The 126,025-nt window shown below is 45.2% G+C and overlaps 1 long non-coding RNA gene across 3 annotated transcripts; it reads right to left on the minus strand.

The window, feature by feature from the left end:
- Positions 1–16,960: 16,960 nt before the first annotated feature.
- On the minus strand, positions 16,961–119,175 carry LOC146404765 (uncharacterized). Of its 3 annotated transcripts, XR_014841807.1 has the most exons (12): positions 119,049–119,175; positions 100,932–101,099; positions 67,872–67,965; positions 65,279–65,481; positions 65,079–65,185; positions 42,236–42,395; positions 36,996–37,171; positions 36,856–36,902; positions 36,489–36,594; positions 26,869–27,604; positions 18,449–18,566; positions 16,961–17,635 (listed from the first exon to the last, which is right to left on the minus strand). It is a non-coding gene; the product is annotated as an uncharacterized LOC146404765 (long non-coding RNA). The 3 variants fall into 3 exon arrangements; XR_014841808.1 differs by lacking the exons at positions 16,961–17,635; positions 18,449–18,566; positions 26,869–27,604; ... (2 more) ...; positions 36,996–37,171; positions 42,236–42,395 and adding exons at positions 54,984–58,536; positions 64,337–64,429; XR_014841809.1 differs by lacking the exons at positions 16,961–17,635; positions 18,449–18,566; positions 26,869–27,604; ... (2 more) ...; positions 36,996–37,171; positions 65,279–65,481 and having other exon boundaries at positions 65,079–65,222.
- Positions 119,176–126,025: the final 6,850 nt, after the last annotated feature.

Here is a 126,025-nt window from a genome sequence, read left to right on the forward strand (position 1 = left end):
GGGTTACTTCACACTAAACACTGGCTTATTCACAGACGGGTGGCCATTGACTTTCTGGAACAACATCCCTGTGGCTCCGGTGTCAGCAGTTTGGCTTTGCACTTCCGGCCATCCTCCCATTTCTAATAGCCTGCCTGCCTCCTCTTCAGCCCACACAAGAAACTGACTTCAGAGCCTTCTGATCAAGCTTGAGTGTGTTTGCAAAGACTTTCAGGTGAGGAACCACTGACTCCAATTCCTAGGCACCCAGAGAGGTTAGGACTGGGCTGTTCCCTGTAGACCTATTCTGAGAGGCTCCAAGCTGCCCTTTTATTTTTAGGGCCTCACCTGCAGCATATGGAGGTTCCCAGGTGAGAAGTCAAATCAGAGCTACAGCTGTCGGTCTACACTACAGCCACAGCAACGCCAGATCCAAGCTGAATCTTCAACCTACACCACAGCTCATGGCAATGCTCGATCCTTAACCCACTGAGAGAGGCCATGGATTGAACCTGCGCCCTCATGGATGCTAGTCAGGTTCGTTTCTGCTGAGCCATGACAGGAAGTCCACAAGCTGCCTTTTTGACATGCAGGTTCTTCTGGAGAAGTGCTGTTTTCCTGATCATTCATGACTATGAAAGGTAGTGAGTTCATCACTACCTTTCATAGTCAGCTTCTAGTGATACGTGCCATGTGAATACCTAAATGTCCTGCAGCTAGAAAAGCCTCCCACAGAGAAGTGCCAACCTGCGCTTTTAATGATGAGAATGTTGTTTTTTTCATTGAGAGAAAATTCACATACCATGCAATTCACCCTTTTAAAGCACGTTGTCTAGGAGTTCCCATCATGACACAGAAACAAATCCATTTAGGAACCATGAGGTAGCAGGTTCAATCCCTGGCCTTGCTCAGTGGGTTGAGGATTCAGCATTGCTGTGAGCTGTGGTGTAGGTCGCAGACGTGGCTCGGATCCCGCGTTGCTGTGGCTCTGGCGTAGGCCGGCAGCTGTAACTCCGATTAGACCCCTAGTCTGGGAATCTCCATATGCCAGAAGTGTGGCCCTGAAAAGACAAAAGACAAAATAAATTAATTAAGTACTCTGTCTAGTAGGTTTTAGTATATTCACAACATTCTGCAACCATCACCACTAATTCACAGAACATTTTCATCACCCCATAAAAAAAAACCCATAGACTCCCCAGCCCTTGGCAATTGACTTTCTGTCTCCATAGATCTGCCTATTCCGGACATTTCTTATAAATGAAGTCATGCAATATGCAGTCTTTTGTGCCTGGCTTATTTCACCTAACATGATGTTTTAACAGTTTATCCATGTTGTAGCAAGTATCTGTACTGCATTCTTTTTTTATAGCCAAATAATATAGCATTATATGGATATATGGTATTTTGTTTATCCATTCATCAGTTCATGGACATTTCAATTGTTTCTGTCTCTTGGCTATTATGTACAACTATGCCATGAACATACCTAGGAGTGGAATTGCTGGGCCAGAGAGTAACTCTATGTTTAACTTATTAGAAATTATCTGTTTGCCAAAATTACCTCACTATTTTACATTGGAATAGCAGTGTATGAGGTTTTAAATTCCTTCACATCCTTGCCAACACTTGTTAGTGCCTGTCTTTTTGATTATGGCCATTGTAGTAGGTGTGAAACCAAGGCCATATTAAAGTCTCTGTTTTTACAGAGAAAAATCTAGGTTTGCAAAGAAACAGGTCTGTGAACCACCTACTGACCATGACCTGGAGTATAAGAATATTATTCATGATTTAATCACCACCAAGTGATGGTGTCCCATGCAGGGAACGTGGACTAGCTTGGCTCCTCTTTGCCACGGGAACAGTCATCCATTGATTTGCATGGTGTTCCTTCTTTAATGTGATGCTTGTAGATGAAAAAGCTTTTGTCTCCTCCAGCAACCCAGAGGTAGTAGGTCTCTTTAATCATTTTTGCATTGTGTGCTTTCTGTCACACCAAGGTTGAACAAAGTCAGGCTGGGACAAGAGGCTGCTTGAGTCACAGCCCATGTATGGCCCCTCCAGAAGCCAGGCTCCCCTGCAATCTCCAGCCAGCTCTTCTGGCTGACCAGGCTTCTCTGTGAAAGGTTAGTAGAATACACACAGCCCTGGGCAGCATTTGGAGACTAGTGGAAAACACACACGATTAAAACCTGCAATAATTGTATAGATCTATATTTCTTAACTTTCAAAAAACTGTCTTCTATGGAAACAACCTAAATATCCATCAATAGATTAATGGATAAAGATGTGGTATGTATATACACACACATCTACACACTGGAATATTATTCAGCCATTAAAAAGAATAAAATAATACCATTTTCAGCAACATGGATGGACCTAGAGATTATTATAGAAAGTCATAAAAAGACAAATATCATATGATATCACTTATATGTGGAATCTAAAATACGAAAAAAATCAACATATCCATGAAACGAAAACAGATTCATAGACATAGAAAACAGACCATGGTTGCCAATGGAGTGGGGGTGGGGAGAAAGGATTGGGAGTTTGGGATTAGCAAACTATTATATATAGGATGGATAAACAACAGGGTTTATCCATAGGTAACTATATACAATATCCTGTGATAAACTACAATTGAAAAGAAGACGAAAACATATATATGCATAACTGAGTCACTTTGCAATACATTAGAAATTAATACAACATTGTAAACTGACTATACTTCAATAAAATTTAACAAAAAGAGAAACCATCAAAAAAGCAAAACAATATCTTCTTTAGGTCAATATAAAAATCTCAAGGCCACTCCCGACCCAGCTGATACACTGAGAAGCAGTTCTCATCTGTGTCTCTCCTTTGCCAAGAATAGCTTATTGAATTTTATATTTTGTACTTTTGTTATAAAAATACATTTACCCTATAAAATTATGTTAAAAACTTGAATCATCCTTTAAGAACACCCATGTTTTTGCACACATTGAAAATATTCCCCCCTAAGGGTAGGAACCCTGCCTGAGAACCTAGGAACTTCAGCATAGACTGTGACAAATAGGTGATTTGGCATATTGATGCAGAGCAAAAATTTGGAGCCAAGCAAACAGGTTCAAATCCAGGTGCTGCCATTCAGTAAGTTGACCACAGGCAACTTCCATAACTTTTCCAGATCTTATTTTTTTCTTCATCTGTAACATGGGAACACCATGCACAGTACATCTATTCCATGGGAATCACCAGGAGAAGCTGGATCAGATAACATGCACATAGAACATTTCACTCATAATGAACTCTCAGCAAAGGAAGCCACATCAAAACCTGTCTAACATAGAATATAACCAGTGACCACATGCAACAGAATTTTTACAATGCACTATTTTCACATCTCAATTTCTTTGGGTTTCTCAGTTTCCTCTTTTAGAAAAAATAGACCTCACACCTACTTGTTTTTCTAGAGGAGGATGACCATTGACCAAAAAAGAGGTTAAGAGGCTTCATATGAGCTCTTCATGGCAACAAAGCCAATAAAATACTATTTCCACTGAGAGTCACAGAACATGAATGGTAGAGCTATAGGACTGCACAGGATCTCAGAGATATGTTACTCTCTTCTGATTGATGAAGAAATTGGGACCCAGAGAGGTGAAAGTCCCACTTCCTCGGACCTCAGAGCTAGCAGTGCAGTCTCTATGAACAGCACCTCCTAGAGCTGGGCAGTGCACAACCACATCCTCCTGCCCCAGGGATGGAATAAGGTGGTTCAATAAGAGGGCATCTCAGGACTTCCGGGGATGTTGGCACTTTGATTCCCACTCTTTCCCACTCCCTGGAATAATGAAGCCCAAGAAGCTGCCGGTGCTATGGGAGATCTGCCTGAGGAGAGAGGTCATCTGGAGGGGAGAGATACAGAGTCTAGATGGCTTGGTTCAGTCCCTAATGATCCAACCACGCCTGAATGTAGATCTACCCCATAGACTGCTTTCTGTTCAACTGTTTGTTTGAGCCACTGGGTGTCAGATGTTCTGTCTTGTTATAATTAATAGAGGAGCTAAAAGTGCAGGGAGGAAGATTTCAGATTATAAGGAGGAAGATTTCATATAACAAGAGCCTTCCTGGACCAGGTTACATCAAAGGAGGATCCAAAAGAGAGAATGGGAGTAGACATGCTGGGAAGGAAGAGATAATTCAGGGAAGGAAAAGATCTTGAACAGGTGCCTGAGACAGGAAAGCCTGTGGTAGGGAGTTCTAGTAAGTCAATTTTGCTAGAATGGTGAGTACGTAAAGGGAGGAATGGGAATTAGATTGAAGATGTAGGTTCCTACCAGTCTGAAGTTTGTTTTGTTTCTTTTTGGCCATGTCTGTGGCATGCAGAAGTTCCCAGGCCAGGGATCAAACCCGTACCACAAGAGTCATAACCTGGATCCTTAAACACTAGGCCACCAGGGAACTCCTGTGAAGTTTGTTCCACTCCTTATTACCTGTACACAAAATAATCAGAGCTGAGTTTCAGAAAGAATTCAGTAAAGAAGAGAGGATGAGAATGAAGTTCCAGACACTGTGTGGGAGTCTATGAGTAACTGTCCAAGCGAGAAAGAGTCCATGGCTTCTAGGCTGACCATTGTCCCAATTTTTCCAGAAGTAAGGGATTTCCAGGATGTGGGACTTTCAGTGTTGAAATTAGGACAGAGTTTGGCAAACTGGAATGGTTGTTCACCCTAAGCCATAAGGGAAAAGACTGATAAATTTCACTGAGTAAAAATAACATGGCCAAAAAAATCAAAGTGTCAGTATTTTTCTCCAGAGGAAATTAAAATAAATGAAAATCTCTTTGAGACTTTCCAATTCCTATCATCCAACCTCCAGGTGCTCTGGACACCATCAGCACCAGGAACCCCACCACCCCTGAATTCCCAAGTTCTGACATCCTACTTTAACCAAAACCATTCATATTTTCAGCACTCTCCTGCCCTTTCAGAGTCCTCCAATTCCTTCACTACCCCTCTTCCTCCTGCCTGTCTTCACCCCCTTCTATCCAGCCAAGACCACTTCCTCAGTCACTCCAACAAACTAAGTCAATACCATGCCTTTTGGTCCTCTGCCCTTGAAAAACTCTGGACTCTGGGTCAGCTTCACCATCTGGCCCCCTCCTACATAAAGCCTGTAGAGAAACCTTAGATGAAGGCTCAGTACTGCCCACTGATGTTTCTTTCTGCTCCTTTTTCCCCACACAATTCTTCAAGCCCTGCTCTACTGCCCATCTGGCTATGTGACCTTGGGCTAGTTGTGATGATTAAATGCATTAACATGCATAAACACTTAGCACAGTGCTTGGCATGTGACAAGTACCCCCTAAGTGTTAGCTTTTTCTGACACAAGGATTTTGACCACACACTTAGAAGGGTTGAATCAGTGTTTCAAGTGGTGTAGGTCACAGTAGTGTTTGACAAATCAATCACATGAGGCAACAATGCACTGTGCAAAATTTTACTTTTGCAAAAATTTAAACAGATGTTTCATCAAGGAAGATACATATAAGCTCATAAGAAGCTGCTCAACATTACTAGTCACTGGGAAAAATGCAAATGAAAACTACAATGATCTCCCATTACACACATGCAGAATGTCTAAAATTAAAACAAAACAAAACAAAACAATCTTACCAAGTTTTGCCATGGGTGTGGAGGAATCAGAAATCATGCAATGCTGGTGGAATGTAAAATGTTTGGAAAAACAGTTTCACAGTTCTTTTCCTTTTTCATTTTCTGGCAAATTTCTTAGAATTTTAAATACAAACCTACCATAAGACCTAGCCATTCCACCCCTAGGTATTTGGCCAAGAGAAAAGAAAGCACATGTCCACACAAAGACGTGTACACAGATGAGCTAACTGTAATAGTTCTAACTGTAATAGCTCAAAGCTGGAAACAAGCCAAACTCTTTCAACAGGTACATGGATGATACACAAGTTGGGATTTATCCATGCCGTGTGAATAAGCTATCGATACAACACAACAATGTGGATAATTCACAAAGTTATTATGCTAAGTGAAAGAAGCCAGGCAAAAAGAGTACACATTGCATGATTCCACTTATATAAAATTCTAGAATGCAATTTATGATGTTGAAAGGCAAGTCCATAGTTTCTTAGTAATAACAAAGGCGGTGGACAGGGCAGGAATAATTACAAGTGAGCTTGAGAAAGCTTCTGAGGGTGATGGATGTGTTGTCTCAACCGTGGTGGTGGTTTCATGGATGCATACATAGGTCAGAACTTCCAAACTGTGTCAGTAATACCTTAACAAAGCTATTAAAAATGACTTTTGCAGATTAAAGTCTCAGCTTTTAGGAACACCAGCTGCAAAAAAGGGAACCTGGGAGTTTCCATTGTGTCTCAGAGGGTTAAGAACCCAACATAGCATTCCTGAGGATGTAGGTTTGATCCCTGGCCTCGCTCAGTGGATTAAGGATCCAGCATTGCTGCAACCTGAGGCATAGGTCACAGATGTGGCTTAGATCTGGTATTGCTGTGGCTGTGGCCTAGGCTGGCAGCTTCAGCTCCTATTCGACCCCTAACCTAGGAACTTCCATATGCCACACATGCAGCCCTAAAAAAGGAAACTGGCTGACTTGGCGGTGAAATGAGTGTCACCTTATTGTTTAAACACTCTAAACCAGTGAAATAGAAATCTTACAAAAATCAATAAGAATTAAAAAAAAGAAAAATGCATAATTACTATTTAGAAAATATTTCTTACAGTTCTTATAATTACATACAGAATAATAAACACTTAAGACACAAGTATTTTCCAGTGCTAAAACATCTGCCCTTTGAACAGTCTTAAATAGATTAATATTTCCAAATAATTCTATATTAATTTAACAATAAACCTAGGATTAAGAGAGAGAGATTTAAGATAAACATAGCTCCAAAAGAAAAAAGATGAAATGAATGTTCCAACAGCAATTAGCATCAATTTAGTAAAATGAAGATTAGGACTCCTTGAAGGGAAGCCAACCCTGGGGTTTCTCCCCACTCTTGAATCTTCATATCAAAGACAAACTCCTCCTTGGTTTACTCAGGCCTTTTACAAAGAGCAGCAGCTGCTAACGAGCGCCTGGCCACGTGAGACAAATTGTAAGTAGACGGCTGCTAAGAGGTTGTTTTTCCCCAAAGGGGAAAGTGAGCCAAACCCAAGGAGGAGAAGGCGACCAGGAGGAAGAGAACAGGCTCATAACAGAGTGAAACAACAATGAAGGGAAAGTGTCCAGGCCACAGTGCCTGAGTGCCCTAAGAAGCCCCTGGGAACTGACACAAATGTTTTCTATAGGAGAGTCGGAGGCAGAGAGCACAGCTGCCAGCCAGCCCTGTGGCGTGGGTGAGCCGCCCTGCCTTCCATGCCTCGGTTTCCTTGCCTGTCAAATGGGGGTGCTGGCACCCATCTCACAGGGTTGCTGAGATGCTCAAAATTGCCAAGAACCTTGAAAGTGTTTCAAAAACATTTTACAAATTAGCAACATCTGGGCACTTATCAGAAATCAGAACTTGGGGAAAGTAAGCCTTTATCAAGCTTCTCCATACTTTTTACAATAATATCCCACCAACCAAGAAGGCTGAGCTTTCATTTCTGCCTGTTGCATGATGAGAAGAAATAGGCATTTGTCTTATTTCCCTGTTGTGCAAACTCCTACGCCTCAGTTCACTCCCCTGACCCCGTCCCCCGTGATGTGCTTATGTGAATTCAGATTAACTGAGCCTGGACTCGAGGACTGAATTGTGGTTGGTTTTAAGGTCTGTCTGGAAACCGCCTGTCCCACCTGGGTGCTTCCTCCTCTTCCCTCCCCCGAGTTGAAGCCACAGGCCCCCATGCCGGTCCTAGCCAGCCGCAGTGCCTCAGACCATCCTGTCCTACCTCTAGCGTCTGCCTGTGCCAGCATCCTGTATTTTGTTAAGGGAGCAAGAAAGTCCCTATCCAGTCTCATTCCAGAGTCTCTGTCATCACAACCAGCCCAAGAGCTCCAGGCTCCTAGGTTGGGGACTTGGCAAGACTTTCATTTCCACACAGCGCTCACTTCTCCTGTCCCAGATGCAGAAAGTGGAGTCTGGCCCTGAATTCTGGCCAAGCCTCCTCTGTAAGGAGACGTGCCCAGTGAGCTGACGTGACCAGTGAGGCCCTCTGGATAAAGCGGGTTTCTCAACCTCAGCACTGCTGACATTCTGGTTCAGATAATTCTTTGTGGGGGATGGAGGGTGCCCTGCACATTGTGAGGGTTTAGCTTCATCCCTGGCCTCTACCCGCTAGATGCTCCCCTCCCCTGAGCTGTTACAACCCCAAATGTCCTCAGATGTTGCCCAAATTGTTCCTGATTAGGAATCACAGGGATAAAGCTTCTCTGACCTGCCTCCCAGAGTCCCTGTCCCTGGAGACCTCTGTTGCCCCTTGAATACCATCTGTCCCTGGTCAGTGAGCACAACCCCAGAGACTGACTGGCTAGCCTTCTGCTCCGAGGGACATCTGTTGAGTTTTTGGCTGCCCAGCCTCTGAACTCTCTTCCTGGGTGTGGGAAATCCCACCCAACATGAAGGGGAGGCAAAGGTCACTGGGTGGAACACAAAGACCACCGCTGAGGACAGGGCCTCTCCCAGCTTCTCTTGTGGTTGATGTTCACACCTATCCAGGTCCTCAGAGCACGGAAATGCCTTTTTTGTTTTTTCAACAATCTGTGTTAAAACCCTTCTAGAACACAGAAGGCTTGTAAGGGAGACTCCAACTCACCATTGCCACCAGAGCATGGCTGCCATGGAAACTTGTGGAGAGGGCATGTATGTTAGTGTGGAGCTTGGAGGACCTGTGGGTCCAGAGAAGGAAGAAGGATGAACCTGCTTGACAAGCCCTGACTCCAAAGAAAAGCTGTTCATCTTTAGCCCAGTGATTTCTGAGGAGGAATGGAAGACCAAGAAAGCACGAATGGGGTGGGGGGGGGGGTGGTTGGGGAAACCGTGGTTGGGGAAACCAATAGATTTTACTAAACAAGAGTGAACGTGAAACAATGCCTGAGTAAAATAAAACTGCTCGAAAACTGAGAAAAACAGTTGCAGTAAACAGAACATGAAACAGTTTGCTAGTCTTAATGTATAAAAAATTATTTGATGCTCTAAGAAAAATATCAAAATACTTGATGGAAAATAAAGACAAGTGACACATCAGCTTATTTGCTGGAACAAAAATACAAAATACAGGTAAACCAAAGAAAAATGCTTAGGTACATGCTGGGCTGCACCCTGCAGGCCTGCAAGCCTTGCAGTTACCCAACCTCGAGAACAAAGAAAGAGCTCAGGGACAGTGACAAAGACATCCATGGCTTATTAGGCAGGGGGATCTTATACAAAGGGTCCTGGAGTGACACCCCCACCGTGTGTGGCAGACGAGACATGTGGCAATCATCACTACCCAAGGGAGAAAGAGGCTACCATTTAAAGGGGAAACTGACTTCAGGTGGGCTCAGTTACCAAGCGCTAACTAAGCCCTATAATTAAGAGGACTGTATAGTTGTGTGAGTGAAGCAGGGCCTGGTGGAGCAGGGGACGTACAGAGAGCAAAAGAACAGCCATTTCGAATGGCCTGACCATACAGTACATTAGAAATGAAACAGGGCGTTCCTGTTGTGGTGTAGCGGAAATGAATCCGACTAGCATCCATGAGGATGCGGGTTCAATGCGACCTTGCTCAGTGAGTTGGAGATCTCCTGTTGCCATGAGCTATGGTAGCTTGCAGCTACAGCTCCAATTCGACCCCTAGCCTGGGAACTTCCATATGGCAGGTGAGGCCCTAAAAATAAAAAAAAAAAAATAATTAAAAAAAAGGAATAAGAAATGAAAGAAATCAAAATTCAATGATGAAATCTCATTTTTTCCCCACATAGATAATATGAACAAACACAGCACTCAGTGTTGGCTATGCTGGGCTGACCCTGGCCCTGTAGCTCTGCAGAAGGAGGGGGGTTGTGCCACTCTCTGGAGAGTGGCTTAAATGCCTGCATTGTGTTCTTCCCATGGGGAAATTCCTCTTCTAGGAAAGGAGGAATAACCAGCAATGCATTTCAACTTAGCCTGCTGGATTTGAGCACAGGGGCTGAAGCCCAACTACCTAAGCCCAACTACCTGGGTCAAATCCTAGCTGTGCTGTTTGACCTCTCTAGGCCTCAATTTCCCCGTCTGTTTACATGGGTCTTGTAAAACGTTTTAGGACTGTTATCCAGAATAAATATTTGTTAATACTTGCAGAGCACTTACAACAGTGCCTGGCACATAGTGAGCAGCAGGTTATTAGCTATAAATGCAGTGTTATCTATAAGAGCTACATACATACACAAGGAAATAAATCATCCCATATTAGGAAAACAAATACATCATGGTACACTTAAACACTATCATTTCATGTGGGCACTGAAATAGTACTCTAAAAAAGTATTTCAGGGAGTTCCCATCAGGGCTCAGCAGAAATGAATCTGACTAGCATCCATGAGGATGCAGGTTCAGTCCCTGGCCTTGTTCAGTGGGTTAAGGATCCGGCGTTGCTGTGAGCTGTGGTGTAGGTCTCAGACACGCCCCAGATCCCAGGTTGCTGTGGCCTTGGTGGAGGCCAGCAGCTACAGCTCCGACTCAACCCCTAGCCTGGGAACCTCCATATGCTGAGGGTATGGCTCTAAAAAGACAAAAAAAAAAAAAAAAAAAAAAGATTTCAAGACATGGTGATGACAAAAACTAGTAAGCCTCCCCACCATAATGAAAAGCACGTTATGTCAGATATTAGAAAAGTTTAAAACTTTGAACGAATATCATGATCTCTATCCCCCTTTTTTATTTTTAAAATTTTTTTATTTTTTGTCTTTGTAGGGCCACACCAGCAGCATATGGAAGTTACCAGGCTAGGGGTCGAATCAGAGCTGCAGCTGCTGCCTACACCACGGTCACAGCAACACCAGATCCTTAACCCACTGAGCAAGGCCAGGGATTGAACCCATGTCCTCATGTTCAGGTTCACTAGTCAGGTTCATTACCACTGAGCAACTATAGGAACTCCCTACCCCCTCCTTTTTTAAAACAGATTATTTTTAGAGCAATTTTAGGTTTACAGCAAAACTGAGCAGAAAATATAGAGAATTCCCGTTTACTCCCTGTCCCCCGTCAGGCACAGCCCCTCCACTAATCAACATCTCCACCAGAGGGGTACATTTGCTACAACTGATGAACCTACATTGACATGTCACTATCACCTAAAGTCCAAGGTTGACAAGAGGGTTCACTCTTGGTGTTATACATCCTATGGGTTTTGACAAACATATGATGACACATATCCACCATTATCATATCACACAAAACAGTTTCATTGCCCTTCAAATCCTCTGTGGTCCACCTATTTATCCCTCCCTTCCCCCTAACTGCTGGCAACCACTGAGCCTATTACTGTCCCCATACTTTTACTTTCTCAAGAATGTTATATAGTTGGAGCCATATACTATGTAGCATTTTCCAGCTGGCTTCTATCAGTTAATAATATTCATTTAAGATTCTTCCATGTCTTCTTGTGGCTTGATAGCTCAATTCTTTTTTAGAGTTGAATAATATTCCATTGACTGGATGTACCACATTCTTCTTTTTGGCCTCACCCGTGGCATGTGGACGTTCTGGGGCCAGGGAGTGAATCCGCGCCACAGAAGCAACCCAAGCTGCTATAGTGACAACGCTGGATCCTTAACCTACTGTACCACAAGAGAACTCCATTTTTTTTTTTTGTACCACATTATTTTTATTCATTCACTCACTGCAAGACATCTTGCTTCCTTACAAATTTGGGCAGTTTTGAGTAAAGCTGCTATAAGTGTCTGCAAGGGAGGTCCTGCTGTGGCACAATGGGATTGGCAGCATCCCTGGAGAACAAAGATGCAGGTTCAATCCCAGGCCTGGCACAGCGTGTTAAGGGTCTGGCATTGCCTCAGCTGTGGCATAAGTCGCAACTGTGGCTCAGATCTGACCCCTGGTCCAAGAACTCCACATGCTGTAGGAAGGCCAAAAAAGAAAAAAAAAAATCTGTGTGTAATTTTTGTATAAACCTAAATTGTCGATTAATTTGGGTAAATAACAAGGAATGCAATTGCTGGATTACATGGTAAGAGTATGTTTAGTTTTGTAAGAAACCTCCAAATTGTCTTCCAAAGTGGCTGCATGACTTTGCATTCCTGTCAGTGCAACAGGGAATGAGAGTCCCTGTTGCTCCACATCCTCACCAGCATTTGGTGTTGTCAGTATCTTGTTTTAATTTGTAATTCTCTCACAAGCATGACCTCTTTTTAAAATTAAATTTATAATGTGTCTTCAAACTCTTTAAAATGTTTGCTTTGCTTGTTTACTTGTTAGTTTTATATAGAATCTCTTTTCAAGAATGTATTTTACCTAAGAGTTCCTGTAGTGGCTCAGTGGTAATGAACCTGGCTAGTATCCATGAGGACACAGGTTTGATCTCTGGCCTTGCTCAGTGGGTTAAGGATCTGGTGTTGCCATGAGCTGTGGTGTAGGATGCAGATGCAGCTCAGATCCTATGTTGCTGTGGCTGTAGTATAGACGGGGAGCTGCAGCTCTGATTCAACCCCTAGACTGGGAACTTGCATAGGTTGTGGGTTCCGCCCTTAAAAAGACCAAAAAAAAAAAAAAAAAGAATACATTTTGTTTCTTATTACTCCATGTGCTTTCAAAATATCAACTTGAATTGTCCTACAAACATCTAATAAAAGTTTGTTTACTTGTAAGTACAAGACTTCCCTCCTTTGAATTCCAACACCATTTCTGGAAGTGGGTTGAGGAAAGAGGGTGTCTGTGTGGAGTTTTGGGGAGAACCTCTTATGTAAATGAGGACTCATAAAATGTTGTGTTGAAAACTGGGAAAAGATAGTAGTTTCAGGTTGCTAGCTCCTCCCTTCGCTTCTGCCCGCAGAATTTTAGTAAACTGCAAAAGTCACATTTTAAAATATTCAGAGATCATGGTCTTATTTCCACACCAATTAGAAAATGACAAGTGAAAACAGCACAGAGAGGTAAGTGACTTGTGGAAAGGCCACACACTTGGTTGGCAGTGAGCTCCCAGCTGGGCCACCTGCCTTGCCTCAATAGATTTAGTTCTGAGCCCTGAGACCAGGGTTTCCAAGATAAACACAAGACTAACCCTAGTGGACAGGGATGTGAATTTCTTTCCAGAAGCTCCTGTTCTGCTGGGCCTTCACTGAGCTGCCAGAGCTATTTAACAGTTCAGCTACAATAAGAGTTAAATGGTGCGCTAGGCTGGAAGAATTGACCTGGTTTAAATTTTGGCAGGAAGGGTGATGGGGACTCAGCTAAGGTTGTCATCCGTTTGTTTATCGCTGACCTAGCAAACGAACAGTGCTGGCCTGCAAAAGTCCTGAGAGCACCTTACAGGGTTTTGCTCCACACTTGCTCAGGGCAGGGATGATCAATATTTGTTAATTGATTAAAGGAAGGTAAAGATTAGGTAGGGGTGTCTTGGCCATGCCCTTTAGCCATTATCTGCGTAGCTATTTAAACAACCTGGTGAAAGGGGCTGACCCCTGAGACCTGGAGGTTTTGAGACAAAGGCAAGGCTGACCCTACTGGCCCAGGGGTCTGAGTTTCTTTACAGAAGGACATGAGTCTCTAGTAGCCATTCATGGAAGCTGCTGGGTTCTGTCACTGGACATTACAGGGACATTGCAGAGGCTGCAGCCATTTGAAAGGCTTGAAGAACAAACTCAAAATGGGCCCTGTTAGGCAAGATTTCATAGCAAGGTTCAGCTGTTTATTGGTGCTGAGCTGCAAAGAGTTGAGAAGGACCCAGCTGCCTTGGTGGGAGTGGGAAGCTGTTGGCAAAACCCATTTAGTAGGCACTCAGGAAAGCCCCCCAAGAGAGGGATTTAATTTTCCTTAGGTCTGAGGTCAATGGCCTGCACAGGAAGTAAGGGATGGGATTCAAACAGTAAAATTACTGATTGTACTCAGCGGCTCATGATGACCAGGTATTTGCATGTACGGTATTAAACCTGCATAAAAAAACCTGTGAATCCAATAGGGGAAGGTCAAGGTAATGACTTGCAAAGGTCACCTAGATGGTCAAGTTGAGAGCCCTGACTCCAGCCCATCTGCCCTACTATAGGGCCCAGCTCCTTCCATGATGCCAACATCCAATGATAAGAACATGATTTAGACTCTGTATCAAGACAAAGGGATGATGTACATCTATAAATATAATAAAATTCATTGAGATAAAAAAGACAAAGGGAACTTTAAATGATAAATGCATAAAAAGACACAGGGAACACATCTTAGGTTCCCAAGGAACATTCTGTTGTGGAGTTCCCTGGCGATTCAGCAGGTTAAAGATCTGGTGTGGTCACTGCTGTGACTCAGGTCACTGCTGTATCAAGGATTTCATCCCTGGCCTAGGAACTTCCACATGCTGCAGGGCGCAGTAAAAAAAAAACCAAAAAAAAAAAACAAAAAAACCATTCCACTATCTTCATAAAAATTTTCTTTCTCACCTTGGAAAACTTGCTTTGGTTACATCCACGCTGCTATGGAAAACAAACTCTCTATATAATTTCATGTATTTTCATAAGAAACAATCTGAAAGGATGCTTAGTAAACTACTAACCACAGTTAGCTCAGGGAAGCAGGTGCACGGCTCTGTACTGTTTTTGTGTAAAGGGACCTCACATGTCTTCATTTCCATACTTCTACATCATTTGACATTTTTATAGCAATTGAATTATTATTTTCAAATTTATATACAGTAAAATTCACTCTTTTTGGTGTACAGTTCTGAGTTTTGACAAATGTATAGATTTGTGTAACCACCACCACAATCAGAACATAGTTCCATCACTGCCATATGATCTAGCAACTTCATGTCTGGGTATTTTCCTGAAGAAAATAAAAGCACTAGGAGTTCCTGTCGTGGCACAGTGGTTAACGAGTCCGACTAGGAACCATGAAGTTGCGGGGTTGATCCCTGGCCTTGTTCAGTGGGTTAAGGATCCAGCGTTGCCATGAGCTGTGGCATAGGTTGCAGACTCGGCTCGGATCCTGCGTTGCTGTGGCTCTGGCGTAGGCGGGTGGCTATAGCTCCGATTGGACCCCTAGCCTGGGAACCTCCATATGCCACGGGATCGGCCCAAGAAATGGCAAAAAGACAAAATAAATAAATAAATAAAAGCACTAAATCTAAAAAGTTATATGTATCCCTATGTTCACCGCAGCATTATTTATAACAGACAAGATATGGATGCAACCTAAGTGTCTATCGCAGATGAATGGATAAAGAAGATGTAAAAAAAGAAATCTTGTTATTTGCAACAACACAGATGCAACAGAGGGTATTACGTTGAGTTAAATAGTGAAATTAATCAAAGACAGACATACATACTGTATGACCTCACAAATCTATATATTCCACTTACACTCTCAGACAGAGGCTTCCAGAGTGGCCTGGCTCCTGAAAGAGAATGAACCCAGAGTGGCTTGCAATAAGCCCAGAATGGCTCTCTCTCTGAAAGGGAAGTGAGCCCAGATGGAACAGGTAGAATTTTCCCATCCTGCAAATGCCAGAGTAGCTCACCCAACTCTGATACACACAAAACCACAAACAGCAAATAGGTTTGCTGCAGACAGAAAATGAGAGGAGGCACAGTCCAAAAATTGTACTTGCACTCCCAGACTGAGGCCTTCAAACAGATTGGCCCAGCTCTCGAAAGAGAGCAGACCCAGAGCAGCTCAGTTCCTGCAAGGGAATGAGCCCAGAAGGAGTGGAGAGAATTCCCTACCTGTGTGCAAGCTGAAGCCCACTCACCCCCAAGCGACACAACATCTTTGAGTCCTGCAGAACTAAAACATCCAACAACTTAAAAGAGGAAGACTGTTAGAACCAGTCCTGGGGCCACTACACACCAACTCTGAAGAAGAATGAAAGCTTGCATCTACCCAGATCCTTATCCGTGGCCCTATTTTCTACTTCCAAACTATAAAACCACTTCCTGTTCTCTCCCAAAGGAGGGCCCAGTCTTTAGAAGATTAGCCTGCTATGGCCTCCTTAGCCTGGTGAAGCAATAAAGCTATTTTTTTCTCCTTCACTCAAAACTCTGTCTCTGTGTTTCTGCTCAGCACTAGTGGACAGAGACTGAGATTTGGAAACACCAGTGCCTGAGGAACTCAGATGAGGGACCCAGGCTCTTTTCCTTTGTCTCCTCCTTCCAAGACAAGCACGCCAATCAGCCCATCTCAACCATTGGGGCCCTACCTGATTTGTCTGCATCTCCTCTGAGCTATCCAATACCCTCATCAAAATCTGGGCCTGGCCATTTCCACCTATTTATTGGGGGAAGTGACCCTGCCTTGAACTGATGGCAACAGGCAAAGAGTATGGTCTCTGCAGGTTTTGTGCTCAAAGTGGGGCTAACCATGCTTTGAGAGTCTTATCATCCTGCTTGGGACAGAGCAAGGATTATGAGTTACGAGCCTGTGGTGAAGGGGAGAAGTGGGCTCTCACCTGTGGAAGAACCCTGGCTCCCAGTTCCCTGCCAGCCTTCTGGACCACATCAGGGTTCTGATGAGCCACTGCCCAGCCATGGCCTGGGTGTGCAGTGAAAGGTGACTTACTGAAACAGCTGAGGACTCTGCATGGGAAGGGATGGGGACAATGAAGGAGGTAGTGGGGATGGGGATTTGGACTAATTTCCTTTGGAGTCACAGCCTTCTCTTGAACTGGGCTTATACAATTTGTTAGCTTTTCAGGAGTGTAGGGTCGTGGTTCTCAAAGGGCAGTCCCTGGAGCAGCGGTCTCTGGGCCACTTGGGAATTTGAAATGCAAATTATCAGGCCACCCCAGACCCTCCACTGAATTGGAATCTCTGGAGGTGGAGCCTAGCCAACTGTGGGTTTTTTGTTTGTTTGTTTGTTTTTAGTTTGGTGTTTGTTTGGGGTTTTTTTTTGGCCACACCACATCATGCAGAATTTCCCCAGTCAGGGATTGAAGCTGCACCACAGCAGGGATCTGAGTCACATCAGTGACAACACTGGATCCTTAACCCACTGAGCCATAAGAGACCTCCCATCTGTGTGTTAAAAAGCCCTCGGAGTGATTGTGACTCAGAGGCTAGAGCTTGAGAGACTTTAGAAAATGACTCCTTAAAAAAAATACCCCACCAGCCCAACCCTGATTGCCTCATCCTCTTTCTCTCTTTCTTTCACATACACACCCACCCACAAACCCACACACGTACACACACACAAGACTGGCAAAAAGCCAGAGCGTGAATCTGTGGGGTGAGGAGCCGGGGTCACGCCAACGCTGATTTTCAGAATCATAAGGCGTCCCTCCCCTCTAGCTTTCCAATAGGGAGCCCTTGGCTTCTACGACGACTTTCACACAGTCCTCATTCAACTCTGTGCCGACCTTACTTTTGTATTCCAGCTGGGCTCAAAGCTGAGGCCTGTTTTCCCATTATCTGACAGATGAATGCTTGGATTGGTGTCTGGGCCGCCGGGTCGTGCTTGGTAATCCGAAGCAGACCTGCAAGTCTCAAGCCCGGCTCCGGCTTCCGGCGTGGGAGCCTGAAGGAGAGGAAAGCTCGTTGGTGGCAAAGCGCCACCCTGTGGCAGCAAGGGAAAGAGCCACTCTGTGCCGCGGTCTGCCATGAGCTGGGGGTTGGCAGGGACCTTAAACCTTATCAAATCCGAACATAACAAAACGCCCATTTAAAGAGCATTGACTATGTCTTAAGCACCTTAATCACTGCTTTACCTTTTTATAGCCTCAGATTTTCCTAGGCCGTAGATAAGTCACACAACTGCTAAAAGAGAGCCAGGCTATGAGTCCCTGGAATCTATAGAGGCCACAAACTAAGCACCACTCTGTCCTTCCACTGTTCTTCCCCACTCCAGTGGAAAATGCTCCTTATCCTTGAGCTTCTCAAGCTCACACGTGCAGACAGCACCTTTGGCTCTTGCTACAATGCAGATCCTGATTCAGCAGATTTGGGTAGGGACCCAAGCCCCCAGGTGATCTGTGGCCAGTTCATGGACCACGCTGAGAGGCAAGACCCCAGAGCATTGCTGTCCAGGAGAACATGAGAGGTCTAACCCTGTGTTGTGCAACACACTGGCCACTATCCCCTGTGGCCACTGAGCACTTGAAATATGGTTACTTCAAATGAGAAACTAAAGTTCAATTTTAGTTAATTTCAGTTAATTTAAATGTAAACAACCCCCCTGTTAGGCTAGTATCTCCCATACTGGACAGAGCAAGGTGCCTCCTGAGGAGGGTTTAGACTAGCTGGTTATAGAGGAGCCAAAATTCCATGGCTGGTTAAAGAAGGATTGTCAACTAACAGATTTTAGAGCCATGAGAGATTAATATGCTCCAACCTTGCCATTTTACATGTGAGGAAATGGAGGCCCAGGGAGGCAAGGTGACTTGTTGCAGAGCCACAGAGCTCTTCCAGCGTTCTGTCCACCACTCCAGACTCTCTCGTAGCCTGCTGGCCTTCACAAGAAAAATGTATATTCCCAACTTTAGAACCTCCTCTGTGGGCATAACAACATAAATAATATATTGAGAGCAAATGTTAATTATTTTTTTATACAGCATATGAATCAGTTCACCAAGTTTAAAAGTCATCTAATTTCCCAAGGAAATTAACTGATTTTTTTCTCTTTTTTGGCCTCCAGGCAGCATATGGAGTTCCCGAGCTGCGGATTACCCATCTGAGCTGCAGCAACACTGGACCCTTTAACCAACTGTGCTGGGCTGGGGACTGAACCTGCATCCTGGCACTGCAGAGACATGGCCAATCCCAATGTGCCACAGTGGGAACTCCAGAAGTTAGCTGATTTTTAACTATATTTGCAAGACCTGGATCACACAAAAAGAGCCATCCCCTTTTATGGGATGTGGTACAAATTCTGGCAAAAACAAAATTAAGGACAGTCCCTGTTCAGACCCCCTGGTGTAGCTGGTGTCTTTTGCATGTGATGTGGCTGATATCAGTTTGTACAGGTGTGCCAGGCACCAGTGGTAAACAAGATGACCAAACAGGTTGTCCTTATCCAACTGGAATGAAGGATTTAGCTGATTGATCATTTTAAAAAATCTTTTTTTCTGGTTGTAAAGGAAAAGATGTTCATCATATACAATTTGAAAATTGTACCAAAGGTACTATACTTGTTATATGTGGCTGCATATAGTTACCTATATCTAATTATCTCCAAAACCTAAGCTGCTTAAACTAATAAGCACTTGCTTTGGCATCTCACTTCTGGCATCTCACAGTTGCCGAAAGCAGTTTAACTGGGTGGTCTTGACTCAGGGACTCTGGGAGGTGACAGTCAAGATGTCAACCAGGGCTGCTGTCATCTGAGGGCTCGACTGAGGTTGGAGGATCGGCAGGAGGTCACAGATGGGCCTCTCATGACAAGGTTGCCTCCAAGAGCAAATGATAGAGGGTTAAGGATCCAGCATTGTCATTGTAGTGGCTCAGGTCACTGCTGTGGTATGGGTTCAAGCCCTGGCCCAGGAACTTCTGCCTGCCAAGGGCTTGCCCCCTGCCCCCCAAAAGAGGTGAGAAAGCAAGATCGAGTCCAAGAGGAAGCTGCAGCCATCACTTCTGCCGCATTCTGTTGATCACAGAGTAACCCTGTTGCACTGTGGGAGAGAAGTGCACAGGTGTGAGTACCAGGCAGTAGGGGCCACTGGGAGTCATTTGGGGGCTGTCTATAATAAGTATGAAAAAGATGAACCCTCATGCTCCATAAATGATCACTGTACCATAGGGAGGTAGTTCCTGTGTGTCATACACACATATATATATGTGTGTGAACATGGCAGATTTTTTTTCTGATTCTTAACTCATTTATTAGTCTCTGTATTCTACCTCAGTCTCCCTTTCAGATGGAAATCCAGGCTTCATTTAACTTCCTTCCTGCATGGAAGATATACAGTCGATTTTTATTATTTTACTGGATAATCTAAATTTTGAACATGCATATGTGATGTAACAAAATATGAAGTAAATCAATGTCTTTTTTCTCCTCCTAAACAATTCGATGACATCAAAACATTAACTTAGATCATTACCCCGTCCCTTTTTGGGGAGGGGCCCTCACCCGTAGCATGTGGAAGTTCTCAGGCCAGGGATCAAACCCTTGCCACAACAGTGACATGAGCTACTTCAGTGACAACACCAGATCCTTATAACCTACTGTTCACAAGGAAACTCCCATCCCATTTTATATATTACTGTTGTCTGGTGTTTTAGTCCTTTTTTTAGTCATTTTTACATATCCTAAATTAGTTTTATAAATTATTATTCTTTTTACATTTACCCATTGGTTTACCTGTTTTTTTTTTTTTTTATTCTTTTCTTTTTTTTTTTTTTTTTTTTTTGTCTTTTTAGGGCTGCACCCACAGCCTATGGAGGCTAGGGGTCTAATTGGAGCTACAGCTGCTGGCCTATGCCAGAGCCACAGCAACGCCAGATCCGAGCCATGTCTGCGACTTACACCACAGCTCACAGCAATGCCAGATCCTTAACCCACTGGGCGAGGCCAGGGATTGAACCTGAAACCTCATCGTTCCTAGTCGGATTCATTTCTGCTGCGCCACGACAGGAACTCGGGTTTACTTGTTTCTTTACTTACCATTGCTTCTTGCATCCTGAAAAGCAAAATGAAGTCTTGGTTCTAGACTTGGAACCTACAGGTTTCTTTCTTTTTTTTTTTTTTTTTTTTTCTTGAAAACTCAGTATTTCTAGGTGTTTGCAATAGGGTAATTTTCAAATCATTTAATTCTCATGTTGCTGGTAATCCCTTTACTCAAGTATTGTGGCAGGGCTAATATAACTTCTTCCTCTTGAAAGCCTTAAGCCCATTGATGAGATTATGTGTCTGAAGGGGCAGGTGGGAGGGGTCTTGAGGTGGCAGAGAGTTAGGGATGGAGGGAGAAGGAAAGGCAGGTTTGAGAGGAGGGAGGTGGCAAGACCTCAGAGGTGATGCTCCAGAGGGTAGGTCAAGGAGGCCAGTCTCCAGGCTCTCCAAGATTCCTGTGCCCAGACCAGGCACTAAAGCCAATAGGGACCGGGTGAACAGAGGAAGTCTGCAGTGGGGCCTGTGTTCACATATGGTCAAAAATCACAGGAGCATCCTGGTACTTTGGTGCTATGGACCAGGAGCCCCGGAACAACTGTGGTGACAGAGAGGTCTGAGAATCACTGAGGGCAAATTCCCACCAAGATGAGGGAGGGCTTGGAGGCAGAATTAAGCTGATTAAAAGGAAATAAAGGACTTAAATATTTCTTGCTCATAGAGTCTTCAGGCTGAGAGTCACGCCTACTACACACCCACCCACACACACACACACACACACGCTCTTTAAAAACTGTAGTCTCGTAGTACTTTTGTGTCTTACTTTTTTCAACTAGCTTATGTTATAGTCATGGTGCAATGTCATTATCCGTACTTACCAACCATGTCCACGAAGTTCCCATGGAGGGTGCCACACATCACTGCATGTCTTGCTTCCCTGGCTGGGAGTATTTCTGTCACTCTTCAAAGACCCCAAGGAACGTATCAGGGGAAGACCTCTCTTCCCTCCCCGGAGCCCTTGGCCCTATTATAACCTATTATAACCCCAATCCTGAACCCTAAGCCTCTCAGCTCAGAAGCCAGAGTCAGTTCTGGTCACTCTTCCCTGCATGCAGGGACAGCTGCTCCTCTCCCCACACTGCCAGTAGTCAGAGGCTTCTTGGCTGCCACAAGATGTCACCAGCCGTTTGCCGGCTGGATGCATTTCCTGTCCTAGAGGATGGCAGTGACCCAGGCTGTTTCCTCAACCCTGAAATGGAGTTCTTAGTTACCTTACAGGTTTTAAGTGAATTCAACGGGGAGAGGGGGAGAGATTAAAAGTACTTGTAGCAATCCCAAGGCGGGCACCCATGTGCTCACTCTCCCCCTTCTGGAAATGCAGTGGAACTGCACTTTTCCACCTGCTCAATGAGCCAAAGGAAAGTTAGTGAAAGTGACATGGGTCATTTTCATGTGGCAAAGGCTGAGAGCCAATCCAGAATGTGTCACATTTTTTTCTTCCTGCCACTGTCATCATTCTATCAGCTCAAGTCGTTGAATGAGGCCCACGGGGAAAGCCCTCAAGATGGGCAGGTAGAATGAATAGAAAAGAAATCTCTGTTGGAGCACCAAGATCTGGGCATCATTTTTCACCACAGCATAACCTAACCTACCCTGACCAGTTAAATGTTTTAAAAAGGCTGAACCTACCCCAGATTACCATGGCTACATATTAAAGCAGAGCGGAGGAGAGTGTACAAACAGTCGAGATCATTTTAGGGTTCTTCTCTATTCCTCGCTCACTGACAGGGGGAGTTCCCTTCGTGGCTCAGCAGTTAACGAACCCAAGTAGAATCCATGAGAATGTGGATTCAATCCCTGGCCTCCCTCAGTGGGTTAAGGATCCGGCATTGCTGTGAGCTATGATGTAGGTCACAGATAAGGCTCAGATCCAGTGTTGCTGTGGCTATGGTGTAGGCCAGCAGCTGTAGCTCCAATTTGACCCCTAGTTGGGTAACTTCCATATGCTGCGGGAGCAGCCCTGTGGCCCTAAAAAGGGAAGAAAAAGGAAAAAAAAAAGAACAAACCCACATCCTCATGGATACTAGTCAGGTTCATTACCGCCGGGCCACAATGGGAACTCCTGAGATTCAGATGTCTGTGATCAGAGTTTCTTGATGCAGTTTCTGCACCATCCTGGGGATGGGTTGTATATGGTATGTTTCTTGGACTCAGCTGTGTCTGCACAGAAGTCCAAGACTCCCGAAGCACCTGGGGCCAGAAGAAAAATTTAATTTCTTTTTTAAATTAGGAGGCAAAAAGTGAAACTTTTTTGGCCATGCCCACTGCATGTGGAAGTTCCCTGGCCAGAGATCGAATCTGTGTCACAGCAGCACCTGAGCTGCTGCAGCAACAACGCCAGATCCTTAGCCCGCTGTGCCACAAGGAAACTCCCAAAAGCCTCTTTGACGAGTCCAGCAGGTTCCAGAAAAGGCTATTTCTAACCTAGCCCAGGGTGCCACAGAGCCCTAACCATGGTAATGATCAACTCTGATCATAACTCCATTCCAGCTCGTGGGTCTTACAACTTCTGCCGGGAACTCTGGGATACGAACATTCTTCCCTGGAAGACAGGTTATGTAAAGGTGAATCTGTATTCCTACATAACTTGCTGCCATGATCAAAACCAAATGAAATCTTGGAGAAACAGAGCCAGAACCTTGACCAATGATGCCTGAGCCCTACCACTAGATTTTTGTTGCTACATAGCCTATAAATTCCTTTTTAAGTGTTAAAGCCAGTCTGGATTGGGTTTTCTACTACTTTCAACCAAACTTATTGAAACTAAATGTACTGTTATTATCCTCATATTATAAATTAGGACAGGGGTTAAGTCTCCCACCCAGAGTCAAAGAGCTAATTAGCATGGAAGACAGGATTGGATCACAGGTAGTGTGACTCCAGAAATTATCCAGGTTTTTTTTTTTCTTTTTTTTTTACCTTTTCAGCTGCCCCCATGACATATGGAAGTTCCCCAGCCAGGGGTGGAATCTGAACTGGAGCTGAAACCTATGCCACAGCTGCAGCAACACTGTATCCTTAACCCACTGTGCCACAGTAGGAACACCTATCCTATTTTAACATGTACTTTGCATTAATATCAAATGCTATGTTTTCACAGACGTCACAGATTTTACCTGCAACTCTCAAAGCTTATCTAGTAAGCACCATATATATGAACAGGTATAAGCAGAAAGGAATCATTTTACATAAGACTTCTGCCCTACTCTATATGACTTCTCTAAGGAGCTACCCCATTCTGGGAAACCACAGCTGGTACCATATGAAAAGGACCCCTATCACCCACCTACCCAAAGATCATAAATTTGAAAGGTGCACCCTCACTGCTTCCCATCAGGCCCATCCCACCCTCCTCCTACCCACTCTTGGCTGCCAACCTCATTGTCTTTCCACTGTTTATGCCTTCACTCCTTCCTTCAGTTTGATGCCAGGCCCCATCTCTCAGTCTCCAGCCTGGTTTCCCTCAGGCTCATGCTTTCAGGCCACTCTTTGTTTTTGTCTTTTTATGGATTTTTTATGGCCAAACCTGGGGTATACGGAAATTCCTGGGCCAGGGATGGAATCCAAGCCACAGCTGCAGCTGTGAGATATTTTAGCCCACGGCACTAGGCCAGGGATTTAACCTGAGCCGCGGCAGTGACCCAAGTTGCTGCGGTTGGGTTCTTAACCCACTGTGCTACGGTGGGAACTCCTCTCAGAGCTACTCTTTGGCTCAGCATGTCCTTGGAAAATTGTGCCTTTTGTAGCTACACCTGGCTTGACCCCACACATGGTCTCCTCCAGTAGACCACCCTCAGGGAATGGACTTATGTAATTTTCTTCCTTTCTTTCCTCCAAACACTTTTGCAAACCTATACAGACAATAAATAGAAGGAGAGGTAGAAGTAATGAATGTGGACAACTTTGAAAAATTGGACCAAGAAAGAGAAAATGGAGTTTGGAATACACTTGAGGAAGATGGGGCCTAGGGTGGTAGAAGATGCCTGTTGTACCCCAGCACCCATCCTCCTTCTTCCGTAGTAATAGAGCCTCTTTGTTTAGTTCAATATCAGAATAATGGCTCCATTCCCCAGCCTTTCTTGCAGCTAGGTGTGGCTGTGTTGCTAGTTCTAGGCCATTGGCATGTAAGTGGAAGTTATACCCTTACAAGGAAGGGCTTCCTGTCCTCCTCAACCCTCTTTCCCATTCTGCCAGCAAAAATGTGCAGACAAGGGCCTCACCCTGGGGACACTGGAGCAGAGAGACTGAAGAGGCTGAGGTCCCAACACCATGGTGCTGCCCCACCAGCCCTGGACACTGACGGGACAGAGAGTAAACTCCCATCTTTTAAGCTTCCATTATTTTGGGTCTTCATAGCAGTCAAAACTACTTTCTCATAATAGTGGGGAAAGAAAGTTCTTTATGTTTTTGTGCTTCATGAATGCTGAACATGTGCCAAGGTCCAACTGAAAGAAGCCAGGAGAAGGAGAGGTTGAAAACAAAGAGTGACCCAGGGTGATGGTTAAGTGCAAGGGTCTTGAGAAGGCAGGAGGAAAGGGGGTGCAGAGCCCAGCTGGAGGGGCCCAGCCTTGATGGCGGGAGGGACACCATCCACTTGGACAAGGGGATGGGAGATGGGGGATCCGGGCACAGGAGACAAGATTGGGAAGAGGAGGTTGAGCAGTTTCTTCCTAACAGCTTCTGTTTTCTCAGGGAAGCAGGAGGGGAGGTCCTGCGTGGAGAGAGAAGAAAATGAAGCTAGGGGAGTTCATGTAAGTCTTCAGAGGTTGGTGAGTGGGCCGTGCATCCTGCCCACGGCTGTCATGTAGTGTTGTCTAAAAGCACAAGAGCTAAAAACCAGACACAGACAGTTTAACTCACTCTGTCAAGTACCACACAAGGCCATCCCTGAATAGGACTGGAGAACAGCAAGTTTTTTTCTGGAGTTCTCTGGTGGTGCAGTGGGTTAAAGATCCAGAATTATCATTGCTGTGGCTCAGGTTTCTGCTATGGCATAAGTTTAATCCCTGGCCCAGGAATTTCCACATGTTGCAGGCGAGGCCCAAAAAAGTTTTTTCTATGATTTCGTCATTAAAAATAAGAACATTCTTATAAGAGTTCCCATCGTGGCTCAGTGGGTTAAGAACCCAAATAGTATTCATGAGGATGTGGGTTCTATCCCTGGCCTCACTCAGTGGGTTAAGGATACGGCATTGCCATGAGCTGGGGCTTAGGCTGCAGACTCGACTTGGATCCTGAGTTGCTGTGATGTAGGCCAGCAGCTGCAGCTCTGATTTGACCTTCCATTAGCCACAGGTACAGCCATAAGAAGAAAAAAAAAAAGAACATAAAGTAGGTTGGTGGCCAATTCAAAGTATCTAATTTATCAGAAAGTTTCAAACCAAAATGTATGCACTGTCTGTAGTTATCAAATTAAAACAGTCTTTTGATAAAAGTGTCAGGATAACAGAGACCGAAATAAAACATATAAGTGTGGCCATTTCCGTTGTGAATCAGGCATGGCCAGACACCATGCTAAGCTTCTCACATGGCTTAGCTCCTGATCCTATGAAATAGGTATTTTTATCCTTGTTTTATAGATGAGAAAAATGAAGCCAGGAATGATGAAATAACCTGCCCTAAATCATATAGCTACCAAAAGAGAAAGCCAGAACTTGAACCAAGGTAGATCTGACTTCAAAACTCTGCTCCTCACCACTGCCCAGCAGGAATAAACCAGACTCTGTCAGTCCCAAAGTTTTGCTGCCCTTCTAGAAAGCTATGGAGACTTTAAGGATACAGGATTTCTGCTGGTCGGCCTGACATCTCAGAATGAGCAGTTGAGAAATCAGGTTAGACACACCCTCCACTCCCTCACCAGCCCAGCAACTGTGCTAGAGTAACAGTCTGCAGCTCTTTACTTTCTTCTCACTAGTGGATGTTGTACAGAGAGGCCAAATGAACATTACTAAAACATGGCTTTTGTCATGTTACTCTCTCACTCCCCCCTGGCCCATAGGGTAAGGCCCAGACTCCTTGGCTTGGCACTCAGGGATTCCTCCTATAATACAGGCTGGCTACTGCAGTTAAAAACAAATTCAGCTGCATGTGATAGAAAACCTCAAGTAGCCATTCATATAAATAAGACAGAAGTTTCTCCCTCATACCTAAATGAAGGTCACAGATTGGCAGTCCAGGGATGGTATGGCAGCTCCACCCATTATAGGGGCTATGGGCTCATCACAACATCATTTCTAACGTTTGGCCCTTGTACTCGTGGTCTCAGATGACGTCTAAAGGACTCAACCATCACATACATCTCCCAGCCATCAGGATGGAAGAAGGGAGGGAGAAAAGTTAAAAGGGAATTTGTTTTATTTTAAGGGGGTTCTACAAAACATTTCTGCTTATATTTTATTGGCCAAAACCAAGTCACATGAACACACATAGCTGAAAAGGAGACTGGGAAGAGCAAGCATTGCTCTGGGAAGCCTTTAACTAAGGAATAGGGTAGAACGGATATAAGGATTGGGCACAGAGGCCTCTGGCACTTCTAGAGCTGCCCCATCACTAGGTCTTTCCTTGGGAATGCGTGCCAGCTGTCTGTTCCTACCTCTGAAATATGATCCATTCAGGGACTCCCCCTACAGTTCCCCGGAAGAATCCCAATCCCTATTTCCCTGCTCAGGTCCAGACTTGATTGCTTTCCGAAGCCCTTTCTCACCACCCTGACTTCTGCTTGCCTTCCTTCTTCCTTCTACAGAACCTCTTGGAAAAGAAAGGAGAACCATGGAATGTGCCCAGACCTTAGAGTTATGTCCTGGCTCTTCTCCCTGTCCCTGTGGAATCTTGGGCAGTTTAATTATCTTCCACGAGTCTCAATCCTTTCTTATCTTCAGTAATCTGGAAGAGGAAGCACAGTGAGGCAAGGTCTAAATTAATTTTTAAGAAGTTACTGACTCCTCTCTATAGTTAGAAGCAGAGAGTCATGTTGGATCAAGCCTTTTTGTTATAAGAGGAACAGATAATTTGTCCCTTTTAGTTAAAAAAAAAAAAATTGTTTTTTGCAAACGGTGCCCCTGCCCTGAGTGTAAGAGCTTTATCTTAGACAATTAAAAGGAATAACAGGACTTTGTGCTTGATTTAGCAAGGCTATCCTTACCTAAGACCCCGTGTCATGCAGCATTCTGAAAAGGGAGGGACATATTGGCAGAACTACTCAGATCTTAAAGGAGGGAGGGAACTAAGGCCCCTTTACCCCCAAGCTCTCTGAGACTGAAACCTACAAAAGCTCATTGGGATGTCATTGATCAAAGTCCGGTGGTAGGAAAGGACACCCAGGGCCACAAAGGGAATGTTTGCAGGAGGTTATGGGGATTCTGGGATGGTGACCTCCATACAGGTACGAAAAGGCAATCCAGAGACAGCCACCCTGGCAGTGTCAAGCTTTGGGAATTCAGATGTATAGCAATTAAAAATTCTGCAACCTTAAAACCTGGCCTGTGGCACTACTGTAGGCTGGCAAGGACCTGTACAGACAGAGCAAGTGTGTGCTGACCTATGCAAAACCAGTCTTCAACAGCCACATCTTGGGGTGACAACTGAAACAACAGCACCGTGAACTGGTTTGAGACACAATACCTACCTCTTTGGACTAAAATTATAGGGTTCTAGGAAGGTTTAAGGGGATGGCTCAATAGGTAGATAATTATATTTCCTGATAATAAAGGTATATGGGCATTATTAGTGGTAAAAATAAGAAATGTGACTATATTTGGGAGTTTCCTGGTGGCCTAGCAATTAAAGAACACTGCATCATCACTGCTGTGGCTCAGGTCGCTGCTATGGTGCAGATTCAATCCCTGGTCCATTCTGCAAGCCATGGGCCTGGCCAAAAAAAAAAAAAAAAAAAAAAGGCATGTGACTGTATTGGTATTCTGAGGGAGTCATACATCATACTTGCGCAGAGTGTCACTCCTGGTCTGTCCCTAGAATAGGACGCTGAACTTGGAGAGAAGGTATTTCAGCTGGCTGTCTATCCTGGCCTGCCTACCTTATGCACTTTCTCCTTGAACTTCCCCACTGTCACTTACAGTTTGGCAGGGGGCCTTGTGATCCCAACGCAGGGCACATAGGAAAGTCCTAGAAGAAGGAATCGGCCCCAAAAGGTGCCACTAAGTCTCCAACTGATGGAATCCTTTTCAAGGTAATGACATTGCAGTTCATGCAACTTTCTGGCTAGTTCCTTTCAAACTAAAGCTTGGTCTGTTTGTGGCTTCTTGTCATACCCCTGGCAGGAAAGACCCACTTCTCAGTAATCAGATTTTAGAGCCATGGGGCCTCTTCTGAAACAGGAAGCAAGCTCTTTTCAGAGTGTTCATTTTATTTGTTGCACATTTTAGCAGATTAAGCACTTAGGGTTGGGATTTTTTAAATATTTATTCTTTGGGCCAAAGGAGTATTTTAATAAGGCCAAGTTCTTTGTATAAAGCTTCTCCAAACCCCAACTTAATTCCTAAAGAAGCAGCACGTGGCCCTTGATTACGGGCAGGCCCTCTTTCTATGGAGAATACCAGGGAGAGTGCCAACAGGGGCCCCAACAGCAACCCTTGCCCTGAACTGGCCCACAGATGTGTTTCATTGGGGACAATTCACATGAAAATCCAGATTTCTTACTCCTTTTGAAAAAGCAGGCTGGGATTCTCAGAAGGCAATAATGAGCAGTTGCGGGGGGAGGGGTAAATTAGGAGTTTGGAATTAAAATATACACACTACTATATATAAAATAAATAAACAATCGAGGTCCTACTGTATAGCACAGGGAATTATGCTCAATATCTTATAATTACCTATAATGGAAAAGAAATCTTGGAGTTCCTGTCGTGGCACAGTGGAAAGGAATCCAACTAGAAACCATGAGGTTGCGGGTTCGATCCCTGGCCTCACTCAGTGGGTTAAGGATCCGGTGTTGCCGTGAGCTGTGGTGTAGGTCGCAGACATGGCTGGGTTCTGGCATTGCTGTGGCTCTGGCTTAGGCCAATGGCTACAGCTCCAGTTAGACCCCCAGCCTGGGAACCTCCACATGCCATGGGTGCGGCCCTAACGAGACAAAAGACAAAAAAAAAAAAAAAAAAAGAAAGAAAGAAAGAAAAAAGAAAAGAAATCTAAAAAAAGTGCATGTGTACTTGGCTGTACACCTGAAACTAAGTCAACATTGTAAATCAACTATATTTCAAGAAAAAAAAATTTTTTTAAAGCTAATGTCCTGCTCTGTCACTAGAGCTAAGCACTGAATAAATGTTGAATAAAAGAGTAAAGGAATAAATGGGCAGATATCCCTTGTGGACCTAGTATGTGTCAGGTATGGTGCTACACACCAAAAGGTCACAAAGGTGTTAGAAGCTGTGCTGTCAAGGAGTTTATAGCATAAAGAGATGGAAATATTGTGTAGGATGTGCATATGTGTCCATCCAGTATTTTAAACAAACGCAAAGCATAAACAATCAAAAGTACAACTTTGCCAGCCTCCGATGCAAACTCCAGCAGGCCTATGGATTATCCTGCCACTCTAGGGAGTTGGCAGTGTTACAGTCCTAGCCCCTCTAAGGCAAAACCACAGTCACCTATTGGTAGCATGTTCGTCCTACATAGTCAAAAGTCTAAACTTGGGAGTTCCTGTTGTGGCTCAGTGGGTTACTAAACTGACTAGTATCCATGAGGATGTGGGTTCGATCCCTGGCCTTGATCAGTGGGTAAAGGATCCAGCGTTGCTGTGAGCTGTGTTGCAGTGTGCAGACGTGGTTCAGATCCCAGGTTGCTGTGGTTGTGGCGTAGGCCAGCGGCTACAGCTTTGATTCAACCTCCAGCCTGGGAACTTCCATATGCTAAGGGTGCAGCCCTAAAAGGCAAAAAACCCCAAAAAACAAAAACAAAAAAACCCTCTGAACTTGTTTTGGCCTTTTCATCTCTCTGGCAACCTGAGAAGGGAGGTGGGGTGGCTTTTTCTCCTCCCCTCCCCATCGGTAGGCCAGCATCGTCCCTCCCCATAGGGAGAAAGGGCAGAATTCAAGACAATGCCCTTGTCTTCAAACACCCAGGTCCTCTGAATGGCAGGTGGGTAAAGGTAACTCTTGAGCTCAGGGGCACTCTGGGCATTCCTCAAAGATCCCCCAAACCGGGGGCTTTCCCACAGTTCCCAGGACTGTCACTGCGGACCAGGGAATCTGGAGGTTCACCTCCCACTTCCTTTTGGCTGCCCCTTACCATCCTGGCCATATTGAGTGGGATTTAAGATGCTCCCACAACAGTTTCCTTAGAGACTTTCCTTGGTCCACAAGGAAAGCGACACTCCCCTTGCTGTGCACCCTGGGCGAAGGGCAGTTTCTTCCCTCTCTGCCTGGCCCCAGGCTGCTTGAGCTCTCTCAGGCAGACTTGAACCTGGCCCTGGTCCATAGTGGCCCCCAGCTGCAGAGAGCCTGCCTCAAGTTCATCAATCTCTCCAGGTTTGATGGAGGGGGGGGGAGTGACACACCCATCTGATCTCACCTTTCCCTCACCAGGTTTGCTGCACAGCCCTCACCTAAGAAATTCTCCAAAAATCCTATCAACCTTTTTACAGACCCAAGGTAATCAGGGAAACCCCAAAGGTCTTGAAATCTCAAAATCTGCATTTATTGATCTCACCGACTCACTTTAGGGTCTGATATCTCCTTAACTAAATTGTAAAAACCAGAGCAGAAAGAGCCCCGTTTAACATCCCGTTCTAATAAACAACAGGTGCTATTAGAGGGCTATAGACAAACACTTGTATGAGAGCTTAAAGGAGCAGATTTCTTCCATATAGGGAAAGAACCAAGAAAGATGGCCTGGAGGGAACAGACGTTGAACTAGTCCTTGGAAAAACAGAGGTCAGGGGTAGAGGAGTCCAAGCCAAGAAACCAGCACAGAGAAAGTCCACAGGCAGGAATTGTGCCGTATGGATGGTGTCTTAAGGAACATTCCCATTGCCAGAAACAGATACTCAAATTACTTCAGAAAATAGGAAAGAGCTCCTATGAATACCTCCAGAACAGTGGTTCTCAAAGTATGGCCCCTGGACCAGCAGCCTCAGTGTCACCTGAGAATGCATTAGAAGTGCAAATTCTCAGACACCAGTCAGAGCCTCTGAACCAGAAAAGGAACTCAGGGCTTAGTTAGCATTCTTTGTTTTATCTATCTATCCATCTATTTATTTATTTTGTCTTTTCTAAGGCCACACCTGAGGCACATGGAAGTTCCCAGGCTAGGGGTCAAATTGGAGCTTCAATTTCCAATCTATACCACAGCAACAGCAATGCCAGATCTGAGCTGCTTCTGGGATCTACATCACAGCTCATGGCAATGCGGGATCCTTAACCCGCTGAGTGAGGCCAGGGATTGAACCTGTGTCCTCATGGATGCTAATTGGGTTCATTACCACTGAGCCACAATGGGAACTACCTAGCATTCTTTGTTGTAACATGACTTCCAGGTGATTCTCACCCACAGGGAAGTTTGAAGACTTCTCCCATGTAGGATTTCAGGAAGGATAGTCAAAGAACTGATAAGAGGGGTTACTTCTAGGGAAAATAATGGGGCCTTGGAGCCCAAAAGTAGGGGGAGGAGATTTTGTAATTGTGTACCTTGTGCATGTATTACCTATTCAAAAAATAATTAGGAACCCTCGTACATGTTGGTGGGAATGTAAATTGGTGCAACCACTATGGAAAACAGTATGGGGTTTCCTCAGAAAACTGAATATAGAACTACCATATGAATCAGCAATCCCACTCCCGGGCATACATCCACACAAAACTACAATTCAAAAAGATACATGTACCTGTATGTTCATAACAGTGCTATTCACAATAGCCAAGACATGGAAAACCCTAAACATCCATTGACAGATGAATGGATAAAGATGTGATAATGGAGTTCCCAATGAAGCTCAGTGGGTTGAGAACACGATATATTTTTCATGAGGATGAGGGTTCAATCCATGGCCTCACTCAGTGGGTTAAGGATCCAGCATTGCTGCAAGCTGCAGCTTAGATTGCAGATGTGGCTTAGATCTGGCATTGCTGTGGCTATGGCATAGGCTGTCAGCTGCAGGTCTGATTTGACCCCTAACCCTGGAAATTCTATATGCCTTCTTTTTAGGTGTGGCCCTAAAAAGAAATAACAATAAAAAAGATGTAGTATATACATACAATGGAATACTACTCAGCCATAAAAAAGAACAAAATAATGCCATTTGCAGCAACATAGATGCAACTAGAGATTCTCATACTAAGTGAAGTCAGAAACAGAAAGACAAATACCATATGATATCACTTATATGTGGAATTTAAAATATAGCACAGGAGTTCCCGTCGTGGCGCAGTGGTAAATGAATCTGACTAGGAACCATGAGGTTGAGGGTTCAATCCCTGGCCTTGCTCAGTGGGTTAATGATCCGGCGTTGCTGTGAGCTGTGGTGTAGGTCGCAGACGTGACTTGGATCCCACATTGCTGTGGCTCTGGTGTAGGCTGGCGGCTACAGCTCTGATTCCACCCCTAGCCTGGGAACCTCCATATGCTGCAGGAGCGGCCCAAGAAATGGCAAAAAGACAAATATATATATATATGGCACAAATGAACTTATCTATAAAACAGAAACTGACTCACAGACCTAGAGAACAAACTCGTTTGCCAAGGTGAAGGGGGGGAGGGAGTGGGATGGAATGGAAGTTTGGGGTTGGTAGATGTAAACTATTACATTTAGAGTGGATAAGCAATGAGGTCCTGCACAGGAAACTATATCCAGTCTCTTGGGATAGACCATGATGGAAGATGATAATATAAGAAAGGGAATGTATATGTATGTATAACTGGGTCACTTTGTTGTATAGCAGAAATTGGCACAACAATGTAAATCAACTATACTCTAATAAAATTTTTTTTAAAATAATCAAATAGGAGTTCCCGTCGTGGCTCAGTGGTTAACTAATCCGACTAGGAACCATGAGGTTACGGGTTTGATCCCTGGCCTTGCTCAGTGGGTTAAGGATCCAGCATTGCCATGAGCTGTGGTGTAGCTCGAAGATGTGGCTCGGATCCCATGTTGCTGTGGCTCTGGTGTAGGCTGGTGGCTACAGCTCTGATTCGACCTCTAGCCTGGGAACCTCCATATGCCTCGGGAGCGGCCCAAAAATGGCAAAAAGACAAAAAAAAAATAAAATAAAATCATCATTATTCCCTTTTCTCCCCACCTCCTCACTATCTGCTTCCCCCTTCTCCCATAGCTCCTGCAACCCCTCCCTCCTCACACAGCCTTCTCCTCCCAGGCCACCTGGCTTTCTTTTCTCTTCTTCCCATTTTCTCTTGCTAGGTCTGTATTTCTCTATCTTCTAAGCCTCATTAGGAGAGTTGAGGGAAGGAGTTGAAAACCTGGGCAGTTACAGAGTTCTCCTTGGGGAGCTGGAGAGGGGCAAGAAATCTGTGTATCCCAACAGGCTAATATTTTCAGTGGAGTCCACCTCTACTGAGGAATTCAGAGAAAGCCTGTCTCCATCCTCTTTCCAGATGTCAAACAGGCATTATTTTCTTCTTTTGTTGTGCTTTTGTTTCTGTTCCACTCTCGTGCTGACTCAGCCCTCAGAAGCCTGAACTCTGTCTAACTCCAGCCACAAAGAAACCATGGACAGCTTTGTGGAGCGTCTGGAAGATGTTTGGCAGCTGAAACATGTCAACCAAGAAGCCAGAAGGCTGAAAATTAGAAAAGAGTTTTCTTGGGGTCTTAGGAATTGTAATTCAGCAGATACAGATTCAGGTGAAACAGAAAGAGTTCCAGGGAAGGGAAAGAGTCAGGGGCTTATAAAGGTAAAAGCCACAAGGTTGTTAAGTTGTCTGGCAGGAACTAGTATGGACCCTGATGCAAGAAAGAAATATTTGTCCTTGAGGGATAGGTTGTCATGGGTTATTTTAGGGGAAGGGTCTGATAAGTATCTTGAGTTTCTGGAACATAGGGCAGATGTTCTGAATGCCTGAGTTAAGGCCATTAGTGGTCAAAGTTCAGATTCCATCCAGGCTGAGGTGAGGTGTGTGAAAGTCATACTTCCTCCATGGCCTCCCAGTCCCCCTTTTATTTTTTGCTTTTTAAGGCCACATTTTCGGCATACGGAAGTTCCCAGGCTAAGGGTCGAATCGGAGCTGCAGGTGCCAGCCTATGCCGCAGCCACAGCAACCTGGGATCCGAGCCACATCTTCGACCTATACCAGAGTGCACAGCAAAGCCGGATCCTTAACCCACAGAGCAAAGCCAGGGATTGAACCCACATCTTCATGGATCCTAGTCAGTTTCGTTTCTGCTGAGCCGCCAGGGGAACGCCCTCCCAGTTCCATTTTACAGAACATTCTTTGCCATGCTGACTCCATGTTGATTTTCCTTTCACAGGAACAAGAAGAGTCTTTTAGCAGGTCACCCACACCTCAAAGAAAGACACACGGAAGTGGACAATGTTGCAAGAATGTGTATCCAGGAAGAAGGGCAAATTCCTGTGGTGCCTAAACACATCAAAAGCTCAAACATCCCTGCTGATCCGTTGAGGGGCCCTCCAATTGTGTTTGAGACTGAGTTTACAGACACCACCACCACCCCAGGAACTCAGTACCTCTGATGCAGTGATATGCTAGTAAATTAACTTGAAAAAAAAATCCTGGAGTTCCCATCGAGGCTCAGCAGTAACAAGCCTGACTAGTATCCATAAGGACACAGGTTCAATCCCTAGCCTTGCTCAGTGGGTTAAGGATTCGGTGTTGCTGTGAGCTGTGGTGTAGGTCCCAGATATGGCTCAGAACCCAACTTGCTATGGCTATGGTATAGGCCTGCAGCTTCAGCTCTAATTCAACCCCTAGAACCCCTAGCTTGGGAACTTCCAAATGCCTTGGGTTTGGCCAAAAAAATACAACAAAAAAAATTCTGATTAGACAGTATGGAGGTCACCATATGACCCAGCAATCCCACTCACAGGCATATATCTGGACAAAACTATAATTTGAGAAGATACATGCACCTCTACACTCACAGTAGCAATATTTACAATAGCCAAGACATGGAAACAACCCAAGTGCCCATCACAGACAAATGGATTAAGAAGATGTGGTACATAAATACAAGGAATACTACCCAGCCATAAAAAGAATGAAAAAATGCCTTTGCAGCAACACAGATGCAACTAGAGATTATCATACTAAGTGAAGTCAGAAAGAGAAAGATAAATATCATATAATATCACTTATACATGGAATCTAAAATATGACATAAGTGAATTATCTACAAAACAGACAGAGACTCACAGACATAGAGAAGAGACTTGTGGTTGCCGGGGGGTGGAGGTGGGAAATGGATTGGGAGTTTGGGATTAACAAGTGCAAACTCTTATACATCAACAGATAAACAAGGTCCTCTACTGAACAGGGAACTATATTCAATATCCTGTGATAAACTGTAACGGAAAAGAAAAATAAAAAGTCCTGATTTATGGTGTTTGCCAATTCCCGTCACATAAATACTCACACCTCATGTTAAATTTTAAGCTACCAACGCGTAGTCACAGAACCCAGCATGGGGAAGAGATCCACGCACCAGAGAACAGAGTTGGTGGGCTTCAGAAAGAGAGCGGGAGAACCACACACATCCTCTGGGCCGCAGAAATCAACTGCTGGGCAGGACTGACCTGCATGGTGCCCAGTACCTGTCCCCAGAGAGGAATTCAACATCTTGTGTCACCTTCCAGTCTTGCCAACAGCAAGCCTTTTCCCTGAGTCTCCAACATTTTTTAAAATGTTGTATTCATTGGGCCAACGGATTTTATTGACTTTTTTTTCCCCGAGATCTATAAAAGAAATAAGCATTAATTATGGTTTTTCCCTCCTCCAGGATTAGCTGGTCAGTGAAGAATCATAGGAGGGGTCATTCATAGAAAGCAATTGTTACACATGTCCTGATAGCAGCTAAGTAGGTATACTGTTATCAATAACACTCTTAACCATCAATGTTGATGCTGGCTGCTCCCTGCCAAGCCCTGTCATAAGTATTTCATGCACAGGGTCTCATTCCATTCTCTCAACAGCTTCTCACCGTGGGAAGCAGGTACCTGCATTTCATCAGTGATTGTAACCTGTGTTGTAACTGTATGCTCCCCTTAAAAAGAAAAAAAAAAAAAGACAATTAATTGACACGAGTTTCCGAGTACTTGCAATTTTAATTTTGTACTCACTGAAAGAGTTTATTTACTTATTTATTTATTGGCTGCATCCATGGTGTGTAGAAGTTCCTGGGCCAGATAGAACCCACGCCACAGCAGCAACCTGCGCCACAGCAGTGACAATGCCTGATCCTTAACCCACTGAGCCGTCAGAGAACTCCCTGAAGAGCTCTTTTAGAGATCTTTTAAGATGTTTGCTGCACATCTTAAAAAGAAAAATACAAGGGAAAGAAATTGGTTACAGTATCCCCAAACTTGCTCACATTTAGAGTCTAATCTTCTTATCACCCTTTGACTCAGAGTCACAGTAGCCCATGTTTTTCCCCGCCTGGTCATCCTAGGTGCCAAAAGCTTGTTGACGCAGCATCACTAAAAGGAGACTCCACTACCTCTTTGGGGTTTGTCCCCGGCAGCTGACACCTAGTCAGCAAGTTTTGATGCCCAGGCAAGTGACAACTATGTCCTGACTGCAGCCTGCAAGTTGAGACACGTCCTGATTTCAGAGACAGTAAGATGTGAAAGAGGTGTTTCTCAGAGTCCTTGACAGATGGCAATACCACTTAAATGATTCCCATCTTAGAGATGAGGCTTCAGAAGGTTTAGTAACTTGCCGGGTCACCCCTGCTAAGACGTGGCAGAACCAGGATTAGGACTCCATCCACATGGCTCTTGCCCACTGCCTGCCACATGTCCTGGGTCCCAAGTGTCTCCAGGCCAGTTCCTGATGGAGGGAACAGGAGAAGCAGGACCACAGACTGACTCTCTCTTGCTGGCCTAACATGGAGAGAATCTATGTGGTTTACCAGCAAGAGCAAAGGCAAAGTCCAGCTCTGTTCATGATTAAAAGATGGATTAACCATAATGAAATACCTCTCCTCACCTGAAGAAGGGGTGTAATAAAAAACTAATAGACAATAACAAGTGTTGGTGAGGATGTGGGGAAATTGGAAACCTCATACATTGCTTTTGGGAAATTAAAATGGCGGTGCTGCTGAAAAACAACCTGGCAGCTCCTCAAAAGGTTAAACATAGACTTGGAGTTCCCCAGTGGCCTGGTGGGCTAAGGACCTGGCACTGCACTCCTGTGGCACAGGTGTGCTTCAGTCTCTTGCCTGAGAACTTCTGCTCGCCTCAGGCTCAACCAGCAAAACAAAACAAAACATAGATTTACCATACAACCCAGCAGTTCCACTCCTAGGTATGTACCTAAGAGAACTAAAAACATAGGTTTGTACAAAAACTTGTATAAGAATGTTCATAGCAGCATTATTCATTATAGTTAAAAAGTGGAGGGAGTTTCTATTATGGCTCAAGGGGTTAAGAACCCAACATAGTGTCGGTGAGGATGCAGGTTTGATCCCTGGCCTTGCTCAGTGCATTAAAGGATCCAGCATTGCTGCAAGCTGTGCTGAAGGTCAGAGATGCAGCTCAGATCCAATGTTCCTGTGGCTGTGGTTTAGGCCTGCAGCTGCAGCTCCAGTTTGACCCCTAGCCCCAGGACTTCCATATGCCACAGGTGTGGCCATAAAAAAAGTTTTTTTAAAGTGGAAACAACCCAAATGTTCATCAAGAGATGAGTGGATAAACCAAAGTGATATATCAGAGTTTCCGTCGTGGCTCAGTGGTTAATGAATCTGACTAGGAACCAAGATCGATCCCTGGCCTCGCTAAGTGGGTTAAGGATCCGGCATTGCCATGAGCTATGTTGTGGGTCGCAGATGAGATTCAGATCTGGCATTGCTGTGGCTGTGGTGTCAGCTGGCGGCTACAGCTCCGATTAGACCCCTAGCCTGCAAACCTCCATATGCTGTGGGTGCAGTCCTAGAAAAAAAAAAAAAAAAAAAAAAAAAGACAAAGTGATATATCCAGACAACAGAATGATTTAGCCATAAAAAGAAATGAAGTCTTGGGAGTTCCCTAGTGGTCAAGTGGTTAGGATTCTGTGCTTTCACCACTGCTGCTCCAGTTCAATCCCTGATATGGAAACTGAGATCCCACATCAAGCCACTGCATGCTAGGGGAAAAAAAAAAGGAATGAACTCTTAATACATACTCCAAAAAGATGAACCTTAAACCTTGAAAATATTCTGAATAAAAGAAGCCTGTCACAAAGGCCATGTACTACCTGATTCCATGTATATGAAATGTCCAGAATAGGCAAATCTACAGAGGCAGAGAGTAGATAGATTAGTGGTGGCTGGGGTGGGAGTTGGGGGTACTGATTACTAATAGGTATGGGTTTCTTTTGAAGGTGATAAAAATGTCCCAGAATTAGATAGTGGTGATGGTTGTACAACATTGTGAATATACTAAAAACCACTCAACTGTACACTTTAAAGTAGTAATTTTATATTACGAGAATTATATCACAATAAAAGTCATTTTAATAAAAGAACTGATTACTTCTCTGCCTGCACTCCTATGGGATAATAAAAATGTGACTGGTTGCCCATCAAATGGAAAACACTGATGTGGACAAGACCCTTCTACAAAGGGCAGTACACAAGGCTGAGCTTTTAAAATTCACACTCCGTGTGATCTCTGAGGACCTTGTGAAAGCGATGTTTGTTTCCATTTCCTTACCTCCAGTCACTCGCCATATTTTGATAATGCTCTAAATTACAGGACCCAGAACTGGTCTTTAATTACAGAGAGCTTTAATGGGGCTTGCTGGCAAATACCATAGAATTAAGGGAGCCACTAATGAAATACAGCCTCGTTTTATCTGTTCTCCAGTGGCAGCTTCTAAAACAATTTCTAAAACTAATTGCAATTAGTACCATGCAAGATATTTATTTAGGATTTTATCTCACGTATTCATTCCATCTCCAAAGGAGTGTTGTACTTGCAGCTGCTTTTTACTCCTTCACATGAGTATGTTCTCACTTTCAATCCACTTCTTTCTTCCCTCTTAGACTCCAGGGAGCCAGAATGTCAGCAGCCTAGGAGGCTGATTAAGGGGAGCGAACATCTCAAACATTTTTGCTTATCCCACCCCCTCCTCTTCCCTGGCATGGATGGAGGGAGGAATGGACACAAGGAATGGAGCAAAACACCTGCTGGTACCCAACCATCTCCTCCAGGAAAGCAGCACTTCTCCTGGGTGAAGCATGACAAGACCTGGCCAGCCTGGCCCCTCCCCTCCATCCCAGCTCCAGGCACACTTCCTCTGCGGACCACTCTCCACTCTCGGAGGGGGCCAGGCACTTCCTCACCTATTCACGGTGCCTCAAGTGCCCACAATAGTGTCATATCCTCTGTAAAGCCCTCTTGACTCACCTTCCCACCCTAATCACTCAACCCACCTTCCCATTCCAAGCAGAATCCATTCCTTCTGGAACCCCGGGATCCACATCCAGGAACTCCTACTTTGGTCCCCTGATAGGCAGCATGTGTCTTCCCCTCCACAGCAGGACCCTCCAGGGCAGAGGGATGACTTCATCTCCACAGGCCCCCCCCCAGCTCCATAGACCACCATGTGCTGCATGCAGGAAATGGCCCAAAAATATTTGCTTCATGAAATCATTTCAAGTCTGGGCAAAAGAGCCCTTAATGAATCAGTGTCTCTTAAATCCCTCGTCTTCCTGAGGACACTGTTTCATCTGGCTATGGCCTGTGGGTTGGCTACTTTGCAACAAGCAGGGTTTAATCAGCTCCACGAGGGCCTGTGTGTGCCACACACTGTTCTAGGTGTGGTGGACATCACAGAGATCAGGACGACATGGCTCTGCCTTTGAGGAATTCATCTAGTCATGGGAGACAAGTATCCATATCCCTGGAATGGCAACAGTGGAAAGCTGGCTGTTATTTTATTTTGTTTAAAAAAATTGGGCGGCCATAGCATACAGCCACTTGATGCGAGATTTCAGTTCCCAGACCAGGGATTGAACCACCAGGGCTTCAGCAGTAAAATATCTGAGTCTGTTTAGAACCCACCTGCCTTGTCAGGCTTTCTTTCTTTTTTTTTTTTTCCCTTCCCCGTGAAGCCAGATGTGCGAGTTGGAGGGAGGAGCTGGGAAAGCTGAATTTTTTCCCACCATTGAAGGGAGAATAATCAGAGCTTCCCAAGTAACCCATGAGGGAGGAAGTCGAGTGCAGGGTTGGGAGGAGGAAAGGTTGAGACAAAGTGGCAGAAGACTGCAGTGGATGCCCACCTCACCAGGACTGTCTACATGAGGGGCTGCAGAAACCAGTGAAGGACCGAGAGTTCCCACTGTGGCTTAGCAGTAACAAACCCAGTTAGGATCCATGAGGACTCAGGTTCCATTCCTGGCCTCCCTCAGTGAGTTAAGAATCCCGAGTTGCTGTGGCTGTGGTGTAGGCCAGCAGCTGTAGCTCTGATTCAACCCCTAGCTTGGCAACTTCCATATGCCATGGGGGTGGCAGCCAGGATCCAGGTGATCATGTGAGGCAGATCTGATCATATCGCCTCTCCCTGGACTCTCCCTGCTTACACCTTGTAATGACTCCACTGTTCTTGGATAAGAAACAAAGGATATTTTTGATCCTGAGAGTCAGAAAGCTCTACCAAAATAGGCTTAAAATAAAGGCAATTTATTAGCTCCCTAACAAATAACTGGAATAGAGTAAGCTTCAAGTGCTGCATGACCAGGACTCTAGCACCAGATTCTGCTATTCTCTTAGCTTTGCCTTCCTCCCTAGGTATCAGCTTTATCCATGGCCCAACTTCCTTTTGATCAGCATCAAATGGAACACCTCCAGGAAAAAAAAAAAAAAAAAGAATATCTGCCCAGACATGTAATAAAATTCCTTCCCTTGGGAGTTCCTGTCGTGGCTCAGCAGTAATGAACCTGGCTAGTAACCAAGAGGATGCAGGTTCAAACCCTGGCCTTGCTCAGTGTGCTAAGGATCTGACATTGCCGTGAGCTGTGGTGTAGGTCACAGACGTGGCTTGGATCCTTTGTTGCTGTGGCGGTGGTGTAGGCCAGCAGCTACAGCTCCGATTAGACCCCTAGCCTGGGAACCTCCATATGCTGCGGGTGCAGGCCTAACCACCCCCTCCCCCCGAAAAAATTCCTTCCCTTCAGCCTGAGTGAGCCAACTGAGGCCATGTGCCCATTCCCAATCCAAAAATTCCTAGTGATATGCCTATCCACTCAGTCCTTCCCTTCCCTGCTCCTGGTGGGAAATGGGTCCTTGTAGTACAAAATACACATTGAAATTATGCTAAAATATACAACTGATATTAAACCTAGAATGTTTTAGTTTAGTGATGCTCAACTATGGAAAATACAAAAGAATTATAAACCTTAAAGTTCTCCACTGTCCTTGATGAAGGATCTGAGACCAGAAGTCACCAGGGCCTTGACCTCCTGGCAATGAGCAGTAAGAGCAGAGGGATAGAGCCTGGAGGGAGGAAAACAGGGAACCAGGTGTTGCTGGCCACATAAGAGATGGATTCTGAATGGCTGGAAAAGATAAGAAAATGCTGCCTTAGTATCTTCTGCACCCTGGGTGGGATCTCAATCTGCTTACTGTTTTCTTTCTGAAAATGAACTTAACCAACAAAAGAACTGAAATCAGGGACTCAAACACCTATTTGTATGTCGAGAGTCATTATTCACAGTAGCCAAAAGGTGGAACCAAACCAAATATTCATTGATGGATGAATGGATACACAAAACATATGTACATACAATGGAATATTATTTAGGCTTAAAAAAATGGAATTCTGAACCCTGCTTCAACATGGATGAATCTTAAATATATGAAATAAGCCAAACACAACAAATACTGTACGATTCCACTTACATAAGATTCCTAAGACAGCCAAATTCACAGAGACAGAAAGTAGAATAGTGGTTGCCTGGGACTGGGGGAACAGGTACAGAATGAGGAGTTGTGTGTAGAGTTTCAGAATATGAGGTGATGAAGTTCTGAGGGTGGTGACAGTTGCACAGAAATGTGGATGTACTTAATACCACCAAGCTGTACAGTTTAAAAACGGCTTGGGGTTTCCCACTGTGGCTCTGAGGGTTGCCAACCCAGGGAATAGCCATGAAGATGCAGGTTTGATCCCAGGCCTCAATCAGTAGGTTAAGGATCCGGTGTTACTCTGAGCTGTGTTGGAGGTGGCAGAGGTGGTTCGGATCCCACGTTGCTGTGGCTGTGAGGTAGGTCAGCTGCAGTAGCTCCTGTTGGACCCCTAGCCTGGGAACCTCCTTATGCTGCAGGTGTGGCCCTGAAAAGCAAAAAAAAAAAAAAAAAAAGCAAAAAAAAAAAAGAAAGAAAGAAAGAAAAGACTTAGGAGTTGCCTTGTGGCACAGTAGGTTAAAGATTCAGTGTTGTCAAGGCAGTGGCTTGGGTTTGATCTCTAGCCTGGGAATTTCCTAATGCCATGGGTGTGGCCAAAAAAATCCACCTAGCTTTAATGGTGAAGTTTGTTATATGTGTGTGTATAAAGCATTATAATATTTCCTACAGGTTTTTGGGGTTTTGTTTTATTTTGTTTTTTGTCTTTTGGGGCCACACCCTCGGCACATGGAGGTTTCCAAGTTAGGGGTCTAATCGGAGCTATAGCCAGAGCTATAGCAACGCCAGATCCGAGCCATGTCTGGGACCTACAGCTCAGGGCAACGCCAGACCTGTAACCCACTGATCAAGGCCAGGGATCAAACCTGCAACCTCATGGTTCCTAGTCGGATTTGTTTCTGAGGGAATTCCCCACAGGTTTTGTTTTTGTTTTGCTTTGTTAGAGGTGAGACCAGGGATCGAACCTGCATCCTCATGGATACTAGTCAGGTTTGTTTCCACTGAGCCACAACAGGAACTCCCTACCACAGTTTTATTTTTGTTTTTGTTTTTGTATTTTGTCTTTTTGCCATTTCTTGGGCCGCTCCCGCGGCATATGGAGGTTCCCAGGCTAGGGGTCCAATCGGAGCTGTAGCCACCGGCCTACACCAGAGCCACAGCAACGCGGGATCCGAGCCGCGTCTGCAACCTACACCACAGCTCACGGCAACGCCGGATCGTTAACCCACTGAGCAAGGGCAGGGACCGAACCCGCAACCTCATGGTTCCTAGTCGGATTTGTTAACCACTGCGCCACAAAGGGAACTCCCCTACCACAGTTTTTTAAAAAAGAATTTAGTTCACCTTTCCAGGCATCAAGGTTGATGACAAAGGGGTGACAGGAGATTGTTAAAGAATGATTGTTGGTTGATTGGTCTATCTGAATAAAAGACACATTTTTAGTGAGCTTCATTTTGGTTCCTTGATGATGATAAGATGATAAGCCTCAGCTTCTGGTGGAGGAAGCTCTGAGGCTGAGGCTGCCACGTGTGAGTGGGCTCCTCCTACCCACCGCTGCACAGACTAATCCCAGTGCACCCAGTCCCTCGGAATCACTGCAGCTCTTTGTGAGCTGGGCGTTCTCCGCAGGGAGGAGGCAGCGGGGAGGAGGGAGGGAGGAGTGGTGGTGAGGGGAATTTCCTTCTGTCAGGCCAGAAAACAGAGCTATCCCTACACTTTGAATGGAAAATGTCTCTTTCAGACCTCAATTTAGAGAGTCCCCTCCTGCCCTATTACCAGAGAGATGATGGAACAGCTGTCACCAGTTGGGTCTGACTCATTCCTTTATCATCTCTCCCCACCCCTCTCCCTAACCCCCTCCCTCCAAACCCACCCACCCAGAAAATGCCTGAGCACAGTCGACTATTTTAAGAACCGAATTCCCTGTCGGCATGGCAACTTCAGCTGTACCTCTTGTCCCGATTGCTGCCTGGATGGAAGAAAAGCCACCTTTCACCAGGATTCCAGCAGCCAACAAGCAGAGATGGTTTGCAGATCAGACATGGCCAGGGGGTGGATACCTAGTCTCTGTCATAGATTCTTTGAGCGTTAGCTTGTTTTACAGCCTTTTAACGATGTAAAAAACATTCTTAGCTGATTGGCCATAGAAAAACAGGCCCCTGACCAGAACTGGCCCAAGGACCATAGTTTACCCAAACTTTGTCTAGGACAATAGCAGCAGGTGTTCACACTGACTGAGTTTCTCCTCGTAAAAGTTTGAAGGGTTTTGAAGGGTGAGGGGGCTGCTGGGGAAAACACAGGAAAGCATTGCGGAAGCATGATTAATTGATGTTTTTTAATATTAATGATTTTTAAAATTCCCCAAATATCAATATTTTATTATACTCTAAAGGTTTATCTATATTCTTCTTGTGCTTCAAGCTAAAGTTTTAGGCTATGCCATCTTCACCATACTCTCTAATAAGGCCTAAGCTTACAATCTATGAGTTCCTTTTGTAGAAAATGGTATTTATTTCATAACCTCTTATCATTCTTCACAAAAAACAGATTTTCTTCAAACATGTTGAAAGAATGTTTCTTTTTCTTTTTTTTTTCGGTAGAATGTTTCTTTTTCATTTGCAAATTTTTCAGGAAAAAAATTTTAATTTATACACACTTTAAATCAACTATACTTTAATAAAACTTTTAATAAATAATTTTTAAATTTAAAATTAATTACTACACAAAAGTAGTAAGAATAATAAACTCCCATGTACCTGAAGGGCATTCATGTGTAAATGAAAGAAACACTTTCTACTTTCTTAAGACGTGGATTAAAACGGGGAAATGGTAACCTTTGCAAATAGTATTTGTATAGAATCCAGTTCCAGGTCACATCTAAAAGCAACTGTTGTGGGGAGGGGTGGGAGAAACATCTGTAGGAAAGAAAAGGGGATCACTCTTTGACGGTTTCCATGGAAACCTCTAGGTTAAGACGGTTGCATTGGCTTATGGGGCAGTGAGGTTCCTGCTAATGGACTCTGGGTCAGAACTGTAGGAGAGCCCTTAGGCTGGTCCCCAAGGATACCTTGCTTTCTCTGAAATTCCCTCCCAACCCCCAATATGTTCAGTTTGAGGATATTCTCATTCTGAATTTCTAGAGTTTGATGAAAAGAAAGACACTTGTGTGTTTGATTCCTCAACTGCAGGGCTTTATTTTGTATTGAGTAAGCCAGGGTACGTGTTCATCTGTTTACCCACTTTGAGGCATTCTGGGATGTCATAGTAGACCACTTGAGTCCTATTTACAATAGGAGGACCCCTATGTCCCCGGAAAAAAAAGCCCTAGAAGAACTGGGTCTTAGGGTATGGACGCTCACACTAGAATGCATGAAGTATGACCACAGTGCTGCGGAGGAGCAAGGAATCCAGCCTAAGCCAATGAAATTCAGAGGGTCCAGACTCACTTTCCCCCTGCTGAAGGATCTTGACCCTAATGTGGAATATCCTTCAATTGCCAATCGCCAGAGCGGCTTTAGACATCAGATAATTTGCTCAAAGCCATATCGGTAAGGAATGGAAGCTTGGCTTCGCACTCCTCGGACTCTGATCCAATCCGCACCACACATTATTTCTCCCAGGCATACACTGTCACCCACTACTGGTTTAAGGGAGGGAGGGAGGAATTCCTAGCACCCATAAAGGGTAGGGACAGAGGCAGAAGCAGAATAGAATTAGCCACAAGTGAGGCTCTGCGTGACAGAAGGCCAAGGAAGACCGAGGTAGATCCTCTCAGATGGGGCCAAAGCGCCGCTATCCCCAGACTTGAGGTCTTAACCTAGTGCGTGTCCCGCAGCTCCAGAGAGAAAAGGCTACGCAGAGGCACGGCCACCAGGGGGCGCGCGGGTCCCAAGATCTTGGGAATCTGGGACGGGGGGGAGGGAAAGAGGCTGGAGGGTAGGAGCAATACTTAATTTCGCCCCAGGGTGTTACTGGAGGACTGGGAGGACAGGATTCTCCCAGGCAGCTACTTAACCAAGCTGAAGCCCAACCATTGGCAGGGAAGGGGAGTTTGTACACTTGAAAACAGTGGGGTGGAGCCTAAGGGACAACATACAATTTGGACAAGAAATAAGGCAGCAGTTCTCAAACTTCTTGATCCCAGGACCCTTTTACAGTCTTAACATAATTGAAGACCTCAGAGAGTATTCTATTTACCATATTAGAAATTAAACTGAGGAAATTACCCGTTGTGGCTCATCAGGTTAAGGACCCAACGCAGTGTCTGTGAGGATGTGGGTTTAATCCTTGGCCTCACTCAGTGGGTTAAGGATCCTGCATTACCACAAGCTGTGGTGGGTCACAGTTGCAGCCACGCTTTCTGGCGTGGCTGTGGTATTGGTTACAGCTGCAGCTCTGATTCGACCCCTAGTCCAGGAACTTCCATATGCCACAGGCAGGCTCGGCTATGAAAAAATAATTAAACTGAAATTTTAAAAGTATTTATTCACTTAAAATTACAATGATCAATCTACTACATTAACAGATTTTTAAATTTTTTTATTACTCAAGGAATTTATTACATTTATAGTTGTACAATGATCATCACAATCCAATTTTATAGGATTTCCATACCACAACCCCAGTGCCTCCCCCCCACCCCCCGCACTGTCTCCTTTGGAAACCATAAGTTTTTCAAAGTCTGTGAGTCAGTATCTGTTCTGAAAAGAAGTTCATTGTGTCCTTTTTCTCAGATATCAGTGAAAGCATTTGATGTTGGTGTCTCATTGTCTGACTGACTTCACTTAGCATGATAATTTCTAGGTCCATCCATGTTGCTAAAAATGCAAGTATTTCATTCCTTCTAATGGCTGAGTAATATTCCATTGTGTATATGTACCACATCTTGATCCACTCCTCTGTCGATGGACATGTAGGTTGTTTCCATGTCTTGGCTATTGAAAATAGTGCTGCAATGAACATTGGACTACATGTGTTTTTGCGAGTCATGGTTTTCTCTGGGTAGACGCCCAGGAGTGGGATTGCTAGATCAAATGGTAGTTCTAGTTTCAGTTTTCTGAGGCATCACCATACTGTTTTCCACAGTGGTTGCACCAATTTACAATCCCACCAACAGTGTAATAGTGTTCCTTTTTCTTCACACCCTCTCCAGCACTTACTATTTATAGATTTTTTTTGATGATGGCCATTCTGGCTAGTGTAAGGTGGTACCTCATAGTGGTTTTGATTTGCATTTCTCTAATAATGAATGATGTTGAACATCTTTTCATGTGTTTTTTGGCTATCTGTATGTCTTCTTTGGAGAATTGTCTGTTTAGGTCTTCTGCCCATTTTTCGATGGGGTCGTTTGTTTATTGGTATTGAGCTGCAGAAGGTGTTTATAAATTTTGGAGATTAATCCCTTGTCAGTCGATTCATTTGCAAAGATTTTCTCCCATTCTGTGGGTTGTCTTTTCATTTTGTTTAGGGTTTCCTTTGCTGTGCAGAAACTTTTAAGTTTGATTAGGTCCCATTTGTTTATTTTTGTTTTTACTGTCAATACTCTTAAGAGATGGATCTGAGAAGATGTTGCTGTCGTTTACGTCAGAGAGTGTTTGGCCTGTGTTTTCCTCTAAGAGTTTGATAGTGTCTGGTCTTATATCTAGGTCTTGAATCCATTTGGAGTTTATTTTTGTGTATGGTGTTAGGGAGTGTTCTCATTTCATTCTTTTCCATGTGGCTGTCCAGTTTTCCCAGCACCACTTATTGAACAGACTGTCTTTTCTCCATTGTATATTCTTGCCTCCTTTGTCATAGATTAGTTGGCTGTAGGTGCATGGGTTTAATTCTGGGCTTTCTATCCTGTCCCACTGATCTATATTTCTGTCTTTGTGCCAGTACCATACGGTTTTGACGATTTTTGATAAAAACTCTATCTATATTTCCCAAAATAAAAAGAGTTAGTAAGAAATGAGGCACCATTTTACATTCCTGAAAATTTTTTAAATGTTTAGCTTAATAAACGACAGATGGAATCTCATATCTGCTCCTGGACTCACTCTATTGTGCTATCAGCCTGAGTTTTCCCAAAGCACACAGCTTCATATGTTCAGGAGAGTAAAAAAGGGAAGTAACATCTTATTATGAAAATAATTTTAATCTTGTGGACCCCCTGCCCATTTTGACATTGAATAGAAATTACAGTGCTGTTTTCAGCTAAGAATCGAGAGGCTTCTTGTAAAAGGAAGGTTACCCTAGGTAGGAAGAAAGCTAAGCTCATAATTTTGCCTTTTTTGTTTGTTTGTTTGCTTTTGTTTAATGGCTGCACCTGAAGCATATGGATGTTCCCAGGCCAGGAATTGAACCTGAGTCACAGCTGTGACCTATACCACAGCTGCAGCAATTCCGGTGTAGGTCAGCAATGCCAGACCCACATCACAGCTCATGGCAACGCCGGATCCTTAGCCCACTGAGCAAGGCCAGGGATCAAACCTGCAACCTCATGGTTCCTAGTCGGATTTGTTTCCGCTGTGCCAAGAGAGGAACTCTAATTCCAGATTCTTAGCCCACTGTGCTGGGCCGGGGATCATATCCTTACCTCCACAGGGGCCCAAGCTGATGCAGTCAGATTCTTAACCTACTGTACCACAGCGGGCACTCCTGTCTTTTTTTTTTTCCCCCTGCCTGCTGCACCTTTAGCCTGGGAATTTTGAAAGACAGAGGTATATACATCCGTAAACACATTCACCTATGCCTATAGTAGGAAGATGGTAGAAAAGTACAGAGAAGTCAAGTGGGCAGTGGTGGGAGTTTGAGAAGACATGAGCATCTTCTTGCAACGCATAGTTCTGGGGTCGGGGAGGAAGATTGTCACCTTCGTTAAAGGAGACATGTAAACCTGGATTTAAAATTTCAGTTCCCAGGAAGGGGTCTAATTGTTTAAAGGATAAGGGAAGTAAGGCCAAGGTTGTGCTCATTCTGAATTGGGGCCAAATGTCTCTTTGTGGCACTCAGACTGGAATACACAGGCTGCAAAAACCTTTGAGGTAAAGGGTAGTCCTGGGCCACTTACAGCAGAATGAATCAGGCTGCTCGTTCAACCTTTCCAGGGCCCACCCCAGATCTACCTAAGCTCTAGGCACTGGGCTGTCTTAAGGGTTGGGCCAGAAGACTCCAAATTTTAAATATGTACCCCCAAGTGACCCCAAGGTGCCTAAGTACCGAGGGCCTCTGTAGAGTAGGTGGAAGGGGGTAAAGGAGGCCAGTGGCTCCCAAGCCTGGCAGTTCAAGGATGGGCCCAGAGTTTTAAGAGCCAGCCTACACCCCTCATTGATGTGAAGTGGGCCCAGGAATTCGTATCCTTAGGCCATTCCCCAGGTGGTTGCGATCATCACTCAGGATAGGTGTCCTTAGAGGGAATTAACTGGGAAGAAAACTACCTGATCTGTTACTTGATTCTGGAAGTCTCTCCACATTGCCTCTTCACTGAGACTGAGGCATTCTGACCAGACTCCAGAGGAGCCCTAGGAAATGGAGATGCTGAGACCATTGTGGTGTTGTCCCCCTGCCCCCCAGGCAAGATTTATTGAACTATAATTGACATATAACATTGTGGAAGTTTAAGGTGTACAACATGTTACTTCGATTCTTTTATATCCACAATGATCACCATCAGAGCATTAGCTAATACCTCCATCACATCTAATAATTAGCATTTATTTTTTGTGGTGAGAACACTTAAGATCTATTCTCTCTTTTTTTGCTTCTTAGGGCCACACCCATGGCATAAGGAAGTTCCCAGGCTGGGAGCTGAATTGGAGCTACAGCTTCTGGCCTACACCACAGCCAGAGAAGCTCCAGATCCCAGCCTCATCTGTGACCTACACCACAGCTCACGGCAATGCTGGATCCTTAACTCACTGAGCGAGACCAGGGATTGAACCACACCCAGTCAGACTTGTGACAAACTATCACATCTCCCACCTGTTCTTCAAACGACTGGCTCATCTTTCCCTGGAATTGCCCCTTCCCTATTAAGATGGTATATAAGCTCTCAAATCTCATCTCCTTTCTGGGTATTCACTTTTTTCCCTGTGACACTCCTGCCCAAGTAATGTTAAAAATCAAGAAACGTATATACCGCTTGTCCTATTAATCTGCCTGTTGTAAGTTATTTCATAGACCCAGCTATGGACCTAGGCGGGTAGAGGGCCTTGGTGGGCTTTCCTCTCCCACATCCCCATCCAGTCATTCTTTCTTTCATCAAATATGTGTTGAGCACCTACTATGCCAACTCACATGCTGAGTATTAGAGATGCCACGTTGAAAATGGAACCTCAGTCAGGTTGTCTGAAGTTGAGGGAAGGAGCCAAACACTCACTCCTCAGCTGCAGGCAGAGCGCAGCCTGTTCCCCAGGATCTCAGTGGGCTGAGGAAGGGAGGGTGGTATGAATGACTAAGGATATTTCTGGGAAAAAGTATTCATCCATGGCAATTTCTCAGCACGTCTGGGAGGGACAACAAGGTTCTGTGTCCTGGGAGTGCCAGCATTTTTGAAGCACAGGCTCTTACATTCTTCATATTAAACTTTACATGCTTTGTGGGAGGCAGTGCTGTTGCCTCCATTTTACAGACGAAGAAACTGAAACTGAGAGATGAATCAGCTTGTCTAAGTCCCTCGGGAAGAAGAGCTGGAAACAAACCTGGAGTCTGACTTCAGAGCTCTTTTTGTAACAGCTCGTTGTCCCAGCTCTAGAGAGATGGGCTTCACTGAAAAAGCTGGTAAAAACTGCCAGGGCCGTTTCCCTAGCTTCTTAGTGGGGCACTGGAAAAAACAGCAGAGCTGGCACTGGGGACTGCCAGTGTCAGCAGCAGAGGGAGGGGGCTTTGGGCAGCTGTGGAAGATGGACGGTGTTGGTGGCCTCAGCAATCAAGGTGGGCAGGCAGTTGTCCCCTCATGGCACAAGAGCTGACGTTTTATCAGGTGCTTATGGTGTGCCAGACACTGCATAAGTACTTAACATGGATTGTTTAATATTTACAACAACTTCCATTTATATAGATTAGAAAACTGAGGTCCAGAAAGGTAAGGTAACTTTCCTGGGTCACACACACATCTGATAAATGTGGGTTTGAACCCAGGCACATTGACTGCTGGACTTGTGTGTTTCAGTGCTGAGCTATGCTGCCTGTCCTAGGGGCCAATAAGGGATTTAATACCTTGGAAGTGTTGACTTATTGGTAGTGTGTCCAAGGGAAAAGAGGGCTAGTATGGGGGTTGCAAAAATGACTACAATATTTTGCAGTGCCTTTCATCAGGAGTTAGAATCTGCTTCCCCATCTCTTGAGTCTGTCCCGGCCTGGTGACTCAATTAAACCAAGAGAATGTGGCAAAAGCAAGGGTGGCCTGTTCCCAGCTTAGACCTCAAGAAGCCTTGTGGCTTCTGCTCTCCCCATCCGGAACCCCACTGCTACAGCAAGAAGCCTGGGGTCGGCTCAACTGTTGGTCAGTGGTCCACTCGCCCTTTCACCCCAGCTGACAGTGTGCTAACCACCAGATGTGTGGGTGAGGCTATCCTAAACCATCCAGGGACCTGCCAGCTCACTATAGACACATACACAGGCCCAGCAGAGCCAGGCTAGAAACCGCCCAGCTGACCCACAGAGTGAGGAGCAAATAAATACATGTTTCTTTACTGGGTGGCTTGTTGTGTAGCAATAAATACAGCAGAAAATAGCTCAAAGAGAAGGAAGGTATGAAGCTGGAGGAACTCCCACCAGACAGTATGGATAGGTAGAAACCCTTCAGACAGGGAAAAGAGATTCAGAGGAAAAGAATGGGGGGCTGGGGGAGAACTGCCTGTTTTCTCAGAAACCCAGCACCCTCACCTCTTCCGCCTTCCATACTCTTCTGGGGAGAAACTCCAGCTAGAGAAGCTAAACCAGGAGTACTCTACTGCCCACGGGAAGGTGGCCACCTCTTGGCAGACATGCTGGTGTTGCATGTTGGGCAGAAAGAGGATCCAAGACAGTCCTGTGGACCTGGGATCCTGTGTGCCATGGATTGGCTCCAGCTGCTCTCACTGGAGTTCCCCCCATCCAGAAAATAAGCTGTGTGAACCTCAACTTAGGTAGCAGCTGTGAGGATGAGGAGAAGCTGGCCAAAGGGCAGAAGTATGTAGGATGTACAAGGAACTAGAATACTAGGGGCAAATTGAAAGAGAGGAAATGGCTACTGGGGATGGGGCAGCCTAAAATAACACTGCTGTTCAGAGTACAAAAGGATGCCCCCAGGAACTACTAACAGGGGGAAAAAGATTCTTTTTTTTAAAGAATTTAATAATACTTATTAATAATAAGTATTAATGTTTAATAATACATTTAATGATACTTATTAAATGTTACCGCCATACATAACGTATATACCATGGTTGAATCGTGTCTTTTGGTGGTGACCTTGGTGATTTTTTGACGGAGCCGGCCACCTGCCCTTGTTTTAGGGGTTACTCTCTTTCCAGGCATTTCAATTTTTAAAAGAATCAAAGCAGGCAGCCACTGAGAATGGAACCAGGATTTTTAGCCCCTTCATCAGGTTCTTGGCCTGGGTACTAGCCCCGGAACCACAAAAGGCATCTCCCAGGACCTTGGCGTCGCACAGTTTGAATTCCCTTCCTTCCAAGAAAGGTCCCGAGTTCCTCAGCCTCAGGGAAGCTGCTCTCCGCGCTCCCTCAGGAGACTGAGGGTGGGGACGGCCGGCCCCCCGAGAGCCCACCAGAGGGCGCTGCTCGGTCGCCGGGAGCGCCGTGTCCGCCTGGGCGTGTGGCCTGGTGTGGGCATTTTTGTGTCGTTTAAATGCCAGCATTGATTGCTCACTTCTTTCCCAAACATGTTTCTAATTTACCCGGTATCTTTTCTAAGTGAAAAACTTAAGAAAAAAAATGCATACTGAACTTTAGTTCCAGAAAGAGCAAAAGGGGTCTAACACCAAAAGCAGTTTTGTCCCGGAAACCTCTGGGACTGGAGTCAGGACAGCCAGCATGGGCTCACCAGATGCTACTCACCGGTTAGGACAGAGGCACGTGGAAAAAAGCACACCGAACCTCGGTCCTGCAAACGCCCTTGCTAGCAACCAACAAACCCGTAGCTTTTTGCTACAATAGACAGGTTCGTTTCGGCCAAGTTCAGGAGCTGGTGGCCGCGCGGGTCGGTGGAGGGTCCACCTATGGCCCTCAGCGGCCGGACAGCCCCAGCTTGCCGCCTGGCCCCTAGCGTCGTATGGCGCCGAGGGTCGGGGTGGGGTGGGGGTAGGGGTGGGACCAGGGGTGCGTGGTCGCGGAGGTGGGGATGGGGGGGGCAATCGGGGCGCTCAGGGCAGCATTACCCGCACAGGGTGAAGGCAGGGATGCAGGGGCAGGATGACGAAGAGGAGCGCGGCAGAGGGAGGGAAAGTCCTGTCTGGTGGTGGTGGCGGGCACCATCCCTAGGGCTTGGATGGAAGCCTGACAGCCATAAATAGAAGTCATCCGCGAAGAGACCTAAAGACACGTTAGGCTGCTGGGAGTTCTCTAGGAGAGAAAGCTCCTAATCTCGGGGTGGGGGCTGGGGAGGGAAGCTGGCGGGGGGCGGGGGGTGGTATCTGATTGACAGCTGGGTTCTCTTTTTTCAGACCAGGAAAAAAGGAAAAAAAAAAAAAAAAAAAAAACCCTGTCCCCTGGGGAGATGTCTCAGTCACTTTTCTCCTGCAGGAAGCTGCTTCTTGTTGGAGCCTCCTGGGATTGGCAGAGTTAAAATCCTTTAACCCAGGATGCCTTGGGCCTTTTGTTCCGCTCTGACAATGGAATTGGGTGGAGGGGGCTGGGAAGGCAAGGAGCTGGGTCGGGGATATCCGTAGCTGGGGGTCTGCTGAAGCTGTGTTCAGTCACAGGGTGAAAAAAAGCAATTTCTTTGTTCGTGTGCGTGTGTGCGTGTGTGTTGGGGGGAAGGTGTAAGGAACACGGGGCACCAGCGCACTAACACGTGTACGAGTGCCTGCTGTGCAGCTCAACAAACCCTTAATTACCCAGGGAGATCTTCCAAAACTGGGAACTCAATATTGGTCCCTAAAAGGTTGGATAATGGGTTTTTCTTGCATCTCGCTCCAAGGGGACAGATCCCCAGCTCCCTTGGGCTCCCAGATTCTTCTAGATGTCTTTGTCTTCTAAAATTCTGTGCCCCCAGGGGACAGCACTTAGTTAAAGACACTCAGAAATGTATACCCTTCAGCCATATTAATCATCTTAAAGCCTTTACTTTGAACATATCATGTCCTTGATTCATAATTGTCAGTGGCACCCACTAATTCAAAGGAATTGGAGTGACAGCGTTCAAGTGTTCAAACCCTCTTACTGTGCAGGCTTTTCTCCTCCCGCTCTCCTGTGTGCCATGTGTCCTCCCTTGTAGCCAGCCTAGCCCCTCAGGGTCCCTGAATTTGGCAGCCTCCCTATCTCTGGCCCAGCAGTTGCCTCTAGGACACCCTCCCCCATCAAGCTGGTCACTTCCTTCTCCATTCAGTTCTAGCCTCAGTCATTCAACATGCATTTACTAAGAGTCCCCCATATGCAAGGCATGGCCCTGGGAATATAACAGAAAATACAAAAACATGCCCTTAATGATTTTATGCCTTAATGGGAGGGAATAAAGCCAAACAATTTCTGATGTTGGTAAGTAGCTAATCATTGTGATGTAGCTGTGGTGGGGATGGGGTGCTAGTGAGTGCTGCTTTATTTAGCCAGGGAAGGCTCTTTGAGACCTTCTCTGCAGAGGAGGAAGGAGGCAGCCACGTGAAGATCTGGGTAGAGTGCTCCAGGCAGAAGGGATAGTAAGTGCAAGAGCTCTGAGGCAGGAATGCACCTGTTAAGTTCAGGAGACACCAAGAAGGCCACTGTTGCTGAAGCAATGTGAACGAAAAGAATGCGAGGGCTCTTGAGATGTAGGCAAGGACTAGACCATCATGTCCTCATGGCCAAAATAAGGACTGTGAGTTTTATTTTGGTTGCAGTGGGAAACTTCTGGAGGATTTTAAGCCAGGAGAGAAGAGATTCCACTTACGTTTTAGAAAGATTACTCTGGTGGCTTGGCAGAACAGGGACAAGGAGCAGAGGAAGAGCAGAGCAGTGAAGATGCAGTTGCAGACATTCTGGCAAGAGAAAGTAAAAGCACGGCGGTGGCTGTGGGGATGGTGAGGTTTCTAGACCTGTGACATAAGAGAACAGTCAAGGATGACACTTGCATTTTTAGGATAACTGTGTGGACAGGATGCCCATGCCGGGGGAAAGGGATAGACAGCAGTTCTGTTTGGCCACACCAAGACCTGTCAGACGCCAGGTGGGTATGTGTACTCAAGCTTGAGTCTGGAGTTCAGGGGCATCTCTCCTTCGGATTTAAATTGGAAACCCAGCATGTAAACAGTGTTCAGAAGCCATGGGCCTGGATAATTCCACTTAGGGAAAAAGTAAAACTAAAAGAAAGAGGGCAGAGACTGAAGCCATTACAACATTTAGAGATCTGGTAAAGGAAAAACAAGCAAGCAAGACTGAGATGGATGACCTGTGAAGCTAGAAGAAAAAATGGTGATTCTGAGGAAACTCAACAAAGGATGTATTTCAAGGAGGAGGATGTATCAGTTAGCTATTAGTAGGTTAACAACCACAAAAAAAAAATCTCAATGACATACAAGAGTAAATATTTATTTTACTCACCATCTGGGAGTCAGGTGGATAAGGCTGACCTTTCCTGAGTCTCCTCTAGATACACATCCCTCATCATCCTTGCACCAGTAGGCCAGTTAGGGCAGTGGTGATAACACTGGCACAAGTAGGCAGGTGGAAATGTCTCCTAAGACGTAGGCTTAGAACTGTACCATGTCACTTCCTCCTACCTTCACTTATCCAAAATAGGTCACACAGCCATGTCTAAATCACGAGGGACTGCAGAGTCACACAATAAGAACTCAGGGAGGAGTGACAAGCATTATGGCCAATAATTCAATCTATCATGGTGTGGTCAAACATGTTCAATGCCACAGGGAGACCAGAAGAAATGGGGACCATGAACTGGTCACTAATCTAGTCAAGATGTAGGTCCTTGGCATCCTAAGATTGATTGCAAGGGAATGGTAAGGAAAAAAACCCTGGAGCCGGTGGATGTGAGAATGGGAGGTGAGGAAGAGAAATGTGAGTATATAGACAACTCTCCCAGGAGCATTCACTCCGAAGAGGGGCAGCAAAATGGTTCAGTCAGCAGAAGGAAATGGGAGTTTAAGGCTAATATCTGTTTAAATTGAAGGACATAGTCCTGTTTGGCTTCAGTAGGAAGGATAGAGTAGAGAGGAAGAAATTGATGATGCATGAAAGAAAGGGAATGCTTGTGCTGGTGAAAGGGGAAGAGGCCCAGGACATAGATGGAGGGCTTGGCCACAGATGGGCGGAGGGAACACAGAGTGCAAGCATTCTAGTGGCTTTGGTGGGAGGAAGAGCAGGCAGTTGGTCTGTCTGTACCTATTTTCTCTATGAAGTATAGTCCGAGATCAGACTGACAGTGAAGGGGGGGGTTGAAAATATGCAGAAGAGGAGAAAGAAATTGCTGCACTATGGAGACAGCGGAAAAGGGATTTTCTAAGAAATGGTAGTAGGATTGCCCAGCAGTTCAAATCCCTTTGGAAATGTATGCACATAAATTTGATGTGAGTCCATTGAGAGTAGCTGGGCAGTTTTCTTCAGCAGTGTGCAAACTGCTTGGTTGCAGGTGTGAAGTAAACAGTTTGATTTAACCACAGTTGGGTTTTCGCCAGGTGATTATGATGGAGAGAGACTGGTGTTAGGAGTTAAGAGTGTTTGCAAGGGAGATTTCCCATGCTGGATCGTGGACTCTCAGCTGACTAAGTGAAGACCTGAGGGGAGATAGTCAGGAAACAATACAGCAATGGATTGGAGGTCTCAGGCAGGAGAGCTAGTGGAAGAACCAGAGTGAGTAAATGAGTTAGCAGGCTGGCAGGTAGTGGGATATTTGAATCTGGGATTTTAGAGAAGATGTAGACATTCATGATTCCCAGGTCTAGGGTGTGATGGTGAGGCTAGGGTGGGACAGAAAATGTATTACTAGGGCCAAGATCATAAACATTGATGTTGAAGTCCCCAAGAATGATGACAGTGGAGGAGAAAGAACCCAGTACTGAAATCACTACAGGATAGAGGAAGTGACCAGTAGCATAAGGTGACACTAACTAGAAGTGGTGTCACCTTATTATTGACACGTATTTCAAAGGAGCTGGGTTTTTTGTTTCTTTTTGTTTGTTTTTGGCCACAGCTGTGGCATGTGGAAGTTCCCAGGCCAGAGACAGAACCAATGCCACAGCAGGGATGAAAGCCACAGCAGTGACAACACTGGATCTTAAACCAGCTGAGCCACCAGAAAACTCCAAGGAGCTGGGGTTTTTTTTGTTTTTGTCTTTTTGCCTTTTCTAGGGCTGCTCCCATGGCATATGGAGGTTCCCAGGCTAGGGGTCAAATCAGAGCTGTAGCTGCTGGTCTACACCAGAGCCACAGCAACTCAGGATCTGAGCCGTGTCTGCAACCTACACCACAGCTCACGGCAATGCCAGATCCTTAACCCACTGAGCGTGGCCAGGGATCGAACCTGCAACCTCATGGTTCCTAGTTGGATTCGTTAACCACTGCGCCACGACGGGAACTCCGGAGCTGGGTTTTTGAAGGGAGATGGCGAAGCAGCAGATTGGAAGCTTCACTGGTGAGTGAGGAGTCATCTCCAGTCCTAAAGCATGGCCTGAGGAGAAAAGAACTTCGTTGAAGAGGGCTGTGGACCGGCAGTGTCCTCGAGGGCCAGACCAGCCTTCAGGAGGAAGGCTTTAGCCTTGGAGCAGATGGAGACTAGAGGCAGTGGGAGCTCTTGGGAAGACAGGGCAGGCTTGCAGGCTGCAGTGGGAGTGGGTAGGGGACATTCGACAGCGTCAGAAGGGGATGGTTCTGAGGCCAGTGGCTGCGAGGCATGATGGGATGGCTCTCCCTCACCATTGGCAGGTCCCCCTTCCCTGGGGGAGGTGCCAAGACAGCCACACCTGGCCTCTTTGCGGCAGCTTTCCAGATTACGCCGAGGATGGGGGAGGAGAGAGACTTCCTTTTCCAGGAACCCGTATAACTTTTGGTTACTCATGTTTTCTCAGGCCTTATCATCTACTTCCTGGTGTCTTCAGCGTTCTTCTTCCGTGTGGATTTATTTCCTCAGTTAGAGGCAAGTTTGGGCAGAACCCCAGCAATGCCACTTTACACGCACCCAAGTCCAGCACAGCACCTGACACGTAATGAGTTTTCACAAATGTTTGTTACAGGAGTTGGATACAAGCGCGGTCATGGTTTCCCTTTAAGGCCAAGAATGGGGCCTGTCCTGGGGGGAGGGGGGTCCTTCCGCCCGAGGCCCCCGCCCCCACACCCCCTGGCCAGCTGCCGCAGCCGCCCCTCCCCCACGGCCGCTTGGGCAGAGTAACCTGACGCCTGGGCCCGCGCCCCCTCCCGACCCGGGGCTCAGCGTCCAATGGCGGTGGCCCGAGCCTCCGCCGGGAGCCGCGGGGCCCTCCCGGCGCCACCCCGCGGGCGGGAGCTGGGGCACCCGGAGCGAAGGCCAGCCCGGCTGCGAGCCCGCCCTCGGCTCCAGCTCCCAGCCTGTGCTCTCCGTGCCCTGCGTGCTGTGCCGCCCGGCCCAGCCCAGAAACACCCGCTCTCTCTCCCGAGCGGGGGAAGCCAAGGCTGTGCCAGGGGACTGATGAGCGGCGCAGATGAGCCGTGCAGAACGCGACACCCAGAGGGCCAAGTCAGGACGGATCCTCAGCCCGGGAGACAGGACGCTTGCGTTTGCGGGGTCTTTAACTGGCTGAAAGGGGGCAGTCGTGGAATCTCTGAGCCTCGATTTCCTTATGCGAGGTGGTCCCTGTCCACCTCGGAGTGGGGTGGTGTAAGGACCCAACTGGGCGAAGGGTGTGCACGTCCTCTTGTATTAGCCAGAGGACAGCCAAAATCCAGTCATTGGGACCTGTCAACTACCCTCGCGGCCCCAGAGGAGAACTGCAGCTCCACTATTGGGTTCCGCCCACCGTCCAGGGAATAGCCTGGGTTCAAAGGAAAAGCCTAACACAACTTACCAATACACCCCAGTCTGGACATTCCCTGCAGCTCCTCACTCCCAAGGCAGAAGTCAGCTGGGGGGGGGGGGGGGTTCAGCAACCTTGGGGGAAGAGAGCCGGGAAATATATGCTGGGCTGGAAGGATGGAGCACAGGCAGGGCATCCTTCCAACTACCTACTTTATCTCCTGTACGTGTACTAGAGTGGAAGAAGTGTCAAGCGCAAACCCTCAGTAACAATGCCTTTTTCCTTCTCTACACTCCTGCCAGTTACTGAACACAAGCTACAAATACTCAAGTATTTACCTGTATATTTTTGATCCTGGTACCTTTAAAACAAAAACAAAAACAAAGGAGAGCTCGGGAAATACATTATAGTCTGAACGAAGAGAAAGGAAGTTTTGTCAAGGATGCATTACTTTTTTTTTTTTCTTTTTACAGCCACACCTGTGGTATATGCAAGTTCCCAGGCTAGGGGTCAAATTGGAGCCACAGCTGCTGGCCTATGCCACAGCCACAGCGATGCCAGATCCAAACAGCATCTGCAACCTACGCCACAGTTTGCAGCAATGCCAGATCCTTAACCCACTGAGCTACGCCAGGGATCAAACACTCATCCTCATGGACACTATGTCAGGTTCGTAACCGATGAACCACAATGAGAACTTCAAGGATGCATTATTTTAACAATCACAGCTTTCTCACACCAAGGCAGGGCATGGGTCACCTATGATGATGAGGGCATATGGGGGCACCTGAGTTCTACACTTGTATGTCCAAGTCCTAAACAGGCTCTCAAGTTGGCTCCCGGAACCTGCAGCCTTGGCTCACACCCTTTCTCCATACTGGGCATCCAACCCTCAGGCCCCTTGCTGGGGCACAGTGTCACATGGTAAACTGCTCTCTTTTCCCCTGGAACTTGGACTCCAGGGCCCAGCACCCCTTCAGGCCCTCTGCCTCAGGTGAATCCAAAGGTAGGACATGAGGGGGAGTCTGAGAGAGGGTCCTTAAGCAGGGAGGGGGAGAGGCACCCACCAACCCAGGCCTGGTGTTCTTCAGGCTTTCAGAATTCATTCGCTTCCAGACCTTTCAGCCTTGCCAAGCCCTTATGCGAAAGATCAGAACAGCTGGAAATTTCTAGCAGGAGAGGCCCAGGTACTGAACAGGTATAATAGGTCTGACTTAGAAACAGGGGCTGGGGCTGTTCAGGTTTGACATTCTTGTCTTTGCCAGATAGGCAGGAACTGCTTGCTTTTGGAAGGCAGTGACACCCCTGAGTCTGGGCTGAAGCTGCGGTAAACCCAGGACAGAGGGCTGGGGACAGAAACTTGGAGCCTCCTCCCTCCCAAGCCCCAGGACAAACGACACAAAGGGCCTCCTCTGCCGGCCAAGCAGAAGGAGATGGGCTGACCCAGGAGGGCCGAACTGTCGCCCAGTCAGAGCCAGGTGGCTGCAAATGCAACACAGGCCTAGAAGACTCCAACAGGCACTGAGTCTTTCTCAGAGCCAAGAAATCCTGGCTAGAAACTTGACTACAGAGCAAGGCAAGGCACTGGGAAATTCTTGAAACCAGGCGAGACCCCTGGCAATGTTGGACTCCTGACAAATAAGGGGCTGAGCCAAATGCTTTTTCCCTGCCTGGCCCAGAAACAGAAACTGAGCTGGCCAGAGAGGATCCAGGGGAGGTGGCAGAGGAGCCGAGAATGGACCTGGGCAGGAAGAGGAAAGGTGGCAGCAGGGTTGTTTTTACCCTGCTCAGACTCCAGAGTTCTCACACAGAAAGTCTGCAGAGGGGAGAGTTCGTGTGTGGCTTCCCACACAACGTCACTCAGACCCTGTGGAGGCTTTTACAAGGGGCTCTGGAAACTCCACCGTGGCAGCCTGGAGTCACCAACACCAAATGACCAGGCTGCAGGGGTCAGCTTCTGTTTGGAGAAGGGGAGTTCACAGGGGCAGCTGCTGAGGGAGGCCAGTGTCCCTATCTCTACTCCCACCCCAGGCAGTGGAGAGACTGCCCTTGGCCCTCAGGACAAGCCAGGCTGTTGCACCGCAGGCTCAGCCTGCTTTGTTTTATTTTTTTCTTTTTTACAGCCGTACCTGCAGCCTATGCAAGTTCCTGGACTAGGGGTCAAAATGGATCTGCATCTGCAACCTACAATCGTGTGGCAAGACCAAATCCTTAACCCCACTGATCAAGGCCAGGGATCGAACCCTCATCCTTATGGACACTATGTCAGGTCCTTAACCCGCTAAGCCACAACAGAAATTCCCTGCTTTATCTTAAATGACTCTACACAGTAGCATGTTATGGGTAAAATTTATAAACCTACTAAGGAATGTTGTTTTTTTTTTTCCATATTTCTCGTAATATGTGAAGGGGGTTACTTTTTTAAAGTTCTAAAATTAAAGAAAAAAGAGAAATCATCTTGTATTGAGAATGGATTCAGTCAGTGTCTCACTTCTCTTTATCCTTTGCTAGATCTCGGAAAAAAAAAAATGAAAAGAAATATGCCACAGCATGAAGGATTCTTGTTAAAAGAAAGAAAGAGCTTTCTGAATATAAAACTAGAACATGCTCTATAAAAAGAAATTCAGACAAAAAGTATAGAGAGAGGAAAAAAAATCAGCTATTAGTTTTACCACCCCCAAGTGATACTCCGATATCATTTTTGTGTATTTTTCCCATACTATTTTCTATGCCTGCAGATACATGTTTTTACATGGGCTACAATCACTAATATCAGAGTATCTTACCAGCCTTCTTCCTCCTGCCACTGAAGAAAATCCTAAATTTGCCTATTTGTTTTCCCCTCACTTCTCTCTTCTGGAGAAAGGAAGAATTATTATTTGCTGAGCAAAGCTAAATTGAGCTGCATAATAAAGGGATGCAACTGAATGAGATGATGTACAGAGTAGGGCAAAGCTTTGTGGACTAGAGTTCAGTAGAGTATTCGAACTGCAGCACATTCAAGACTCTGGAGCAGCTCATAGGACATAGAGAACTGGGCTTGGAGGACTGGGCTTCTGAGATGGGCTGAAATGGTTATGACCTATAGCCCTTTTAGTGTTCTTCCAGAAATGTAATTAAATAGTGGAATTTATTTTGTATTAATTTTGGCCATTAAGAGATGCATTAAGTCTTTATAGAGACAAATGTACAGTCTCTCCTCTCATTAATAAGGGTTACTTTTTTTTAAAATATGTGGTCGTACTGTATTTCCTTTGTATATCCTTTTTTTTTTTTTTTTTTTTGGCTTTTTTTGGGACTGCACCCATGGCATATGGAGGTTCTCAGACTAGAGACCTAATTGGAGCTATAGCTGCCGCCCTATACCACAACCACAGCAATGCCAGATCCAAGCCGAATCTGCAACCTACACCACAGCTCACAGCAATACTGGATCCTTAACCCACTGAGCGAGGCCAGGGATTGAACCCCCAACCTCATGGTTCCTAGTTGGGTTTGTTAACCACTGAGCCACAAAGGGAAGTCCCTATCTATCCTTTTTTAAAAATTAAATTTCATGGGAGTTCCCATCATGGTGCAGCAGAAATGAATCCAACTAGGAACCATGAGGTTGGGGGTTCAATCCCTGGCCTTGCTCAGTGGGTTAAGGATCCGGCGTTGCCATGAACTGTAGTGTAGGTCACAGATGGAGCTCAGATCTGGCATTGCAGTGACTGTGGTATAGGCTGGCAGCTGTAGCTCCAATTAGGTCCCTAGCCTGAGAACCTCCATGCCACGGGTGTGGCCCTAAAAAGCCAAAAAAAACAAAAAATTAAATTTCATGGTCAAGTCAATAAATGGAGATGTTTGTTATCCCTTTAAACAGCTACATGGCTATCCTTCATTCATCTTCTGCATAATTTATTTGACCCATCCCCTGCTGATGATCATTTATGTTACTCCATATTCATTGCTATCCTCAATTACCCAGAGGCTATCCCTATGTAGATACATCTTTGCATTCTTGCTGCATTTCTCCTTAGGATATATTCCTAAAAGTGTAACTGCAGGGTCAAAAGAAAAGAATGTTCAAATTTTAATGCACAGTGCCAAGTTACTCTCTGTAAAGACTGAAGAAATTAAAACGACAACCTACAGGGCTGGATTCCGCTCTTGAATGTAGTTCCATTGGCAAGGGAGGTCCCAGTGGGCCAAGTGGGCAGAGATACTTTGAAAAGGAGCAAAGCCATGCCACAGGGTTGGGGAAGAAGGGTGGGTCTTCCATGGAGGATGGTAAGAAAGCCAGTGAAGCCTCTATGGAAATTATTTTTGCTACCCAGGATCCTTTCTCTCAGAAAATCACCCTTCCCCTTCCACAGTACTCCATTCAACCTATGGGCTTTGGGGTGGTGCCAACCTCACACCCTCTCTGAGACCCTCATCCTGCACTGGCCCCAGGAGTGACCATCTGACTAGAGCCAAACCAGTCAAAAGTCTCCATACCCTGGTCAGGGTGATTGGTCCAAGCCAGGAAGTCCTTCTTGCTCCCTGAGCATCACCTGACACCAGAACTGGCAATGGCCCTCTCCTCTTATCCTGTAAGGGATATCAAGAGAATGGGAAACTGAGAGATGGAGACAATCCCATGACAGCTTTGCTGAGCCCCAGGACTTAGACATGTCTGAGCCAGCAGGGTCCATCCCAGACTTTATGTTTACCACAAAAATATCTCCCCCCTCAACAACAAATAAAATAGATTTTAATTTTTAAGCATCAATTTTTTTAAATCGAGGTAAATTTCACATTAACCAGTTATAGCATGCAGTTCAGTGGCATCAAGTACATTCACAGCATTGTGCAACCATTGCCTCTGAGCAGTTCCAAAGACATTTTCATCACTCTGAAAGGAAGCCTTATAGCCATCAGGCAATCACTCCCTGTTTCCTCTTCCTCTCAGGAAGTTTCACATAAGTGGAATCGTACCTGCGATCTTTTACATCTGGTTTCTTTCACTTAGCATGGTGTTTTCAAGGTTTATCCACGTTGTAGAATGTTTAAGCACTATATTCCTTTTTAAGGCTGAAAGATATTCCACTGTAAGGATATACCTACCACATTTTGTTTGTCCATTCTGATGAACATTTGAGTTGTTTCTATCTTTTGGCTATTATGAATAATGGTACTGTGAACATTTATGTGTAAGTATTCATTTGCATATCTGCTTTCAATCCGTTGAGGTACATACCTGGGAGTGGAATGGCTGGGTTGTATGGTAATTCTATGCCCGTACATTCCTTTTCTAGTTTAACCCAATGGGAAGTGACTTCCTCAGGCCTTGAAGGACACACCAGCCTGGCCAAAGCAGGGAGCAGTGAGGAAAGTGTTTGTCCTAGAAAAAGTAGGCAAACAGTGGAAGACATGGGAAACAAAGCAGACAGGGAGTACCTTTCTCAAATGGGAAACACATGAGAAAGTCTTTTCTGGACAAGTAGCAGAGCCACATAGTCTGGAAGACCCACAGAGAAGAGGAATCTTAGAGCAGCTGCTTTGGCAATCCAGTCTGTGAGAGGAAATGCCCCTCCTTCCTTTTCTTCTTCCTTCTCCGCTTCCTGCCAATGCCTGTGCAGGATGCACTGATGGGGAGTAGTCTGGAAGGGGAAGGACACAGTTTCCTTTTTTTATTTTTTTATGTTTTTTGGCTGTGCCCAAGACATGCACACGTTCCCAGGCTAGGGATCAAACCTGCACCACAGCAGTAACCAGAGCCACAGCAGTGACAATACCAGATCCTTAACCCACTGAGCTACTAGGGAACCCCCATGTTTTCCTTTTTAAATGACAAGGATGTTTTTCACTCTGTGCCTCCTACAGCTCTACCAGGGATCAGTTTCTCCATTGTAATGAGCCACAGGTGAGCCTCAGGACCACATCTGAGGGTTGCCAACTATCTTCAAACCTGCCCACTCTGGAGTTCCCATTGTGGCTCAGCAGTAATGAACCCAAGTAGTATCTATGAGGACTCCGGTTTGATCCTTGGCCTTGCTCAGTGGCTTAAAGATCCCGTGTTGCTGTGAGCTGTGGTGTAGGTAGCAGATGTAGCTTCAATTCAACCCCTAGCCCGGGAACTTCCATATGCTAAGGGTGCAACCCTAAAAAGCAAAAAAAAAAAAAACAAAAAACCAAGCCAAACCAAACAAAAACCTGCCCATTCTGCCTGGGACTCCAAGAAGAATGAAGTCCCTGACCCAGCTTAGAAAAAAAATCATTGGAGTTCCTGCTGTGGCACAATGGGATGAGTGGTGTCTTGCAAGTGCTGGGATGAAGGGTCAATCCTGACCCACGGTGAGTTAAGGATCCAGCATTGCTAAAGCTGCAGATTATGTCGCAACTGCAGCTCAGATCTGAATTCCATATGCCATGGGGTGGCCAAAAAAAGAAAAGAAAAGAAAAGAAATCATTGAGGTCTTTGTTCCTGTTCCTTTATTCCCACCACACACCACTCTTAGCATCCCCATGTCATCAGCCCATTTGGCAGGGGGATCAAACTGGAACAATGGAGACCCATGTTTCTGCTCACTCTAACTGAACATGGGTTGAGATTCTCCTCTGAGTCAGTATTTCCCCCACTGTGGAATACACTTCAGGTAAGAAGTAATTCTATTGACTTTTCTTCGTGTTGAACACCTTCTGTATGTGTCATAGTGGGTAAACTCCCAGGCAATGGAGAAAGAGGTGGGCAGGGACTGGGGGTGGTGGGGCACTGGAGATATTAATAACCCAAGGCTCCTGACCCTAAGGCACAAGCAGCTTGGGTGAGGAGATAGATGTGTATCCAGAGGAGACAGCTGGCAGCATGAAGCAGAGCAGACAAAATTACAATGGTAGGGAAATTTGGTTTTAGATCCCTCCTAATGAATAGATATTTACTTAGTTTACTATGTATTTTAAAAAAATTAACCAAAGTAATACCTTCATAGTTACAGCAGCACCAAGTTACCAGCCAAGTGAGGGGACCACCTTGGAAGTAGATCTTCCAGCTCCAGTCAAACCATCAGATGACTGCAGCTTCTGCTGGGATCTTAACTAAAACCTTGTAAAAGACCTTGAACTGGAACTGCCAAGCTAAGTTTCTCCTGAATTTCTGACCTACAGAAACTGTGTAAGGTAATCAATGTTTATTGTTTGAAGCAGTTAAGTTTGGAGATGATTTATTACACAGCAATAGAGAACTATCTGCTACTATTATTTTCTTGGGTCAGAACCCTGAGCAAAGAGGCTGGTGAAGGAGATGAACAGTATTAACTGAGGATGCCTTGCTCGTAGCTTTTGTCTAATGAAATGGGCTAAGGACCTTTTGGACAAGTTACATAGCTTCTCTTGAAATGATGTTTCACACCAATCTAAAGTGTGCTCCAGAAGCCAGTGGTCTCGGGAAGGAGGTGCTCAGGCTGACAGACCTCACTCGCATCTGACCTCAAGTGCTCAGGTGACAAACATTCGAATGAGAGTTATGGGGCTAATGATCTAATACAGTTTTCATTGTTAGAAATTGATAGAGCACTTTCATTAGGAAAGGCAGGAGTTCCCCTGACATAGTGTCCTTGGGGATGCAGGTATGAAACCTGGCCTGGCTCAGTAGGTTAAGAATCTGGCATTGGCACAAGCTGCAGTGTATGTCACAGATGTGGCTCAGATCCAGCGTTGCTGTGGCTGTAGCGCAGGCCAGCAGCTGTAGCTTTGATTTGACCCCTAGCCTGGGAACTTCCATATGCCACACTTACAGTCGTAAAAAGAAAAAAAGAAGAAAAGGCAGTCCTAGCTGCAGGTTCATTTGAGTCCGGCCCCTGTTTCCATCATGTGGAAGCTCAGCCCTTCCCATGAAAACACGGTGAAAACCTCTGCAGTATTTTACCAGTGAAACTGGCTTCCTTCCCTGTCACCAGGAGCTGGACGGAGCTGAGGGTACACGACAGCCGCATTTCATCAGCTAATGTGAACTCATGTCCAAGAAGTCCCCACCCTGCTCTGCTCTTGGTACCTGAGATTCTGGGAAATTTGCTCTATTTTCAGCCTTTAGGTTTCCTTGTCATTATGAGAGCAGAGCTCCTCGGAAACAGGTGGCCACTGGGGAGCTGAAAAAAAAAGAAAAGAGGAAGATGAAGCGAGAGCCACACATCTCAACCTAAAGACTCCAGAAACCTTGGTCAAGAACTCTCTCAGCAGTCGCCCTTTGGAGACATCTACTGTTTGGGGGAAATAAGTTTGGTAGGGCTTCTCTCAGTGACCAAATGGCCAGCCAATTTGAACCCCTTCCTTGAAAGAAATTTGATATAAAATGTTTCAAAGAGTGCTTTAACACTTGTTTATTTTTTGCTGCTTATTCCTTTCTTTTCTGGTTTTGCTGCTTAGAGACATCTTAAATCCAGCAATATCTCCCTCTCCATGGCTAAAAGGAAAAGCTCATTGAAAAACAACCACTGTTCAATTTCTTCCCACCCCTTGGGAAAAGCACACAAAACTCAAGCTTGAACCTTTTAAGGACCAAGGTGCTTACAAATCATTCCTCCTCCAGCAGAGGCCGAGAGACAGTAAAGGAAAAATCCAGCAAACTGGTTATTTAAAAGCCTTCACTTAGCATTTGATAAAGGGTGACTTTTGGATTGACTATTACAACTGACTTCCAATTCTCAGTAGAACTTCAGCATGTCTAGGCACGGCTTAGAAGGTAAATGAAGAAACCAACATTGAAAAAATTAAACCTGGGTTTCTTAGAAATAACCTCAGTTTGTATAAATAAGTGGACTCTTCCACCATCCCCTTAGCCTCTACTGATGTCCTCTTGCAGTGGACAATATCATGCCATAGCTGAGGGTAAGTGGTGTCTGAATAAGGTGTCCCTAGCAGGGCCTTAAGACACGGCTGGCAATGAAAGAAAAGCAAAAAATGAAATCAAAGTAAAACACTGCCGATGCTTCTATTGCAATTTGCATCACATTACCCATAATGATTTGTAATTTTACATTTAAAGCTATTATCTTTTGGCAGACACCTTGACTTTAAATAAGTGTCTGTTACCCCAAGGGGCTGTGGCAAATTTTACTTTGAAACCCATGGTAAGATCCAGAGTGAGGTTATCCACACTGGTGTGCAGCCGGCCTGAGGCTGTGCCTTGCTCTTGGCCCTGCAATGTGAGGATGTGCCCTCCATCAGCATTACCATGATCACTGCTCTGGTGGCCTGTCCAGGGCTTTAATGTACCACCATCCATCTACTCTCATTTCTTTCTGAACAGAAAGAATTGAGTATGGAGTTCTCTGGTGTTAAGCATCTGCAGTTAAGAATCTGGCATTTTCACTGCTGTGGTTCGGGTTCGATCCCTGACACAGAAATTTTTGCATGTCATGGGCTAAGCCAAAAACAAACAAACAAAAAAAGAATTGTAGCACTTACCTTCTTCCCTTGGTCTCCCTAGGACTATCTGATAAGGGCACTAAGGGGTCATCTCTTGGTTTGTGACCTCTAGGAACCTATATACACTTAAAAACCACAAGTAAGGAGTTCCCGTCGTGGCTCAGTGGTTAACAAATCTGACTAGGAACCACGAGGTTGCAGGTTCGATCCCTGGCCTCGCTCAGTGGGCTAAGGATCCCGTGTTGCCGTGAGCTGTGGTGTAGATAGCAGACGTGGCTCAGATCCCGCATTGCTGTGGCTGTGGTGTAGGCCAGTAGCTACAGCTCCGATTTGACCCCTAGCCTGGGAACCTCCATATGCCTCAGGAGCAGCCCAAGAAATGGAAAAAAAAAAAAAAAAAAAAAAAACCGCAAGAAAGTCCCCTCAAAAGCTGCTGGCAGAATAAGAAGTTGGACAGGTTCCAATTGGAATGCCACTTCTGTAACTCCACACACCTTTAAGTGACAGGAGACTGAGGAATGAGAGGGGGTTATCACAGATTATTCTGATATTCCTGTCGGAGCCTAAAAGCCCCTTAGAGCAAATGACCACACAAATTCAGTCGGAATTTCAGGCAGAAGCAAACTGAGGGGTGGGGCGGGGGCTATTTCTACCCCAACACATATTCTACACCCAATAGGTACTGATATAGTTCAAAAAAATATGACAATTACATAAGTTACACAGCCAATGTCTGGCACAGAGTAAGCCTATCAGTTAGCTCTTTGCGCTTAACCATTCAGAATTGAGTTGCTTAACGGAGTTCCCATCGTGGCTTAGTGGTTGGCGAACCTGACTAGCATCTGTGAGGATGCGGGTTCAATCCCCGGCCATGCTCAGTGGATTTGAGGACCTGGCGTTGCCGTGAGCCGTGGTGTGAGTTGCAGACGCAGCTTGGATCCCGCGTTGCTGTGCCTGTGGCATAGGCCGGCAGCTTCAGCTCTGATTAGACCCCATATGCCACACACACAAAAAAATTTAGTGGCTTAAAACAGCAGCCATTATTCAGCTCATGGCTCTGTAGTAGAGTGTATTCGTCTGGCTTTGTGGTCTGCTGCCCCACTGGCAGGTCTGCCGTGGCCTCTGCTGGGGCAGCCCATTTGCTCCATGTGGCCATCATCCTCCAGAAGGCTAGCCCAGCCCATTCCCCTGAGTTCCCAAGAGAGAAGAAACAGACATGTTCTTTGGAGGCCTAGACTCAGAACTATACGAATAACACCCACTGCATTCTTCTTGGCGAAGTGAGTCCCTGGGGCAGCCTGAATTCAAGGAGGGGAGAAATTAACCTCTGCTCTTGTTGGGAAGGGTTGCAAAGTCCTCTTGCAGAGCAGTAAGCTTAGGGAGTGGTGAAGGATTGTGGCCATTTTTGCCATCTACCACTGTAGGTAGCAATAAACTCTATGAGCATGTATAATTCTCAAACATTTCCAAAAGGAATTTTATTTCCATGTTAGTTGACAAATGAGGATGAAAAGATATGGAAAAAAAGAACATCAGAATGGTAAGAAGGTTAATGTACTTGCTCCCCCAGTAGCCAACCCTGCTCCCTGGGATCCCTCCCCCAAACCTGACCCTGACCCACCTCCCCAACCCTCATGTAAGTATCCAGCTGCTCAAGGCTAGAATCCTGCCCTCTAGACACTGGCATGTGGTTAAGGAGACTTACTCCATCTTCTGGCTCCTTGTCTAGCAGTCCTGTTCCCTTGCGACTCACTCATCTTCTCTATGGTGTTTCAGTCTCTCTGGGCAGAATGGAAGCTCTGCTCTGAGAGTCAGGGGTTCATTACTCTGATGTGGAATCTTATTTCCCTCTTATTTGGGCATTGGTAAGAGGTTAGTGACACATGGCCAGAGTCCGTGAGATCATACTGTTCCTCATGCTGGCTGGATATTTGGAGGCATGAGGACACTCAGCCTTGTCTCAACATGTGCTGACTAGCTTCTGTCACATTTTCAGGTGAGACAAATCTGTTTATCAATTTCCCATCAGGGGTAGTAAATGCATTCTCTTCTTTCTGATTCCCACCCCCAATGCTATTACATACATGTACACAACACACTCATGAGAACTGCATTGTTTTGTTTCCTCAGCAGAACAGACACTATTGCTTTTCTTCTCCATCCCAAACTCCATTTTCCATAACCACATTCTAGCTTGGGTGAGCACGTGACACCACATGCTAACAACTGTGAGATGTAGGCAGTCAGTCAAGTTGGTCAAGTTTCACTTAAAAAAAAAAAAAAAGGCTGATGAGCCTCTGCCCTTCCTCCTTCTTCCTGCCTGGAACATGGATAAGAGACCAGGAAGTACAGCAGCCACCTTGTGACCATGAGGACTAAAGTCATGAGCTGAGGGATGGTAGAGCAAAATTATAGAAGCCTGGGTACACAATGACTTATTCATGCAGATGTAGCAGGACATTAGTTTAAGTCATTGTTGGTTGATTTTTCTCTTATTTGCAGCCAAACAAATTCTTTACTGATATAGGCAGGACCCTTGTTGGTTTCAAAGGAAAGTGGATTCACAGACATGTAACTGAGATAGTATTTCTAAAGGAGTTCCAGGAATAGATTAGTCCAAGAAATCACTGTCCCATTTCAGGCTTCAGGCTTTTTTTCCTTTTTCAGCCATACCTGCAATATATGGAAGTTCCTGGGCCAGGGATCAAATCTGAGCCACATATGTAACCTACATCACAAATGTGGCAACGCCAGATCCTTAACCTGCTGTACCTGGCTGAGGATTGAACTAGCAATGCCACAGAGACAAGCCAGATCATTAACCCACTGCATCACAGCAAGAACTCCTCAGGTTTCAGATCTTTACTATAACTTTATGGAAGGAAAATAAATCAGTATCAAGAAGAGTTAAAATGCCATCACCTCAATCATACTATTAAATTGTTCTTAAATCTCAGATGCCATCCACTGTAAGGTACAGCATTATTTTATGTATTACTATGAAAGAAAAAAATGTTCTTATAAGACATGCCAATGATTCTAAGATGCATTCACTCTGATTTCAGATATTTTATTATTATTGTTATTATTTTATTTTATTTTTTGTCTTTTTGTCTTTTCTAGGGGCACACCTGTGGCATAGGAAGTTCCCAGGCTAGGGGTCTATGCCAGAGCCACCGCAATGCAGGATCCGAGCCACATCTGTGACCTACACCACAGCTCATGGCAACGCCAGATCTTTAACCCACTGTGAGAGGCCAGGGATCGAACCTGCAACCTCACGGTTCCTAGTCGGATTCATTAACCACTGAGCCATGACAGGAACTCCAGAGATCTTTTTAAATTGGGGGTCAGGCTCTTAGAATTAGTGAAATATGGCATATATTTGCTTCCTTGATTACTGCCTGCATCCCCACTAGGTCAGAGACCCTGTTTGCCTTTATTTCTACTGAATCCTCCATACCTGGAATTGGGCCTGGCATAGAGCAAGCGCCATAGATCTTGCTATTGAATGAGTCAAGGGTCTAGTCCCTGCCTTTCCAATAACTTGCCACACTACCCTGGCTGAGCAAAGCATTACCTTTCTCTGTGCCTCTTCTTAGTTCAACTGAACCTTACCAGAATTGAAGAAAGAAAAAGCCCCACATAAATGCAAAGTGGACCCACACTCCGCATCACCATGGCAATGCCTCCCAGTGCCTCAGATGGATGCAGAAAAACCTTATTCTCCAACATCCCTAGAAACCCCTCTTTCCCCAGAGCCCAATACCTTCCAAGGCTCAGAGATTAACCCTTTCCAGCCAAGCCTCTTCCAACACTCTGGGTTACAAAATGCATTCCCTGCAAATGAATAGGAGGTGAGGAAATATGCAGGATCCTTCAAGGAAAGAGATGGTATTTTGTAATTTTCATGAATTTCTCCAGGAAGATGACATGCCAGTGTGTCACTGCCACAAAAAAAAAAAAAAAAGTTTTTTTTTTTAATTTTTGGCCATGCCTGCTGCATGGGGAAGTTCCCAAGCCAGGGATCACACCCTTGCCACAGCAATGACAATGCCAGATCCTTAACCTGCTGTGCCACAAGAGTACACCACAAAATATTTTTAAGTAATATCAGTCTGCATGATATATAGATTAGATAGATAGACAGATAGACAGACATGATATATAGACCAGATAGATAGATGGATAGTCTCTCCTAATCAAAACCATTGAGCTGGTGCAAGGCTCTCTCTGCCCCTCTTGCTACAGGAAAACCTTATTCAGAAATAATAAAGATAATAAAAATAATGACTCTCATATAATGAATGACAGATCCTTTGCATATATTCCCTCATTTAAACCTCAGCAAAATTGTGTGGGATAGGATGTATCATTATCCTCTTTTTACAGATAGAGAAACTGAAGTATAATGATGTTAAGTCACAATAGGTAGCAGAACCTGGCTTTAAATCCAGGTAAGGTAGCAAAAGAATCTATGCTCATAACCATTATGCTTCACACTGTCTTGCAACTACTTTACACCGAACACTTAGTTGATGCCAGGCTCTGCCTGGCACAGACAAGAATGAAGCCCATTTTCTGACCTGGAAGGGTTCCTGCTCTGGTAGAGAAGACAGACCTTCTGGCAGACATGGGTAAACAAAGGTTCACAGGAACAAAAAAGAAAGAAAAAAGGCCCATGCCTGTGGGTAATCAAGGAAGACTTCACTGAGGAAGTGGCTTTGAGTAGCACACTGAAGGTAACATAGGAGTTTGCTTGGTAGGCAAAGGGGGGGGAAGGGCATCCCAGGGAGCAGAAGTTTCTTAGAGGCTGGATCTAGGGAAAGGGAGGAGGCAAAATGCAGGGCTGAAAATAAAGGAAGGAGCCCCAGGGGGAGGTAGACTTCCTGCCTTGGTCAGGAAGCCTGAGAAGGACTTACACAGTGACGGGGCAGGCTTGCTTTGCATTTTAGAAAGAGCTCTCAGATAATTGTGTAAGGAATGACTGTGGTGCAAAAAGAGAGAACATCTTCAATACCGTGGAGGATATTGTGAAGTGGAGGAGAGGAGGGTGAACAGATTTGTAGACCAACTTTGGCTTCAAGCATAGAAAGGAATGGACATCCATGCCTACAAATCACTCACACTGACTGGATAGGCCTTCTGTATGTTCATGTGAAATGACAAGGGTCTCTGGCAAAGTGGCTGCTCCCAATCCCAAAATACCATCCCTCTGAGGTCACTTTTTCAGGGCAGCTGTGGTGGGACTGTGTGTAAGCTGATGATAAGCAAAGAAAGCTATCTGCTGAAAGAAAAGACTGAAGTAGACACAGGCAGGAGAGGTGAGAGACCAAGGCACCCCAGAGAGTCAGAAAGAATTGGGGATACAGGGTAAAATTTTTAAAAAAATTGGAGAGAGTAGTTGACTGAGAACTTTTCAGTTCCTTAAGGCCACATCATACCTGCAATCAAGTTTCATGCAAATTCCAATTTTCTAGTAAGTCTTTTCTTTTGTCAACTTGAGTGAGTTTCTATTTCTTGGAATTAACAAATCCCTAACACAGCCTTACATACTGTCCTTTAATTTCCCTTTTCACTTCTAGGTTCTCTTTAAAACTATAAATGCTCCTGAGGAAGTAATGCTTACATCACTAATACTTTAGGATAGATGACTTTCATATCTTCCTGAGTGGTGGAAGTGAAGGAAGTAGCCAGCTAATAACATGAGCTGCAGGGAAGAGGATGCTAAAGGGGTGGACAGTGGCTATGAAAAATTAGAGACAGACCTTGTAGCCTTTACGAATTGCACTGTGGCCCAGCCCAGTGTGCAGAACACCCTCACCGCCTTTCAGTCTGCAGGGGTGGGCCATAAAATTCCTGGAAAGGGCTCTTCCAAAGCACAGGGGAATACAACAAAAGGTAAAGAATTAGCTGCAAGTCTGATATCTTCAGACTGGATCTGTGAGCCATTCCTAATTCTGCAAAAATTCAAGATTCTTATATTTGCTCTAAAAGAGTACAGTGTTTCTTCGTTCTATTGTACCAAAAACTCACCATCTCACGCTTGAGTAGTTTCTCCCACCTTCTCACATCCTGGACAATAAACTGTTAATTCATGAGAAGAAACTCAGCATTCTTAGTTATCTACCCAAACAAATGGCTTTTTCAGTGGCTGGCTTTTGGGAAGTCCATCTGAAACACCTACACCCTCAAAGAGCCTCCACCAGCAAGTGTCTAAGCCACATTCTTGTTTACTTGGACTTATTTATACTCTTTCTAATTCTACAAGGGGTCTAAGGGGGCTGCCAACTTTCCATGTCATCAGATCACTATACCAAACTCATAGCAAGCCCTGTCATATTTCTAGAGAGCTGAAAATATAACAATGACTAAAATGAATATAATACTCACCGAAGGTAAGACATTGTGCTAAACAATTCATAGGGATTAACTCGTCCAGCCTATGAGAGGTACTACTAGGTCCCACTGAATCCACACTACCATAAATTGTGGGATGTACCATTTTAGACTGCTAAGAAAGAAAGAAAAAAAAAAAAAAAAAAACCTGTCAACTAACTGGAAGACACAGTACCAGTCAGAATATGCTAGATTGTGCTACCAAAATATAGAATCTGAAAGTTCAATGGCTAATGAAGAAAGGTTTATGCTTCGCTCTCCTTAAATGCCCACTGGCTACAGCTTAGCTCCACATACTCTTCACCATGAGATGCAAGACCGCAAAACAGCCTCTGTCTGGGCGTTTGCTGGCTTTTGAGGTGAACCTTTTAAAGCTTCGGCTCAGAAGTGATACGTGTTTATCACTACTCTTTATTTTCCATTGGCCAGAAAAAGTCCCATAACCACCCCTGGGCTCCTCCTCTAGGGAGAGGCACTGCAGCCAACGGCAGTCAATTTCCTACTCCTGTGTCAGTTGAGAGATATATCCTAGTTTTAGAGACTAAAAGCTGAAAAACAGTACATCCTGGAATTGATAAAATATGGAATTTCCCCCAGTAGCCACGTGAGGAATAGAGGCTTAAGTGGGTCATATAATAGCCTGAGACCTCAGAGTGGCAGAGCTGGGCTTCAGCCCAGGTACCACCAAATCCACCTTTAATTTGGCCAGAATAAGCCCTCGTGGAGGAGGCAGAATCTTTCAGGTCTGGGAAAGACTGAGGGCCCCCTAAATTACTCTCTATTTATTAATCTCATTTCATTTTTTTACATTTTATTTTATTGCAATTATTTTATGGCTGCATCCCTACATAGGGAAGTTCCTGGGCTAGGAATCGAACCTGTGCCTCTGCAGTAACCTGAGCCAATACAGTCCAATTCTTAACCCACTGCACCATGATGGGAGCATCCGTTAATCTCTCTTTTTAAAAGACTCTTTTCTTTGAACATGTGTTGAGCCAGCACTGTGCTAGGTACAACCCTGAAGAATAAGTCTTTAGTTCCCATAAGCAAAATATCCCAGGTCAGTCGGGGGTCAAAAGGAAGATTCACAGAAGTCAGCTATTAGCTGTGCAGAGAAAGGCATGCACTCAGAGGCTAAGATACACGTGACCCCTCCAATACAGGGCTGGCCCTGTCATAAATCCTCCCATGAAGAGGACTATTTACTCTAGACAGAGGCCTGGTGCATGTGGGTCGGATGCCAAGAAGTGAGTGAGCTGGCCATCGGAATGTGAGTGTGGGTGGGGTGGGGGGAAGTGGTCAACACTGAGTCACAGAGGGCTGAATTGGGGAGGGTGGTGGGGCCCCACCTCAGTTCAGGAAGGAGCAAGGTTGGGAAGAGTCAGAGGTTGGGTGGGGCAGGGAGGAGGCAGAGGGCTGTCTCGGGCCCCAGCAGGTCCCTAAGGTGGCTGGCAAACAAACTGTTTTTTTTTTTTTTTCTTTTCTTTTCTTTCTAGGGCCACATCTGAGGCTTATGGAGGTTCCCAGGCTAGGGTCGAATCAAGCTGTAGCTGCTTGCCTATGCCACAGCCTCAGGAACACCAGATCTGAGCAGATGCAACCTACACCATGGCTCATGGCGGAAGTCGGATCCCTAAGCCACTGAGCGAGGCCAGGGATCAAACCTTCATCCTCATGAATACTAGTCGAGTTTCTTATCTCGGAGCCACAACAGGAACTCCGCAAACAAACTCCTGATGCAAACACTGCCCCATGTAAACCACCCAGGTTCCAGCTGGCAATCCAGAAGGCTCCTTCTGGGATGTAAACCAGAGTGCCGTGAGAACACACAGTGCTGTGAGAACACCCGGAACCTTGCCTTTGTTTGGTTTGAAATTCAGAAGCTGCTAGTTGGGGTGTCCAATACTTATTTTGAAAAGTCAAGACTTAGGGTCTTTGGAGTTCCCTGGTGGTGCAGCAGGTTAAGGATTTGGCATTGTCACTATTGTGACCCCAGATTCAATCCCTGGTCCTGAAACTCCTGCATGCCACAGGTGAGGGGGAAAAAAAAAAGATTTAGGGTCCTTTAGCTGCCTCTCCTCCACAGAGCGAAGATCTCAATGGTGAGCACATTTTCAGACATTTTAAAAATGGGGGAGTTCCTATCGTGGTGCAGTGGAAACGAATCCAACTGGGAATCATGAGGTTTCGGGTTCGATCCGTAGCCTCGCTCACTGGGTTAAGGATTCGGGTTGCCATGAGCTGTGGTGTAGGCCAGTGGCTACAGCTTTGATTAGGCCCTTAGCCTGGGAACCTCCGTGTGCCGTGCAAGTGCGGCCCTAAAAAGACAAAAAGATAAAAAATAAATAAATAAAAATAAAAATGGGGAGTAAGAAAAGCTGAGGGTTAGAATGAAGTAGAAAGAATAAAATGGCTGGAGGGGATGAAGACAAACTATGAATGTGAAGTAAAGCCAGCTAGCTATAGGATGACATTGCTGGTTAGCCATGGTAAAATCAGAATGTATAGTTCCAGCTCTGCATTATAAAGTGGAAAGGGATTACTTCGGAGGAAGTGTGCCGGAGGCCACTCAGACAGCTGCTGGCCTCCTGCCGAGCTCTGAGGACAGGCTGTCTGGTCAGGGTCCTGCCTCCATCAGCAGAATCCCAAATGCCCCTCTCAGGGACCCCTGGAGCATGGGTTTACTCACACACTCCGCCCAGGGGGGCCCCCATCTCCACACTCACCCTCTCAGACCTCCTCTATCCTTCCTGGCCACTGTCCCTGGTCATGCCTCTCCTCTCCATCCATCCAGACTGCCCCCTGAAATTATTCCAGCCCTCACTACACAAGTACTGGATGATCATTCCTGGGGCCCCTTTGGCTGCAGAGGGTGGGGGCCTGGCCTGCACTGGCTTAGAGGAAAAAAGGGGGATTGTGATGACTCATGTAGGGACTGTAGGGGAGGAAAACATTTTTCTTGACACTTTTAGGGTCCCTGGCTGGGTCTGACAATTAAACTGACATAGAGAGGGAGTTCTGTGGTGCAGTGGGTTAAGAATCCAACTGCATTGGCTCAGGTCGCTATAGAGGCTTGGGTTCAAACTCTGGCCTGGCACAGTGGGTTAACGATCCAGCATTGCTGCAACTGTGGTGTAGGTGGCAGTTGCAGCTTGAATTCAGTCCCTGGCCCAGGAATTTCCATATGCTGCAGGTGCAGCCATAAAACAAAACAAAACAAACAAACAAAAAAACTGATAGAGACAGATTAACAGAAAAAAGCACACAAATGTGTTTAACATAAGTTTTACAGACAAGGAAGCCCTCATAAGGAAGTGAAGATCCAGAGAAATAGATCTGAGTACTCTCCGCTAGCATCGATGCGGGGCAGTCGGGGAGGGAGAGCGCAGGCTAAGGAGTATGAAGTGATGTAGTAAACTCGGGGGGAGCTTACAAGCCTGTTAGGATTCTTCTTGGGGACCTTTTGTCTTTGGAGATAAGGATGCTCCTTTCCTCCAGGTAGAGGGAGGGCACCTTCCAGCACCTCTCACATGAGAGTTTTACGAAGGGGTGGGGCCATCAGAGTGACATTCCTGCCCTGTTGTTCTCTCAGACTCCTTCAGCTTAAAATATTCAGTATGCCAAGGTGTATAGATTGGGGTAATGTGTCCTGAACCCCATCATAACCAGCGATGGAAAGTTGCAAGCTAGAGCCAGCAGCCCTGGTTGACTAGGGACTTAAACTCCGTCTGTGTGTCTATCTCTGCCCGGCACTCCCTGGTATGTTTTTCTCTTTAGGTTTTTTTCTTCCCCATGTAAGACTGGAACATGGCCTTGCTGCTCCCCACTTCTTCCTTTACAACCCTGTAATCAGGAGAAGAACCCCTTCCTCTCCTGGCTGGTAAAGGGGGCACCCCCAGCAGCCTGGACTATGAAGTGTTTGAAGAGGATCTGAAGGCAGACGGTGATGGGAAGACTGGGGCAGTCTGGGCCATGCAGATCATTATTGTCATGTCGTCTGCTAATTGGTGCAGGTGTTTGTTAATCTTGAGGCCTCAACTACACCATGAACTCCTCGTAGGGCATCCTCTCCTATGCTTGTTCTGGGGTCCCCAATAAGCAGGCTCTCAAATGTTTGCTCACTGGTTAACTCTCAAAACCAACAAGCCTGGCCAGGACCACTAATCACTGAAAAAAGACCTATCTGTGAAATTGAGAGTGGACCCACAACCCTCAGGAACTTCCGGGTTTTCTTGGAAATCCAGACTAATCAGGGGAAATCCAGACCTCCTCCTGTTGCTGCTGCTGCCTGCCAAAAATAAAAGGGTCCTCTCCCCCTAGCACTCCTCCCCTCCCCCACCCCAGGAGAAGGAAAGACAGCTTTTACAGGGAGGTCTCTGAGGACCATTCCAAGGATCCATGTTCATTTACTTCCCACCAAAGATCCTGACATTAAGGGCTGGAATAAAAACGGTCAGCAATGGGGGTGGTAACAGGAGCACTCATTTTAGCAAAAATGAGACCAAAGTGTATCCCAGAAGACAGTCAAGGGTTATAATTTGTCCTTTAACTGTCCATTTGAGGAGTGATAATTTCCATGACTTTCAGCTTTGTAATCACTCTCATTTCCCACCCGCTATCCCAGGGTGCCCAGCAGTGTCTCCTTGGCTCATAGCCAGCCTCTCCTCCCCACTTCCTCCACTGTCTCCTGAGAGCTGGTCTACAGATTCAGAGGGCAGGTTACACACACTCCTCAGTCTGTGAGCAGTTATTGATTAATCTGTCAATCGATAAGTACTTAGTGAGCATCTGCTGTACCAGTCATTGGGCTGAGGGCTAAGAGAACCCCCAAGAAGCGTAAAACTGGACCAACTCTAGCTATGTCTACAGAGAAATCCCTGAAAACAGATGATGCTGGACTGGATGGTCTTGAAGGTTCTTCAGGACACCAATATCATGTGGCTCTAGACTAGGCGATTGGGTTTGGGCCTGGCCCTGATGCATGAGTGGGATCCATCTACCTGCTAAGAGGTGAGTGAGATGGGAGAGGGGGTTATATCCCAAGAAGTGGGAAATGTGAGGAAGTAGGAAAATATTAGGTGTGTTCTAGGATTAGGGGGTTGACATGTTTTGGCCAGAGCAGAGGATTTTTAGGAAGAAATAATAGAAGATTTACTGCAATTCTGGTTAGAGCCAATGTGTATGTAATGTATCTCATAGGCAGAAGAGAGCCGGTAAGAATTTAAACAGATAAAAAAACAAAGTTGAGGGAGTTCTCCTTGCGGCTCAGTGGGTTAAGAACATGACTAGTATCCATGAGAATTCAGGTTCAATCCCTGGCCTCCCTCAGTGGTTTAAATGATCTGGCATTGCTGTGGCTGTGGTGTAGGCCAGCAGCTGTAGCTCTGATTCGACCCCTAGCCCAGGAATTTCCATATACCACAGGTGCAGCCATTAAAAAAACAAAACAAAGTTGAAGTTGGATATTCATTATAGCATTCATATTCCACTTGCCCACTGCTGCTTCTGTGATGGACACTACTATAACCACTGCCCCCCCAACTTCTTTCTAACAGAACTCTAATTTTGTTCAAGATTACTCATTCCCAGGGTTCCACTGTGGCACCGAAAATTAAAAATCCAGGGTTGTCATTGCCAAGGCTCAGGTTGCTTCTGTGGCATAGGTTTGATTCCTGGCCTGGGAACTTCTGCATGTTGTGGGTGTGGCCAAAAAACAAAGCAAAAAGGACAGGACTACTCATTCCCCCATACAGCCATGTGCCTCAAGGGAAGCTGGCCTCGCTCCATGTTCTGGAGTAACCCTGGCTGTCCTATCTTTTCAACCTCTAGCTAAAATGAGCATGTGGCCAAGTCCTGGCTAATGAGCAATGAAAGAAAATCCACTAGGGGACCTCTGAGAAAAATGTTGCTTCTGAGAGAAACTCATAAGACGAGATGGAGGGTCTTACTCTTTACTCTGGACATTGTCATGTCTGGAGGCGGCCATTTCGCCTCCAGTTGAAGAATGAAACCAACAATGAAGGTAGCAGAGCACAGAGATGGAGAGAACTTGATTTTTTTATTATATTGTTGAGCCACTGAATTAGCCACCATAAAACCCCCTTTTGCTATATGACTTAGTACATTTCCACATTGTTAGCTTGAGTTAGGTTTTTGTTACTTGTGACCGAATCCTTGCTTCTTCCTCTCAGCTCTTTTTCCCCATTAAGCCCACTCTCCACTCTCATCAGGAACTTCAGACCCATGACCCCTCTGGCTTATTCAGTTCTCTCTACTCTTTCCTGTCATTATGGTCTTTCATGTCATCCCAAAATTTTTTCTTTTTTCTTTTTTACAGCTGCACCAGCAGCAATAGGAAGTTCCCAGGCTAGGGGTTGAATAGGAACAGCAGCTGACATCTACATCACAGCCACAGCCACACCAGATCTGAGCTGTGTCTGTGACCTAAGCCTCAGTTTATGGCAACACAGGATCCTTAATCCACTGACTGAAGCCAGGGACTGAACCTGCATCCTCACTGAGACAATGTCAAGTTCTTAACCTGCTGAGCCATAACGGGAACTCCCAGAATTCTTGCAAAGTAGTTCACCTTCACCCTTCCCCTGACAGCTACCTCTAATCCTTGTATTACCCACTAAGGCCCCAGCTACAGGTCAATCTAATTCTACCTTTGCTGCTTCCCCAACCCTGAGATAGAGTAACAAAGTGTTATCCAGATTCACCTGAGACTGAGGGGCTTCCTGGGATTCCAGACTTTAAATGCTAAAACTAGAACTATTCTGGGTAAACTGGGATGGTGGGTAGCCCTAACAGTGGCTGCTGGGGAAACTATCTAGCAATGTCAATGGCCATTCCCAGTGTATGGCCTCCAATCTCCACCTTAGCTTATTCCGGCCTGGGAGTCCTAGTGCCCAACCTGGCTAGCCTGGCACCAGCCACATCCTTCATGGCAGTGCTGGTTTCAAATCTTCATCATGGCTCTCAACCTGCCTACCTAGCTCCCATTGCACCCGCTTTGAAAGTGACTTCCAATTTCACAGAGAAAGAGAGATGATTGCCCATAAAGCCCTTCATCCTCCTGCATGCTTGCTCAAAATGAATCTCCTTTCCTGCTGCTAAGGAAAACTTTCTCCAACCCAATGCATTTATTGGAAATCCAGAAGCCACCCTCCTTACCTTGGCACCCACCTCTAGCTATCAAGCGCTTTCCTCCCCTCCACAAGAATACAAATCTCACTTGCTATCTGTTCCTAATTTTTCCTTCAACCAGGACTCTGTTCCACCACTGCTTTTGCCAAACTCTCTAAGGACCCATTACAGGACCTGTCTCAATCCACAAGGAGCTGCCCAGTGTGATCCTATCAACCAGCCCCTCTTTGTTATTATTATTACATATAATATTATATCTTATTATTAAGAACCAATAATCCCGTCCAGGTCTAATTTGGTTGTCTCCCAGCTCTCCACTAGCTGCCCCCATCCCCCCAGGAGGGGTCAGTAGTGAGTGAAAGTTGTTGTCATGTTGCCATAGGATGGGGCTGATGACCTTGCTTCTGGGCTTTCTATCCAGTTCCCTGGGCAGAAATCCGAAGAAAACACTCTGGCTACACAATTGGTCTTTCATTAGCATCTTTTCTGGCAGTCTCAGGGAGAATTTAGGACTGAAGCAACTGGAAACTAGATTCTTCTCTGCCCTCTTCCCCCATTTGGCTCCTCCTACTCCCGTTCCTGGGGCCAAGAGACTCCAGACTAGGAGAAACAGTGTGTTAACTTGGTTTCCTAGGTGCTCCCCACTGCTGACCCAGTCTACCCACCCAGATCCACTGGAGAGTCAGTCGTGTTAATTGCTTCTGGGTCATTCCGATCACCACTCTCCACCTTCTTCCCCCAGGCCCTACCCCCAGGGTGACTCATAATTTTTCCTGTACAGCGGCAGGCCCTTCTGGGCGTGCCCCTTAAGTGGCACGTGTCCTGGTCATTGCTGGCATGGTGCATGGCTCACCCGCGTGTGTAGCCCAAACTAGCTACACAGCCTGTCTGAGCCCTCTTTGGATGTCTCCCAGTCCCCACACCATGTTTGGAGTCGTTTCTCCAGCCTTCTGATGGAGGAAAACACTGCATATGGACTGGGAAGATAGATGGCCCAAAGAGCTGGCTCACTCCCCCTCAGCTCATTTTCCACCAGGGCAGGGGAAACGGATCTTTTCAGACGAGATCAGGCATGTTCAGGGTGATATGTCCATAGATGAAAGGGATCTTCTCAGTCAATCAAAAGGACAGTATTGATCAGTGTCCCCAAACTGTTAGAGTGGTTGGGGGAGAAGGTGGATAAGAATGCCAAACAAAGGAAGAACCCTTAGTATCATACTTGCCATTAATTCCAGGACAGTGACTGACATGGTGGGGACAAAAATCAATTAACCTGGGCTAGTTTAAGGTTTATGACCATCAGTTTCTTACTTCCTGGAATTCTAGAACTTTAGAGTCAGTGAAACCATAGAGAACACCCATAACTGTCAGTCTTCATTTTAAGGAAGAGACCTAGAGAGTCAGGTAACTTGATTGAGGACGTGCTGTTGCTGCTATTAGTTAATGATAAGTCACATCTGGAACCTAAGTCCCCCAGTCTCCTTACACCTATTGTCAAATGAGCATCTGCTGGGCCTCATCTGCCAGGTGGGGAGTCAGTGGGTGCAGGGTAAGCTCAAAGGAGCTGTTATCAAGGAAGCATTAACCAAAGGAATGGGTTCTCCCCTAGGTTAAGAATTTTACGTAGAAGCAAATTTGTGTTTCGGTGGAAAACTGTATCATCTCTACGGATTGTGTATAACACACCCTGCTAGGTTAGGAGATTCAAGCTCTGTCTACTGTCTTTTTGTTTTGTTTTGTTTTGTTTTGTTTTTGCGGGGGCCGGGGGGTGCGGGCCCGCAGCCAAGGCATATGAAGGTTCACAGGCTAAGGATCGAATCAGGGCTGTACCCGCCAGCCAGCCTACACCACAGCTCATGGCAACACGGGATCCTTAACCCATTGAGGGAGATCAAGGATCAAACCCAAGACCTCATGGATACTAGCTGGGTTTGTTACCACTGAGCCACAATGGGAACTCCATCTGTCCATTGTCTTTAAGCTACTTTTTCAACTCTATAAATTGTTAAGTAATTGAATGATATGTAAATCCTGTCCTATCTGGCAGAGATTTGACTTCTTCCCTCCTCACCCCATTGGCAGGGAAAAAAAACCCACTGCTGCCTTCATTTGCATTTCACTTAAACATTAAAACTGCATGTAAATTTGTACTGTTTCCACTTTTCCTTTGAACCAGTTATAACATCTATCTGCCTATTTCCATTATATCATTTGAGCAAAGTAAATTCTTTAACACCTGTTCATTTTTTATCTTTTTATAAAAATCACGATTTTACTTTGTCCACTAGGCCTGGCTATCCCATAGTGTGGGGTGATAAGTAGCTGCTGGATGAATCTGTTTCTGTGTCCAAGTGAATCCAACCAGAGCTGCTCTTCTCTGGGTTTGTAAGGGGGCAGAGTGTGTCTGAGGATGGCAGATAGACTGGCCCAGGGTGACTGACCTGGGTCCTGCATCCACTCTCACTGAATGGTGTTTCTCTTTTAACACTATATTCAAAAATTGTCAGGGAAGAAGTCCTACTTACTTCTGAGAGCAGGAGGCCCGCTTCGAGGAGAGGCAAAGAGCCAATCCTGGAAGCAAGATTTACATGGGGCAGGGAAATAGCCTGGCTAGGAACCTCTTTGGGTCATCATTTCTTTCTTTTCTTTTCTTTTTTTTTTTTCTTTTTTTGCTTTTTAGGGCTGCACCCACGGCATGTAGAAGTTCCCAGGCTAGGGCTGAACTGGAGCTGCAGCTGCCGGCCTACACCACAGCTACAGCAATGCTGTGGGATCCAAGCCACGTATGCAACCTACACCACAGGTCAAGGCAAGGCCGGATCCCCAACCCACTAAGCAAGGCCATGGATCAAACTCATGTCCTCATGGATACTAGTCGGGTTCATGACTGCTGAGCCATAACAGGACCTCCTGGGTCATCATTTCTAAGTTTGTATTCTTTTCCCTGTTTTGTTTTGTTTTGTTTTTCTCATGGCTGGTTAGTACACTGAAGATAACAGAAGTGCTTGCCTACTCCACTAAAAAGAGAGGGAAAGGGAGAAGGGGATGAGAGGAAGTGAGGGGGCAAATGGAAACAGGAGAAATGAGAGAGTGAGAACAAAGGGAAGGATACAGAGGAGTTTCTGTCGTGGCTCAGTGGTTAACGAATCCAACTAGGAACCATGAGGTTGCGGCTTCCATCCCTGGCCTCGCTCAGTGGGTTAAGGATCCGGCGTTGCCGTGAGCTGTGGTGTAGGTTGCAGACGCAGCTCGGATCCCGAGTTGCTGTGGCTCTGGCGTAGGCTGGCGGCTACAGCTCCAATTAGACCTCTAGTCTGGGAACCTCCATATGCCACAGAAGCAGCCCTAGAAAAGGCAAAAAGACAAAAAAAAAAGGGGGGGGGGGATACAGAGAACAGGCCAGGGCAGTTTTCCCACCATGGTGCCCTGGGCTGCAGAAAATGATCTGCGACACAACTAAATAGATCGGATAGTGATGAGGCAGTCCCCTTGCCACTCATGATTGTGAGGAAAAAGCCTGAGTTTGGTATTAGTCTGTCTTCAACACCTCTCTTAACATTTCCTCTTACCCCAGGGTAGGTAGAGCTTGGGCTCAGAGCCTGCAGTCACCAAAAGTATCCAACTGGAATTTCACACCATTGTTCTCTTTTCATTGTACTCATTTTACTGTTTTATAATTTCCTCCTATTTATAGCAAAGAGTACTGGTTTTCCACTGATTTTAAGTTTCTTTAAAAGTAATTTTAGGAGGAAGTTCCCTTCGTGGCTCAGTGGTTAACAAACCCAACTAGGATCCATGAGGATGCAGGTTCCATCCCTGGCCTCACTCAGTGGGTTAAGGATCCGGTGTTGCTGTGAGCTATGGTGTAGACTGCAGACACAGCTTGGATCCCGCACTGCTGTGGCTATGGAGCTGCAGCTCCAATTTGACCCCTAGCCCAGGAACTTCCATATGCTGTGGGTGCAGCCCTAAAAAGACAAAAAAAAAAAAAAAAAGTAATTTGATTTAGTTTTTAGAAGGGAGTCAAGAGAAAAAAAAAATCAAGCGATATCCAAAAATTAAGTAAATATCAGGACATGCAAAAATCATATGGGTGGCAAATGATTGGAAATGGTGGCCAAGTTAGAGAAGGAAAGGGAAGAAAGCTCCCTAACACAGTTTGTATGCCCAAAGCACAGTGAGGCCGAATAAACTGAGATGTTGGTGTCTGGAGCAGAGAAAAGTTTCCCGTGGGGCCAAGCAAGGAGAATGGGTGGCTTGTGCTCCCAGATTCTGAACTCTCTGGTGGTTATCAGGGAGAAGTCCCCCCGACCCCCAACTCCCAAGGCATGTGGAAATTCCAGGGCCAGGGATCAAACCTGAACCACAGCAGCAATCTACAGTGACAAGGCTGGATACTTAACCTGCTGCGCCACTCGGGAATTCTGATAAGTTGTTAATTGGCAAAATTTGGGGTGAGGGCTGCAGGGTGTGTGACTTTCTTCTGATTGGTTGGTGGTGAAGTAACAGGGTGGTGATCCAAGAGTTTTGTGCTTTGCCTGAAATTACCATCCTCCACCTGGGTGGGGGCCTTAGTTCTTGCAGAGGAGCTCAAAGGTATTGTTATGGATCATGGATATTCGCTCCTGAGGAGCCAGGACCTTGCCCCAAGGCTGCACTATTGTTTCTTGACTGCCCCTCCCTTGCTTCTCCATTCCCTCCCGCTCTGATTAGCAACTGTTTAAATCTGCCCTTTGGAACTCAGGGAAGGTCTAGGAGGCTGAATGATGCCTATCTCCTACAAACAAGAAATGGGGACAGGGAAAGGATTTGTACCAGGGAGGGCCCCTCAGGGTCCTGCTCCATTTTAAGAAGACAAAGAAGAAAGGAGAAAGAAATCAATACGGCTGAAAGAAGAGAAACTATGCCTGGGGGCTGAGGGACACTGGAGGACGAGAAAATGAGCGCCAAGACAAGTGGGGTGGGGGACTGGCTTTTGTATTTGGGGTCTGAGGTGAAGATAGGAAGATGCAAGGGGTCCGGTGGTGTCTTAAATGTATCCTGACTGCTTCAGAAACATTGGGAAGTTACTCAGGAAAACCAGCCATGGTTCAGGGTGGCTCTGACCCTTGAGGAAGGGAAGGGGGGGCATCTCTCATGGACTCTCTCTTTAGGCCATCATAGCTACTTGAGTAGACATCAGTTCATTTTTTTTCTTTCTTCATTGGTATTCATTAATCATCTTATTTGTTTGTTTGTTTGTTTGTTTAATGGCTGCACTCTTGGTATACAGAAGTTCCTGGGCCAGGGACTGAATTCAGACTGCAGCTTCTTTAACCCACTGTGCCGGACTGGAGATTGAACCTGCACCTTCGAAGCAACCTGAGCCTCTGCAGTTGGATTCTTTTTTTGAAGGGGGGGTCTTTTTAGGGCCACACCCACGGCATATGGAAGATCCTAGGGTAGGAGTCAAATCAGAGCTATAGCTGCCAGCCTACGCCACAGCTCACAGCAATGCTGGATCCTTAACCCACTGAGCAAGACCATGAATTGAAGCCGGCTCCTCATGGATACTAGTTGGGTTCATTACCTCTGAGCTACAATGGGAACTCCTGCAGTTGGATTCTTAACCCACTGTGCCACGGTGGGAACTCCTCATTAGTTATTTTTCAATGTCTAATTTCGAGAACTTGTTCTATGAAGCCTGAATTTGCATGCCAAGGCATGAAATTACCATCTATAACTGAAAACCTGTCTGCTTCGCTACTTAATTTAGAGATATGCTGGTTGGCACAAGTCTTCTGGTGCCAAAAAATCTTTCATTTCTGAACCGCCTAGCCAAGCTCAATGAAAAATATAACCATAAATACTCATTCCAATGACTCCCCAGGCCATAATCACACAGCTTTTACACTGCATTTACTCAGGGATTCCCCAGCCAAAATCATTTTGCTCACTCTTCTCCAAGGTCTTTGGAAATGTCTGTGTCCTCCCACCATCTGCCTTACTGTGCACCCCCCTCCTTGCAGACCATGTACCTAGACGCCAGGTTGAAGCTGTCGGCCCCATATCCTGTAGTCATAAGCCTCTGGCTCCCTGGCTTAGCACAAAGTGATGCTCTTGCCAGAGGCACTAGGGGTGGAAGCCTCGGGCTTATGGCTTTTACAGTAGGAGTTCCTTGCCATTGGGGTTCAGATCTGGCATTTCTGTGGCTGTGGTGTAGCCTGTCAGCTACAGCTCTAATTTGACCCCTAGGCCTGGGAAGTTCCATGTGATGTGTGCCGCCCTAAAAAATAAAATAAAATAAAATAATTAAAAGTCTACGAATAACAAATGCAGCAGAGGCTATGGAGAAAGGGAACCCTCCCATACTGATGGTGGGAATATAAGTTGGTGCAGCCACTATGGAAAACAGTATGGAGGTGCCTCAGAAAAGTAAAACAGAATTACCATATGATCCACCAATCCCACTCCTGGGTATATATCCAGACAAAACTATGATTCAAAAAGCTACATGTACCTCTATGTTCATAGCAGCACTATTCATAGTAGCCAAGACCTAAGTGTCCATCGACAGACGAATAGATAAAGATGATGTGGTACATACAGACAACGGAATACTACTCAGCTGTCAAAAAATGAAATAATGCCATTCGCAGCAACATGGATGCAACTATCACCCATGAGATGATATGGATGATATCATACCAGAGGTTATCCACACTAAATGAAGTAAGTCAGAAAGAAAAAGACAAATACCATACAATATCACTTATGTGTGGAATCTAAAATGTGACACAAATGAACTTATTTACACAACAGAAATGGACACACAAACATGTGGTTACAAAGGGGGAGGGGGTTGTAGGAGGGATAGAGTGGAAGGTTGGGGTTAGCAGATGGAAGCTATTACATATAGAATGAATAAACAACAAGGTTCTACTGTATAGCACAGGGAACAATTTTCAATATCCTAAACCATAATGGCAAAGAATACTTAGGAGTTCCCTGGTGGCTCAGCAGGTTAAGGACCAGCATTGTCACTGCTGCAGCTCAGGCCACTGCTATGGCACGAGTTTGATCCCTGGCCCAGGAAATTCCACATGCCTTGAGTGTGGCCAAAAAAGAAAAAAAAATTAAAAATTGTTTTTAAAAAAGAAAATAATACTTTAAAAAAAGAAAGTGTATATATATATATGCATATATATATGCATAACTGAATCACTTTCCTATACACCAGAAATTAACACAACTTTCTCAGCCTTAGCACCATCTTCTGAGAGACCTCTGTGCCATAAGAGTGGAGGAAGAAGCTAGTGTGCAGGCTGAAGTGCAAAGAAGAAAGATGAGGCAGAGGTCCAAATCAACTTGGGAGCCACTGGAGCAGAAACAAGGAAAGCCAGAGGCCAGGGGTGCTGGTACCATTTGCTGGACTGAATGCCGACTGTCTAGAACATGTCTCAGTGGATCTATAAAATCTTTTGTCATTCTGATCACCTCGACCACTTTGAGACCCACCTTGCTCATGTCAAAATGGTTCTTTGCCCTGGATCTGTGACATTCTGGACTAGTCCTGTTCTCAGTTTTGCCTGAATGTAACACGTGTACAATAAATCACCTTCTGTTTTAGCTGAAAAAAACAACACAAAACATTGTAAATCAACAATACTTCCATGAAAAAATAAGTAAATAGAAAAAAAGAAATACTGATACCCAATCCCTGCCCAGACCATTTAAATCGAGATTTGCAGGGGTTGGGGGAGGGCATGGGGATGTTAGCTGGGCTGTTGGTTTTTGTTTTTTTTATTTTTAGGTCTGCACCCTCAGCATATGGAAGTTCCCAGGCGAGGGATCAAATTGAAGCTGCAGCTGCTGGCTAACACTACAGCCATAACAACAGCAACTCAGGATCTGAGCCACATCTGCAACCTATACCACAGCTCATGGCAACGCCAGATCCTTAATCTACTGAGCAAGGCCAGGGATCGAACCCACATCCTTATGGATACTAGTCTCAGATTCATGTCCTCTGCGTCACAACAGGAACACCAGTATTTTTCTTTCCTTTTTTTTTTTTTTTTTTTTTGTCTTTTTAGGGCAGCACCCAAGGCACATGGAGGTTCCCAGCCTAGGGGTCTAATAGGAGCTACAGCTGCCGGCCTACACCACAGCCACAGCAACGCCAGATCCGAGCGGCATCTGCGACCTACACCATAGCTCACGAAACCTCATGGTTCTCAGTCGGATTCATTAACCACTGAGCCACGACAGGAACTCCTCCAGTATTTTTAAATTAAGGTAATTTAGATATAACAAAGCACACAAAACGTAAGCAACACAGCTTAGAGAACTTTTGCACCTGGGTAACTAACACTGAGGTAAATATTCAAGACATGGATTCTATCAAACATATAAAGAGGAATTGGTGCCCATCCTCCTTAAACTCTTTCAAAAGGTTGAAGAAGAAGGAATACTCCCAAAGACATTCTATGATGCCACCATCACCCTAATTCCAAAACCAGACAGAGATAACACCAAAAAAGAAAACTATCGCCCAATATCATTGATGAATATAGATGCAAAAATTCTCAACAAAATCTTAGCCAACCGAATCCAACAACATATCAAAAAAATTATACACCATGACCAGGTAGGGTTCATCCCAGGTTCACAAGGATGGTTCAACATACGCAAATCAATCAGCATCATACACCACATTAACAAAAGAAAAGTCAAAAATCATATGATCATCTCAAGAGATGCAGAAAAAGCATTTGACAAAGTCCAACATCCATTCAAAGTCCAACATCCATTCATGATCAAGAATGGGTATAGAGGGAACATTCCTGAATATAATCAAAGCCATTTATGATAAACCCACAGCAAATATAATACTCAATGGGGAAAAACTGAAAGCCTTCTCACTCAAATCTGGAACAAGACAGGGATGCCCACTCTCACCACTGCTCTTCAACATCGTTTTGGAAGTCCTAGCCACAGCAATTAGACAAACAAAAGAAATAAAAGGCATCCATATAGGAAGAGAAGAGATCAAACTGTCACTGTATGCAGATGACATGACACTATACGTAGAAAACCCTAAGGACTCAACCCAAAAACTACTTGAACTGATTAATAAATTCAGCAAAGTAGCAGGATATAAGATTAACATTCAGAAGTCAGTCGCATTTCTGTATACCAGCAATGAAATATTAGAAAAGGAATACAAAAATACAATACCTTTTAAAATTCCACCTCACAAAATCAAATACCTTGGAATACACCTGACCAAAGAGGTGAAGGACCTATATGCCAAGAACTGTAAAACTTTAATCAAAGAAATCAAAGAAGATGTAAAGAAATGGAAAGATATTCCATGTTACTGGATTGGAAAAATCAATATTGTAAAAATGGCCATCCTACCCAAAGCAATCTACAGATTCAATGCAATCCCTATCAAATTACCCATGACATTTTTCACAGAACTAGAACAAACAATCCAAACATTTATATGGAACAACAAAAGACCCAGAATCACCAAAGCAATCCTGAGAAACAAAAACCAAGCAGGAGGCATAACTCTCCCAGACTTCAAGAAATACTACAAAGCCACAGTCATCAAAACAGTGTGGTACTGGTATCAAAACAGACAGACAGACCAATGGAACAGAATAGAGAACCCGGAAATAAACCCTGACACCTATGGTCAATTAATCTTTGGCAAGGGAGGCAAGAACATAAAATGGGAAAAAGAAAGTCTATTCAGCAAGCATTGCTGGGAAACCTGGACAGCTGCAGGCAAAGCAATGAAATTAGAACACACCCTCACACCATGCACAAAAATAAACTCCAAATGGCTTTAAGACTTAAATATACAACAGGACACCATCAAACTCCCAGAAGAGAACATAGGCAAAACCCTCTCTGACATCAACATCATGAATATTTTCTCAGGTCAGTCTCCCAAAGCAATAGAAATTAGAGCAAAAATAAACCCATGGGACCTCATCAAACTGAAAAGCTTTTGCACAGCAAAGGAAACCCGAAAGAAAACAAAAAGACAACTTACAGAATGGGAGAAAATAGTTTCAAATGATGCAACTGATAAGGGCTTAATCTCTAGAATATATAAGCAACTTCTACAACTCAACAGCAAAAAAACCAATCAATCAATGGAAAAATGGGAAAAAGACCTGAATAGACATTTCTCCAAAGAAGATATACAGATGGCCAACAAACACATGAAAAAATGCTCAACATCGCTGGTTATAAGAGAAATGCAAATCCAAATCACCATGAGATACCACCTCACACCAGTCAGAATGGCCATCATTAATAAATCCACAAATAACAAGTGCTGGAGGGGCTGTGGAGAAAAGGGAACCCTCCTGCACTGTTGGTGGGAATGTAAACTGGTACAGCCACTATGAAAAACATTTTGGAGATACCTTAGAAATATATACACAGAACTTCCATTTGACCCCCCAATCCCACTCTTGGGCATATTTCCAGACAAAACTCTACTTAAAAGAGACACATGCAGCCACATGTTCATTGCAGCACTATTCACAATAGCTAGGACATGGAAACAACCCAAATGTCCATCTACAGATGATTGGATTCGGAATGGAATACTACTCAGCCATAAAAAAGAATGACATAATGCCATTTGCAGCAATATGGATGGAACTAGAGAATCTCATCCTGAGTGAAATGAGCCAGAAAGACAAAGACAAATACCATATGATATCACTTATAACTGGAATCTAATATCCAGCATAAATGAACATCTCCTCAGAAAAGAAAATCATGGACTTGGAGAAGAGACTTGTGGCTGCCTGATGGGAGAGGGAGGGAGTGGGAGGGATGGGGAGCTTGGAGTTATCAGATACAACTTGGAATAGATTTACAAGGAGATCCTGCTGAGTAGCATTGAGAACTTTGTCTTGATACTCATGTTGCAACAGAACAAAGGGTGGGGGAAAAAATGTAATTGTAATGTAAGAATAATTTGATCCCCTTGCTGTACAGTGGGAAAATAAAATAAATAAATAAATAAATAGGAGTTCCCGTCGTGGCGCAGTGGTTAACAAATCCGACTAGGAACCACGAGGTTGCGGGTTCGGTCCCTGCCCTTGCTCAGTGGGTTAAGGATCTGGCGTTGCTGTGAGCTGTGGTGTAGGTTGCAGACTCGGCTCGGATCCCATGTTGCTGTGGCTCTGGCGTAGGCCAGTGGCTACAGTTCCGATTTGACCCCTAGCCTGGGAACCTCCATATGCCACGGGATTGGCCCAAAGAAACAGCAAAAAGACAAAAAAATAAAAATAAAAAATAAATAAATAAATAAATAAATAAATAAAAGACATGGAAAGTTTCCAGTCCCTCTGAAGGCTCCTTTCTGATACATATATATAAGAAAAGCTCTCTGCCCTCCCACTACACATATATGTGTGTATATATATATATATATATATAGTGTGTGTGTGTGTGTGTGTGTGTGTGTGTGTGTGTGTGTGTGTATAAAGGCCCATCAGATCAGAAGCAGAGGCAGCCAGCACCTCTCTTTTGAACTTTTCTGGTCCTCCCAACTGCTGGTCTAGGAGAGGAAAAAAAATTCTTCCTTTCCTCTATCTATCTTGTGTTCATTGGCCGGGGCTCTATAAATTAGACTGATAAAGACAGAATAACAAGAGAAAAACCAAGAAGTTTATCAACATGTGCACTGCACATATACACAAGAACAAATGATAAAATTTTAGAGAAGTGACAAGACAAAGGAAAAGGATATTGAGGTGGGCAAATATTGGGAAGGCAAATATATGGGGAAACTAGTGGAAACCAAAGATGGTATTAGCAAGGTTTGTTATGGAGATTCCTCTGGTGCTCAAGGTTTAATTTTTGACCTTCCGAGAAGGGGGTTGAGGGGACACCTTTATGAATTTACATTCTACTTTTTTAGGCAAACAGGGAGAACAGAGAACTTCTCTTGTATTTGCTTCATCTCTATTGACTTTAGCTCAAAATAATTCTTATGCCAAAATGGCACATTTTGGGGTGGCATAATGTGCAACCCTTCACAGGGAAACCTTGTCAAGTTCCACCTCTTGGATCCCTTCACTTGGTTTGAAGAGAAGGGAGACGCTCCCCTAGAATCTTCACTGCTAACATTCAGAACAAGTTGCTTGAAGATGAGTGCCTGACAGAATCAGAAAAGCAGAACTCCAGTAGGTTTTTTGTTTGTTTGCTTTCAGGGCTTCAAGCCACCTCTTCCTTATTATGATTATGATTATGATTATTTTCAATTTAAAAGCCCTGCCTAGAAGGTCCAGCACCTTTCTTTAAAAAGATATTCTTGTTACCCACTCTGAATTTGGGGGATTCAGTTGTGCCTAACATAAGAAAAATCTCAAACTGCCTCCCTGACACTGTATTTTTGTGTGTATAGTAAAATATACATAACATAAAATTCATCATTTTAACTTTTTTTTTTTGTCTTTTATAGCGCCGTACCCGAGGCACATGGAGGTTCCCAGGCTAGATGCGTCTGCGACTTACACCACAGCTCGCAGCAACGCCAGATCTTTAACCCACTGAGCAAGGCCAGGGATCGAACCCACAACCTCATGGTGGTCGGATTCGTTAACCACTGAGCCACGACGGGAACTCCCATTTTAACCATTTTTAAGCATACAGTTCAGTGTGAAGTATCTTTACATTGCTGTGCAAACCATCACCGCTATTCATCTTCCAGTACTTTTTCAGCATTCCAAACTGAAATGGTATCCATGAAATTATAACTCCCCTTTCCCTCTTTCTCCTAGTCCCCGGTAACCACCATTCTACTTTCTGTCTCTATGAATTTGTTTATTCTAAGTACCTCATATAAGTGGACACACAGTATTTGCTCTTTTGTGTCTGGCTTATTTCACTTACCATAATACTCTCAAAGTTCATCCACACTGCAGCACTCGTGGCATGTGGAAGTTTCCAGGCCAGGGATCCAGGGATTGAACTCTCACCACAGTGTAACTGAGCTAGGGCCCTGTGTGGAGACTTTGTGTCCTCAATTTCCTGTTTTTAGGAAATAAGCTTCAGCCTCCATGACCTTCCCTGAGTTCCAAAGGGTAGGTTCAAACAGTTGCTAATTAGGAAAGGGAGGAGATGCAGAGACCAGGGAGAAGCAGTGCAGCCTTGGGGCAGGGTCCCGGTTCCAACTGGAGGAACATACACGACAATATATTTGAGACCTTCTGCAGAACTAAAAGCCCCAACAAATGGTAAGTGTTAACTACTGCATGAAGCATTCTTCATTCCAAGGAAGAAGGCGGACCACCAAAACCAGTCCTGGGGCTGCTAAACACCAGCTTTGAGAAACAATGCAAGCTTGCCTTACCCTGATCCTTATCTGCAGCCTATTTTCCACTCCCCAAAGTATAAAACCACCTCCTAATCTCTCCCTAGGGGGTCACAGTCTTTAAGGTGTTACCCTGCTGTGGTCCCCAGTTGTTTGGCAAAGCAATGAAAGGTATCTTTTTCTCCTTCACCCAAAACGCTCTTTGGCACCACAGACAGAATTTTGGCAACAGCAACAACTCAAGCCTCTGCAATGACAATACACATGGAGGTTCCCAGGCTAGGGGTCAAATCAAGAGTTGTAACTGTCTGCCTACACCACAGCCACAGGAATGCCAGATCCCAGCCATGTCTGTAACCTATACCACAGCTCACAGCAGTGCCAGATCCTTAACCTACTGACTGAGGCCAGGGATCAAACCTGCATCCTCATGGATCCTAGTTGGGTTCATTAACCGCTAAGCCATGATGGGAACTTCTCCTGTCCTCCTTTCTAATCCACCACCTCACTAACCCAGAGCACCTGGGCCTTCTTGCATATTGGCCCCCCTCTTTTTCTTGAGATCAACTCCACAAGAGAAGGGGTGGAGGCCTTTGTCTTCCACAAAAGATCTTGCTGCACCATTTCCTCCAGGACAGGGAGCATCTCTAAGCTTTTACATTCAGGACAGGGAGCATCTCTAAGCTTTTACATTCGATGACCAAGAGGAGCCACTCCAAGTATCTTCCTAGGACAAAGAAAATCTCCCCAAGATGACTTCCTGCTTCTACCAAGCCTCAGAAACAGCTGTTAGCCCTTAAATTGCTGCTTCAAGGGGAAAAAAAAAAGTTTTGTTTAGCCAAAGATCCTACTATATCACAGCCCTGCCAGACCCATTTGGCCTTGGGTCTGAAGTGCATGGAGCAGCATGGACAGAGGTTACTTAGGTGTGCAGGGGCCACTGTCCCATGTGGACTGGGGAGAGGTCCATTTTACTCCATCTGAGGGGTCCACAGAGTGGCTCACATGGTAGTAAGGACCTCAGGGAGCAAAGGCTATAAAGCTGGCAGCTCCAGGATTGGCAGCCTCAGATCCTGAGGTCTCTACCCTGAGACTGGGACCTCAGCCTCTAGCAGGAATGGCAGCATCTATGCTCACCTTGGCTGTGAGGACCAAGAGTGAACTCATGTGCTCCTCTGGGGCCTCCAAAAATCTCACTGGAGGAGGCCCGAGATTCTGGTTATTCAAGTGGGGCCTAAGCCAAGGATTTTTGAGTTCTGACTGCTCAGGGAGTATTTTGGACTGAAGAGGCCTTGGAAAATTCTGATTCACCCAGATAATAAAAAAAACAAAAACAAAAACAAAAAAAAATATATAGTGAGACAGATTCTTGCAAAAGTAGCTTCGAATCTTCCCATTTTCCAAAACTTCAGTCAGTTTAATTTGTTTCACACTCCCCAACTCTTCTTGCTCCAGAGGTGCTGATAGAAAGTGAAATGGTCAGGATTCTGAAAGCAAGGCCAGCCTCTAGAGGCAGGGTGTAGACAAATGGGAATTGTAGGCCCCAGAACAAGGAGCTAGACTTGTCAAGACTTTCCAGCCTTCTGGTTTGCATAAAGCAATTCTTGTCCTGAGTTTGAAGCTGCTAAGGCAGCAAGAAAAAGCCTAGTAAATTAAGTCTGTCTGCTGGTGGCCAGAATTGGTTGGGCGTTTCTGGGGCCACCACCTTCTCTAGAAGCTTTTCAAGGTCAAGGTCTCCTCTCATGTTCTCTAATGAGAGCCATCCAGCTATTCAGGAGTGACTGCCTTCTCTTCATCAAAACAGGAACTAGAGCCCTGAAGAGGAGGCAGGCATGGGGCCTCATCAACCCTAGCCAAGAACAGGGTGTTAGAGACTCATAAGCTGTTTACATTCATCTTCTCCAGGCCAGACTCTGCTCCCCAACAAACTTCAAGGGAGCACCTATCTTGTACAAGTCACACTCCTGTGCCATGAGGGACATAGCAAGAGATTAACGCAACAAGAAATGTACCATCTGGTAGAGGGAAGAGTTAGACACATAAAGTAAGGACTCAATGCCCCCAAAAGAAGTGTAGGGGAGGAAAGACTTTCCCTCCACCCTCCTAGATTCATTAGCTGAGTCTATGAAATAAATAGACAATAGGCAAATTAACAGGAGAAAAAATACACAAACACTGGAGTTCCCACTGTGGCTCAGTGGTTAACGAACCTGACTAGGAACGCTGAGGTTGCAGATTCAATCCCTGGCCTTGCTCAGGGGGTTAAGGATCTGGCATTGCCGTGAGCTGTGGTGTAGGTCTGTGGCCACAGCTCCGATTTGACCTCTAGCCTGGGAACCTCCATATGCTGCAGGTGCGGCCCTAAAAAGACAAAAGAAAAAAAAATGCACAAACACTAATTTTTTTTTCTTTTTTTTTTTTCTTTTTAGGGCCGCTGCCGTGGCATATGGAGATTCCCAGGGTAGGGGTCCAATTGGAGCTGTGGCTGCCAGCCTACACCACAACCACAGCCACACAGGATCTGAGCTGTGTCTGCGACCTACACCACAGCTCATGGCAATGCTGGATCCTTAACCCACTGAGGAAGGCCAGGGACCTCACTTCAGATTTGTTTCCACTGCACCAGGACAGGAACTCCAACAAACATTAATTTTTAACATTACGTGGACATGGGCATCACAGAGGGGAGAAAAGTGATGGGATTTGAGAGTATATGTGCCCTCTTATAGGGGAAGGGAAGGGGTATACAAGTCCCTTAGGGGAGAGGAAATGATTTTTAGGAAAGATAAATGGGCCCTTAGAAGAACAGAAGACAGAATAATTTGTGACAAAGTATGTCTGGGTGTGATGTGGACTTCCAGTCTCTTCTTCTGTGATAAGAGCTGATCTTCCTAGGTTAATGAAACAACTTCCTGGGGGAGGGGATTTATGACAATTGAGTTCCTTTTGGAGGATCTGTCTTCAGGCAGATAAGAAGAATTCAGAAAAGCTTCTCTCTGCATTTGAAGTGCCTTCAGCTCAAAATAATCAATACACTGAAGCAGTATATCTTGGGGTGGCATGTCCTGAACTCCTTCAAAAGCATGATAGAGAATGCAGAAGTAATCCTCCAGCTGTGTGGGATGTTGTTCGATTAAGGCTGCTGCATTGTTTTATACAACTTTGGTATTCTTTTAAATAACAGCAGAAACTAACATCATAAAATTTTATTAGGGTCAGATGTGTGCTAAGCACTCTAAGTGCATTAATCTGTTTCACTGGTTTAACAACACTAAGAGGAAAGTACTATTATTATTATCTCTGTTTTACAGATGAGGTTAAATGCTGTTTAGAGATGTCAAATGCTATTCCTGAGATGGTCCACCTGGTAAGAGAGAAACCAGAATTATAGCCCAGCTTGGTCCAATTCCAAAGCTTGAGCTGTTAGCCTGATGCTATGCTAGATGGATCTATAGCAACGATGAATGGAGCTCTGAGGAAGTGGGTGCTGATTCTGGTATCAGGGCTATCCAGCCTGTGGACTTATGTCTGTACTTCATATCTAAGCCTTGGGTTTCCTCCTCATTTTTTAATGGTTGAACCAGATGACTACATATGTGCCTTCCATTTCTAAAATTTTATCTATCTAGGATTTTTGAGCTCCTAAAATGAAACTACCTCATGCTCACTCTTTTAAATGCTTAAATCCCAAAGGACATTTAGGAGGCAAGTAGGCTGCTCTTGCAATCATGCCTCTCTGACTTCTGGGAAGGATGCTAAAAATGTCTGTGTCATGACAGGGGACAAAGGCAGGGGTACAGAAGGAGGGAGCCACAATCACGCTTGGAAGGAACTCAACAAACTCACGCTTTTATGCAGTGTATATTAGAGTTGAATGCTATGGCAAACAGCCCCCCCCCCTTTTTTTTTTGCTTTTTGCCATTTCTTGGGCCACTCTCACGGCATATGGAGGTTTCCAGGCTAGGGGTCCAATCGGAGCTGAAGCCGCCGGCCTACGCCAGAGCCACAGCAACTCAGGATCCAAGCCGTGTCTGAGACCCACACCACAGCACACAGCAACGCCGGATCCCCATCCCACTGAGCAAGGCCAGGGATTGAACTGGCAAACCCATGGTTCCTAGTCGGATTCGCCAACCACTGCGCCATGACGGGAACTCCAACAGCCCCCATATTTTAATGGCTTAACCCAAGGAAAGTTTATTTCTTACTTAGGAACAGTGCAAGCCAAGTGTCCTTATTCCATGTTTCTCCTCCAAAGGGCTTCTCAGGAACCCATGCCCTTCCTGTTTGTAGTTCTGCCTGACTCCTAGGTCCTCAAACTACCTTGCTTCCAGTTGTCAAGAATCACATGAGAGGCTTTTAGGGTGCAAGAAGTAGCATCTTACTCTTGCCTCATTTCACCAGCCAGAATTGGTCACATGATCCCATCTAACCTCCAGGAGAGGATGGGAAATTCAGTGTGAGCCAAAGGAAGCTGACTCTGATGAATACATAGTCCATAAGTAATCAAGTCAACCTTTAAAAAGAGGGAGTTTCTGTCATGGCTCAGCAGTAACAAACCTGACTCGTATCCATGAAGATGTGGGTTCGATCCCTGGCCATGCTAAGGATCCAGCACTGCCATGAGTTGTGGTACAGATCACAGACATGGATGGATATGGTATTGCTGCAGCTGTGGCATAGGTCAGGAGCTGTAGCTCTGATTCGATCCCTAGCCTGGGAACTTCCATATGTCACGGGTGTGGCCCTAGAAAGACAAAAAAAAAAAAAAAAAAACTTTAAAAAGAAAAGAGGGAACTTACTTACCCTACCGGTCATGGGAGACACTCTACTGCTGTCCTCTGGATTGTCCATGTCCACTTTCCCACCGTGGCTGTTCATAGTATTAACCTGGTGTCCCTGGGAGGGAATAAAGTGGACTCTTCTCCTTTGTTTCTCTAAAAGAAGGTAATAGGACTTCTTCAGTGTCTTTTCCTAGGATAAAAGGTAATAATAATAATGATAATTAGCATTTATTGAATACACCTTCTACATCAGGCACTTACATGGATTTTCTTTGAGTGAGGGCAGATCTCAAGGTCTGGATAACATATGCGGAATTGAATAATGCCATTTAATTTACCTTTTCTATAAAGAGCTTTAATTTCTATTTCTAATGCCCATTCTGATCATGTCGGAAGCTTAATGTCACTTGATTTGGCCCCTGCTCTATTCAAGGTTTTGTCTAAGTTCCCAGGTGATGGGGAGTAGCTGGGATTCAATGTCTTGATTATTCATCTATCCTTTGTGGCATCTGCCATTACATCCTCTCAAATGACAAAATAAAATAATTTGAGTCTGATGTCCTTTATTCAAGGGAAACCAACCCACAGGCTGGGGGAGTTGCAGTGCCTCAAAAGCAGCAGGGCCCTCTTCCTGAGGATGTTTGGGCCAAAGCAAGTTTAGAAGCATTAAAAGAGGCAAAGCGGAAAGGCTGTGATTGGCTAAGAGGTCAAAGACCCTTATAAGGCAAGCAGGTCCTGTTTTCTAGGGCAAGATGAGCTGGCTAAAACTGAGTTGGAGGACTGTGATTAGGTGGTATTAGGATTCCTTGCCTGGTGTTTCCAGTTGACTGGACATGGGCGGAAGCCTCCTTTCTGTAGGTTGCAATGTGGCGAATTAACTGTATCAGTCCAAGTTGCTGGACTTGACGTTCCACCTCAAAGCCATGGTCTCTCTGGCACCTCAAAATCACCTCCCACTTCACGAGGCACAAGCCAGTTTCCAGCACCTTCAGAGTGCCACCCCACCCCCTTCCCCTGCCAGGCCCTTCAGTCTGACAAACTCCTCCTACTAGGGAGCAAGCCCCTTTCTCAGGGACCTACTACCAATGTTTTGCCTCCCTCTGCTTTTCTCTTCCAGAATCTGGACAGTTCTTGTATGCCTTGTTCTCCATTTTTCTATTTCCCCTTTTTTTTTTTTTTTTTTTTTTTTTTGTCTTTTTGCCTTTTCTAGGGCCACTCCCATGGCATATGGAGGTTCCCACACTAGGTGCTGAATCGGAGCTGTAGCTGGCGGCCTACGCCAGAGCTATAGTAACGCGGGATGCAAGTTGTGTCTGTGACCTACACCACAGCTCGCGGCAATGCCAGATCCTTAAGGCCAGGGATAGAACTTGCAGCCTCATGGTTGTTGGATTCATTAACCACTGAGCCAAGATGGGAACTCTCATTTTTCTACTTCTAATATTTACGGCACAAACTTGATGCTTCAGTTATTCAAGGGTTAAATTTTTGCAGTTCAAAAGATCTCATTCTTACCACTCCTACAAGTTTTCTGGTTTTTCTGCCTTATCACTCCTCCCCCGAGGCAATAAATGCTACTGACTTTGTGGCGATAAGGGAAGATTACAGACAGAATCTGGAGCAGAGCAAGGGACTCCAGGAAATAAATATAGGGGGAAATTGTAAATATCTCAAAATATTTTTCTGTCCCGATCTCATTTAAGTCTCAACGACCACCCTATGATATAACAGTGATACACTCTTACTATCTCTATTTGACAGATGAAGACACTAAGCTTTATTCTTTTTTTTTAATTAAAAAAAATTGTTTTTTGGCCATACCAGCAGCATGTAGAAGTTCCCAGGCCGGGTACTGAAGCTGCACCACAGCAGTGCCAACACTAGATCCTTAACTACTAGGCTACCAGGGAACTCTAAGGTTTATTCTTAAGCTCTATTTTGCCAGGACATTTTTTGATGTGTGGTGGGCAAAAGGTTTAAAGATCTTTTTTTTTTTTTTTTTTTTTGGCTTTTTAAGGGCTGCACCTGCGGCATATGGAGATTCCCAGGCTAGGGGTCCAATCAGAGCTACAGCTGCTGGCTTACAGCCATAGCAACGAAGGATCTGAGCCACATCTGCAACCTACACCACAGCCCAAGGCAACACCGGATCCTTAACCCACTGAGCAAGGTCGGGGATCAAACCTGCAACCTTGGTGTTCCTGGTCAGATTTGTTAACCACTGAGCCACAACGGGAACTCCCTAAAGATCATTTTGAATTGGTAAAAAAAAAAATGAGGAAAAGGTCTGTTTAAAATAGCTATTCACTGTTATTACCTTTAAGCCTCAACACCAACTGCTATGAAATTTTGTCTAATGGAGACAAGTCTTAGATTTTCTTTAGCAAACATTTAAGGGCACTTGAAATTTTTAAGAAGCCTATTATTTGGAATGGATAAACAGGTTTGAGAACTATCCTCTTAATTAACTCCCTCTTGCAATCTCTCCTAATGATTAGCTTATTGGAATTAGAAAAATCCTTTTATTTACCAACTGTATGAACATAAAGTTTGCTTAATCATTCAATAATCATTCAATAAATATTGACTGAGGCCATTTCCAGGCCTGTGTCTAAAGAGTAATTAGGTTTTAAACTCTCTAATTTGAAGCATTCAGATTTTTTAAGCCGCCTCCTCAGGCCCTCACCTCTAAAATCTTTTTTCTAAAATTTAATAGTGAAATTTCTTCATTCTGTGAATGCTTGAAGCAGATAACTGATGACACTGGAGGTGGGGTCTGGGAGCCTCTCTGGATAGAAAGTAGGTGGGGCTGGGGAAGAGGTGCTTAGAATGAGAAGAGGATGAAGGCAGTGCCTGGTGAGGCGAGGCGCAGGCACCAATGGAGTGTTTGAGGAATGACTAGAAGATGCAGTAGTGCTACAGGAATATGACAGCCTGTCCAGGCCCTATCGAGAAGACAGCCATTTCCCAGGGAAGGCCTCCTCCTCCGACTGGCCTTGACTGAACCTCGATGCCCCAAGGATAACTAGGTTTGTCTTGAGCCCTGCTGAAGACCATTTGCATCTGTGTCTCATAGCTCCAGACAGCAGAGTAGAGAAATCTGGAGAAGCAAAGGACATAACTGCAGAGATGAACCAAAGATGATTGTGCAGATAAATGGGTCTTCAGAGAGGCTGGGTGACTGTAGGGACACTCGCCAATGATGGGTGGCAGGAGAATGTGGCTGGGGCTCTCATTTCTAATAGGAATCATGATAAAAAGTTATATTTGAAGCTCACAGACCTCTGCTCAGGATTCCAAATAGCACATGTTAGAGAGCCTCCAAAGAATGCCTAACCCATGTGCCCAGGTTCAGTTAGGGCCCACCATCTTACGATGGACGAATCAACCATCAGGAGGAGGGAAACCTGGTATCTCTGAAGCTCTGCAGGCATTGAGCTCAGTGGTGCCTGAGATGTCCACCTTCTATAGGAAAAACAGCTGCTTTCTGTGGGCAGAGGGAAGACTGGGGCCCCTCCTCTTGACCTTGGCGCAGCTTGCCCTGGCATCCTTTTTTTTTTCTTTTTTCTTTTCTTTTTTTTTTTGGTCATGCCTGTGGCATGTGGAAGTTCCAGGCCAGGGATTGAACCCAAACCACAGCAGTGCCCCGAGCCATAGCAGTGACAACACCAGATCCTTAACCCACTGCACCACCTGCAAATCCGATAATGTGGTGTTTTAAGCCACTACATATTAGGGTGTGTCTAGAGTATGACCAAGGATGAGATCAAAGATTTAGTTTCCTTTTGTAAAATGGGCAAAGTAGTGGTATCCTCTTCATAGAATGATTGTGTTCTGAATGGAATAATGGTGCAAGTGTCAGCACAGTGCCTGGCACACAGTACGTCTTCAGTAAACTCCAGGCTCCTTCTTGCCCCTTCTCCAGAAGGCTATACATTCCAGGTGTGAGTGACTCTTGGCCACTGCTCCAAACTTCCTGGGCAGACACCCAACTTTCCTTAAAGGGAATGCCTAGGATCAAATTTGAAAGTGGGGTTGGAGTGCACTTGATTTTTTTTCTTTCTGGGACAATCTGTGACCCCTTTAAGAAAAATATCCCCACCTTGTATGAATAAAAGAATGTTTCTTTTCTTCCTCTTCAATTTAAGATATCAAGGAATTAAGTCTTCACTTCTCTCTCTCTCTCTTTTTAAACATGAAATATGCTTGCTCATGCTGAAAAGTACCGGCTTGAAATAAAACAACTCCCCTTCTGTTTCACAGCCAGCAGGTTTTCTGCACCACCCCAACCCTGCAGAGCTACAGACTGCACAGCGGGCAGACTTTGTTGAACAGATGAACAACTGTGGCTTAATCTGTTTTGAGGGGAAAAAAAAAAAAAAAGTCCTGAAGCAATTGATAAACAGGAGGCTGAGGTCAGAGTGAAGGAAGAGTAAATGAGGCCAGATTGGGGACCACTGAAACGTAAGCCTCTTTCATCCCCTGCACTGAATCGGGTGTGTGAGTGAGAGTCAAGACTAATCTGCTGGGGAAAGGAATGAGAGCCTCTCACATTGCCTGAGTTTGGAGTTATGTTTTCATTATCATTCAAAAGTATTTTAAGATTATATTTTGTATTCTTGTACTTATTTATTTTATTTTATTTTTTCCCTTAAGCTTAAGTAACAGAGCAGATGAAACTTTGTTTTGCTTTTTAAGGCTGCACTGGTGACATATGGAGGTTCCCAGGCTAGGGGTCCAATTGGAGCTACAGCTGCCTGTCTGCACCACAGCCACAGCAATGCAGGATCTGAGCCTTGTCTGCAACCTAAACCGCAGCCCAGGGCAACACCAGACCCTTAACACACTGAGCGAGGCTGGAGATCAAACCCAAAACCTCCTGGTTCCCAGTCAGATTTATTTCCCCTGTGCCACAATAGGAACTCCCTTGTACTTATTATTCAGAAAATTTTTGGAAGTGAACATAGAAAAGCGCACAAATCATAAGTACAGACCAGTGAGTGTTCACAAACCAAACATGTCGTGTAACCAGCACCCAGGTCAAGAACAGAATATCCACGGCATCAGAGATGCGCCGCCCCCCACCCCTCAACAGACCCCGTAAGGAGAATGGCTATCCTGATTTAAATCCCGTTATTATTTTTAGTAGCTCATACACATTGATGTGTGTGCTTCTGGAGACATTCTACACATCTACAGGAATATGGCTGTTATTATTCTGTGCAAATGTAGTAAAATGTACTATGCACACTATGTAGGGTATTATCCACACTGTTCTGCCTCTGCCTTTTTCACATTTATCTTGGTGAACCTTCCATAGCACTACATAGAAACAGCCCGCTTTCTGGAGAGGTCACATTGTAGTCCACTGGCTCAATGTACCACAATTTATTTAATTTTATTAAAAGGCAAAGAGGTTGTGTCCAACTTTTTCAGAGCTGGCTTTTTAAAAAAGTATTCCAGAGCTACCTTTGTTGTCCTTTAGATTTAAGGTGGCAGCTAGGCACTGCTCTTTGGAAGCCTTAAAAATACAACTACTTCTTACTCTATTCTGAATTGTGTTGGGTGTGGTACCGCCTGGGGTGGTCGATTATTTTATTGCCTTGTCCTGTTAGGACTCAGTTATTCCATGTTTGAATGTGTATCCAGGAAGTGGAAATAATGTCCCCAACACCCCCACTTCCTTTTCTGGCAAATGTGTGTCCGGCGGCGAGTGAATCCAGCCACTTTCAGCCACCCCCTCCCTTCAGTCAGTGACTTAGCTGGCATTGTCCAGGCTGAAATCTGGAGATTTTAGGACATGGACCTTAAGAGGGCTTCCAGACAGGACTTGTCTGAAGAACTGTTGTTCATGTCGGCTAAATAAAGCCTTCCTTTTCTGCTTTCCTTTTCTTTCCTCTGTGGCTTCTTTTCGTCCCTCACTCCCAACCCCAGCCCCAGTCTCTGGTCTTTTCCTGCTCTGAAGTCAGCTCTCAGAGTCATTTAGACTTAATGTGAGTTCAAGTCAGTGCCTACTTCTTGTTCCTAGTGGTATTTGCCCTTTAAATTTCTTACCTACCATAATGATAGAACAAAAAACTCTGCCCTCTTAAGACTTTTCGACTCCCTGACAGCAAGGACGGTTGTGTATTCAGGGATGGGGGCAGTCTCCTCACCCCCGTCCTCCTTCACTACCTGAATCATGCCTGTCTTCTCCCAGCTCTCAGAGGACAGACAGGAAGTGGCAGGCCAGGCTGGTTCAGGACCTCAGGAGAATGTAGGAGTGTCTCTGTATCTGTTTCCAATGGTGGAGGGGCAGACGCCACCAGAACTACAGAAACATGTCTTCCAAAGGCAGGGTCACAGGCAAGTATTAGGGACAGAGCGGCCCTTAGTTCAGCATCAGAGGAAAGTCCTTAGGGGTGTCGCACCAGGAGGTAAGGATCACTGAATCACCTTTCAGAACTGGCAACCACATCTTCTTTGGGCCTAAGTAACTACCTCATAGAGTTGTAATGCAGAATAAATGAATGGATATATAGCCATGGCAAGGGGTCTTTAAATGTTAGCTCTAATTATTATATGAGGTGGCCCAGACCTAGCGGCCCCACTTCCTGTTACCAGGAAGGGACCAGATTGGCTTGTCGTCACTCCATTTGTCCTTCTCCAATTTGCCCTGCTCTCCCAATTGAGCCTGAAGGGACAGTCCAGGCTCTTCCAGCTTGACCCGTCTTGCTAGTCTCTGCAGACCCCTTTACTTCCCTTCCTCTTGCCTGCCAGGGAGCCTTCAGTCTTCACTCTTCCTCTGCAGGACCTTCACTGCCTTAACTTTCTTCCACAAGGGGCAAAAAGCCTACCGCATTCAAAGAGAAAATGCTTTCCCTGGTGATTTTGTCTCTTTAGTCCCTCATCTTTGCATTGTCCAGACTCCTTCCAGACTCCTAATTCCAGGGTCTTCCTCCCCCAGCATTTTGCATGTGCCGAGGATAAAGTCTGGGATAGAAGAGAATGATGCATAATCCAGACTCCTGGGGACTCTGCTGAGATCAGTGACAGTAATACTTCTCCATCCCTTGACACCTGTTTCTAATGCAGGAAGATAAGGGCAATGAAACTGAACCTTTAACATTGTGAGGACCCACTTCAGACCTGGTTCTGTTCTAGGTTCTTCATTGTCATTTAACCTTCATGGCAGCCCTCTGACGTGGGTGTTTGGACGATTCCATAGATTTTCAAATTGAGGCTCAGAACAGGTTTATATCATCTCATCACTGCTGGGAAGCACAAAAGGGATTTGAATTCAGGTCTGCCTGACCCCAGAGCCTATGCATGCTAAAGGAAATTTGAGCCAATGGAACTTGATATCATAATAACATTTTGCCTTCTGTTTTGTATTTGAATCAACTAGCCCAAGAGGCATTGTCTTCCACTTTTGAACTTGGCACACACAATGTCTTAGTCAAGGACTTCAAGCTTTGTCTTGTCCACACATAGGTTGATTTTGAAATAGCCATCTTGTAGACATTCAAAAGTATCCTTGCCAAGACTCACAGAGCATGTTTATTTTCATAAACTTCTGAGGTCCATAAGTCCAGGAATTAATCACCCAGAGGACAGCAGGTATTAGGGATCTGGTGTCCAGGGCTCCCTGTCTCCAGTGAAGGGCTCATCAAGACAGAAGCATATTACAAAAGGCTCTGACAGAGGCACTAGTGGCTGGAAAATGGCACTTAATCGTGTGAGCATCTAAAATGGCTTGAGAGTTTTATTCAAAGTGAGGGATGCTCACCGTCACCTGACCTAGAGCAACAGCACTCAACAGTGCTCTTTCGTAGCTCCTAAACTGTCACAGATTCATGAAATGTCTAAGCAGAGGCTTAGTCTTTCCTTCTACCCCAAGTCTTCCCAACTTGTTTTCCTCAAGTGTTAAACTATTTCCTCTCTAAATTTTTGCCTGAAGCCCTGTTTTAAGCATAGTCTGCCCAGTGATATCTCCAGTTTTATAGTATTCAGAGGAATTGCACTGGATTGAGTAGTGTTCCCCTTGTCCAACCCCTCAAAGTTCATGTCCACCCAGAAGCTCAGAATGTGATCTTATTTGGAAATAGGGTCTCTGCAGATGTAATTAGTTAAGATGAGGTCATCCTAGGATAAGGTAGGCTCTAAATCCAGTGACCGGTGTCCTCCTAAGAAAAAGGAAAATCAGATGCACAGATGGTGGAAGGAAGAAGGCCATGTGACAGTAGAGGAAGAGAAGAGTGATGCATCTTATCTGAAAGCAGACCATTCCTAAGAAATATTTTGTAAAGCAAAGATCATGTAAAGCAAAGAAGCAATGACCTTAGGATACATCTTGCTAACAAATGCCCAAAATAAATCGAGATAAAGCACAGATGCTCACAGACACACTTCAAAGCTGTGGCAGTTTGATGCTGAGATGCTGAGTATAGTTCCTGGGGAAGGAGCTTGGCGGTACCATTCTTGCTGCTGCGGGTGTGCTGCCTCTACAACAGCTCCTGAAAAACCAATGCTAAAAGCTATTTTGTCTTTTTGCCTTTTTTTTTTTTTTTTGGTAAATCTCTTTAGGTTTCTTTCGGCTAGCAAAAACAGATATGAATGTAGGTCTTTCATAAAAGTGAAATGGCATAAGGTGAACCTTTGAAAAGAGGGGGATACCTGTACAAGCCAAAGAACACCAAGGATTGCTGGGAACCACCAAAAACTAGAAAGAGGCCAGTAAGGACTCCCCACTAGAGCCTTCAGGAGGAACACTGCTGGTCTTGACACCTTGGTTGCCGTCTACTAGCCTCCAGAACTGTGAGATAATGAGATGATATGTTTCCAGTGTTGTAAGCCATACAATTTGTGGTAATTTGTTATGACAGCCCTAGGAAAGGGACTCTCATTTGACTTTTTAAATAAAAAGCTTCCTTACTCTGAACATTTCCACAAGCTTTTCTTGTTTTTAAACAAGGCTCTCTGAGCCTCAATTTTCTCACCTAAACACTGTGAATCAATCCGCTATTGCTGCATTAAAACCACCCCCACCACCACTCAGCAGCATAAAACATGATCATGTGTTCCCACACTTGAAGGTCTGAGGGGTGGTTGGGTGGCTCTGCTCCACCTGTTCCTTGCTCTGAGACCTGGAGGCCTCCTCAGCATCTTGTGATGGCAGAAGCCCAAGCTGACATTTACAGCTTCTGTTTGTGTCAATGTAACAGAACAGGACCCTATGGGGCCTTCCCAGGATGGACTCCTCACCATATCCTCTGCTCTAGCTCCTCTCTGAAATACTTAGATAATAGAATCTGATGCACATTTCCTGAGTTGTTTTGCAGATGCTAAAATCCCCTCCAAATTGAAGAAATTAACTACCTGATGACCATGAGCACGGAGCCCCCAGATCTACTGGAGCCTGAGCCTTGATTATGTGATACCACCCTGTTACCTCACCATCAACCCATCAGAGAATTGTGCACAAGCTGATCACATACCCTGTAGCTCCCCTCCCTCACCTGGCCTTTAAAAATGCTTTGCTGGAGTTTCTATTATGGCTCAGTGGGTTAGGAACATGACGTAGTCTCCGCGAGGATGTGGGTTCGATCCCTGGCCTTGATCAGTGGGTTAAGGATCCAGCATTGCTGTGGCTGTGGTGTAGCCCTCAGCTGCAGCTCAGATTCAACCCCTAGCCTGGGAACCTCCATATGCTACAGGTGTGGCTCTAAAAAGATAGGGAAAAAAAGAAAAGAAAAGAAAGAAAAATGCTTTGCTGAAACATTGGGGAGTTCAGGTGTTTTGAGCATTAGCTGCCCTGGCCTCCTTGCTTGGTGCCCTGCAAAAAACGCTGCACTGTCCTTTACCACAACACAGTGTCAGTAGATTGGCTTTACTCTCCACGGATGAGTGGAGCCAAGTTTGGTTTGGTAACATCACTGCTAACATCCCACAGGCCAAATCAAGTTACTAGGCCAAGTCTACTCTGGTCATAGTAGGAGGGGGAAAGGAGGAATAGTTGTGCAATGATAATTCTAACTATCACAGATATGATAATACCTGCTGCTACACTGTGTGTCCCCCAAATTCATAATGCAAACTTAATTCCTAATGCGAAGGTATTTGGAGGTAAGCCTTCTGGAAGTGATTAGGTCATGGGGGTGAAGCCCTCATAAATGGGATTACTGCCCATATAAATGGGGCCCAAGAGACCCAGAGAGCTTCCTCTCCCCTTCTGCCATGTAAGGACATTGGGAAAAGACAGCCATCTATGAACAAGGAAGAGGGATGCCACCAGACACCAAATCTGGTGGAGTGATATCCATTTAAGGAAATTATATATATATATATATATATATATATATATATATATATATGTTTTTTTTGTTTTTTTGTTTTTTTTTTGTCTTTTCTAGGGCCGCACCCCCAGCATATGGAGTTCCCAGGCTAGGGGTCCAATTGGAGCTATAGCCACTGGCCTATGCCAGAGCCACAGCAACGCGGGATCTGAGCCGCGGCTGCAACCTACACCACAGCTAACGGCAAGGCCGGATCCCCAACCCACTGAGTGAGGCCAGAGATCAAACCCCCAACCTCATGGCTCCTAGTTGGATTTGTTAACCACTGAGCCATGACGGAAACTTAAGGAAATAAAAATTTAATATTTATTTTCTGACCTTGTCCTGTCTGGTTATTATTTTTTCTCATGCTTTCTCTCTGTGGAGGTTCTGTCCCATCATGAAACTGCCACTCAACCTCTCACTCTTTTTCTTTTGGCTTTTTAGGGCCAAACCTGCAGCATATGGAAGTTCCCGGGCTAGGGGTCAAAATCTGAGCTACAGCTGACAGCCTACACCACAGCCACAGCCATGCAGGATACGAGTTGTGTCTGCAACCTACACCACAGCTCACAGCAACACCAGGTCCCCAACCTACTGAGCAAGACCAGGGATTGAATCCACGTCCTCATGGATATTAGTTGGATTCACTTCTGCTGAGCCACAATGGGAACTCCAACCTCTCACTCTTTTGTGGGGTCATTATTCTGCTGATCATGTGGTCCAAACCAGTGACAGGGACAGCCGAGGCTCAAGGGGAGAGAAGCAGACTCCACAATTTCATGGGAGGAGTTTCTGCCATGGCACGGCAGAAACGAATCCGACTAGGAACCATGAGGTTGCGGGTTCGGTCCCTGCCCTTGCTCAGTGGGTTGACGATCCGGCGTTGCCGTGAGCTGTGGTGTAGGTCGCAGACGCGGCTTGGATCTGGCGTTGCTGTGGCTATGGTATAGGCCAGCAGCTATAGCTCCAATTGGACCCCTAGCCTGGGAACCTCCATATGCCGCAGGTGTGGCCCTAAAAAAAAAAAAATTGATGGGAGAAATAACAAAGCTGTTGTGGTACTTTAACCCAATACAATACACATCCACTCATGCAGTCTGCACCCCAACCCCACAAGGTGGGTACTGTATTACCCACATTTGAAAGTAGGAAACAGAACAGAGATGTTACAAACTTGGCTAAAGCTAGTCAGCTGGTCAACAAGAAAGCTGTAATTCCAATCTAAGCTGTTTGGAAGCAGGGCCAGAGCACCCATTTTGCCTGGTACTCAGCCAATTTCATTTTCTCCTTCCCTATTGATCCCGTTTCTTCAGCTACTTAAGGGCAGGAAACTGGCACATCTTGTACCCCACTAGGTACAGGCTTCTCACACATACACTCACAGGCACATAAGGACTTGTGGTAAAGTGTCCTTGAAAAAATACGTGGTGGAGTGATACTCATTTAAGGAAATATAAATCAGTTTTGGTTTTCTGACCATGTCCTGTCTGGTAATGAAAGTTTTCTCATGATTTCTTTCATTATTTTAATTTCTTTGCTTTTCTTTTTATGGCCACACTTGAGCCATACAGAAGTTCCCAGGGCCAAGGGTCATATTGGAGCTGTAGCTGCCGGCCTGTGCCACAGACACAACAACGTAGGATTTGAGCCATGTCTGTTACCTACACCGCAGCTTGCAGCAATGCTGGATCCTTACTTACCCCACTGAGCAAGGCCAGGGATCGAACCCACATCCTCAGGGATACTACTTGGATTCTTTTTTTTTTTGTCTTTTGTCTTTGTTGTTGTTGTTGTTGTTGCTATTTCTTGGGCCGCTCCCGCGGCATATGGAGATTCCCAGGCTAGGGGTTGAATCGGAGCTGTAGCCACCGGCCTACGCCAGAGCCACAGCAACGCAGGATCCGAGCTGCGTCTGCGACCTACACCACAGCTCACGGCAACGCCGGATCGTCAACCCACTGAGCAAGGGCAGGGACCGAACCCGCAACCTCATGGTTCCTAGTCAGATTCGTTAACCACTGCGCCACGACGGGAACTCCATGGATTCTTAACCCACTGACCCACAACAGGAACTCCCTCATGATTTCTTTCTACAGAGGTTCTGACCTGTCCCTGGAAGGGCCACCCAGCTTCTATATTCTTTTGGTCTTTCGACTCAAACTCATTTCTGGCTGCTAGTCTTTTATTCTCAGTAATGTGTCCAGGGTTCCCCACTCCCACTGCAGGCCCAGACTGGCCTCCCAGTATGAACACTCTGCTCTGCCTCCACTGGGGCTTCATAGATATATGTGGCAAGTTACAAAACTGTGCCCAGCGGGAGTGGAGGTAGCAGCTTTCCAAATCAGGATCTTGTCTATTATAATGCATTTGAACTTAGGTGGGTTTTTTAATCCCTGTATGTGGAACACTGCTCCAAGAACTGGCCTGTAGTCCTGGGTGTGACACATTAGCTTACATAATCACTTAACTGGAGCCACTTCCCACACCATGACCTGTGAGAAGAGTCTAAGGTCAAGACAGACTTGGAGATAGAAATGGATGCATTCCTTGTAAACAAAGTAATAATTTTAGATTCATTCACTTGTCCAAGAAATACATACTTGAGTACTTGTTATGAGCCAGTCACTGTGCTGGGCACAGAGGACAAAGATGAATAAATTAGATGTAGGAGTAAAAATTCTTGCCCTCCAGGAGCCCACAGTTCATTGTAACAGTTATTACCTACATTTTATACTTGGCCATATAAAGTCTAAAGATGTTAACCACTATATATGTTCACCAATGAGGCAAGGTTTTTCCCCCCTAAAATTATTGCCCCCACCCCCCAAAGAGGAGAATATTTTATTTTGGGATCTGAAAATGAAAAATGCACTCTTATGTGCCTCCTTTCCTACCAACACTTAATACTTCTGGTACTTCTGGTTACCAGATGTGAGGGTTTTTGACACATCAAGCAATTCTGTGACACCAGCTGGGTGCCTAAAATTCAACTCAATTCTGACACTACTGGGGAACAGATCTCACAGGTTAAGAGCTCAACCTCAAGACTGCCCCCAGTTCAGATGCCAATGGCAAATCTAGGTAGTCACCTGTGCTTCTGACCAACTGTTTATAAATCAGAGGTTTTGGAGTTCCCGTCGTGGCGCAGTGGTTAACGAATCTGACTAAGAACCATGAGGCTGCGGGTTCGATCCCTGCCCTTGCTCAGTGGGTTAACGATCCGGCGTTGCCGTGAGCTGTGGTGTAGGTTGCAGATGCGGCTCGGATCCTGCGTTGCTGTGGCTCTGGCATAGGCTGGAAGCTACAGCTCCGATTCAACCCCTAGCCTGGGAACCTCCATATGCCACGGGAGCGGCCCAAAGAAATAGCAAAAAGACAAAAAAAAAAAAAAAACAAAAAAAACAGGAAAAAAAAATACAAATCAGAGGTTTCCAAGACCCCTTCCTTGGCTTCCATTATTTTGCTAGAGCGACTCAAGGAACTCAGGAAAATACTTACTAGATCACCCATTTATTATAAAAGGGATATAACTCAGGAACAGACAAATGGAAAGATGCATAGGGCCAGTTACATGGGAAGGGGCACCAGAGGCTCCATGCCCTCTCTGGGGGTGTGCCACTCATGGCTTCATTACATATGCATATTTGATCAATGACTATAACCTTCAGCTCCTCTCCCTTCCTCAGAGGTCAAACTGGTGGGAGTGAAAATTTCATCTCCTAATCCCAAGGTTGGCTCCCCTAGCAACTAACCCCCATCCTTAGGTTATTTTGGGGCTTTCCAAAAATCAGCTCATTAACATAACTCAAGTGTGTCTGAAAGGGGCTTATTATAGGAATAACAAAAGATACCCATTTCACCTTTACAGCTATTATCACTTGTGAAATTCCAAGGGTTTCAGGAGCTCTGAGCCAGAAATGGGAACAAAGACCAAATATATATTTCTTAACATAAATCACAATATTACAGGGTCCTTGCAATGCCTCTCATGTTACACAATGCTTTCTAAATTCTTAGCTTTGGAAGCTTTGGGAGATCACTAACTCAGTACAAAAGTAGGTGAGAAAATGTAACACAGATTTGTTAGTTATTCCTGAGGATGTGACTTCACATTTGCAATGCTGGAAGTTGCTATAAACAAGCCTTTTATGATCACTTTAAAAAGCAGAACAGTGAGTAGTTATGTTGGAGAGACCAGTGAAAGCATGAACTGACTAATGCTATTCAAATGGGCACTTTGCGGTTTGGGATAAAATTTCCAGGGAAAGCATCCCATAAAAGTTTCAAGAGAAGCTCCAACAATCCAGATGGAAGGGAGAATGCCTAATAAATGAGTCTAGTCATAGTGATAACCACTCTGATGACCAAGAGGTGCGTGAAGAGTTTAGGCTTTTTTAATGAAATATGAGAGTGGGGGGAAAAAAGCCATTATTTATAAATTAACTTTTTATATCATATAAATAGTATTAAACATGTATGTATAACTAAATTCATAGATTGAAAAAGCACATCACAATTTTATCTATCTCACTAAAAGTTTTATGCGCTTAGGTTGACCAAAACATTACGAGAGTTTGCCCTGTTGGAAAGTTTAGTGCTGCCTTAGGTTTGGTGCCAACTTCTACTTGGGCACATGTGTTGCCCAAAGTCAAACAATTAGGAGGAACAGAGCCAGATCTGTCTGACCCACCCACGTTTGCCTTAATTCCTCCATCAGACCATTTCCTTCATAAAATCTGAGACAATGGTCCCTGTCCCCACTGTCCATCTATTTCATTCCATTTCAATTCAGAGCATTTATTGAGCCCCCAATATAATGGAGAAATGGCTTTTCAAGTCTGTAAATCGCTTTTAGTACTGAATTAAAGGAGAAGACACTGACATTTTGCTGAAGATTGAGGAAAAAGAGTAGTTTTGACTAAGAATAGCACTGGATTCAGGCCTATGTAGGCCATTCTCCCCGTTATGCAATGTGAGTTCTGGTCTTCTCTGTCCTCTTAGGACTAAAAAAAATGCCTTGCCTCAGCCCCAGTAGGACAGCTGCAAGGAGCAAATAAACATGCAGTTTCTTTCTGTTAGCTGTAAATCTTTGGATAATAGGATTTTACATTTTTCCTGAGACTTTTCAGTATCACATAAATTTTCTTTTTTTTAAATTGAAGTGTAGTTGATTTAGTGTTTCAGGTATACAGCAAAGTGATTCAGTTATATACATACATATTTTTTCAGATTCTTTTGCATTATAGGTTATTATAAGATACTGACTATAGCTCCCTGTGCTATACAGTGGGAACTTATTGTTCCACATAATTTTTTTATGTGAAAGCATGTATTGTCTTTAATCAGGAAAAAAAATAAGTAAATATTCATTTCTGAAAACACACAAGTATTGGGTTACAGAATTTCAGTTTCATTTGCCAAATTTGCATTGAGTCTATCTCACATTTAACCTGTCTTTTTTTTCTTTTTTTTTTTTAGGGCCCCATCTGAGGCATATCGAGGTTCTCAGAATAGGGGTCAAATTGGAGCTGTGGCTGCTGGCCTACACCACAGCTCACAGCAAATGCCGGATCCTTAACCCACTGAGCAAGGCCAGGGATGGAAACTGCATCCTCATGGATGCTAGTCAGAGATGTTTCTGCTGAGCCACAACAGGAACTCCTTAATCTCTTTCTTTTTTATTCAAGATAGGAGAACCAAACACTCGTCTGTGGGTAATACATGCAGGGTACACCCCTCAGGATTGGCCTGCCACCCAGGCCCACCTTCTCCCAAGGGGCCCAGAGGACCATACATGGAGGAAAAGTAACAGAAAGAGCTTGAGCCATGTCTTTGGGCGGAGGAGTGTTTGTGTGTGTCTATTTTCAATATTATTATGTCTCTCCCAAAGATTCTCCTTTAAGGACACATTCCTGCAGATATATTAAGTCTGTGAAATGAAGTGGAAGACCCTGTGTGACTGAAAGCAAGCTATGCAACCTCTCTGAGCTGGGTATTTGCTCATCTGTAAAATAAGTGGTGGGATCCAGAGAGAAAAAGAGCATGGCCCAGGAGAGATAGATTCAAATCTTGACTACTACTTATTGCTGGACAATGAGTTTCTTTGTTTGAAAGCAGGCTTCTTGTGAAGATTAAATATAATGTATACTCGATATACTATATAATATATACCGGTACATTTTATATGCTAAAAAATGTTAGCAATGGTTGCTAATACAATATATTTGTGAAATGGCCTAATGATTTTTTTTTTTTTAATGGAAGTTCCCAGGCTAGAGGTCTAATTGAAGCAATGGCTGCCAGCCTACAGCACAGCCGCAGCAACGCCAAATCAAGCCAAGGCTGAGATCTATACCGCATCTCATGGCAACGCTGAATCCTTAACCCACTGAGCGAGGCCAGGGACCAAACCCGAATCCACATTGATACTAGAAAGCTCCTTTCTGCTGAGCCACAATGGGAACTCCTTTTTGGCCTATTGTTCTTAAAGCAAAACCACAAATCACAAGGCAGCCAGCTCAACTGTGCAAGCTGTATTCTGCACAACTCTAGGGGGTGCTGTCCACATGGAATACAATACCTGGTGGCATTGAAAATTTCTGATACAAATGTAATTTAATTTATTCATTTTGGCCACACCCAAGGCATGTGGAAGTTCCTGGGCCAGGGATCAAACCTGAGCCACAGCAGTGACAATGCCAGATCCTTAACCTGCTGAGCCACAAGGGGACTCCTGCAAATTTTTAGATATTTCTTTAATTAAGAGTAACAGAGAGGTAGTACTGGAATTTTCTTGTTATTTAGGTTCAGCTGAGCACCACCCCCCACGGATAAAATATGTAATAAGAACATTCTTTTAAAAAAGAAACGTGCTGCAAAATCTAGGCAGAACTTGTTAGATTTAAAAAACACAAATGACACCCTTACACACAAGCAAAACCAGAGTTCTGACTTTCTGAGCTGACCACTCACCTTCAGGCATTCATTCTAACTGTGAGCAGTGAAGATACTAGTGGAGAGTTGCCCTGGAGCCCTCAAGCTAATCTTTCTTCCCTTCAAGCCAAGTGAGGGGACCCAAGAGGTGGACCTGGTGTGCAAGGCATGGGTTTTCTGCAGTTAGGAGACTGGAGGTCAAAGCCTTGCTGCCAACAGTGGGGCAGAGTGAGGGGAGGGCTGCAGAAGGTCTTAGGGTCTGCAGCAGAATGGAAAAAGAGTTGAGCTGTTTTCAAATATTTTTTTTGGCCACGCCCACAGCACAAGGAAGTTCCTGGGCCAGGGATCGAACTCACATCACAGCAGTGGCCTGAACTACAGCAGTGACAACACGGACCCCTTAAGCCGCTGTGCCACAAGAGAACTCTGCAAATTCCTTTTCTTTTTCTTTTCTTTTTTTTAGGGCCACACCCATGGCCTATGTAGGTTCCCAGGCTAGGGGTCTAATCAGAGCTGTAACTGCCAGCCTACCCCACAGCCACAGTAATGCGAGATCCCAGGCGAGTCTGCGACCTACATACACCACAGCTTCCCACAGTGCCAGATCCTTAACCCACTAAGCGAGGCCAGGGATGGAACCTGCATCCTCATAGATAATAGTTGGGTCTGCTTCTGCTGAGCCGCAACAGGAAATTCACTCAAATTTCTTTTACGGTCTTTTAAGCTCTGCTTGCCAGGGCAGATGACCACAGGGTGGGGGTAATCAGTGCTCTATGTCGGGGGTGCTCTATCAACAAAGGTGGGAGCCACGGGGGAAAGCCGAGTGCACGCCCACTGGCCCCCTCCCCTCCCCAAGTCTCAAAAGAGCTGGACAAAGCAGGAGGGCTCACCTGTGAGGCAGGGAGAACAGGGGCAGAGCACGACCGTTAAAAGGAGCACACAGCCGTTGAGAAAGACAGGATTCAACGAAAACTGGGCAGAAGCGACTAGATGCAAGATGGCGGCAGATTGGACTCCCCCGCCCCGGACCTTGAGCCTCATTAAGCACTCATTGTAATACATTAGCATGTTAGCTGACACGCCCACCGGCGCCATGACAGTGCCGAAGCCTAATGGCTGAATTTAAATGGCAAAAAGTGGGCAACGGCTGGATTCCTGGAAACCCCCCCTTCTTCCTGGCCCCCCCATAGTTGAAATAATCCTCCCACTTATTAGCTTATGAAATTATCCATAAACCAACCCCCCCCCACCAGCTTCAGGGCTGTTTTTACGTCCTGCGATGGAAGGCATTCAGCCTATGGAATGCGAGTATCTCACTAAATAAACTCACTTCCACTTTCCTACTGACTCACTGTTGAACGCACTCCTGCTCAAAGCCAAGGACCCTCATGTGGCCGCCGGTCCTAGGAACTCAGTGGAGACTTGGGACATGATCATTCTGTCTCCCTCATTCTCCTACAACGCCTGTGCCACTTCCCAGTGGCCCTCTACACTGGCCCCAGTCACGCAGACAGTTTCTGCCCCATCCTGGAGGAACCAGAGGCTGGAGGAGGGACAGATCAATAGAAAAGTGCGAGACTTTTAGGATTTCCAAGGCTAGGAGAAGGAAAGAAGCTTTGGTCTAAGTGAGAGAGTGAGGGTTTGAGGCTGGGCTAGCAGGAGACTCGAGTGACACCTGAGTACGTTAAGGCTGGAAAAGCAGTAGGATCCATGCCTCTGATATCACTTGGGTGTGGGGGGAGCCAACATACCAAATGTAACAAAAACAGAGACTTTTCCAGATTTCAGTTCTCAGCCCAACTGGACTGGTGATTGGCAGTGCTGCTTCTGGCCTCTCCCACTCCAGCTTCTTTCCTTCCAGGTTCCTGGCTGTACTCTCTGCTCCAAGGATACACCTCCATGAACTGACATGCACTCATGTCTCTCCAGGTAAAATGAATGTCTCCTGAGGACAGGAACTGTGTATTTTATCATCCTCAACCCTTAGCACAAAGGGCATTAAAAGTTTATTATCAAAGAAGATGAGAGACCAGAGGACACCAGAGACACTGGAGTACCAGAGGCACCGGTGTGGGTACCAGAGGGTACCAGAGGCAAAGTGTGCAGAAGATGATGGTGGGGATGGGGAGGAGGGAGGACAGTAAATGGAGATGACAGATAAACAGACAAGGTTCATGGTTATCTTCTCCCTGCTTATCTGAGGCAGCCAGAAGACTATGCTATGAGATTTTTAGGAATGAGGAGAAACCATGCACTTCCTTCATAATCTCCCCCAAACCACACTTCTTTGACTTAAAAGCCAATTAAAAACTTAACAGAACTATGATAAAAGCTATGTTTGTCTGGCCTTATATTAACTGGAAATACCCAAGAGTACTACTCATCTACTTTCCATAAGATTAACTGTCATAGTGATGACAAAAGTTGCTGACAGATTTTGAAGTTCTAAAGTCCTGGTCATCTCAGAAAGTCCGAGTGTCACAGCTTCAGAACTGGGTCGTAATATATATGACTGCACATAGAGTCTTCAAATGGTTGCTCTTGATCAGTTCAAATAGTTGGGTGATCTGAACATCCCATTCCCTATCCTGTCAGATAGCAAACATTTTTCGTATTTGGTGGTCAGTCTCACTTTCAAGAGATGCAGAAATAGAGGGAGAAAATTTCCTCCCTCCAGCGCTCAAGTAAACCGTCAAGCCAAACAAACCTCTCCAGGGCTGACTTCCGATGAGTGATGTTCACCATAAAACAAAATGATGAAGCTACTTGAAGGCATGTCTCCCTTTTCTATAGACATTTATAGAGAGATGTCTCGGGAACTTGAGAAAAGTGCCATTTCCACCCCCACCCCCAATACCAACTCCCCTACAATTTGTTGGCAATTCGCAGAGTACACTGAGGAATTGAATTATTTTACTTCAAACGTGTAGAAACATGTTCTCAGAAAACTGTTCGGTCTCTCTTTATGTCAGCTTCTCTGATCACCTGGGGTTTGTCCCAGCTGGGCAATAAATGTTAGTTGATCTTTGTAGACATCACAGAGTCACTAAATCCAGTCACTTGTCCACCCAGAAGGTGTGAGGTTATGTGACTAGAATTCTTATGCCTACAGGAAGATGAATGTCCATGGTAGATTGATATATAGGAAATTATTAAATGTTGAGGGGCAGGGTGAGGGATGGGAAGGAGAAAAAAGAAAAAACAAACAGAGGGTCATCTCTGAGAATTAGGAAATCCCGATCTTTTCTAAGCCTCAGATCTTTCCGGGATTCTATCTGGCTTTCATTTCTAACTCCTTGTCTTCCAACAAAGAGAATAAAGATGGTTTTAACACTAAATGTGAGTCCTTCCAGGAAACCAGAATGCCTCTCTTCCCCCTCTTCACCTAGTAGCAGAATTTTCTTTTGTACTATTAAAAATGGCATGGGCCACCTTTTCTCCAAAAACGCATGAAGTTGCTGCATAACTCTTTTCCAAATAATTAATCTTTCCAGTGGAATCTTTCAAAGCCCCACATTTCCTGTTATTTTATACAGCTGCAATTTGTAACTGGAGCTCCTGCCCGGTATTCCATGGGCAAAATGCCAAATCCACTACTTTCACCTACCAAGGTGCCCCACACAAATAATCCTTAACCACAAGTTAAACAGTCAGGTTCTGTTCTAGCAAAAAAGAAAAGCCTAGGGAACAAAAGACTTTTAACATACTTCTGTATTAAGATTTTGGTGGATGCTCACAATATTTTATTTTCCAGTGTCAACACTGGGTAGTATCACCCTGATGCCACAATAAAGGAAGAATTTTCAAAAATAGATTGGTTCTTGTGTTACTATTTGTGAGTCATAAAAATGACACCCTCTTCCAGTTATCTGAAAGCCCAAAACCATGGGTTGCTCTATCAGACCCACCTTTTTTGTTTCCTTGTCTATGAGCCGGAAGATGAGAGCCAAGATTGGCAGAACTTTCAGCACTGGCTGTGACCCCCTTCCTTCCTGCCTCTCTCTGCATTTCCCTTCTTTCCTCCAACTTGCCCATGAAGAAAGTTCTCTCAAAATCACTTCGTTGGAAGCTTCTTCTATTTCAAACCCTCTCCACTTTCCTGCCTACTGTTTCTATCCCACCCCTTCCCCCAATTTCTGCTTGTGACCTACCTCCTACTTTTTAAAAATTGAAGTCATTGAACCAGACCCTCAACTTCCTGCTATAGCCCCACCTTCCCTGGCGCCAACTCCCTTCCTTTCCTCCCATCCTCAGCGGATGCTTCCTATCCCAAGGTCAGAATTTCTGTTTTGGATCCCAGCCCCTCCTGCTCTCTCTCTCTGGAGCCTCACACCTCCTCTCCCCCATATACTTAACCCCTCCCTGAATCTGAACCCTTCCCACTTACATTTAAACACACTCAAATCTCTCTAAGATAAAACAAAAACACCTGTCTCCACCCACAGCTCCTTCCTGCTCTTATTCCTTCTTCTCTCCCTGCCAGTGAAACTTCTGGAATGGGTTGTAGGTACTCGTCTTCCTTTTCATCAGCTCCCTTCACTCCTCTGTCCCATCACTGGCCAAAATGACTAATGACCTCCATGTTGCTAAAGCAAAGGACTCCGTCCTCACCCCCACCCCCTGCCCTCCCTGGGACCCTTCCCTTCTGAAACCCTCTTCCCTGGGCTTCTAGGACCCAAAGTTGTTATTTTCCTCCCACTTCTTCGCCTGCTCTTTCTTTCTCTTCTTTCCAAGCCCATCCTTCTCTACAGAGCTGTTAAGTGTTTCAATTTTTTAAGCGAGCATTTCTCATTCCTTTTTCTTTTCTTTTTTTTTTTTTTTTTGGTCTTTTTGCCATTTCTTGGGCCACTCCCGAGGCATATGGAGGTTCCCAGGCTAGGGGTAGCCGCCTGCCTATCCCACAGCCACAGTAACACGGGGATCCAAGCCGCATCTGCAACCTACACCACAGCTCACGGCAATGCTGGATCCCTAACCCACTGAGCAAGGCCAGGGATCAAACCTGCAACCTCATGGTTCCTAGTCGGGTTTGTTAACCACTGAGCCATGACAGGAACTCCTCTCATTCCATATTCAATCCCTACCATCCATGCCTGGAGCTCCAGCAATCAGATGTATATTCATTTGCTGCCCCAAATTTCCAGTGGGGTTTCTCATAGGCATAAGTCCAAACTCCAAGTCAGGATCTTTCCTCCCAAACTTGGTTTTCTACCTTAGATTCCTATCTCAGCAAAATGATGTCACCATCCACTGGGTTGCTCAGGTCATAAACCAGGCATCCTTAATGCCTTTCTCTATTTCTCAAATCCAATCATTGCCTTAGCTACAGCAAATTTATTTTCTAAAATTTCTCACATTCTCTCCCTTCTCTCCATTTCTGTACCCACCACCTTAACCCTAGATACCGTTCACTCTCTTCTGGACCATTGCAATTGCTTCCCAGCTGGTCTCCATATATCCATTATCAGCTCTCTTTAAGCTCTGTGGTCAGTGTTGACAGACTATGTCACTCTCTTGCATGGAATCCTTTGATAGTACGTTAGACACAAATTCAATGTGCTTCTCAGATTCCCTTGTCTTCGTCCTGTCTTTCTTTTTCTCTTGGTTGGTATTCTACCTGTGCTTCAACTTGCATATTTAGATAAAATGCCACACCTCATGCAGGACCACTGAGGGGCTGGGTGGTGCACTCTGGAAGCACAGCAGAGTTAGTTTTCCGCAGCGTGAAACAGGAGCAATGGGCAACAGGAGATAGGAGAATACAAAGTAGATAAGTTACTCCCTCCTTTCTCCTGCAAAGAATTGCTCTGAAATTCGGTTTTCCTAATGAGCTTCCTGGAGAAATCCTGTGTGCTGAACAACACACCTGGCAACTGATCAGCTGTGTTTCTTTGAAGCTGCGGCTCCTTGTGAAACATAGCATTGCATTGCCTCACCTCCCTTTTTCCTTAATCTCACAGTCCTGGGTTTTCACCTCCCAATAAATTGCCACCACTTTAGTCTTTAACGCAGATTTTACTTCCTCCAGGTCCCAGGCAAGACAGATGCTTATGAGAAAGGCCAAAGTATCTACCCAAGACTCTACATGGATCGATTCCTGTTTATTTCTTTAGCCTCTTTCCTCTCCCGCCACTTTACCATTATTTTTCTCTCTCTGGCTACAGTACAGAGTTCTTCATTCATGCTGAGTCCGCACATCTCAGGATACCTGGAAATCTCTTCCCACCATCCCTCTAGCTTCACTTGGCTAACTCCGTTCTTATCAGATCTCAGTTTCCACATCACTTCCTTCTAAAGGAAACCACTGTAGTCCTCCCTTCTCCCTACTCCCTCACATCTTTTTTTTTTTTTTTTTTTTTTTTTGTCTTTTTGCTATTTCTTTGGGCCGCTCCTGTGGCATATGGAGGTTCCCAGGCTAGGGGTCTAATCGGAGCTGTAGCCACCGGCCTACACCAGAGCCACAGCAACTCGGGATCCGAACCGCGTCTGCAACCTACACCACAGCTCACGGCAACGCTGGATCGTTAACCCACTGAGCAAGGGCAGGGACCGAACCCGCAACTTCATGGTTCCTAGTCGGATTCGTTAACCACTGCGCCACGACGGGAACTCCCTCCCTCAAATCTTATAAGTTCCCTTTGCTACCGTCTTTCAGTGGTCTGTGTCAGGATTTGAATTGTGTCTGGTGTGGTCCTCCTCCCCACACTGACTGTAAACACCGTGACAACAGAGGTGACATCTTCTTTGTCTCGCCTTTGCATCCTCAGCATAGGCCTAACACTCAACAAACATACACTGAGTAAACGAACTTAGGAGATCTAACGCTCTTGCTTTATAGACGAAGAAGCTAAGATAAAAGAGGTGAAGGGATTCATTCAAGATAGCTAGTCAGTGGCAGAGCATAGCTGTACCTTCTACCTATTTTTAAAAATTAAGAATCATCCTTCTTAATTCAGAAAAAGACAGATAACAGACAGATCAATGAACCAGAATAGAGACTCTAGAAATAGACCTAAATACCTGCTTCACCGTGTGAAGAGGACTCAGCCTCATTCATAATAAAAAATAAATGTAAATTGAAAACATGAGGTGATTCCAGTTGGCAAAATTCACACAATTTAGTAATTTCCTCTCTTGATGAAGGCACTCAACTCTAAAGTGCCAGATACATGAGAGTGAACATATGAGTGTTTGTAGAGCATGTAAATCGTCTTCCTTCATGGAGGACCATTTGACAATAGCTATTGCAATAGGCACCAAATCACAAGAACACATGCCCTCTGACATTCAATCCAGCAGTTCAAATTTTAGGTATTTATCCTATAGACACATTTGTCTAGATAGGAAATAGAGAATGCACATTTATTAATTGTAGCATTGTTTGTAATAGCAAAAAATTTAATCTGCATCATTTAGAGAATGGTGAAGTAAATTATACTGGACTATTATGTAGCTATTAAAATAAGAATGGCATAATTCAGTCCTTTTGAATTCCTCATTACAATATGTTGGACTATTCCCTATTCCTATTCTAGAAATATTCCATAGTTCTATCCTAGAGTAATATGGAACTTTCCATGATATATAAGAAAAAAACCAAGGTGCATAGTAGTTATATGGTATGCCATAATTTGGGTTAAAAATGAACAAAAACAGAGTTCCCGTCGTGGCGCAGTGGTTAACGAATCCGACTAGGAACCATGAGGTTGCAGGTTCAATCCCTGCCCTTGCTCAGCGGGTTAACGATCCGGCGTTGCCGTGAGCTGTGGTGTAGGTTGCAGACGCGGCTCGGATCCCGCGTTGCTGTGGCTCTGGTGTAGGCCGGTGGCTACAGCTCCGATTGGACCCCTAGCCTGGGAACCTCCAT

This window comes from Sus scrofa, chromosome 3, assembly GCF_054392235.1.
Source record: "Sus scrofa isolate SSC_HxYL_T2T_F1_AM1 chromosome 3, Sscrofa_HxYL_maternal_Yorkshire_Landrace_v2.0, whole genome shotgun sequence".
In the NCBI taxonomy this organism is placed as follows: domain Eukaryota; kingdom Metazoa; phylum Chordata; class Mammalia; order Artiodactyla; family Suidae; genus Sus; species Sus scrofa.